This window comes from Solanum verrucosum, unplaced genomic scaffold (genome assembly GCF_900185275.1).
Source record: "Solanum verrucosum unplaced genomic scaffold, falcon-dt-bn FXZP01000060.1, whole genome shotgun sequence".
NCBI lineage: Eukaryota > Viridiplantae > Streptophyta > Magnoliopsida > Solanales > Solanaceae > Solanum > Solanum verrucosum.
This window is the reverse complement of record NW_026020129.1, coordinates 8,615,305-8,719,368: the sequence shown is the minus strand read 5'-3', so window position 1 is coordinate 8,719,368 and position 104,064 is coordinate 8,615,305. Positions and strand designations below refer to the sequence as shown.

Below are 104,064 nucleotides of genomic sequence, written 5' to 3'. Positions count from 1 at the left end.
TTAAAAGCATAGAGCCGGCCCTGTGTGTTCGTGTCATTCAATTTCTACAGTTTCAATTAGAATTAACCAAAAGGAACTCCAAAACTTTTTACTCTAATGGCAGACCAAACAAAGCACCATCTTTTGCTTTGTATTTGTATTCATTCGTATTTTGAATCAAAACACTATGTTTGTTATGAATTTATATTCATATGTATTTTGTATTCAAATATAAATATTTGTATTCATCTGTTTATTTGTATTTAAATTCATTTGTATTTGTATTTAAATACATCAATACATCAAAATATATTGATGTATTTAAATACAGATACAAATGAATTTAAATGTGTTTGTATTCATATATATAATGTATTCATAAATATATTCATTTGTATTTATATTCAAATGTAAGTACTAAATACATTATAAATGAAAGCATATTAATAGTTATATAATTGTATTTCTCTATATTTGTATTCAAATATAAGTATCAAATACATTATAAATTACAGTTGATTGATAGTTATAAATTTAAATTCATTTGTATCTGTATTCAAATATAGATTTCAAATACAATATAAATAAAGTCTATCTGACTGTTATATTGTATTCATGTATGTTTGTATTCAAGTGCAGGTATAAAATACAATATAACAGAAGACTAGTTGACTGTTACATAATTGTATTCATATGTATATGCATAATAATAATATTGAGATATATTTTTTCAACATACAAGTGTTCTCGTTTTTCTTTTTTTTTTTAGAGAGTTTGCATCTTCGGTTTTTATTTTTTGAATTTTCAAAATAAACAATGTTAGACTGTCACTTTAGACTACATATTCAAACTGGCAGATTTTTAGGAGTGATTTTAACTTTTTAACATATCTAAAAATATCTTATTTAGTGCATTATAATTATAAATGTACCATTGTATAAATAATTTATAAAAAAATATAGCTAGATATAGACATAAACTGTAGTCATTTTTGGTAAATAACATACTTATAGCTAATTGAACTTCAATAACCCTATAACTATAGTTGTTTTTGTAAGTTACTCTAAAAAAAATTCAATTTGAAATACGATTTAAATTTAATCAAATTTAAATACGTCCGGCCAACCTCGAATGAGAAATTAAACTGTGTGAGGTTGAAAAGAAATTTATTTAAATTGATGAGCTAAAATTGAGGCGCCAACTACTTTTTGACATTTTTATTAATGATGGTAGCCGGTAGGGGCGTTTGATAGTTGGTTTAAGCTACACCATGTATATATTAATTTACCATGTTTGATTTGTAAATGGTATAAAAGTTATTCATCTATAAATTTTATATAAAATTTAATTGGTAGATTTTCAAATGTCGTATAAAATCTCAGAGTAAATTAGAGAGTGCTTTTATTAAATTACGAATTACTAAAGATTAATAATGTGAAGAGACAGAGAAGGATATATTATTTATGTTTTCCTTGAACTTTGTTTCCCCATTCATTTCCTTAATTTCTACCTAGTTAGCCAAGGGGAAAAAAAAGTTATTAGTAGAAGTATTTGCAACTCATTAATATTTCAATTTGTTGAATTTCAATATTTGTAAACATTACTCTTATTAAATACTGAATTTTAGTATTTTAATTTTAACATGAAATGGAGGGAGTAAGGCTGGCAAGGGGACGGGGACGAGGACTGGGGGATGGGACGAAGGGGACGGGACGAAGGGGGACGGGACGGGACGGGGGACGGATCTGGGGGGATTTTGGGGGGACCGGGATTGGGGGGACAAAAATAAGTCCCATCCCGTCCCACTATATATACGGGATGGGATGGGTTTTGGGGGGACGGGACGGGGGATTTTTTATTTTTTATATACTTATTTATTTGTATTGAAATTATATGTTATTGAATAACATTTTTAGTTTATTTGATTTTTTTTCAATAACATTTTTAGCTAATAAATAATGCTTAAGTTTTCAAATTTCAAAATTCAAATTTCAATTTCAAACTTCAAATTTCAAACTTCAAATTTCAAATTTCAAATTTCAAATTCAACTTTCAAATTTCAAATTTCAAATTCAACTTTCAAATTTCAAACTTCAATTTTCAATTTTCAATTTTGAAATTACAAATTTGAGAAGTTCAAATTTGTCTTTTAAATATTTTAAAGTAATTTAAACTTGAAATTTTGATTTTGAAGAAAAGGCCCCAAAAAAGGACGTTATGTGCAATACTTTGAATTTTCCTTCTTTTTTTTTTTTTTAATAATCTAGGTGTTAGTTGATGTATTAAAGTTCCATTTTTTAACATTTGTTCCTTATTATAAAATTTTGTAATAGCTAGTTCTCTTTTTATTATGTTCAACTATTTTCAAACAAATTAGTATATATGTAAATATGTATGAATATATTAAAATTAAAATGCAAGACAATAGTTATATAAAAAAGACTTAATAAAGCCTTCAAATTTATTCAATAAAATCTAATTGCAACTTAGAACTTAGAAGTTACAATTTACAAATATTAGTGGAGTAACTAATCTACGCAGCCACCTTCTAGGAAGGGTTCTGTTTCAATAAGTTCTCATATGTAAAACTAATATTTGTTACAAATATTAGATGAGTAACTAATTTACGCAGCCACCTTCTAGGAAGGGTTCTGTTTCAATTAGTTCTCTGATGTAATCTAATATTTGTATTTTCCTTTAAAATTCAATTCTAATTGTCGCATCATATCGACGGTAACATCCTCCGGTGTTGGCAAACTTGCTAGAAACTCTTGTGACTCTAATTCATCATCACTAGATCCAAGTACCGCATTAATCCAAGCTTCTTGTTTGGAACTTAACTTTGGCAAATTATCATTTCTCCTTTCGGCGTTGACCCAATCTCTAAATAAAACTGATATTTCCAAACTGTCTTCCGCCAATGAATGTCTATGATCGCCAAGTTGAAACCTTGCCGTACTAAAAGCAGCCTCTGATGCAACTGATGAAGCTTGAATAGCTAGAACATCACGAACCATTTTGCTTAAAATTGGAAATGCAACGCTCCGCCTCCTCCACCATGCTAATAAATCTTCATTGCCATCTTCGTCTTCCACTGTTTCTAAAGATTGATTAAGATATTCTTCAAAATCATCACGGTTAGTAGAATTAAGACCAAGAAAATCTCGCATATAACTTGAAATTCGAGCTTTACTCTGAGGATTAGAAGTTTGACCAACTTCTTGAATATTTCCTGTAGTTCTATATTTTTCATACAAAATTTTTGCTTCTACTTTTATGCTACACTTACACATTTGACTAGTTGGATTTATTTCCGGTGAAATTTCTAAGGTATTATAAAAAGTGTCAACAAATCCCTGCACACCTTGTAATTTATAGTCAGGATGAAGTAAAGTAGCAGTTAAAAAAATTTGAGGAATAGGAAAAAAATATTTTTAAAATTTTTCAATCATACCTTCAATTGCAACTCTAAATTTTTCAATATTTTTGTATTTAGAAAATTGAATTGAAATAGCACAAATATTTATTAATACTGATGAAATAGTAGGATAATAAATTCCAGAAAACATGGTTGTTGCATCATAAAAAAGTCTTAAAAATTCTAATAGTTCATTACTTTCTTCCCAATCTTCTTCACAAATTCTGTCTAATGGGTCAGCATTATGAGCATTAAACACCATTTGTATGGGTCCTCTATATTCGTAAGCAACTGAAAGCATTTCGTAAAAAGAATTCCACCTTGTTTTAATATGTCTTGGAATTTTTCTTGGTGGCAAATCACATAGTACACAACGCTCATTAAATTCCCTAATTCTAGCAGGTCTATTAGCATAAAAAATCCAGGCAACAGCATATTCAATTTTCATACAACCACATTCAAATAATGAAATACCATTTTGTACAACTAAATTTAATACATGTGCAACACATCTAACATGAAAAGAATTATCATCAATTGGACATAATCTAATTTTTAACATACTAGCAGCGTTTACATTATTAGATGCATTATCTAATGCGACAGACAATACTTTATCTATAAGCATGTAATAATCTATAACACTCAAAATATTTGAAGCTAAATATGCACCAGTTTTTTTCTGTACACATTCTTTATAACTTAAGATTCTTTTTTGTAAATTCCAGTTATGATCAATCCAATGTGCTGTAACAGTTAAATAATCACGTCCATTAACACTACGACCCATGTCCGAAGTTATAGACACTCTACAATCTAATATGCTAAACACACAACGAAGATATTGACAATGTTTACCTTGATATACAAAAACATCAGATTTAACAGTATTTCTTGAAAAACCTCTATAATTAGGATTATAAGTTTGTTGAATATATTCAATAAAACCGGGATGTGAAGGAAAACTATAAGGTAAACCACAAACAGAAACCATTTTAGCTAAATTTTCACTATCTCTTTCCTTATTATATTTACGTTGTGTTAGTGGACCACCGGGGTTAGAAGGATCTAATGTTCCTTGAACCATGTTAGAAGCCCCTACCGATTCATTAACATTAATATCAAAATCATTAACTGGAATTCCTTTTTTTCTATTGGCTAATGATTTAGCTTCTTTATATTGAATCGGCACACAAAGATAACAAATGTCTATTTAAGCCCCCCGTCCCACCTTGACCTCCACCTTGTTTATGTTTAAAAGGTTACTTACATTTATTACAAATAGCAATAGAATTTTTCTTATCTAAAGTCATAAATTGCCACACAACAGAAGTTTTAGGGCGTTGATACTTCACCTTCTCCCTTGTAGGAGGTATAAGGGGTGGGCGTCCATAATTTTGCTCCGTTGAATTTGTAGTTTCATTTGGAACATTTGTCACCAGACTAGTAGGTGTATCTTCTAATTCATCTTCTCCCGAACCAACTTCTACTTCTTCACCTGAATTTTCATCAAGATAAGGATTATCACCATAAATTTGTTGTAAAAGTTCATGATCGAGTTGAGCATTTGAATCAATATCATAAGAAGTATCATCAACATAAGTAGAATCATTTGTATTAAATCTAACTCTAGAAGTACCACCACATTTACTCTTATTTTTTTCCTTACTACTTTTTTTAGTAAAATTAAATAATCTACTAATGGCACTTGGTTCCTTCTCTTTTCCTTTACCGGTATCTTTTTTGTTAGAACTCATATTTAATTATATGTAAAGTATAATATAAAAATAATAATAACACAAAAATTAATGACGAAAAATAAAATATAAATATTATGAAACGAATGTACCAAACGTCTGCGTTAATAGCAGACGTTATAACCGATTCTTGAAGCTTGTAGTTTGTTGTAACTTGTAACTTGTAATTTGGAACTCCAATATTTGATAGCAAATATAATATGAAAACTTAGATATATATATATATTATGATATATAATATGAAAACTTAGAATTGAAATATATGTATTATGATATAATATGAGACTTAAATGAAATAAAATATTGAGATTTGAGACTTAAGATTGAGAGTTGAGACTTGAAAGAATATAAAAAATAGATGAGAGAATATATAATTTTGTAAGAAATAATAAGGGATAGAGGGGTATTTATAATATTAAAAGTGGGTTAAAGTGTATTTATAATAACTTGAGGGTTTAAAGTAAATTATTAAAAGTAGGGGTGGTAGGGGGTGGTAGGGGGTGTTGGTTGGGGGAAAAAACTGCCAAAATATCCGTTGGGGGGGCCCACTAGCCGTTGCCCAACGGATAGAATTTTTTTATTTTTTTTTAAAAATAAAATAAAATTGTTAGGGGATCCCGCGAACCGGCCGGTTCATCCGGGCCGGGACCGGGCCGGGTCGACCGGGACCAATGGGTGAACCGGACCGGTACCGGTCCCCTATCCCGAAATCCCCCATCCCGCCTTCTTCAAACGGGACCGGGTCTGGCGGGCCGGTTCTCGGACCGGTCGCGGGCCGGGGCGGGCCGACCCGGTCCCCCTGCCACCCCTAGGAGGGAGTAGCCAAGAAAAATAAAAGTTTTTAATGTGTTCTTCAATATTGTTTCTGTAAATAATTAATAATAGAGTTTTTTTTTTTATAAAAAAAAATTAAAAAAATGAGTTATACAAAATAGGGATGCAAAAAAGTGGTCAATATCACAAAGAATTATGAGTTACCGTTTATACCCAAATAAATATTGATCTTCAACTCGATCAACTCTGGCCATTCATATGGAGTTGGATCTCCTGGTTGTTTACAACCATTGCCAGTACAATCACAACCTTGATCACAAGGTGGGTATTTTATAGTAGCCATAGATTGAGAAAGAAATAAAAAACCAAAAGAAAAAAGAATTATTATTTTCTCCATTTTTTTGTTATGTTACTCAAATGAAGGAACTTCAGCTTTATAGGGATGCTAGGATACCTACATTATTATATGGTCAAATATTTTATTTCCTTTTTTGAATTATTTCATTGAGTTTTTTTTCCTTTGTTGTAACGTATTTCCAGATTTGTACATATAGTATGTGCCAAATCTTTTATGGCTCTTGAAATGAAGAATATGTAATTTATGTATATCCTTTGTACAAAGCAGCACTCCCTTTGTTTCATATTAATTAATTGATCCTGGTTGACTTGACATCTTTTAAAAAATTTAATTAGAGGCTATTTTACTAAACTAACCTTATTAATAATATACTTTGAAACTCTAAACTTGATTATCACTATTTTATATAATAATTTAATTCTAAGGGTAGATAGGAAAAAGAATCAGAATAAAATTCTCTTAATTTCATAAACTGAACAAGTAAATTGAAATAATTATTTTTAGTAAAAGGCCCGAGTAATATGAAATGGAGAAAGTACAGAACATAAAATACGAGATGCACATTAGACACACAAAATGCATGTTAGACGCACATGTTGAGCACGAGATGCACGTTAGACGCACCAACACACGATATGCACGTTAGCCGCTCTAGATGCACATGTTGTGCACACAATACATTAGGACACTTCCCTAATAACACATCCACCCTATCAATTTCAATTACAACTTCCCTTAATATCCTCAAATTTTCCAATTTAGAGGATTCTTCAAAGAACCCCTACTTATCAAATTCGGCCAAATGCATGTCAACATGCCTTAATTTTTCCATTTTCCAAAAAGTACATGGTAACAACATAGAGTTGGCATCACAATTCACAATTGAAGTTTCGAGATTGGGAAGATGTGATTCCGGATGAAAATCAAATTTATGTGTATGAAGTGTGAGGTACTTCAGGTGAATTAGTGGTTGTAATGTAGCTGACGACAGACAGTCCACTTGATGAGAACTTAAATCCAAGACCTTAACAAGTCTCAATTTACTACACTGGCGGTAGGGATTCCAATTTACTCCATTCGTCATTATCAGTGACCTCAAGTGTTGGTTGAAAGTTTTCCGTGTTTTGGATCTCAAAGATGCAAACTTGGAAAGGTCATTACCGTAATTGAAGCTCGCTCGACTTTCCTTCCATTCAGAAGGTTGAAACTGGATATAATGCCCCTTTAATGCTAGCATAAACTTCTCTTATCTACTCCTCTCTAAGCAAAAGTGAAGCACCACATCATGAACCTGACCGTCTTTGACCTTACCAATATATTTTCTCTTTGAAACCATTACCACATTACTGTGGATGAGATCCATCAAGTAACCTTCCGATGTCTCTTCCATTAGTCTCCCAGATTCAATGTTCTGCACGAAACCTTCTGCTATCCATAAACTTATCAATTTAGACACTGGAATTTTTATGTCCTTCGGAAACATCCCCATGTAAAGAAGGCATGGTCTTAAATGGTCAGGTAAGTTATCATAACTTAAATGCATAACTGACCGACTGTATCCTTTAGATTCACCATGAGAGGAAATAAGAGAATTTTCAACCACATCTCACCAATAGGCTTTCGTTTTCTTACTTTTGATTATTCCAACAACCCAGACAACCACTAGAGGCAATCCCTTGCATCTTTTCGCAACGGCTAGACTCTCATCTTGTAGTTCGGGTGGGAAACCTTCCTGCTGAAATAATTTTTTTTGCAACAATTGGCAACTCTCTTCTAGTGTGAGAAATGGAAGGATATACAGATCAATATGTTCCAATGAAAACGGCCATGCAACAAGAATATTCAATTCAGGTCTGATAATATCAAACGTTTAGGCCCCTGAAGCTGCTATAGTGTAGGATATATAGAAGGAGAATACTATCTTTAGAGAATACTCAAGTTTTATATAAGCTACTTAAGGCCACTTGAGATGATTTCAATCATCAACTCCATCTCTATTTATACTACTAATAATGTAAATCAAAGGTCTTGCACAAATACCTAGATACATGTATCACAATTTATTAGATACATGTATTATGGAATTCTAAAAGACTTCTTAAAAAACTAAAAGACAATTTTGGAAGACTAAACATTAATGTGGATGCATTAATTCCAACACTCCTCCTTAATGCAGTTGCTTTGACAACTCTAATGCCTTTTCGAAGATACCAAAACTTTTCTCTTGGAAGTGCTTTGGTGAAGATGCCAGCAAGTTGTTCTCCTGTCTGACAATAATTTCAATTGAATTTCACCTTTCTCTTGTGCTTTTGAATATCTTCTTCTTGATTGAGTTTGGTTTTGTAAATCCACTTTAGACTTACAATTTCTCTTTCTTTGGGTATACTCACACACACCCAAGTATTATTTTTCTCAATCATCTGAAATTTTTTTGCCAAGGTTTTCTTCCAAACATCATGCTTTATTGCCTCTTCATAATTTTCTTTCTCAACACCGGTAAAGTTGTATCTTTGATAAATTTCACTCAACATTTTTGTTCTTCTTGGAGGTGGTTCTTCATCATTTGAATCTAAGATTTTTCCCATTTGAGGGATATCTTCCTCTTCCTCATCCTCTTCTTGATTTGACACATCTAAAGATATGATAGAAATATTCTCTATCTTAATCTCAGTATGTATCTCAGGAAGGCCTTGCACCATGTCTTTTTGCTTGAGAAGCTTCAAACCATAAAAATTCAAGTGACAAAATCTTTTACCCCAAAGCCATGAATCATCTAAAACTTCATTTTTGAATGCATTGTACTGAAATTGTAAAGGAAATTTTCTTTTTGTCATCTTTACTTCAACAATGACTTGATTTGACTCAATTTTATCATAAATCTTGCAATAATTATCTCTAAACACAAGAGAATAACCATTTTTAACCATTTTCCATGAATTAACCAACACTAAGCAAATTTTCTTCCAAGTCAGAAACATAAAGCACATCATGAATTTGCTTACCACTCCCTTTTATGTTGATCGAAATGGTACCTTTACCTTTTGCATCAACTAAGGCTCCATTCACCATTCTCACTTTAGTAGTGATGCTACTATTAATTGAGAGAAAAACTTTTCATCTCCAGTCATGTGATTGCTACAACCACTATCAATATACCATTCATTGTTTTTTGCTGAAACATCAGATTGAGAAGCAAAGAAAAGATTTTCTTCCATTTTTTTCTCCTGTTCTTCACAGAAATTTGTTTGCTCCTGTTGCTTGTGCCAACAATCATTCTCAATGTGGCCAAATTTTTTACAAAATTTACATTGGGGTTTGCCTTTGTGCCAACATTTTTCTGCATTGTGATTAGTCCTTTTGCAAATTTTACAAAAAAGACTAGTACTTTTCTCACCTGCTTTTTCAACCTTCTTAGAAGAATCATCATGATCCTGCTTCTTTTTTGGATTGTAATTCTTTTTTTGTTGATTTTTTGAGATATTTTGAGATTTCTCATTGGTTCTGGACTGGAAAGCCGTCTCTTTGGGTTGATCTTCATGAAAAAATCTTCACTTCTCGTGTGCACGAAATGAGCCAACTAGCTCTTTAATAGAAAGCTTAGAAAGATCTTTCGTCTCCTCAGTGATAGCAACAATGTACTCATACTTTTCTGTGACACTAATTAGAATCTTTTCCATAACTTGTTGGTTAGAAATTGTATCACCGTGATTTCTCATTTCATTAACAATAGTCATGACTCTTGTGCAATATTCATCTATTTTTTCAAATTCTATCATCTTTAAGTTTTGAAACTCTCTTCTAAGAGTTTGAAGATTTATAGTGCGTACCTTTTCGTCACCATACACCTCTGTTTCTAGAGTCTCCCAAGCTTCTTTTGCAGTCTCACAAGTAGCAATTCTTGCAAAATATGCTCTTGAGACTCCCATTTGGATTTTGCTCAAGGCTTTTGCGTCTTGACGATACTTAGCCTCAAGATTTTTCATCTCTGCTACTAAAAGTTCACCATCGTTTTCTGGCTCTTCATAGCCATTTACAACAATAATTCACAAACCTTCAGCTTTTAGATGTGTTCTCATTCTTATCTTCCAGTATTCAAAATCATTTCCATAAAAAATGGAATAAGAACAACTGAAGAATCAACACCTTCATTTGTTTTGGATGCCATAATTTTTCTTCACCTAACCCCATATTAAGAGCGAAAACTTGCTCTGATACCAATTTGTAGGAAATATAGAAGGAGAATACTATTTTAGAGAATGCTCAAGTTTTATATAGGCTACTTAAGGCCACTTGAGATGATTACAATCATCAACTACATCTCTATTTATACTACTAATAATGTAAATCAAAGGTCTTGCACAAATACCTAGATACATGTATCACAATTTATTAGATACATGTATTACAAAATTCTAAAAGACTTCTTGAAAAACTAATAAACAATTTTGGAAGACTAAACATTAATGTGGATGCATTAATTCCAACATATAGATGGTGCAAGCATAGGTGATTACAATAATACCCTTTCGTATTGCAACGATAAAAATGACGATACAATCATCATTATTTTTAGAGAAAGAACCCAAGGGAGATTGACATAATGTTTACACCGTCATCAGTTGTTGCCAATATGACATCGTTTGCACCACCAAACAGTTATGTACACACCTTGTACATGGCAATATGGGCATGAAGAGACATGCTGACTAATGTGTCAATGGCATTACCCAACACATTAGCATCATGAACAAAGTTTCCAACAGTAGTGCTTAAAATATGTGTGTCATGGCCTGACTCATCAAATGGTGGATTGGTAGACCAACCCAAAATAAAGTCTATGAAGAAATGCAAAGGATTTCATATCAAATATAGTAAAATCTCACTAAATTACAACAATTTTGTAGTTTTCAGCTATTCAGAATAGCTGCAACCTACTATTATTACAGAGCAAACATAAAAGATTGTCAATTATTCCAATTTAACAGATATTGGAATTCTTACAACATACTTGTTAGAGATCCATGATAAAGCTCCTTGAACAAAGCGATCGGTGATTAATCCCGTTTGGGTAAATGATACTGAATAAGTTGCCTGTTGGTTTACCTGGGCGAAGACAAGGGTGGCGGGCTCAACAACTACATCGACTCCTTGAATTTGAGTGATGTTAACGGTGTAAGTTGAGCTTGCATCACCAACGTTTGTAACCGTTCTTGTATAATTCTGAGTCTGTGGTCCAAGTATAATGGAGAAAGAAGGATAATTCAGTTCTGCCTCAGATATACTTGATTGTAGTGAACACTTGATAGTTTGTTGCACAAGGAGTTCAATATCTTTATCCTTGTAGCCTAGACCACATAGATATTGGATGTAGTTCTCAACTTTGATGTCATAAATAAGTCCGGGATCACTTGCTTTTGATGGATTTACATGGCCGGCACCAGTGGCAAAAATATCAGCAGGTAGATCCCTTTGATCAAGGATGGGTTGACCTTCGAGGTTGAATTGATCAGCTGTAGTCATTATCGCGGATTTAATAGTAGCTGGTGACCAATCAGGGTGTGCACTTTTAAGCAGAGCTGCAATGCCACTAAGGTGAGGACAGGACATTGAGGTTCCTGAGATGATGTTAAATGTCAAATCAGTGCCAGTTTTGTTCTCTACCGAGACGGGCCATGCTGCAAGGACGTTCACTCCAGGACCGATAATGTCCGGTTTGACTATGCCTGGACTTGCCAAGTTAGGACCCCTGGAGGAAAAAGATGATACAGATGGTGAACTCTTAAAGCCAATGCTTGTGCCTTTGAAAAGGATTCCAGCCGAGGGCGTGGAGGTTGAGTTTATGTATGCTTTAATACTTTCTCCAGCAGTATAACCCACGTGTGTCGCAGGAAGAACATGAGCATCAGCAAATGTGCCATCTCCATCAATCTCTAGGTTGGCAAGAATCATGGCAGCACCACCGGCATCCTTTACTGTCTGGCTTTTCTCAAGTCTTGCTACACCGCCACCTCTGTCACACACGACAACCTTGCCTTTGACATCGGTGTTATTAAGGGATCCTGATGAACAGAGTGCAGCTTCTTGATCGGACAGGCCAGGGTATACCAAGGGCAATAAAGTATGAGGAAAACTCGTGGGCTGAAAAGCCGATTCACCATCATATTCTTGTCCGTTCCCTAGCACAGCTGTTGCCACTATCTTCCTATCATGGGTGCTAGCGCCAACTGTGAGAATCCAAGGGGCCTCATTAGATAATGTAGAATTCAACGGGCCTTCATTACCAGCAGAAGCGCTCACAAAGATACCCTTTTGCATTGCAGCAAATGCCCCAGTGGCAATACTATCTTCATAAAACGGATCAGAAAATCCTCCGATGGAGAGAGATAGCACGTCAACACCATCGTCTATTGCAGCATCTAATGCAGCCAATATATCAACATCTGAACAACCTTCTGTACACACCTTGTACATAGCAATGTGAGCAAGAGGGGCCATACCGGCTGCTGTGCCATTGGCATTGCCAAACAAACTTGCATCATCGACAAAGTTACCAGCTGCCGTACTTGAAGTATGCGTGCCATGACCTTCATCATCAAAAGGTGGATCACTTGAACCACTCACCAAATTCCTCGCGCCAATGATCTTCTTGTTACACGTCACATTTCCTGTGAACTCACATTTCCCTTTCCACTTTGCCGGTGGAGATGGCATGTTCTCATCACTAAAAGATGGATGACTCGGAGTAATCCCAGTGTCTAGAACCCCAATAATCACACCCTTACCATAATTTGATTCTTGCCAGAACCCCATATTCCGATACAACCCCAAGAAGTTTGGAGTATGCGTTGTATGCAAAGCTAAAATCTTCTCAACCCTCGCGGACACAAAACCATCTTTCTTCTCCATTTCTTTTACCTCCTCAGCTGACAATCTGGCCGCAAAGCCAATAGCCACATGGTGATAGGAGTGAATAATGCGCGATGGCCCCTCTGTACCAGCCAACACTTCCGGTAAAAAGGAGTTGTAGTAGCTTTCTAGATCAACCGAGTTAGCAAGAGTTCGGGCATCTGGCTTATTTACATGAACAAGGTAAGTTTGCAATGCAGTTGAACGTTGCGCAACTGTCAAATGCAAACTCAACAAGAAAGCAATAGAGAAAATAAAAATGTAAGTCATGGTTGATCTTTGGCTATGGATGATCTAAGTTTAATTTAAGGAACATATTATATATAGTATACACAATGAACAGAGGAAAAAATAATGTTATAAACTAATATAGGAAAACAAAAACATAGGTAATTTCTAAGTGAGCCGGCTTAGGAACAAAATTGTTGTATTTATTTACTAAAGTATTTATTAAGGGAGAAACATCATAAGAAATAAATTACAACAATATTGGATTATTTGGAAACTATAATTGATATCGTCGCCAAAGGCGATAATTCTGGTGTTTGTTTATGTAAGAAAAATATAATATTGGATATTTCTCAACTCCAATATAGTCCAACAAGATTTTCTAATTGTTGTATTCATAGTTAGCCATGCATAGATTATGTATTAATTATTTCATTGGTTGATTAAATTCATATTATCAGCTCAACTCAGTGTTACAACAACAACAATATACTCAGTGTAATCCCACAAGTGGAGTAAAGTCTGGGGAGGATAGAGTGAATGCAAACCTTACTCCTACATTGATAAGGTCATAAAAGAAAGAAGAATTAAATAAATAGTAATGTACCTGTTGTATGGAGGAAATAAGTAGTTAACGAATGAGTACTCATTAATTGAAGCTGTTAATTCCATCAAAATTACATGTAACTAATGGAAGTAGCTATTTGTTTTTCTAATCTATTATGGAAGTAGCTTAGCTTTTTTTTTCTTTGAACTTATGAACTAAACCTCATGTTTATTCTACAGTAAAAAATACAATGAAATGGGCTTAACATATGAAAAATCAGCCCTGCTTCTTACAAGTCTCTCAGATGCAGAATCTAATTCTTGAACTTGAGTTTTTCAGAAGGGTATACACTATCGAGTCTACGTCCATTTTGTCCATGTCCATGCCCATACGAAAAATCTCTGCCACGAAACTTCTTACTTTGTGTTCGTTTACTGTCGGCTTCACTGCCTTCCTCCTGTTTGTTTCTCCTACGACTGTTATATGTAAATGGCACAAGAATTATGGTGTGACCAAATAGAGAAGATCGAGCAATAAATTGCTAACAAAAGTGTGTGAAATACAAACCTGAAATGCAGTAACAGATACAAAACACCAACAAGTGCAGTGCCTCTAGCAACTGTTTTTAGCAATGGCCTCTGTCGACGTTTGTCTTTTAATTCACCAGCATCTGTTTCTTGACTTCCCTTTGAAGCATTTTGCTCCAAAGCATGTGAAACTTTATGCTTTCTGTCACCCTATTTAACAATAAGAAACGAAAAAATGCCAATGTGATTGACAGGTGAATTCTTGAAATTACTAATGGAAAATGAGTCGGAGTTCAAGAAGATTCATGCTGAAGAATACTTACATCATCTCCTGAAAGTGTTGGTTCACATACTTCATTTGCATCACCTGAACTGTAGACAGAGCAGGAACAGGGGTGCCCTTTTTCGATATGTTCACAACAATTTGCAGAAATAATGGAATTCCGATCCATGTCAACACCATCCAAAGTCATGGATGGTTCACATGTACTACTGACAACCTCAGAAACAAATTTGAGATACTGTGAATCACCATCACATCCTTCACTTCTGTCAACTAAAGACACATTCTTAAGATTATTTTTCCATGCAGCAGTATCAAGACAAACCATATCTTTACTTCTTCCAACCTTGATATCTACATCTGGATCAAAGTAATTTGAGTTATTTCTATGCAATGAAACAAATTTATCTGTAAGAGGCTGTGCGGAAGCAGATAGCAGTTCATCTGAACCGGGATATGTGAGCTCACTGAGACTGGCAGAAATTTTAGGCTTTACCACAGAAGGTTCCTTGGTATCATGAAAAACAAGTTCAGTAGTTGCAACACTCCATGCTTCATGACTTGCAGATAAATCCTTATGCTGCCGATCAGCCTCATTTTCCAGCAAGGAACCAGACGTTTCTTCTGTTAAACATTCGTCTGCATCAAATTGGTCATCAAAATCCAAAGCATGCACCCGACCTAGTACAGAGCTCATGCTAGTGGTTGATGAAACTTCGGCGTCTTCATTATCAGAATATTTATGCTGATGTCCATTCTGGAAAGTCCCTTTACCGGAATTTGGTCTATGAGAATCAATTGCCATAAATAAGTTCAAAATATTATCTTCACCTTCCCGCAAAACAGGCGTACTACCATCAGTTCCACCAATAATTGAATCTGAGAATGATAAGTAGTTGGAAATACAACTACCTTCCATTTCGTTATCATACATAGAATCTCCAACAATTGACTCATCATTTTCCGCATTAAGGTTACTATAATCAAAGTGTATCTTATCATTGGGACTAATATATTTCCCTCCATTTCCTAGAGAAGTTCTGTTTTTCTCTCTTCCATTCTTGCTAACAGCTGAATATTCACCAATAGAATTGTCTGCATCTGAATCTGTGGCATTACCATCTTCAAGCTGATTCATAGATGAGCAACAAGACTCTTCTCCCACAAATTTGCTCTCAGCCTCATCAGACTCTTCAGATGAAGAATCATAGTTTGCTTCAGACTCTGTGATTTTATTTCTCTATAGCATTCATAAGGATATATTAGCATCTCTCAGATAAGAGTGTAAACATTTTTATTATAAGGAGAAAGAAAATAGTGTAATATTTCCAACTAATGGTGCATTTAACATACCTCCGTAAGTTTTGATCTTGTTTCTTTATATGAGTAATAACCAGAAGAACTTGAAAGGCTGCCCTGTGATGTCTCCAAGCTTCTTCGAATGCCACCCACCATATTTTTTGGCATGACTACCGTAGAGGTCACCAAGTCGAAGTCAGGAACCTAAGGCATATAAAAAGGTTTATAGCAGAAGTAAAGCAAGTACAAGAGTTCTACCGCAACCCAGAGAACATAATAACCAGCCAAAGAAGCAGAAGCTATCCAGAAGTAAGTGAACTGTGTAACTGGATAAAAAAAGGAAATGAAAAATGTCTGCAAGAAGATTTTTACCTTCAATTGTTTGGAACGGGCCTTATTTGAGAGTGCCCTTAAGCAAATGCAAACTTTCCGAATGTTCTTTTTCTCAACGACATCTGATGGGGAGAAGAGATCAATACCATTTAATCCCAGTATTTTGCAGATCTGCCAAAACCAGGGATTATAAGGTTTGTCCCCTTTTATCAGTCTCATTAAGGGGTTTTCTCCCCCTCATAAATAGTAGTATCATTATTTTGCCATTGAAACAGAACCAAATCAGAAGAACTTACCTTCAAAAATGAGTCAACATTAGAATATGGCATATATCTTCCACTGCATCTCCGTGATCCAAGTGGTTCATACTTCATATGTCTTAGCTCTCCGCACTTTGCCAATAGCATATTCCATAAATCTTTGGCAACTTCAAACCTACACAGGTCATCTTTTCCAGATGTTAAAATACAAGGCCATATCCCTCTGGTAAAATGCAATCTTCAGAGTATAAAGTGATCTTATACTCCAGATTAGAAAAGATCAGAACGTACATTCAACAAAGGTGCAAGTAATGGAAAAAATAAGAGAAAGTAGTTTGAAATGGTTTGGTCATGTCCTAAGTAAGTCTTCAAACACAACAATCCATATATGTAAGTATGTGGAGACATGATTGTCATTGAAGCTGTTAAAAGCGGCAGGTAGACGAAAAAACTCTTTGACAGAAGTTGTTCCAAAAGACATACGATCTCTATTAATTTGGCAGACTTGAAGAATATTAACACAATTAAAGTAAGATATCTATACAAGGCAATACCAATAAACTGGAATCAAGATTCAATCATTGTTGGTGCACTTAAAATTAGACCTGGAGTTGTTAGTAGTTTTTTTAGTTTTAATTGGGATTTCTATGCTAGTGAAAGGATAAATGGGAGATTTAGAGAATTCCTATTTTAAGCACCTGTAGTTTGTCTTAAATATGAGTGAAATAGGTCTAAAAATAGAGGAGATTAGATAAAGGATTCAATCCAATTACTTTGGAAGTGGGTCCTGAATCTTTGCTGCATCATTGCAGCTTTGAGGGATCCTAAGTTTCCATACACTAAGAACCATTGATTCTTAGGTGAAGTAATACAATGGCCGGTTTCAAACACGGGGCAAGATCTAGTACAGGTGTAAGGGTTGATTAACAGATTAAGCATGCATGGATTAATACTTCTCTACACCGCATAGAATCTCAATTTCCAGGAGCACACAACATGATGGAAGCGGAGCCCTCCCCATTGGATAAAATGAAGAAATAAATGTTAATGTTCCCTTTGTTGTTTTCCTAATATTGGTAGTTGAGATTTAAGAAGCAATAGAATGTTTCAACACAACAAGGAGAACTTTAGGGACTTAAAAGGGCTTACTTTGTGCCATATGTTCTTTTGAGGTAAGGAAAAATAATTATTAGGATAGGCTTGACAGAACATCAAGAATATCACACAATTCCAAGTGTACATACATGATTTTAACACCATATTCGAGAATCAATAGATTGATTTTTATCTTCTATTGGTAGCTAAAAATAAAAACTTGAAAAATAATTCAGTTTTGATTCCAAAACAAGAAAATATAACAAAGTAGACGCAAAAGTAATACAAAGTCTCCATAATCAACGTGTTCTTAGTTTAATCCCACTAACTGCAATAAAGCTTTTTCCTTATCAAACACAACATTAACACGACAAACTGGATACATAAGCCAAAAACGAAAAAAAAAAATGTAACAGTGTCAAGGTGCAAGAACTAGAACAATTAGTCACAGCATTATAAGCAATCTTGTTCCTAGTATACACCTCGACTAATTCCACAGATACCTACCACCTCCCACCAGCACCCAGTACCAACTGAAACCATCATTGAAACACCAAAACAGTTGGAAAACCTCTACTTAGAAACTTCAACAAAAAATGAAAAATTCTACCTTTACCATAAAAACATCAGTAAAACCCAAGAAAAGACAATGGGGAAAATGGAAAAAACTTACAAAAGATCTCCATCAGCAAGCAAATCAGAAATATGTAAGGGTCCATCCAATCTCATTTTCAACACTTCCCCAAGCCATATCCTTGTTTGAGTCTGAAAAAAAAAAAAAATTAACCACAAATTTCAAAAAATTCCCAAAAAAGCAAAAAAGGCGAAAGTCAATTCACCTGCAAGAACACATCATCAAGTTCTCGAAAGCTAGATTCAGCTGAAGATTTTGAAGAATCGCCACTGTAGCCGCCCATTTTTGTTTTTGAATAAGTCAAAAACAAGTGAACCAAATCACTACAGTGACATAATAGCTTAGGTATTTGACATTAATGGTGAAATTTAATGTGAGGATGGCGTAGCAGACGCGTATTTAAATTTTAGGGCAGATAAATAGTTATAGTTCTTGTGGACTGTGTTTTACTTTTTTAGATCAGAAGAAAATTCAGTCACTTTTTCCTAATTTCCTGGTATGTTTGAAAGTAGACAAAATTTAAAATAACATCACAATCTTTATGGGTCCACAATTTTTGAATTTTTTTTTGTTTTTTAGGTAGGTGCGAGTTGTGATGAGATAAATTTTGACGTAATTCAGTGCAAACAAGTGATAGGATTGTATCTAACGTGATATACTATTTTTATATAGATAGAAAAATTTGATGTAATTCCGTGCAAACGAGTGATAGGATTATATTTGATATACTATTTTTATATAGATAATGTTACGTAGATGTATTCCGATGTTTTGGTTGTTCAATCATGTCATGAACAATATTTTTTTAAAAAAAATTGATTCGTGTTTAAATTGTTTTTTTTTTTTTGGTTCATCCTGGTGTAAAAAGCTATTTAAGTTTAGATGTTTTAATATAACAAATAATTGAGCTAAGAAAAAGGCTTTGCACGAGGGGAGGAAAGTTTATAAGCTAATTACTTAGATACATATTAATTTGCAATATTATGTATCTTATCAGATTTTGATGCATCGAAATACGTTCAGTTACGTCTAGATATATGTATCTAGGATACATGATGTCAAAAATAGGTGTAATTTGTTCTAAATACATTGTATCCAAGTGGATTTACATGTATCTAAGATACATGACGAATATCGTTCGTCTTTCTCGCCTCACTTCCATCTCGCTTGCCACTCTCCTATGTATCTAGGATTTGAGATACATGTGAATCACACTACATATATATGTGATAAATATATCTAGTGTGATTCGCATGTGTCTAGATACATATCGAATCTTGTTTGCCTCCCTCCCCATCTTTGTGTATCTTATAACAATAATATATGTATCTAAGTGTATATTCCTCAAGATATGCTAAGAAACTCTTAATTAGTAGTAAGATACATAATATTTTAGAAGTATATATAATAATAGTATATGTGATAGTGAAATATGTTTAATTACATAATTTTTCGTAAATTCATATCAAAGTAGAGCTGTTAAAATGGATTTGGCCCTATCTTTTATTCAAGTATATATGGTTGGGCTAAAATTTCTTAGCCCATTTAAAAGTGAAGCTCAATAACACAGCCTCTATTGGCCCGTTGATGTCAAAATGGGTTGTCCTAGCCCAATCTCTCTTGGCCCAATTTTTATTAGCGTGTACGGTTCGATGTGATTTGGTTTGATTTGTTACTATTATAAAATAAGATGGTCCCTTATTCCAATTTAACAAAGATTGGGCATATATCAACATACTTGAACAATTTTTATTTTTTTTTTAATATAAAGATCATTTGTTTGAAATACTCCCTAGAGATGGTCCCTTATTCCAATTTAACAAAGATTGGGCATATATCAACATACTTGAACAAATTTTTATTTTTTTTAATATAAAGATCATTTGTTTGAAATACTCCCTAGGGGTGGGCATCTATATTCGTTCGGGATTCTCAAATTCTTGGTTCGATACTTTTGTAATTGATAGTTAAAAGTAGATTAAATATTAAAATATTCGATAATACTATATTGAAGTTTTAGCCGATTGTATTACAAAGTTAATGCTATTTCTCCAATTATTTCTGTGTTTTTTTTTATGTGGAGGCACATATAATAGAAGATCAACAAGTAAGAAGACATAAAGAAAAGCAAATTGATAAAACTAAAAGACATGTATTTGAGTTGTTTATGTTTATTCTTTAACTATCTCTTTCCACTTATAATAATGAGTAATAGACATGTTGATATGTGACCTTCATTAAGAATAATTCGATATTCGGGAAATACCGAATACTAAGTGGTACTAATGTCTCATACCAAACCCAAATCCGAATATCATAATTTTATAATTTTACACCCAAATATCAAACCGAATACCAAAATTACCAATTTTTTTGATTTGATTCGGTAATTCAGTTTTCGATATTTTATGCCTAGCCCTAATACTCTCTACGTTCACTTTTACTTGTAATTTATTTCTAAAATAAATTTTCATTTTTACTTGTTAGTTTAGGCATATCAAGAAAAGACAATTATTCCTTCCATATTTTACCCTTAGCTTTAAATATTATTCTTCAAATAATTTTCCAAAACCAAATACTAAACATCAATTAATAGGGACAATGTGGTAAAATACCTATATCAATAATTATTTTCTTAATAGGGTGCCGAGTTAACAAGTAAAAATAAACGGAAAGAGTAGTATCAAGAAGGTTTATTAATTTTTTTTTGTGAATTAAACATCTTTTTAAATATAAATTGATAGATATATTGGCGTATTCTTATTTTTCTTCTTCTTTTCTTTGGCTTTATGTGCAGTAAAAGACTATGTGATTTACTCTAATCCCACATCGAGAAAAAATAAAATTAGTTTAAGGTTTAAATATGATTAACTGCTTGTAACTTATTGCCGAGCCATGTAACGTTGGCTTGTAACCAAGTGGGGCATTAAAGTGGTTTGGATGTTTGATAAATGGGCTTGATAATGCGGGTGCCGTTGGGCTTCTCTACTCTTGGCAGAATGGTGCACGCCACAGCTCTACATGAGCTGGTAGCATTAAAAACCATTGATTTACTGGGGTTAATGCTTGAGAGGCCCCAAAGTTGCGGGAAATAACTAGTGGTCCAAATGGCGCCTCTAGCCTGCATCTCTTAGAGAGGATTCCTCGGTTCTGATTAAGCGTGCCTATTAGGCCCAATCTAACATACAACCACTTTTTGAAATTTGTTTATAATCTATTCTTGGTTCTGATTAAGCGTGCCTATTAGGCCCAATCTAACATACAACCACTTTTTGAAACTTGTTTATAATTTTACAAAAAGATAGCCCCTTATTCCAATTTAACAGAGATTGGGCTTCTAACAACATACTTGTTAGACATCCATGATATAGTTCCTTGAACAAAATGGCCAGTGATGCTACTACCTATTTGTGTAAAGGAAACTGAATAAGTTGCTTGTTGGTTCACCTTGGTGAAGGCAAGTGTGGTTGGCTCAACAACTATATGGACTCCTCGAATTTGAATGATGTTAACGACATAAGTTGAGCTTGCATCACCAACATTTGTAACCGTTCTTGTATAATTTTGTGACTGTTGTCCTAGTATAATAGAGAAAGAAGGATAGTTTAATTCTGCCTCAAGTATGGTTGATTGTAGTGAGCATTTGATAGTTTGTTGCACTATGAGTCCAATTTGTTTATCGGTGTAGCCAAGACCGCATAGATACTGGATGTAGTTATGCGGTTGGATGTCATAAATAAGTCCCGGATCATTTGCTTTTGATGGATTTACATGTCCGGCACCAGTAGCAAAAATATCAGCTGGTAGATTCCTCTGTTCAAGGATGGGCTGACCTTCAAGATTGAATTGATCAGCTGTAGTCATTATCGCGGATTTAATAGCAGCTGGTGACCAATCAGGGTGTGCACTTTTAAGTAGAGCTGCAATGCCACTAAGGTGAGGACATGAGATTGAAGTACCCGAGACTATGTTAAATGTCAAATAGGTGTCAATTTTGTTCTCCGCTGAAACGTGTGTTGCTGCAAGGATGTTCACTCCAGGACCGATAATGTCTGGCTTGACTATGCCTGGACTTGCCAAGCTAGGACCCCTAGAGGAAAAAGACGATACTGATGGTGCACTCTTAAAGCCTATGCTACTTCCTTTGAAAAGGATTCCTGCCAAAGGCGTGGAGGTTGAGTTTACGTAGTCTTTAATCATTTCTCCTGCACTATAACCTACATTTGTCGTAGGAAGGACATCAACATAAGCTAACGTGCCATCTCCGTCAATCTCTAGATTGACAAGAACCATGGCAACACCACCTGCATCCCTTACTGATTTTCCTTTCTCAAGTCTTGTTACACCACCGCCTTTGTCACACACGACAATTTTGCCTTTGACATTAGCGTTATTCAGTGATCCTGATTTACATACTGCAGCTTCTTGATTTAACAAGCCAGGGTACACCAAAGGAAATAAGGAATGACAGTCTGTGGGGTGAAAAATCGATTCACCGTCATATTCTTGTCCATTTCCTAACACAACGGTTGCCACTATCTTCCTATCATGGGTGCTAGCGCCAACTGTGAGAATCCAAGGGGCCACATTTGATAGTGTAGCACTGAGTGGACCATCATTACCAGCAGAAGCACTCATGAAGATACCCTTTTGGATTGCAGCAAAAGCGCCAATGGCCATACCATCATCATAAAACGGAGCAGTATATCCACCAATGGAGAGAGAAAGCACGTCAACACCATCGTCTATTGCAGCATCAATTGCAGCCAATGTGTCAACATCGGAACAACCAGAGTCTGAACACACCTTGTACATAGCAATGTGAGCAAGAGGGGCCATGCCGGCTGCTGTGCCATTAGCATTGCCAAACACATTTGCATCATCAACAAAGTTTCCAGCAGCTACGCTTGATGTAAGCGTGCCATGGCCTCCTTCTTCAAAAGGTGGATCAGTTGAACCCCTCACAAAATTCCTCGCACCAATAAGCTTCTTATTACACGTTACATTCCCTATGAATTCACATTTCCCTTTCCATTTCTCCGGTGGAGGTGGCATGTTTTTATCACTAAAAGATGGATGACCTGGATTAATCCCAGTGTCTAGAACCCCAATAATCGTACCTTTACCATAATTTGACTCTTGCCAGAACCCCACATTCCGATACAACCCCAAAAAGTTTGGAGTATGCGTTGTATGCAAAGCTAAAATCTTCTCAACCCTCGCGTACACAAAACCATCTTTCATTTCCATTTCTTTTACCTCCTCAGCTGACAATCTGGCAGCGAAGCCAGATACCACATGGTGATATGAGTGAATAATTCGCGATGGCTCCTCTGAACCAACAATCTCTACCGGTAAAAAAGAGTTATAATAACTTTTCAAATCAGCCACAACTTGTACATCAGGCTTATTTACATGAACAAGATAATTTTGCAAACCTGTCTGAGGTTGAGCAACTACGAAATGAAAAATCAACCAAAAAGCAAACGTGATGATAAAAATGCAAGTCATGGTTAGTCTTTCTATCATCATATACAACACCAACAGGTTCTTTATAGTACGAGTGTTAACGGAAGAATAAGGATACGATAAACCAAGCAAAGAAACCGGCTTATCAACAATGTTATTGTTATTTTATTTTAGAATAAAGGAAGAAACATAACAAGAAGACATGAAGCAAACCAGAACGCTGGATTGTTTGAGACGAAAACTGTATTATTTATTTAATTGGCTGATTAAATTAGTAGTTCAATCCTAATCATTTGGAAGCTTAGCTAAAATCCTACCAAAAAATTCAAATATCCAATTTTAATACTACTAAAAATCCAAAATTAACTCTTGGGCGGCCAGACAATGGTGTTAAGTAAACGTCTACGTCAATTAAGCCACGGAAGCAATGACTTTAAGCCCCGAAAAATAAGGCGTCAAAATTATTTAATGGTAATACATATAAATACAAGTAATTATGTATTTATTGTTAGTATTCATTGAAATTTTGTTACTAGTTTGTTGTCAATCTTTTACCAATCATTATGCATATACTTTTAAATTTTTATTATTTTTCTTAAAACTAGTTTTACGGCACGTGCACGTGCCGTGTGTATCGTATATATATAGTATATGACGTTGTAAGATAGAATTACTATTACTAAATTAAAGTTTTTTAGTAAATAATTATAATTGAACGAACATAGGACAAGTGTTTTTAAATTATTAATACATATTGTCATAGAGTTACTTGTATTTTGAGATCAAAATGACCAGACATCATTAAAACATTTCAAAATACATTCAAAGTTTAAATATGGGAGAAAGTGACATTTCTTTAATAATATTATTTCTTACTTCACTCAATTTTGTAAACAAATCTAACCAACAAAATAGAGAAAAAAATATCCATTCAAAAAATGTCACCAATATCCTTTACTCTTGAAGTTATGAGCATAAATGATGTACACCGTTTAAGTACAAATTTTGTCTTAAATATTAATATTTGAAATTTAGTATGATATGGCACTAATAAGGATTATCATAAGTATTTCAATATTTTATCTTTATATGTAACATATCTTTTACAAAATATTATTACTCTATTAATATTTGAGTAAGGCTATCATAGAGAGGTAATTTTACCAAAAAAGTGTATTTGGTTGTTATCATGAATGGTGGTTATATAGACTTCAGTAGAATAATTTAATTTTAATATATGAATAACATCACCTATGTTGAAAAATATTTCATTTCATTAAGTTTCTACCTTATCTTTGTGGAATGGTAGTCTTCTCCTTTTTTCTGCCACATACATATCATATAGTTGTTGTCTAATGAAAGTATCTAGTATCTTATAGAAGTTGTATCATGATATAGAATGTTTAAATTTTTCAATAATAAAAATTAATAGATGAATAAAATGTAAAGTATTATTTATATATCTTACCCAAATCATATGCCTTTGTTCATATCTGTTTAATACTATTGTCTCGATCTCCCACAACTTTTCGTCACTGTTAACTCATGAAAATGGTAAGAAAAAATACGACTGTGAATTGATGAATGATTTGCTATAATTTTTTCACCAACTTTTTCTTATGAGGTACCTCAAATTTCGTTGAATTTGGAACTTATTCAATTTTTGCAAATAACACTTAGATTTTTTAAGAAGAGGAAGAGTAGAGAACTTAAAGAAGTTGTAGTTTAAAAATGTGAGGAACCCCCCTTTTTTTTTTATAGCTACCAAATAGTAGTATGAATAGGTGTTAATTGTGTCTTATCCGAAAAGTACAAACTTGCTAAAAACTCACTATTTATCGAAAAAGTAACAACCCTTTGAAAAAGGCACCACTCATCAGAAAAAGGTACAACCCTTTAGAAAAATCACAACCCTTCGAAAAAATCACAACCCTTCGGAAAATTCACAACTCATTGAAAAAGTCATAACCCGTCAAAAAAAGTGACAACCCTTTGGAAAAGTCGCAACTCATTGAAAAAGTCACAATCCTTTAATTTAAAAATGTATCTACTTTCAATATAATAAAATTAATAAATAAAATAAATTGAGTATTTTTTATTGGGGGTATTATAGTAATTCAACATTCAAGTTTGGGAGTTCATGCTTTTAAGGTAGTATAGATACGATTAGTAATTATAATTAAAAGTTGTAGGCAATTAAACTGCAATTACTTTCTACTTGTAATTGGTATACTCAATCGAGGTTAAGTCTCAATTTTTATTTTTTTTAATATTCCTACTACTTGTAGAATATTTTGATAGTTTGTATAACAATTAATTTAATTGATAAATTTTTAAAAACTATAATCAATAAGCTATAATTGATAACAACTTATCTAAGATATAAACATTTGTAGTGTTATATATCATACAATAATTTATATTATACATATTCGTGTGTTACGAATTATGAGAAGAAATATTATATTGACAATTGAAAAAAAATTTAATTATCATGTTTTTTAGAATTTATGAGAATAATATATATATAATAGTATTAAATAAACATAATATCTCTTTTTTTAAAACTTCGTTGAATTGGGCTTTTTCTGGTGACGAAGATGTGACCACCACTTAGTTTGATAGTTAATTGAGAAGCAACATTGAACTAAATGATAAGGTTAGTGCCCATCGTGTTGTCGCTATTGACAACTTTGGGATTGTTGCATTGGCCATTGTTGCAATTCCGGGGAATGCTGTATCTCCCTAGATGTAAGAACTGAATGTGTTTTTGCTAGAAAGGAAAATAAATTATATTATAGTGTTTTGTTGTTGCCAAACACTTTCTATTAAAATGTGAAAATAACTCCTTCAGAATTTTATATCATAAACCAAAACACTTAAAACGTAATTATAAATCTCTAATCATTAATACTATTTTAATTTTATAGACCAAGAAACCAAGGAGTCATCCAATCTTGTATTGCTATATCCATTTCACTCAAAGAATCATTTTTCAACGCAATTGAATCCAAAACATTGTAAATGACATGATGAACAACAAGCGCGATGTAATTTTTATTTGCTACTTGGAAGAATCTAGCTCTAATTATGTAGGCTCGACATAATCATGATAAAGTTTGAGAAATTTCACGAACGAATACTCGAAAGTCAACTTTTAGATTCTGAATTGGTGTCCATAGCCACATGAGTTCCAAAGTGCTAACCATAAATCTAGAAGTCAACTTAGCTTTTGCAACATGGCCAACTAAAATGTTAATTTTGAATTATTGCCTATAGATTTCTCCTTTTCAGCTTAAAGATATTTTACTTTGCTTATTAATTTATTAGCCTTATCTTGACTCAGCACAGTTCTCCTGATCGAACATCGTTGAAAATATGAGTTGCTTAACATTTACTGGGGGAAAATTGGTATAAGATTTCATTTTTTTGTACTGTTGGGTTGACAAGAGTGAAAAAAGACAACATAATAGTATTTGATTTTATTGCAAATGAAATAAAAACAGAAGAGGAAGATACATTTATGTTGAACATAGTTTTATTGCAAATGAAAAATCTTGATCAGTGTGTCACTGAATTCAGCTTCTTCATAAAAATCGAACAGCGATTTGGCTCCTAACAATGTGTTTTTCAGAAATCCATCTGAAAGATCCCTGACTAAAAGTGGTGTTTTGTAAAGTAGCCAAAGGTGTAAATGTCACTTGATAGCTCAGTTTTTGTTTCACCTCTGAAAAAACAAGTGTAGTTGGTTCAACTTTCACATCAAGACCCGGCGGTGAACCAATTTTAACTCTGTATGTTGAGTAGGCTTGTCCTACGTTCGTCACAGTTCTTGAATATACTTGAGCTGTTGAGTTGACTCTGACTAGGATCGAAAATGATGGATAATTTAGTTGACCTTCTAAGATGCTAGTAATCTCTGAACAATTAGCTTTGCGTTGCAGAAAGATCCCAACTTGTCTGTCTGTGTAGTTTAAACCACATAGATAAGATAAGTAATCAGATGGTTCTATGTCATAAATCAGGCCAGGATCATTTGCTTTTGATGGATTAACGTGGCCTGCACCCGTGGCAAAGACATCAGCTGGAAGGTACGTCTCATCCTCGATTAAGTTGGATCTGAGGTTTAAATCATCGGCTGTTGTCATAATTGCTGACTTAATTGCAGCAGGAGACCAATCGGGGTGAACACTTTTTAGTAGTGCTGCAACGCCACTGAGGTGAGGACAAGACATTGACGTGCCTGAGATCATGTTGAATCTCGAGTTGGTATTTGTGTTGTTTTCCAAGGAAATATGCCAAGCTGCTAGGATATTAACACCAGGACCAATAATGTCTGGTTTTAGAATTCCAGGACTTGCATAATTTGGACCCCTGGAAGAAAATCCAGCAACCACTGGAGCACGATCATCTCCGATTATAGTTCCCTTGAATACTATTGTTGCAGTAGGGATCAATGTTGAGTTTATATACTCTTTGATTTTTAAACCAGCTGCATAGCTAACGTGTGTGACCGGAAGGACATGTACCTCGGCCAATGTTGTGTTAGCCATGTCTTCTGGATTCATAAGAATCATGCCAGCACCACCAGCTGCCTCAACTGCTATTCCTTGATCAACTCGTGTCGTTATACCAACCTCACACAACACAATCTTTCCCATGACATTCGTGTTATTCAACGAATCAGGGGTACAATATTTAGCATTAAAGTTACTAACATTGCTTCCAGGATAGATAAGAGGCAACAGTGTTGGAGGAAAGTCACTAGGTTGAAAGGCTGATTCTCCGTCGAATTCTTGATTGTTTCCGAGCACAGCAGTGGCTTTGATTTTCCTATCGATCGTGCTTGCACCAACAGTTAAAATCCAGGGCGCTTCATTAGACGTTGAAAAACTGGACGGCCCTGAATTTCCAGCAGCACAGCTGACAAAGATTCCCTTTTGCATAGCACTAAATGCACCAAGTGCAATGTTGTCTTCATAGAAATTGTTAGTTAATGTACCAAGGGAAAGAGAAAGCACGTCGACGCCATCATCAATAGCCATATCCATTGCAGCCAAAACATCGCTCTCAGAGCAAGTGAGAGCAGAACACACCTTGTACATTGCAACATGAGCAAGAGGTGCAACGCCCACGGCTGTGCCATTAGCATTACCAAAAATGTTAGCACCTGGCACAAAACGTCCAGCAGCCGTGCTAGCAGTATGTGTACCATGCCCTATCTCGTCCCATGATGTCTCATTCCCTGAGGACTGGAAGTACCTCGCGCCAATGAGCTTGTTGTTACACTTTGTGACATTAAATTCACACTTACCCTTCCATTTAGCAGGGGAGGTGGCATCCCATCATCGTTAAACGAAGGGTGGTCTGGGAAAATCCCCGTGTCAATAACTCCAATGATCACACCTTTCCCATAATTCGAGTCATTCCAGAACCCCATATTCTGGTGCAACCCCAAGAAATTGACACTATGTGTGGTGTATAAATCAAGTAGCCTCTCGGGGCGTGCTGAGATAAATCCTTCCATTTTCTCCATTTCCTTTAAGTCATCCGGCGACAACTTAACTGCAAAACCTGTTAGAACATTGCGATAGGAATATATTAAACGTGGCGCCTCACGAGAACTATCTGAGGTTGTTGCAGGCAAGAAAGAAAGATACCAGCTATCTAAATCTTGATATCTGGTACCTCTATCGCCATCGGGGAACTGACAATGAACAATATAGACTTCTGAATTTCTCTGTTCTTGATCTTCTTTTGGTCTTTGATAAACAGGATGTTCAGTTGCATTACTGGTGAATAAAAAGAAAACACAAATTAGCCCAATTATAGTGACAATTGAACTAAATTGAGCCATGACAACTTTAAGAAAATATGAGTTTGGATTATATCTACAATGGAGGGATATTGAAGTTAGAAAAATGAAATATTTGTTTGTAGGATTTTAAAAATTTGATTGAGGGTATGTAATATATATATAGTCATTGAAGTATATATTTTTATTTGCTAGTCAGAAGCAATTGTAGATATGTGAAATAGTCGTGCCTGGAGATTCTTGGATTAAATAAAAAAATAGAAATTGATTAGGTCATCAACACGCTAAACACAATTTGATTATATTCCAATTTCTCTTTGATAATGAAATTGACATAGCAACAACATATAGACACGGAGAAGTCGGTGGTCTATGATATACTTTTTCTGTATAAGTAATGTTTGAGCCAACTTGGGCGCACCTAAAGTAATATACCAGACAACTTTATCAGCTCGCAGCTTGAGCTGAAAATATGTATTTATGATGTGCATTATTTAAAAAAAAATTGGTATTCGGTATTTATTTACAAATATTGAAATATCAAATACTACACCGAAATACATAATTAAATATACAATCTATATGAACACCCCTATATTATCTCTCTTAATCAATGGAGAGATGATGAAAGAGAACTAAAATAATGTTATAAGCTTGCACCTCCTCCAAATAATTTTGTTAATTACTTGCATAAATATATGCTTTCTTAGTTTATAAGTTTTGAGATTTGTCAATATTGACAAAATCAAGCATTACCACTTAAAATGACATTTTGTTTTTAATGATAAAAACCATGTGTGGTGCCTTCTTAACTCCATATTTCTAAATCCTTAGCAAACAAGGAACAGAACAACATCTTTCTTGTCAGCTTAAACTTCTATTTTAAGCTAAGTATGCATATCCAAGAAAAAACACCAAACATGCCATTAGTGGCGTATGTAGACTTAGTATTGCGGATTCAATTGAACCCATTATTTTTGACACAGAACTCGGATGTATATGTGAACCGTAATTTTAAAGTGAAGGTAGTGAGTTTGATGCTAAGAATATGAATATGATAGTATTGACAAGAGCGAAAAAAGACAACATAATATTTGTTTTTATTGAAAACAACAACAATATCATACTCAGTATAGTCTTACAAGTGCGGTCTGATGAGGGTGAGGGTGACAAGGCGGGGTGCAACAGAAGAAGAAGATACATTTACAATGATAAACCAAAGTTAACATCTTGAAGATGGTTTTATTGCAAATGAAAATTCTTGATCAGTGTATCATTGAGATCAGCTCCTTCATTTGTTTCTTCAAAATAAATCGGAAAACCCAACAGCAATTGGGCTCCGGACAATATGGTTTTCAGAAATCCATGTGAGAGATCCCTGAGTATATATGGTACTTGGTCTAGAAAAAGGTGTAAATGTCACTTGATAGCTCAATTTTTGTTTCACCTCCGAAAAAACAAGTGTGGTTGGTTCAACTTTCACATCAAGGCCCCGCGGTGAATCAATATCAACTCGATACGTTGAGTTGGCTTGTCCTACATTTGTCACAGTTCTTGAATATACTTGAGCTCCTGAGTTGCTTCTGACTTGAATTGCAAATGATGGATAGTTTAGTTGACCTTCTAAGATGCTTGTAATCTCTGAACAGTTAACTTTGCGCTGCACAATGACAGTAACTTGTCTGTTTGTGTAATTCAAACCACATAAATAAGGTATGTAATCAGATGGCTCTATATCATATATCAGGCCGGGATCATTTGCTTTTGATGGATTAACGTGTCCTGCACCTGTGGCAAAGACATCGGCTGGAAGGTATGTTTCATCCTCGATTAATTTGGATCCGAGGTTTAAGACATCGGCTGTTGTCATAATTGCTGACTTAATTGCAGCTGGAGACCAATCGGGGTGAACACTTTTTAGTAGTGCTGCAACGCCACTGAGGTGAGGGCAAGACATTGAGGTGCCTGCGATCATGTTGAATGTCGAGTTGGTATTTGTGTTGTTCTCCAAGGAAACAGGCCAAGCTGCTAAAATGTTAACACCAGGACCTATAATATCCGGTTTTAGAATTCTAGGACTTGCATAACTTGGACCCCTGGAAGAAAATCCAGCAACCACTGGAGCACGATTATCTCCGATTATAGTTCCCTTGAACATGATTGTTGCAGTGGGGGTTGTTGTTGAGTTTATGTACCCTTGGATTTTTAGACCATCAGCATAGGTAACGTGTGTCACGGGTAGGACATGTGCTTCAGCTAATGTTGTGTTAGCCCAGGATTCTGGATTCATAATAATCATGGCAGCACCACCAGCTGCCTTCACTGCTATTCCTTTATCAATTCCTGCCGTTATACCAGCCACACACAACACAATCTTTCCCATGACATTCGTGTTGTTCAGCGAAGTAGGGTGACAGTATTGAGCAAGAATGTCACTAGTATTGATTCCAGGATAGATAAGAGGCAATAGTGTTGGAGGAAAGTCACTAGGTTGAGAGGATGATTCTCCGTCAAATTTTTGATTGTTTCCAAGCACAGCAGTGGCCTTGATTTTCCTATCGATCATGCTTGCACCAACTGTTAAAATCCAAGGCGCATCATTAGACGTTGAAAAACTGGAGGGCCCTGAATTTCCAGCAGCACAGCTGACAAAGATTCCTTTTTCCATAGCACTAAAAGCACCAAGTGCAATGTTGTCTTCATAGAAATCATTAAATCGAAAACCAAAGGAAATTGAAAGAACATCGACACCATCTTCAATAGCCATATCCATTGCTGCCAAAACGTCGCTCCCAAAACAACCAAGAGCAGAACACGCTTTGTAAATGGCAACATGAGCAAGAGGTGCAACACCCACAGCTGTGCCATTAGCATTGCCAAAAATGTTAGCACCTGGAACGAAACGTCCAGCAGCCGTGCTAGCAGTATGTGTACCATGTCCATCTTCGTCCCATGGATCATTATCCGTGTAGTGGAAGTACCTCGCGCCAATGATCTTGTTGTTGCACTTTGTGGTATTAAATTGACACATACCCTTCCATTTAGCAGGGGGAGGTGGCATCCCATCATCGCTAAACGAAGGGTGGTCCGGGAAAATTCCCGTGTCAATAACTCCAATGATCACACCTTTCCCATAATTCGAGTCATTCCAGAACCCCATGTTCTGGTTCAACCCCATGAAATTGACACTATGTGTGGTGTACAAATCAAGTATCCCCTCGGGGCGTGCAGAGACAAATCCTTCCATTTTCTCCATTTCCGTTAAATCCTCTGGTGATAACTTAGCTGCAAAACCCATTAGAACATTTCGATAGGAATATATCAATCATGGTGCTTCACGAGAACTATCTGAGGTTGTTGCAGGCAAGAAAGAAAGATAATAGCTTTCTAAATCTTGATTTCTGGTAGTCCTTTCCCCATCAGGGAACTCACAATGAACAATATAGATTTGTGAATTGTTCAGTTCAGTTGCATTAGTGGTAAATGGAAAGAGCACACAAATCAACCCAATTATATTAAAAATTGACCTGTATTGAGCCATGATAACTTTAGTACTAGTGAAAGAGCTGTTATTTGGTGAGTATTTTTGGGATTTTGATTGAGGGTATATATACATACTGGAAGTATAGTTTTTTATTTGCAAGCAGAAGCTATTATAGATATTTAATATAGTCATGCCTGGGGAGATACACACTAAAACAATATTATTCTATTTAACTTCTCTGTGACAATGAACTTGGCATAGCAACATCATATAAATGAAGTCATTAATCTACAATATACTTTTTTAAGTAATGTTTGAGTCAACTTGGATGCACCCTAACTAATACATGAGGTGAGTTGTTGACCTCGCAAATACATGTTACCAAAGTAACCGTGCTCATAAAAGTTGGAGCAGATGGACCCACACACCTTGTGTCGTAGCTGAATTTTTAACCTGAAATCTTCAGATGGTTACTCCGATCACTAGGCCATCTCCTTGGGAACCAAAATAAGTTTAGAAGTGTACCTAAACTTGAGTGTTGAAAACAAGTAATCGTCAATAAAATGACAGAGAACCACGAGGTTTCAGGTTTGAATCTCGGTGAAGGCAGAAGAAAATTAATAAAACAAGGATCCATCTTAACTAATGGTGAGATTTGTTGCGAGCGTACACCTCCCTCCAAATAGGCCTGATGTTAGTTAGTTGTTTCTATAATAAAAATATGTTATCTTCTAAGTTTTATAAATTTTGAGTTTTGTCAATATTGACAAAATCAAGCATTATTATCACTTAATTTGACATTTTGTTTGGACTTAAAATTTTGGATTCGCATTTTGGTGACACTATCATCTATCTAGTGTACATCATTTATATTCTCAAAAAGTCATAACCTTATCTTCAACTGGATAACACCTTTCTTAAAAATTAATTTATTACAAGTAAAGTAAACTATAAATGTACTAATTGTGAGAAAAAGACCTTACTCTTGATGATCTCTTCAAGATAGGATATCAAGATGAATATACTTCCATATTTATTTTTTTTAGTAGCTACTAGTCTATACCTTACTATCTATAATAATTTCTATACCAAAAATGTCATGGCTGAGCTCATACTAAAGAATATAGACAAAAATGTCATGGTTGAACTCATACTAAGAATATAACCAAATATTTCATGGCTGTGTCACCTTCTACATTGCTCAAATTATTGTACTTGAGGAAAAATTGAAGTGTCTAAATCTTGATATCTGGTTGGCATTTTCCCATCAGGAAACTCTCAATGAACAATATTGATTTGTGAATTGTTCTGTTTTGTTGCATTAGTGGTTAGTGGAAAGAGCACATAAATCAGCCCAATTATAGCGAAAAAAGATAAACATAAACATAATATTTGTTTTTATTGCAAACAACAGCAATAACATACCCAGTGTAATCTCACAAGTGCGGTCTGTGGAGGGTGAGGGTGACAAGGCGGGGTGGAACAGATGAAGAAGAGGATATATTTACAATGTAAACACATGACTAAACAGATGGAATAATAAACCAAAGTTAACATCTTGAAGATGGTTTTATTGCAAATGAAAAATCTTGATCAGTATGCCACTGAGATCAGCTCCTTCATTTGTTTCTTCACCGAAAATCTGAAAACCGAACAGCAATTGGGCTCCTAACAATATGGTTTTCAGAAATCCATCTGAGAGATCCCTGAGAAGATATGGTACTTGGTGTAGCAAAAGGTGTAAATGTCACTTGATAGCTCAATTTTTGTTTCACCTCTGAAAAAACAAGTGTAGTTGGTTCAACTTTCACATCAAGGCCTCGCGGTGAATCGATATCAACTCGGTATGTTGAGTTGGCTTGTCCTACATTTGTCACAGTTCTTGAATATACTTGAACTCCTGAGTTGCTTTTAACTTGAATTGCAAATGATGGATAATTTAGTTGACCTTCTAAGATGCTAGTAATCTCCGAACAATTCACTTTGCGCTGAGCAATGACAGTAACTTGTCTGTTTGTGTAATTCAAACCACATAAATAAGGTATGTAATCGGATGGCTCTATATCATATATCAGGCCGGGATCATTTGCTTTTGATGGATTAACATGGCCTGCACCTGTGGCAAAGACATCGGCTGGTAGGTACGTTTCATCCTCGATTAAGTTGGATTTGAGGTTTATGACATCGGCTGTTGTCATAATTGCTGACTTAATTGCAGCTGGAGACCAATCCGGGTGAACACTTTTTAGTAGCGCTGCAACGCCACTGAGATGGGGACAAGACACTGAGGTACCTGAAATCATGTTAAACGTAGAGTTTGTTCTCGTGTCGTTCTCCAAGGAAATATGCCAAGCTGCTAAAATGTTAACACCAGGACCAATAATGTCCGGTTTTAGAATTCTAGGACTTACATAACTTGGACCCCTGGAAGAAAAACCAGCAACCACTGGAGCACGATCATTTCCGATTATAGTTCCCTTGAACACGATTGTTGCAGTGGGGGTTGTTGTGGAGTTTATGTACTCTTGGATTTTTAGACCATCAGCATAGGTAACGTGTGTCACGGGTAGGACATGTGCTTCAGCAAATGTTGTGTTAGCCCAGTATTCTGAATTCATAATAATCATGGCAGCACCACCAGCTGCTTTCACTGCTTTCCCAGTATCAACTTGCTCCGTTGAACGAGATTTACACAACACTATCTTTCCTGTGACATTCATGTTGTTCAGTGAACGAGGGTCACAATATATAGCATAATAATCACTAGCATTGTTTCCAGGATAAGTAAGAGGCAACAGAGTTGGAGGAAAGTCACTAGGTTGGAAGGCTGATTCTCCATCGAATTCTTGATTGTTTCCAAGTACAGCAGTGGCCTTTATTTTCCTGTCGATAGTGCTTGCACCAACTGTGAGAATCCAGGGCGCATCATTAGACGTTGAAAAACTAAATGGTCCTGAATTTCCAGCAGCACCGCTGACAAAGATTCCTCTTTCCATAGCACTAAATGCACCAAGTGCAATGTCGTCTTCATAGAATTCCCTAAATCGATTACCAAAGGAAATTGAAAGAACATCGACACCATCTTCAATAGCCATATCTATTGCAGATAAAACGTTGCTCCCATAGCAACTGATATCATCACACGCTTTGTAGATGGCAACATGAGCAAGAGGTGCAACACCCACAGCTGTGCCATTAGCATTGCCAAAAATGTTTGCACCTGCAACGAAACGTCCAGCAGCCGTGCTAGCAGTATGTGTACCATGTCCATCTTCGTCCCATGGATCATTCCCTGTGTAGCGGAAGTACCTCGCACCAATGAGCTTGTTGTTACACTTAGTGGTATTAAATTGACATATACCCTTCCATTTAGTAGGGGGAGGTGGCATCCCATCATCGCTAAACCAAGGGTGGTCCGGGAAAATTCCTGTGTCAATAACTCCAATGATCACACCTTTCCCATAATTCGAGTCATTCCAGAACCCCATGTTCTGGTTCAACCCCATGAAATTTACACTATGTGTGGTGTATAAATCAAGTATCCCCTCGGGGCGTGCAGAGACAAATCCTTCCATTTTCTCCATTTCCTTTAAATCTTCTAGTGATAACTTAGCTGCAAAACCTGTTATAACATTTCGATAGGAATATATCAATCGTGGTGCTTCACGAGAACTATCTGAGGTTGTTGCAGGCAAGAAAGAAAGATAATAGCTTTCCAAATCTTGATTTCTGGTAGTCCTTTCCCCATCAGGGAACTCACAATGAACAATATAGATTTGTGAATTGTTCTGTTTTGTTGCATTAGTGGTAAATGGAAAGAGCACACAAATCAGCCCAATTATAGTAAGAATTAACCTGTATTGAGGCATGATAAATTTAGTACTAGTGAAAGCGCTGTTATTTGGTGAGTGTTTTTGAACTTTGATTGAGGGTATTTATACTAATTGGAAGTATAGTTTTTTATTTGCAAGTCAGAAGCTAGTTTAGAAATGTGAAATAGTCATGCCTGGAGATACACGCTAAAATGATTTTATTCTATTTAACATCTATGTGATAATGAACTAGGCATAGCAACATCATACATATGAAGTCATCAATCTACAATATACTTTTTAGGTATTGTTCCAGTCAACTTGGACGCGCCTTAACTAATACACTTGTTCACCTCTCAAGTACATGGTACCAAAGTAACTGTGCTCATAATGGCTGGAGCAGACAGATTCACACAACTAGTGTCGTAGCTGAATTTTTAACCTGAAATTTCCAGATGGTTACTCCGATGGCTCGATCATTAGGCCATCTACTTGGGAACCAAAATATGTCTAGAAGTATACCTAAACTTGAGTTCTGAAAACAAGTAATTGTCAATAAAGTGGATAGAGAACAATGAGGTTTCAGGTTTAAATCTCAATGAAGGCGGAAGAAAATTAATAAAACAAGCATCCCTCTTGACTAATGGTGAGATTATGAAAGAGAACTTTAATAATGTTGCAAGCGTGCACCTCCCTCCAAATAGGCCTATTGTTAATTACTTCTATAATATAAATATGCTAACTTATAAGTTTTGAGATTTGTCAATATTGACAAAATCAAGCATTACCACTTAATTTGACATTTTGTTTTGAATTAGTTTCATGTTTTTTTTCTTTTCATAATAAACTAAGTACATTTCCAAGAAAAAACCAAGCATGACAACACCAGTGGATGCAGTCTTAGTAGCACATTAGATTTTAAATCATAATTTAAAAAGTTTAATGGATTCAATGTTAAGAGCTCTAAAGATCAAATTTCATTTAGTTAAAATTTTGGATTCGCATTTTGATGACAATATCATCTATATCTAGTGTACATTATTTATATTCTCGAAAAGTCATAACCTCATCTTCAACCGGATAACATGTTTTTTTTTTAAAAATAATTTATTAAAGTAAACTATAAATGTACTAATTATGAAAAAGAGACCTCACACTTGATGACCTCTTCAAGATAGGATATCAAGATGAATATACTTCCATATTACTTGTAAAACTTCATGGACTATCTTGAATTTTGAAATGTTCAATTATTCGATTTTTCTCTTTAAACAATTTTTTTTTCTTTGAAACACACTACAAGTTGCAGGTGCAGTCCTTTGCAGGCTTCATGCTGAGCTCCATACTAAGGAACATAACCAAAAAGTTATGGTTGCACCACCTTCTACATTGCACAAATTATTGAACTTGAGGGGAAAAGAAGTGTCTAACATGTAAAAATATGCTTTAACAATTTAGTGTACATTGTTGAAATGTGTGACTGTCTCATCTGAAAGCTTAAGTTGTTAGAGAGAGTACACTTATATTATTTAATTGTATTCTCAACATGCCCCTCACGTTAGGGCCTTATATTTTCATGGGCCAAGCAAATGGAAATTTTCTTTTTGATATGGGTCGGTGAGATTCGATCTCGAACATCTGCCTGCTCTGATACCATGTTAAAATGTGTGACGATCACATCTAAAAGCTTAAGTGTTAGAGAGAGTACACTTATTTTATTTAATTGTATTCTCAACATACATATATTGTTTTTTCTTGTGTTCGTAAAAGAAAAAAAGATGGTGCTTCTAAGTGGATTATGTGATGGGGAATTTAGGAAAATGTTATCCGTACTAAAAGTAGGGAAGTCATTTTCCTTGTTTTGAGAGAAGGTTGGTTAATAAATGAGTAATTCATTAAGATTTTGTACTTGAGTAAATTAACTTGAATTGATTAGATGAATGTAGACATTTTTAGAGTTAATACGACAATAAGCAGTGTTTGAAGATGAAAGCAACTCCAAAACATTGAATAGATATAGTACTAAAGGAAATGAGATCTAAGCCTAAGTGTCCGATATCATGTCATCCGTTTATCATGAGTTGATTCATTTGTATTTATTAGAATGTATATTGAACATGGTTTTATTGCAAAAGAAAAATCTCGATGAGTGTGTCACTGAGATCAGATTCTTCATTTATTTCTTCAAAAAAGGAAAAATCGAACAGCAATTGGGCTCCTAACAATGTGTTTTTCAGAAATCCATCTGAGAGATCCCTGATTAAAAGTAGTGTTCGGTATGGTATCCAGAGGTGTAAATGTCACTTGATAGCTCAATGCTTGTTTCACCTCTGAAAAAACAAGTGTAGTTGGTTCAACTTTCACATCAAGACCTGGCGGTGAATCAATTTCAACTCTGTATGTTGAGTTGGCTTGTCCAACATTCATCACAGTTCTTGAATATACTTGAGCTGCTGAGTTGACTCTGACTTGGATCGAAAACGATGGATAATTTAGTTGACCATCTGAGATGCTAGTAACCTCTGAACAATTCACTTTGCCCGGAAAAAAGAATCCAACTTGTGTGTCTGTGTAATTTAGACCACATAAATAAGGTAAGTAAACGGCTGGCTCTATGTCATATATCAGGCCTGGATCATTTGCTTTTGACGGATTAACATGGCCTGCACCAGTGGCAAAAACATTGGCCGGACGGTATGTTTCATCCTCGATTAAGTTGGATCCGAGGTTTAAGACATCGGCTGTTGTCATAATTGCTGACTTAATTGCAGCTGGAGACCAATCAGGGTGAACACTTTTTAGTAGTGCTGCAACGCCACTGAGGTGAGGACAAGACATTGAGGTGCCTGAGATCATGTTGAATCTCGAGTTGGTGTTTGTGTTGTTATCCAAGGAAATATGCCAAGCTGCTAGAATGTTAACGCCAGGACCAATAATGTCTGGTTTTAGAATTCCAGGACTTGCATAACTTGGACCCCTGGATGAAAATCCAGCAACCACTGGAGCACGATCATCTCCGATTATAGTTCCCTTGAACACAATTGTGGCTGTAGGGGTTGGTGTTGAGTCTATGTACTCTTTGATTTTTAGACCATCAGCATAGCCAACATATGTCGTTGGGAGGACATATGCCTCGACCAATGTTGTGTTAGCCATGGCTTCTCGGTTCATAAATATCATGGCAGCACCACCAGCTGCCTTCACTGCTATACCTTTATCAGCTCGCGTTATTTTACCAGCCTCACACAACACAATCTTTCCCATGACATTCGTGTTGTTCAGGGAAGCAGGGGTACAATATTTAGCATCAGAATCACTAGAATTGCTTCCAGGATAGGCAAGAGGCAATAGTGTAGGAGGAAAGTCATTAGGTTGCAAAGCTGATTCTCCGTCGAATTCTTGATTGTTACCAAGCACAACAGTGGCCTTTATTTTTCTGTCGATAGTGCTTGCACCAACTGTGAGAACCCAGGGCGCTTCATTAGACAATGAAAAACTGTATGGTCCTGAATTTCCACCAGAACAGCTGACGAAGATTCCCTTTTTGATAGCACTAAGTGCACCAAGTGCAATTGGGTTTCTATGGAAAGCATTAGATAGACTACCAAGGGAAATTGAAAGAATATCCACACCATCTTCAATAGCCATATCCATTGCAGCCAAAATGTCGCTCCCAAAACAACCGAAAGCAGAGCACGCTTTGTAAACGGCAACATGAGCAAGAGGTGCAACACCCACAGCTGTGCCATTTGCATTGCCAAAAATGTTAGCACCTGGAACGAAACTTCCAGCAGCCGTGCTAGCAGTATGTGTACCATGTCCATTTTCATCCCATGGATCAATCCCCGAGTTCGGGAAGAATCTGGCTCCAATGAGCTTGTTGTTACACTTTGTGACATTAAATTCACACTTACCCTTCCATTTAGCAGGGGGAGGTGGCATCCCATCATCGCTAAACGAAGGGTGGTCCGGGAAAATTCCCCCGTCAATAACTCCAATAATCACACCTTTCCCATAATTCGAGTCATTCCAGAACCCCATGTTCTGTTGCAACCCCATGAAATTGACACTATGTGTGGTGTGTAAATTAAGTATCTCGTCGGGGCGTGCAGAAACAAATCCTTCCATTTTCTCCATTTCCTTAATATCCTCTGGTGATAACTTAGCTGCAAAACCTGTTAGGACATTTCGATAGGAATATATCAAACGTGGTGCCTCACGAGAACTATCTGAGGTTGTTGCAGGCAAGAAAGAAAGATACCAGCTTTCTAAATCTTGATATCTGGTTGACATTTCCCCATCAGGGAACTGACAATGAACAATATAGATTTGTGAATTGTTCTGTTTTGTTGCATTAGTGGTAAATGAAAAGAGCACACAAATCAGCACAATTATAATGAGAATTGAACTGTATTGAGCCATCATAACTTTAGTACTAGTGAAAGAGCTGTTATTTTGTGAGTGTTTTTCGAATTTTGATTGAGGGAATATATACTTATTGGAAGTATATTTTTTTATTTGCAAGTCAGAAGCTAGTTTTAGAAATGTGAAATAGTCATATCTGGAGATTCTTGGATTTAATAGAAAATAGAAAGTAAATTGGTCATCTGTACGCTAAAACGATTTTATTCTAATTAACTTCTATTTGCTAATGAAGTTGGCATAGCAACATCACATAGATGAAGTCATTAATCGACAATATACTTAAGTAATGTTCGAGTCAACTTGAACACACCTTAACTGAGCTGACTAGTTCACCTCACAAGTACTCCCTCTGTCCCAAAATAGGTGTTATCTTAGGAAATCCAAAACAAAAATTAGTATGACTTTTTAACTATACCTTTATATTCCATTTTCTTTTTAGTGTTCAATTTACAAGAGACGTTCATAAAATAAGGGTAGTTTACTAAACTACAGATTGTGTGTATTGATATCTTAATGAACGTGACCGTGTGCAGCCTGAACATTGATGAGATGGAGTTGACTAAATCTCAATTGCCACATGCTACCTTCTGATACAATGCCACAATCGGATTTTGACCTAGTATCCTATGGAATTAGTTGAGGTGCGACAAGTTAACCAAAACACCACAAATATAAATTAAAAAGAAAGTACTATGTTACTTAACAATAATGTCATTAGCTTAATTTTCCCCCAAATTTGAAAAATACATGTACATTCCCCTATATAATCCCTCTAAACTAATGCTGAGATTGTGAAAGGGAATTACAATAAAGTTTAAAGAATCCCAACTGGCCTGATGTTAATTACTTCTATTATAAAATATGATAACTTCTAAGTTTTATAAGTTTTGAGCTTTGTCAATATTGACAAAATCAAGCATTAACACTTAATCTGACCTTTTGTTTTTAATGAGAAAAAAACATGTGTGGTGCCTCCTTAACCCCAGATCGTTGAATCCTTGAACTAGTTTCATGCTTGTCAAAATTAACCCTTGAACTATGCAAAATAGATTATTTATACACTCCGTTACATTTTGAGATAAAAAAAATCTCTCCACCATTATCTCAAGAGACTACAAATATCCTCTTGAGGTAACAATCCAAATTTTTAGTGACGTGAGACTAATCCCTCCACCTAACCGTGGCCAACTAGGATCATTACAAGAAATTAGTTCTTTAGCGTCGACAAAGTCGCCACAAATATCCAAAATATCGCCACTAAAGATTTTCAGTGATTATGTGAAAACCAAAAGTCGCCGCTAAAGGTCTAGTTTCTTGTAGTGAATCTTAATTGACAAAGCTTAATTAAGGGGAGGAATTACTTCCACGTGGCTTGCCATATGTCAGGGACAATTTTGACCCTTTTCCGAAATTTAAATAAACATTATATTATAAATCATAATTTTAAAAGGGTAATGAATTCAATGTTAAAGAACTCTAAAATTTGAATTCATTAAGTTAAATTTTTGGATTCACGTTTGGGTGACAGTATCATCTATCTAGTGTACATTATTCATATTCTCAAAAAGTGACAACCTCATCTGCAACTATAAATTTACAAAGCATGAGAAAGAGACCTTACACCAGACCTCTTCAAATAGGATAATCAAGATGAAGACACTTCCAAATTATTTTTAAAATCGCTATATGCATCATTCTTTTTCACTAATTTATTGAATACTTAATAATTTTAGTGTCCCCTGAGAATATTCACAATTAGAGGGTTGAAGAAACATAATTATGTCATATCACACTATTATAATGTTCTAAATTTACAATTGAAATTTCAGGACGAATTTTACGAATGAAATTTGAAAGTTGGTGACAATAGCTATTTTTCTTGGGAATGGTATCAGGTTTTCTCAACTCTTATGCTTGCTTTGTAAACAGCATATATGATTGGATATAACAGGCATTTTTGAACTCTCTTCTTAAAAAAATGAAATATATAAAAAGTAAAAGAAACGATCAATGAAAAACTGACATTTATCAAAGAGGATATATGCTTTTATATTCTTCAATCAGATGTGAACAAACAGCGAAACACTTTATTAATAATGAAAAAGTAACATAAAGTATACAGTAAAAACAATAAACTGTTTGAGTACTTTATGCACTCATAGCAAAAAAAATTTCACTAGACCAACACAACTGCAATTGGACTTCTCACAGAGTGCCTAGTAGAAGTCCATTTCAAGAATCCCTCAACAAGCACAACTTCTGAACTGCTGGTTGTCTTGGAAAATGTCACTTGGTATGTTAACTTCTGGTTCAACTCGGAGAAATTTAGCTCTGTGGGTACAACTTCTACGGCAACTCCTATAGGTGAAGCTATCTCTACTTTGTAAGATGATGCAACATCACCAACGTTGGTCACAGTTCTTGTATATGTCTGAGGAGTTGATCCAAGTCCAAATATGGAAAACGAAGGATAGTTTAATTGTGCTTCAGGGATACTTTTCACTTCCAAGCAATTCACCGTGCGTCGTAACAGGCTACCTACCTGTGCATCTGTGTATCCCAAACCACATAAATAAGGTAAATAGTCCTCGGAGGGGGTATCATAAACTAGTCCTGGATCATTTGCCCTTGATGGATTAACGTGTCCTGCACCAATTGCAAAGATGTCTGCAGGAAGTAACCTTTCATCTAGTATTGGACTACTGTCAAGGTTTAACGTGTCAGCGGTTGTCATGATTGCAGACTTAATAGCAGCAGGAGACCAATCAGGATGTGTGCTCTTCAGCAGAGCTGCTACGCCACTGAGGTGAGGGCAAGACATCGAGGTGCCTGATATAATATTGAATGTGGATTTGGTGTTTTTGTTGTCATCCACGGAGGTAGGCCAAGCAGCAAGGATATTAACACCAGGACCAATTATGTCAGGCTTCAAGATCCCAGGATTAGGTTTACTTGGTCCGCGAGAAGAAAATGCAGCAACTATGGGAGCATTTTTATCTCCAATTATTGTTCCTTGCATAGTGATTGTAGCAATAGGGTTTGATATTGAGTTTGTATAATCAAGAATTTTGATTCCATCTGCAGCTGAAACAACCAATGCTGGAAGAACATGAGCATCAGCTGATTTTGTGACACCATAATATGCCGGGTTGATGACAATCATGGCAACACCTCCAGCATCCTTCACAGCTTGTCCTTTTTCAATATTTGAAGCTACACCTGCCGAACATATGACAATCTTTCCTTTTATTGCAGGGTCAGTGAGAGACCCTGGTTTGCAATAAGGGGTTTCAGATGGATCACCTATACTCTTTGCAGCATCATATAGAGTGAAGTATGTTGAGTCGGAAATCTGTGGACGATAAGCAGATTCCCCTTCAAATTCCTCTTTATTTCCAAGTGTAACAGTAGCTTTTATCTTTCTATCAATAGTGCTGGCGCCTACCGTAAGAATCCAAGGGGCTGTGTTTCCTGCTGAGAAACTGGATGAACCACTATTTCCAGCAGAGCAACTTACAAGAATCCCTCTTTCTGTTGCACCGTACGCCCCGAAAGCAATACTGTCTTCATAGAAAGGAACTGGACTTCCACCAAGGGACATTGAAAGAATATCTACTCCATCATCTATAGCTGAATCCATGGCAGCTAAAATATCACTGTCAGAACAACCATCAGAATTACACACCTTATATATGGCTAGGTGGGCAAGAGGGGCAACACCAACAGCAGTCCCATTAGCATTCCCAAATACATTAGCACCTTCTACAAAGGCTCCTGCAGTTGTGCTTGCTGTGTGTGTACCATGTCCATCATTATCTATTGGGGAACCATTGGCAAGTTGGTAAGACCTCGCTCCAATGAGCTTGTTGTTACACTTGGTCGCGAAATCGGACTCGCAAACTCCTTTCCATTTAGCAGGGATAGGTGGCATCCCGACATCGCTAAATGAGGGGTGGTCTGGGAAAATTCCCGAGTCAATAACTCCAATAATCACACCTTTCCCATAATTCGAGTCTTTCCAGAACCCCATGTTCTGTTGCAACCCCATGAAATTGACACTATGTGTGGTGTGTAATTTAAGTAGCTGCTGGGGGCGTGCAGAAACAAATCCTTCCATTTTTTCCATTTCCTTTATATCTTCTGGTGATAACTTAGCTGCAAAGCCCGTTAGGACATTTCGATAGGAATATATCAAACGTGGTGCCTCACGAGAACTATCGGAGGTTGTTGCAGGCAAGAAAGAAAGATACCAGCTTTCTAAATCTTGGTATTTGGCAGTTCTTTCCCCACCAGGGAACTCACAATGAACAATATAGATTTGTGAATTGTTCTGTTTTGTTGCATTAGTTGTAAATGAAAAGAGCACACAAATCAGCCCAATTATAGTAAGAATTGAACTGTATTGAGCCATCATAACTTTAGTACTAAAGAAAGAGATATTATTTGGTGGTGTGCTTTTTGAATTTTGATTGTGGGTATATATACACATTGGTAGTATATTTTTTATTTGCAAGTCAGAAGTTAGTTTTAGAAATGTGAAATAGTCACATCTGGAGATTCTTGGATTAAATAGAAAATAGATAGTGAAATGGTCATCTATACGCTAAAACGATTTTATTCTAATTAACTTCTATTTGCTAATGAAGTTGGCAAAGCAACATCATATAGATGAGGTCATCAATCTACAATATACTTTTTAAGTAATGTTCGAGTCAACTTGAACACGCCTTAACTAATACATGAGGTGTCTTGTTCATCTCACAAGTACTCACTCCGTCCCAAAATAAGTGTGATGTTAGGAATTCAAGACAAAATAGTATGGCTATTCAACTATACCTTTATACTCCATCTTCTTAATAGTGTTCAATTTTTAAGATATGTTTATAAAATAAGGGTAGTTTAGTGAACGACCGATTGTGTTTATTGATTTCTTAATGAACGTGATTTTTGCTAAGGTGACACGTATTTTGGGATAAGGGAGTACATGTAACCAAAGCAATTGTGCTCGTAAGGGTTAGTGCAAACGGGCTCACAGACCTAGTGTAGTAGCTGAATTTTTAACCTGAAATCTCCGGATGGTTACTCCGATGGGCGATGGCTCGATTATTTTATCATCTCCTTGGGGACCGAAATAAGTCTAGAAATATACCTAATCACTTGAGAGCTAAAGATCGGGTGCGGCCTGAGCGTTGCTGAGCTGAGTTGACTAGATCTCAATAGCCACATGCTACCTTCTGATACAGTGCCACAATCGGATTTTGACCTAGTATCAAATATATATATTATATTTATATATCATATCATATATTATTATAAGTGGGAACAAAAAAAGTTAAAAGTTGAATTAAGATTTTACCCCTATTATAAATTAAAATATTATAAAACATTTAATTATTTAATTTAAATATTAAATTGTATCATTTTAATTAATATGTTAATGACTTTTGCACTTCCTTAGATTAATTCCTAATTAAAATATCTAATTTAATACATATTTATCATCTATAATTTATATGTATATAATAATAATAATAATAATAATAATAATAATAATCCAAAAATCTCTTCATAAAATGTATAATTAATTAAATATTAAATTATTAAACAATAAACTGACCGTAGTATACTAATTAATACTAATGATATTATCATCATATGAAAAGACAATGTTTTCATTGTAATTACTACCGGTTTAAAACTGAAAGAAGAGGAAGGGTTGATATTAATTTATTCATTCATATGATAATATCATTCATTTTTGGTCTTTTCAAATTCCTTGGATTAATGGTGAAAAAATATTCTCTTTATAGAATTTATATAAAAAGGCCTAAGTTCGTGACATTACTATTAATGTTATATATTCATAGATGATTCACACTTGACTTTAGCCTTTTTCATATTTTTTGTAAGTTGTGCACTATATATTTTTTTCCCATGATGCAATCATTGCTCTTTTGATTTGGTTTACTTGGTCAGCCAGCAACATTTGGAGCATATAGGTAAGGATCATACTTCATTTATCCAGAGATAGTATGAAAAATATTTATGTCACTACTTTTATTTATTGATTTGGATGAACATAATTCAAAAATTTTCATTGCTGTTTTTTTTGCTTACTCGACGAAAATATTAAAATTCAGTGGCTATGATCTTTTGAATTACTATAAGTTGCATCTACTAGCTTTAAGTTATAATTTATTATACAGTCTACCTACTAACTATATTTAGATGCTCAAATTTATAGGTTTGGACAATCATTTTCCATATATGCAATAATCAAGTCATTCAAATAGGTCCATTGTCAATCAATTTCAACTTGCACTTTAAATGGCTATACTAAATTCTACAAATATTTATAACACCTTAAATCTCTTCAATCACCCCACATTTGTTGTATTATTTCAACCATATCAAATTATATATATGCTCTTAAATTTGACAATTTAAGGTTGAGTGAGTTCAAGGCACAAGAAGTGTACTTTGAACTATAGAATAGAAGACGTTGGCAAAAGATGACATGAAGATGGTTTATTTCCGATATTATATTACACTGCATAAGACACAATTTTCACTAATTTCTATTTTTTTTTGCAGGAATTACCTCAACAAGTCAATAACGTTCTATAGGTTTTAACCTTTGGTCAGTAATATCCCTATTTGAAGTGAGAAGATAGAACACTGCTGTAACGTCCGGCAATGTGAAATTTTTTTTGAAGAGGCTTAGAATTGGAAATTTTCATTTTTGGAAAGTAGGGAAGTCATTTTCCTTGTTTTGAGAGAAGGTTGGTTAATAAATGAGTAATTCATTAAGATTTTGTACTTGAGTAAATTAACTTGAATTGATTAGATGAATGTAGACATTTTTAGAGTTAATACGACAATAAGCAGTGTTTGAAGATGAAAGCAACTCCAAAACATTGAATAGATATAGTACTAAAGGAAATGAGATCTAAGCCTAAGTGTCCGATATCATGTCATCCGTTTATCATGAGTTGATTCATTTGTATTTATTAGAATGTATATTGAACATGGTTTTATTGCAAAAGAAAAATCTCGATGAGTGTGTCACTGAGATCAGATTCTTCATTTATTTCTTCAAAAAAGGAAAAATCGAACAGCAATTGGGCTCCTAACAATGTGTTTTTCAGAAATCCATCTGAGAGATCCCTGATTAAAAGTAGTGTTCGGTATGGTATCCAGAGGTGTAAATGTCACTTGATAGCTCAATGCTTGTTTCACCTCTGAAAAAACAAGTGTAGTTGGTTCAACTTTCACATCAAGACCTGGCGGTGAATCAATTTCAACTCTGTATGTTGAGTTGGCTTGTCCAACATTCATCACAGTTCTTGAATATACTTGAGCTGCTGAGTTGACTCTGACTTGGATCGAAAACGATGGATAATTTAGTTGACCATCTGAGATGCTAGTAACCTCTGAACAATTCACTTTGCCCGGAAAAAAGAATCCAACTTGTGTGTCTGTGTAATTTAGACCACATAAATAAGGTAAGTAAACGGCTGGCTCTATGTCATATATCAGGCCTGGATCATTTGCTTTTGACGGATTAACATGGCCTGCACCAGTGGCAAAAACATTGGCCGGACGGTATGTTTCATCCTCGATTAAGTTGGATCCGAGGTTTAAGACATCGGCTGTTGTCATAATTGCTGACTTAATTGCAGCTGGAGACCAATCAGGGTGAACACTTTTTAGTAGTGCTGCAACGCCACTGAGGTGAGGACAAGACATTGAGGTGCCTGAGATCATGTTGAATCTCGAGTTGGTGTTTGTGTTGTTATCCAAGGAAATATGCCAAGCTGCTAGAATGTTAACGCCAGGACCAATAATGTCTGGTTTTAGAATTCCAGGACTTGCATAACTTGGACCCCTGGATGAAAATCCAGCAACCACTGGAGCACGATCATCTCCGATTATAGTTCCCTTGAACACAATTGTGGCTGTAGGGGTTGGTGTTGAGTCTATGTACTCTTTGATTTTTAGACCATCAGCATAGCCAACATATGTCGTTGGGAGGACATATGCCTCGACCAATGTTGTGTTAGCCATGGCTTCTCGGTTCATAAATATCATGGCAGCACCACCAGCTGCCTTCACTGCTATACCTTTATCAGCTCGCGTTATTTTACCAGCCTCACACAACACAATCTTTCCCATGACATTCGTGTTGTTCAGGGAAGCAGGGGTACAATATTTAGCATCAGAATCACTAGAATTGCTTCCAGGATAGGCAAGAGGCAATAGTGTAGGAGGAAAGTCATTAGGTTGCAAAGCTGATTCTCCGTCGAATTCTTGATTGTTACCAAGCACAACAGTGGCCTTTATTTTTCTGTCGATAGTGCTTGCACCAACTGTGAGAACCCAGGGCGCTTCATTAGACAATGAAAAACTGTATGGTCCTGAATTTCCACCAGAACAGCTGACGAAGATTCCCTTTTTGATAGCACTAAGTGCACCAAGTGCAATTGGGTTTCTATGGAAAGCATTAGATAGACTACCAAGGGAAATTGAAAGAATATCCACACCATCTTCAATAGCCATATCCATTGCAGCCAAAATGTCGCTCCCAAAACAACCGAAAGCAGAGCACGCTTTGTAAACGGCAACATGAGCAAGAGGTGCAACACCCACAGCTGTGCCATTTGCATTGCCAAAAATGTTAGCACCTGGAACGAAACTTCCAGCAGCCGTGCTAGCAGTATGTGTACCATGTCCATTTTCATCCCATGGATCAATCCCCGAGTTCGGGAAGAATCTGGCTCCAATGAGCTTGTTGTTACACTTTGTGACATTAAATTCACACTTACCCTTCCATTTAGCAGGGGGAGGTGGCATCCCATCATCGCTAAACGAAGGGTGGTCCGGGAAAATTCCCCCGTCAATAACTCCAATAATCACACCTTTCCCATAATTCGAGTCATTCCAGAACCCCATGTTCTGTTGCAACCCCATGAAATTGACACTATGTGTGGTGTGTAAATTAAGTATCTCGTCGGGGCGTGCAGAAACAAATCCTTCCATTTTCTCCATTTCCTTAATATCCTCTGGTGATAACTTAGCTGCAAAACCTGTTAGGACATTTCGATAGGAATATATCAAACGTGGTGCCTCACGAGAACTATCTGAGGTTGTTGCAGGCAAGAAAGAAAGATACCAGCTTTCTAAATCTTGATATCTGGTTGACATTTCCCCATCAGGGAACTGACAATGAACAATATAGATTTGTGAATTGTTCTGTTTTGTTGCATTAGTGGTAAATGAAAAGAGCACACAAATCAGCACAATTATAATGAGAATTGAACTGTATTGAGCCATCATAACTTTAGTACTAGTGAAAGAGCTGTTATTTTGTGAGTGTTTTTCGAATTTTGATTGAGGGAATATATACTTATTGGAAGTATATTTTTTTATTTGCAAGTCAGAAGCTAGTTTTAGAAATGTGAAATAGTCATATCTGGAGATTCTTGGATTTAATAGAAAATAGAAAGTAAATTGGTCATCTGTACGCTAAAACGATTTTATTCTAATTAACTTCTATTTGCTAATGAAGTTGGCATAGCAACATCACATAGATGAAGTCATTAATCGACAATATACTTAAGTAATGTTCGAGTCAACTTGAACACACCTTAACTGAGCTGACTAGTTCACCTCACAAGTACTCCCTCTGTCCCAAAATAGGTGTTATCTTAGGAAATCCAAAACAAAAATTAGTATGACTTTTTAACTATACCTTTATATTCCATTTTCTTTTTAGTGTTCAATTTACAAGAGACGTTCATAAAATAAGGGTAGTTTACTAAACTACAGATTGTGTGTATTGATATCTTAATGAACGTGACCGTGTGCAGCCTGAACATTGATGAGATGGAGTTGACTAAATCTCAATTGCCACATGCTACCTTCTGATACAATGCCACAATCGGATTTTGACCTAGTATCCTATGGAATTAGTTGAGGTGCGACAAGTTAACCAAAACACCACAAATATAAATTAAAAAGAAAGTACTATGTTACTTAACAATAATGTCATTAGCTTAATTTTCCCCCAAATTTGAAAAATACATGTACATTCCCCTATATAATCCCTCTAAACTAATGCTGAGATTGTGAAAGGGAATTACAATAAAGTTTAAAGAATCCCAACTGGCCTGATGTTAATTACTTCTATTATAAAATATGATAACTTCTAAGTTTTATAAGTTTTGAGCTTTGTCAATATTGACAAAATCAAGCATTAACACTTAATCTGACCTTTTGTTTTTAATGAGAAAAAAACATGTGTGGTGCCTCCTTAACCCCAGATCGTTGAATCCTTGAACTAGTTTCATGCTTGTCAAAATTAACCCTTGAACTATGCAAAATAGATTATTTATACACTCCGTTACATTTTGAGATAAAAAAAATCTCTCCACCATTATCTCAAGAGACTACAAATATCCTCTTGAGGTAACAATCCAAATTTTTAGTGACGTGAGACTAATCCCTCCACCTAACCGTGGCCAACTAGGATCATTACAAGAAATTAGTTCTTTAGCGTCGACAAAGTCGCCACAAATATCCAAAATATCGCCACTAAAGATTTTCAGTGATTATGTGAAAACCAAAAGTCGCCGCTAAAGGTCTAGTTTCTTGTAGTGAATCTTAATTGACAAAGCTTAATTAAGGGGAGGAATTACTTCCACGTGGCTTGCCATATGTCAGGGACAATTTTGACCCTTTTCCGAAATTTAAATAAACATTATATTATAAATCATAATTTTAAAAGGGTAATGAATTCAATGTTAAAGAACTCTAAAATTTGAATTCATTAAGTTAAATTTTTGGATTCACGTTTGGGTGACAGTATCATCTATCTAGTGTACATTATTCATATTCTCAAAAAGTGACAACCTCATCTGCAACTATAAATTTACAAAGCATGAGAAAGAGACCTTACACCAGACCTCTTCAAATAGGATAATCAAGATGAAGACACTTCCAAATTATTTTTAAAATCGCTATATGCATCATTCTTTTTCACTAATTTATTGAATACTTAATAATTTTAGTGTCCCCTGAGAATATTCACAATTAGAGGGTTGAAGAAACATAATTATGTCATATCACACTATTATAATGTTCTAAATTTACAATTGAAATTTCAGGACGAATTTTACGAATGAAATTTGAAAGTTGGTGACAATAGCTATTTTTCTTGGGAATGGTATCAGGTTTTCTCAACTCTTATGCTTGCTTTGTAAACAGCATATATGATTGGATATAACAGGCATTTTTGAACTCTCTTCTTAAAAAAATGAAATATATAAAAAGTAAAAGAAACGATCAATGAAAAACTGACATTTATCAAAGAGGATATATGCTTTTATATTCTTCAATCAGATGTGAACAAACAGCGAAACACTTTATTAATAATGAAAAAGTAACATAAAGTATACAGTAAAAACAATAAACTGTTTGAGTACTTTATGCACTCATAGCAAAAAAAATTTCACTAGACCAACACAACTGCAATTGGACTTCTCACAGAGTGCCTAGTAGAAGTCCATTTCAAGAATCCCTCAACAAGCACAACTTCTGAACTGCTGGTTGTCTTGGAAAATGTCACTTGGTATGTTAACTTCTGGTTCAACTCGGAGAAATTTAGCTCTGTGGGTACAACTTCTACGGCAACTCCTATAGGTGAAGCTATCTCTACTTTGTAAGATGATGCAACATCACCAACGTTGGTCACAGTTCTTGTATATGTCTGAGGAGTTGATCCAAGTCCAAATATGGAAAACGAAGGATAGTTTAATTGTGCTTCAGGGATACTTTTCACTTCCAAGCAATTCACCGTGCGTCGTAACAGGCTACCTACCTGTGCATCTGTGTATCCCAAACCACATAAATAAGGTAAATAGTCCTCGGAGGGGGTATCATAAACTAGTCCTGGATCATTTGCCCTTGATGGATTAACGTGTCCTGCACCAATTGCAAAGATGTCTGCAGGAAGTAACCTTTCATCTAGTATTGGACTACTGTCAAGGTTTAACGTGTCAGCGGTTGTCATGATTGCAGACTTAATAGCAGCAGGAGACCAATCAGGATGTGTGCTCTTCAGCAGAGCTGCTACGCCACTGAGGTGAGGGCAAGACATCGAGGTGCCTGATATAATATTGAATGTGGATTTGGTGTTTTTGTTGTCATCCACGGAGGTAGGCCAAGCAGCAAGGATATTAACACCAGGACCAATTATGTCAGGCTTCAAGATCCCAGGATTAGGTTTACTTGGTCCGCGAGAAGAAAATGCAGCAACTATGGGAGCATTTTTATCTCCAATTATTGTTCCTTGCATAGTGATTGTAGCAATAGGGTTTGATATTGAGTTTGTATAATCAAGAATTTTGATTCCATCTGCAGCTGAAACAACCAATGCTGGAAGAACATGAGCATCAGCTGATTTTGTGACACCATAATATGCCGGGTTGATGACAATCATGGCAACACCTCCAGCATCCTTCACAGCTTGTCCTTTTTCAATATTTGAAGCTACACCTGCCGAACATATGACAATCTTTCCTTTTATTGCAGGGTCAGTGAGAGACCCTGGTTTGCAATAAGGGGTTTCAGATGGATCACCTATACTCTTTGCAGCATCATATAGAGTGAAGTATGTTGAGTCGGAAATCTGTGGACGATAAGCAGATTCCCCTTCAAATTCCTCTTTATTTCCAAGTGTAACAGTAGCTTTTATCTTTCTATCAATAGTGCTGGCGCCTACCGTAAGAATCCAAGGGGCTGTGTTTCCTGCTGAGAAACTGGATGAACCACTATTTCCAGCAGAGCAACTTACAAGAATCCCTCTTTCTGTTGCACCGTACGCCCCGAAAGCAATACTGTCTTCATAGAAAGGAACTGGACTTCCACCAAGGGACATTGAAAGAATATCTACTCCATCATCTATAGCTGAATCCATGGCAGCTAAAATATCACTGTCAGAACAACCATCAGAATTACACACCTTATATATGGCTAGGTGGGCAAGAGGGGCAACACCAACAGCAGTCCCATTAGCATTCCCAAATACATTAGCACCTTCTACAAAGGCTCCTGCAGTTGTGCTTGCTGTGTGTGTACCATGTCCATCATTATCTATTGGGGAACCATTGGCAAGTTGGTAAGACCTCGCTCCAATGAGCTTGTTGTTACACTTGGTCGCGAAATCGGACTCGCAAACTCCTTTCCATTTAGCAGGGATAGGTGGCATCCCGACATCGCTAAATGAGGGGTGGTCTGGGAAAATTCCCGAGTCAATAACTCCAATAATCACACCTTTCCCATAATTCGAGTCTTTCCAGAACCCCATGTTCTGTTGCAACCCCATGAAATTGACACTATGTGTGGTGTGTAATTTAAGTAGCTGCTGGGGGCGTGCAGAAACAAATCCTTCCATTTTTTCCATTTCCTTTATATCTTCTGGTGATAACTTAGCTGCAAAGCCCGTTAGGACATTTCGATAGGAATATATCAAACGTGGTGCCTCACGAGAACTATCGGAGGTTGTTGCAGGCAAGAAAGAAAGATACCAGCTTTCTAAATCTTGGTATTTGGCAGTTCTTTCCCCACCAGGGAACTCACAATGAACAATATAGATTTGTGAATTGTTCTGTTTTGTTGCATTAGTTGTAAATGAAAAGAGCACACAAATCAGCCCAATTATAGTAAGAATTGAACTGTATTGAGCCATCATAACTTTAGTACTAAAGAAAGAGATATTATTTGGTGGTGTGCTTTTTGAATTTTGATTGTGGGTATATATACACATTGGTAGTATATTTTTTATTTGCAAGTCAGAAGTTAGTTTTAGAAATGTGAAATAGTCACATCTGGAGATTCTTGGATTAAATAGAAAATAGATAGTGAAATGGTCATCTATACGCTAAAACGATTTTATTCTAATTAACTTCTATTTGCTAATGAAGTTGGCAAAGCAACATCATATAGATGAGGTCATCAATCTACAATATACTTTTTAAGTAATGTTCGAGTCAACTTGAACACGCCTTAACTAATACATGAGGTGTCTTGTTCATCTCACAAGTACTCACTCCGTCCCAAAATAAGTGTGATGTTAGGAATTCAAGACAAAATAGTATGGCTATTCAACTATACCTTTATACTCCATCTTCTTAATAGTGTTCAATTTTTAAGATATGTTTATAAAATAAGGGTAGTTTAGTGAACGACCGATTGTGTTTATTGATTTCTTAATGAACGTGATTTTTGCTAAGGTGACACGTATTTTGGGATAAGGGAGTACATGTAACCAAAGCAATTGTGCTCGTAAGGGTTAGTGCAAACGGGCTCACAGACCTAGTGTAGTAGCTGAATTTTTAACCTGAAATCTCCGGATGGTTACTCCGATGGGCGATGGCTCGATTATTTTATCATCTCCTTGGGGACCGAAATAAGTCTAGAAATATACCTAATCACTTGAGAGCTAAAGATCGGGTGCGGCCTGAGCGTTGCTGAGCTGAGTTGACTAGATCTCAATAGCCACATGCTACCTTCTGATACAGTGCCACAATCGGATTTTGACCTAGTATCAAATATATATATTATATTTATATATCATATCATATATTATTATAAGTGGGAACAAAAAAAGTTAAAAGTTGAATTAAGATTTTACCCCTATTATAAATTAAAATATTATAAAACATTTAATTATTTAATTTAAATATTAAATTGTATCATTTTAATTAATATGTTAATGACTTTTGCACTTCCTTAGATTAATTCCTAATTAAAATATCTAATTTAATACATATTTATCATCTATAATTTATATGTATATAATAATAATAATAATAATAATAATAATAATAATCCAAAAATCTCTTCATAAAATGTATAATTAATTAAATATTAAATTATTAAACAATAAACTGACCGTAGTATACTAATTAATACTAATGATATTATCATCATATGAAAAGACAATGTTTTCATTGTAATTACTACCGGTTTAAAACTGAAAGAAGAGGAAGGGTTGATATTAATTTATTCATTCATATGATAATATCATTCATTTTTGGTCTTTTCAAATTCCTTGGATTAATGGTGAAAAAATATTCTCTTTATAGAATTTATATAAAAAGGCCTAAGTTCGTGACATTACTATTAATGTTATATATTCATAGATGATTCACACTTGACTTTAGCCTTTTTCATATTTTTTGTAAGTTGTGCACTATATATTTTTTTCCCATGATGCAATCATTGCTCTTTTGATTTGGTTTACTTGGTCAGCCAGCAACATTTGGAGCATATAGGTAAGGATCATACTTCATTTATCCAGAGATAGTATGAAAAATATTTATGTCACTACTTTTATTTATTGATTTGGATGAACATAATTCAAAAATTTTCATTGCTGTTTTTTTTGCTTACTCGACGAAAATATTAAAATTCAGTGGCTATGATCTTTTGAATTACTATAAGTTGCATCTACTAGCTTTAAGTTATAATTTATTATACAGTCTACCTACTAACTATATTTAGATGCTCAAATTTATAGGTTTGGACAATCATTTTCCATATATGCAATAATCAAGTCATTCAAATAGGTCCATTGTCAATCAATTTCAACTTGCACTTTAAATGGCTATACTAAATTCTACAAATATTTATAACACCTTAAATCTCTTCAATCACCCCACATTTGTTGTATTATTTCAACCATATCAAATTATATATATGCTCTTAAATTTGACAATTTAAGGTTGAGTGAGTTCAAGGCACAAGAAGTGTACTTTGAACTATAGAATAGAAGACGTTGGCAAAAGATGACATGAAGATGGTTTATTTCCGATATTATATTACACTGCATAAGACACAATTTTCACTAATTTCTATTTTTTTTTGCAGGAATTACCTCAACAAGTCAATAACGTTCTATAGGTTTTAACCTTTGGTCAGTAATATCCCTATTTGAAGTGAGAAGATAGAACACTGCTGTAACGTCCGGCAATGTGAAATTTTTTTTGAAGAGGCTTAGAATTGGAAATTTTCATTTTTGGAAAGTAGGGAAGTCATTTTCCTTGTTTTGAGAGAAGGTTGGTTAATAAATGAGTAATTCATTAAGATTTTGTACTTGAGTAAATTAACTTGAATTGATTAGATGAATGTAGACATTTTTAGAGTTAATACGACAATAAGCAGTGTTTGAAGATGAAAGCAACTCCAAAACATTGAATAGATATAGTACTAAAGGAAATGAGATCTAAGCCTAAGTGTCCGATATCATGTCATCCGTTTATCATGAGTTGATTCATTTGTATTTATTAGAATGTATATTGAACATGGTTTTATTGCAAAAGAAAAATCTCGATGAGTGTGTCACTGAGATCAGATTCTTCATTTATTTCTTCAAAAAAGGAAAAATCGAACAGCAATTGGGCTCCTAACAATGTGTTTTTCAGAAATCCATCTGAGAGATCCCTGATTAAAAGTAGTGTTCGGTATGGTATCCAGAGGTGTAAATGTCACTTGATAGCTCAATGCTTGTTTCACCTCTGAAAAAACAAGTGTAGTTGGTTCAACTTTCACATCAAGACCTGGCGGTGAATCAATTTCAACTCTGTATGTTGAGTTGGCTTGTCCAACATTCATCACAGTTCTTGAATATACTTGAGCTGCTGAGTTGACTCTGACTTGGATCGAAAACGATGGATAATTTAGTTGACCATCTGAGATGCTAGTAACCTCTGAACAATTCACTTTGCCCGGAAAAAAGAATCCAACTTGTGTGTCTGTGTAATTTAGACCACATAAATAAGGTAAGTAAACGGCTGGCTCTATGTCATATATCAGGCCTGGATCATTTGCTTTTGACGGATTAACATGGCCTGCACCAGTGGCAAAAACATTGGCCGGACGGTATGTTTCATCCTCGATTAAGTTGGATCCGAGGTTTAAGACATCGGCTGTTGTCATAATTGCTGACTTAATTGCAGCTGGAGACCAATCAGGGTGAACACTTTTTAGTAGTGCTGCAACGCCACTGAGGTGAGGACAAGACATTGAGGTGCCTGAGATCATGTTGAATCTCGAGTTGGTGTTTGTGTTGTTATCCAAGGAAATATGCCAAGCTGCTAGAATGTTAACGCCAGGACCAATAATGTCTGGTTTTAGAATTCCAGGACTTGCATAACTTGGACCCCTGGATGAAAATCCAGCAACCACTGGAGCACGATCATCTCCGATTATAGTTCCCTTGAACACAATTGTGGCTGTAGGGGTTGGTGTTGAGTCTATGTACTCTTTGATTTTTAGACCATCAGCATAGCCAACATATGTCGTTGGGAGGACATATGCCTCGACCAATGTTGTGTTAGCCATGGCTTCTCGGTTCATAAATATCATGGCAGCACCACCAGCTGCCTTCACTGCTATACCTTTATCAGCTCGCGTTATTTTACCAGCCTCACACAACACAATCTTTCCCATGACATTCGTGTTGTTCAGGGAAGCAGGGGTACAATATTTAGCATCAGAATCACTAGAATTGCTTCCAGGATAGGCAAGAGGCAATAGTGTAGGAGGAAAGTCATTAGGTTGCAAAGCTGATTCTCCGTCGAATTCTTGATTGTTACCAAGCACAACAGTGGCCTTTATTTTTCTGTCGATAGTGCTTGCACCAACTGTGAGAACCCAGGGCGCTTCATTAGACAATGAAAAACTGTATGGTCCTGAATTTCCACCAGAACAGCTGACGAAGATTCCCTTTTTGATAGCACTAAGTGCACCAAGTGCAATTGGGTTTCTATGGAAAGCATTAGATAGACTACCAAGGGAAATTGAAAGAATATCCACACCATCTTCAATAGCCATATCCATTGCAGCCAAAATGTCGCTCCCAAAACAACCGAAAGCAGAGCACGCTTTGTAAACGGCAACATGAGCAAGAGGTGCAACACCCACAGCTGTGCCATTTGCATTGCCAAAAATGTTAGCACCTGGAACGAAACTTCCAGCAGCCGTGCTAGCAGTATGTGTACCATGTCCATTTTCATCCCATGGATCAATCCCCGAGTTCGGGAAGAATCTGGCTCCAATGAGCTTGTTGTTACACTTTGTGACATTAAATTCACACTTACCCTTCCATTTAGCAGGGGGAGGTGGCATCCCATCATCGCTAAACGAAGGGTGGTCCGGGAAAATTCCCCCGTCAATAACTCCAATAATCACACCTTTCCCATAATTCGAGTCATTCCAGAACCCCATGTTCTGTTGCAACCCCATGAAATTGACACTATGTGTGGTGTGTAAATTAAGTATCTCGTCGGGGCGTGCAGAAACAAATCCTTCCATTTTCTCCATTTCCTTAATATCCTCTGGTGATAACTTAGCTGCAAAACCTGTTAGGACATTTCGATAGGAATATATCAAACGTGGTGCCTCACGAGAACTATCTGAGGTTGTTGCAGGCAAGAAAGAAAGATACCAGCTTTCTAAATCTTGATATCTGGTTGACATTTCCCCATCAGGGAACTGACAATGAACAATATAGATTTGTGAATTGTTCTGTTTTGTTGCATTAGTGGTAAATGAAAAGAGCACACAAATCAGCACAATTATAATGAGAATTGAACTGTATTGAGCCATCATAACTTTAGTACTAGTGAAAGAGCTGTTATTTTGTGAGTGTTTTTCGAATTTTGATTGAGGGAATATATACTTATTGGAAGTATATTTTTTTATTTGCAAGTCAGAAGCTAGTTTTAGAAATGTGAAATAGTCATATCTGGAGATTCTTGGATTTAATAGAAAATAGAAAGTAAATTGGTCATCTGTACGCTAAAACGATTTTATTCTAATTAACTTCTATTTGCTAATGAAGTTGGCATAGCAACATCACATAGATGAAGTCATTAATCGACAATATACTTAAGTAATGTTCGAGTCAACTTGAACACACCTTAACTGAGCTGACTAGTTCACCTCACAAGTACTCCCTCTGTCCCAAAATAGGTGTTATCTTAGGAAATCCAAAACAAAAATTAGTATGACTTTTTAACTATACCTTTATATTCCATTTTCTTTTTAGTGTTCAATTTACAAGAGACGTTCATAAAATAAGGGTAGTTTACTAAACTACAGATTGTGTGTATTGATATCTTAATGAACGTGACCGTGTGCAGCCTGAACATTGATGAGATGGAGTTGACTAAATCTCAATTGCCACATGCTACCTTCTGATACAATGCCACAATCGGATTTTGACCTAGTATCCTATGGAATTAGTTGAGGTGCGACAAGTTAACCAAAACACCACAAATATAAATTAAAAAGAAAGTACTATGTTACTTAACAATAATGTCATTAGCTTAATTTTCCCCCAAATTTGAAAAATACATGTACATTCCCCTATATAATCCCTCTAAACTAATGCTGAGATTGTGAAAGGGAATTACAATAAAGTTTAAAGAATCCCAACTGGCCTGATGTTAATTACTTCTATTATAAAATATGATAACTTCTAAGTTTTATAAGTTTTGAGCTTTGTCAATATTGACAAAATCAAGCATTAACACTTAATCTGACCTTTTGTTTTTAATGAGAAAAAAACATGTGTGGTGCCTCCTTAACCCCAGATCGTTGAATCCTTGAACTAGTTTCATGCTTGTCAAAATTAACCCTTGAACTATGCAAAATAGATTATTTATACACTCCGTTACATTTTGAGATAAAAAAAATCTCTCCACCATTATCTCAAGAGACTACAAATATCCTCTTGAGGTAACAATCCAAATTTTTAGTGACGTGAGACTAATCCCTCCACCTAACCGTGGCCAACTAGGATCATTACAAGAAATTAGTTCTTTAGCGTCGACAAAGTCGCCACAAATATCCAAAATATCGCCACTAAAGATTTTCAGTGATTATGTGAAAACCAAAAGTCGCCGCTAAAGGTCTAGTTTCTTGTAGTGAATCTTAATTGACAAAGCTTAATTAAGGGGAGGAATTACTTCCACGTGGCTTGCCATATGTCAGGGACAATTTTGACCCTTTTCCGAAATTTAAATAAACATTATATTATAAATCATAATTTTAAAAGGGTAATGAATTCAATGTTAAAGAACTCTAAAATTTGAATTCATTAAGTTAAATTTTTGGATTCACGTTTGGGTGACAGTATCATCTATCTAGTGTACATTATTCATATTCTCAAAAAGTGACAACCTCATCTGCAACTATAAATTTACAAAGCATGAGAAAGAGACCTTACACCAGACCTCTTCAAATAGGATAATCAAGATGAAGACACTTCCAAATTATTTTTAAAATCGCTATATGCATCATTCTTTTTCACTAATTTATTGAATACTTAATAATTTTAGTGTCCCCTGAGAATATTCACAATTAGAGGGTTGAAGAAACATAATTATGTCATATCACACTATTATAATGTTCTAAATTTACAATTGAAATTTCAGGACGAATTTTACGAATGAAATTTGAAAGTTGGTGACAATAGCTATTTTTCTTGGGAATGGTATCAGGTTTTCTCAACTCTTATGCTTGCTTTGTAAACAGCATATATGATTGGATATAACAGGCATTTTTGAACTCTCTTCTTAAAAAAATGAAATATATAAAAAGTAAAAGAAACGATCAATGAAAAACTGACATTTATCAAAGAGGATATATGCTTTTATATTCTTCAATCAGATGTGAACAAACAGCGAAACACTTTATTAATAATGAAAAAGTAACATAAAGTATACAGTAAAAACAATAAACTGTTTGAGTACTTTATGCACTCATAGCAAAAAAAATTTCACTAGACCAACACAACTGCAATTGGACTTCTCACAGAGTGCCTAGTAGAAGTCCATTTCAAGAATCCCTCAACAAGCACAACTTCTGAACTGCTGGTTGTCTTGGAAAATGTCACTTGGTATGTTAACTTCTGGTTCAACTCGGAGAAATTTAGCTCTGTGGGTACAACTTCTACGGCAACTCCTATAGGTGAAGCTATCTCTACTTTGTAAGATGATGCAACATCACCAACGTTGGTCACAGTTCTTGTATATGTCTGAGGAGTTGATCCAAGTCCAAATATGGAAAACGAAGGATAGTTTAATTGTGCTTCAGGGATACTTTTCACTTCCAAGCAATTCACCGTGCGTCGTAACAGGCTACCTACCTGTGCATCTGTGTATCCCAAACCACATAAATAAGGTAAATAGTCCTCGGAGGGGGTATCATAAACTAGTCCTGGATCATTTGCCCTTGATGGATTAACGTGTCCTGCACCAATTGCAAAGATGTCTGCAGGAAGTAACCTTTCATCTAGTATTGGACTACTGTCAAGGTTTAACGTGTCAGCGGTTGTCATGATTGCAGACTTAATAGCAGCAGGAGACCAATCAGGATGTGTGCTCTTCAGCAGAGCTGCTACGCCACTGAGGTGAGGGCAAGACATCGAGGTGCCTGATATAATATTGAATGTGGATTTGGTGTTTTTGTTGTCATCCACGGAGGTAGGCCAAGCAGCAAGGATATTAACACCAGGACCAATTATGTCAGGCTTCAAGATCCCAGGATTAGGTTTACTTGGTCCGCGAGAAGAAAATGCAGCAACTATGGGAGCATTTTTATCTCCAATTATTGTTCCTTGCATAGTGATTGTAGCAATAGGGTTTGATATTGAGTTTGTATAATCAAGAATTTTGATTCCATCTGCAGCTGAAACAACCAATGCTGGAAGAACATGAGCATCAGCTGATTTTGTGACACCATAATATGCCGGGTTGATGACAATCATGGCAACACCTCCAGCATCCTTCACAGCTTGTCCTTTTTCAATATTTGAAGCTACACCTGCCGAACATATGACAATCTTTCCTTTTATTGCAGGGTCAGTGAGAGACCCTGGTTTGCAATAAGGGGTTTCAGATGGATCACCTATACTCTTTGCAGCATCATATAGAGTGAAGTATGTTGAGTCGGAAATCTGTGGACGATAAGCAGATTCCCCTTCAAATTCCTCTTTATTTCCAAGTGTAACAGTAGCTTTTATCTTTCTATCAATAGTGCTGGCGCCTACCGTAAGAATCCAAGGGGCTGTGTTTCCTGCTGAGAAACTGGATGAACCACTATTTCCAGCAGAGCAACTTACAAGAATCCCTCTTTCTGTTGCACCGTACGCCCCGAAAGCAATACTGTCTTCATAGAAAGGAACTGGACTTCCACCAAGGGACATTGAAAGAATATCTACTCCATCATCTATAGCTGAATCCATGGCAGCTAAAATATCACTGTCAGAACAACCATCAGAATTACACACCTTATATATGGCTAGGTGGGCAAGAGGGGCAACACCAACAGCAGTCCCATTAGCATTCCCAAATACATTAGCACCTTCTACAAAGGCTCCTGCAGTTGTGCTTGCTGTGTGTGTACCATGTCCATCATTATCTATTGGGGAACCATTGGCAAGTTGGTAAGACCTCGCTCCAATGAGCTTGTTGTTACACTTGGTCGCGAAATCGGACTCGCAAACTCCTTTCCATTTAGCAGGGATAGGTGGCATCCCGACATCGCTAAATGAGGGGTGGTCTGGGAAAATTCCCGAGTCAATAACTCCAATAATCACACCTTTCCCATAATTCGAGTCTTTCCAGAACCCCATGTTCTGTTGCAACCCCATGAAATTGACACTATGTGTGGTGTGTAATTTAAGTAGCTGCTGGGGGCGTGCAGAAACAAATCCTTCCATTTTTTCCATTTCCTTTATATCTTCTGGTGATAACTTAGCTGCAAAGCCCGTTAGGACATTTCGATAGGAATATATCAAACGTGGTGCCTCACGAGAACTATCGGAGGTTGTTGCAGGCAAGAAAGAAAGATACCAGCTTTCTAAATCTTGGTATTTGGCAGTTCTTTCCCCACCAGGGAACTCACAATGAACAATATAGATTTGTGAATTGTTCTGTTTTGTTGCATTAGTTGTAAATGAAAAGAGCACACAAATCAGCCCAATTATAGTAAGAATTGAACTGTATTGAGCCATCATAACTTTAGTACTAAAGAAAGAGATATTATTTGGTGGTGTGCTTTTTGAATTTTGATTGTGGGTATATATACACATTGGTAGTATATTTTTTATTTGCAAGTCAGAAGTTAGTTTTAGAAATGTGAAATAGTCACATCTGGAGATTCTTGGATTAAATAGAAAATAGATAGTGAAATGGTCATCTATACGCTAAAACGATTTTATTCTAATTAACTTCTATTTGCTAATGAAGTTGGCAAAGCAACATCATATAGATGAGGTCATCAATCTACAATATACTTTTTAAGTAATGTTCGAGTCAACTTGAACACGCCTTAACTAATACATGAGGTGTCTTGTTCATCTCACAAGTACTCACTCCGTCCCAAAATAAGTGTGATGTTAGGAATTCAAGACAAAATAGTATGGCTATTCAACTATACCTTTATACTCCATCTTCTTAATAGTGTTCAATTTTTAAGATATGTTTATAAAATAAGGGTAGTTTAGTGAACGACCGATTGTGTTTATTGATTTCTTAATGAACGTGATTTTTGCTAAGGTGACACGTATTTTGGGATAAGGGAGTACATGTAACCAAAGCAATTGTGCTCGTAAGGGTTAGTGCAAACGGGCTCACAGACCTAGTGTAGTAGCTGAATTTTTAACCTGAAATCTCCGGATGGTTACTCCGATGGGCGATGGCTCGATTATTTTATCATCTCCTTGGGGACCGAAATAAGTCTAGAAATATACCTAATCACTTGAGAGCTAAAGATCGGGTGCGGCCTGAGCGTTGCTGAGCTGAGTTGACTAGATCTCAATAGCCACATGCTACCTTCTGATACAGTGCCACAATCGGATTTTGACCTAGTATCAAATATATATATTATATTTATATATCATATCATATATTATTATAAGTGGGAACAAAAAAAGTTAAAAGTTGAATTAAGATTTTACCCCTATTATAAATTAAAATATTATAAAACATTTAATTATTTAATTTAAATATTAAATTGTATCATTTTAATTAATATGTTAATGACTTTTGCACTTCCTTAGATTAATTCCTAATTAAAATATCTAATTTAATACATATTTATCATCTATAATTTATATGTATATAATAATAATAATAATAATAATAATAATAATAATCCAAAAATCTCTTCATAAAATGTATAATTAATTAAATATTAAATTATTAAACAATAAACTGACCGTAGTATACTAATTAATACTAATGATATTATCATCATATGAAAAGACAATGTTTTCATTGTAATTACTACCGGTTTAAAACTGAAAGAAGAGGAAGGGTTGATATTAATTTATTCATTCATATGATAATATCATTCATTTTTGGTCTTTTCAAATTCCTTGGATTAATGGTGAAAAAATATTCTCTTTATAGAATTTATATAAAAAGGCCTAAGTTCGTGACATTACTATTAATGTTATATATTCATAGATGATTCACACTTGACTTTAGCCTTTTTCATATTTTTTGTAAGTTGTGCACTATATATTTTTTTCCCATGATGCAATCATTGCTCTTTTGATTTGGTTTACTTGGTCAGCCAGCAACATTTGGAGCATATAGGTAAGGATCATACTTCATTTATCTAGAGATAGTATGAAAAATATTTATGTCACTACTTTTATTTATTGATTTGGATGAACATAATTCAAAAATTTTCATTGCTGTTTTTTTTGCTTACTCGACGAAAATATTAAAATTCAGTGGCTATGATCTTTTGAATTACTATAAGTTGCATCTACTAGCTTTAAGTTATAATTTATTATACAGTCTACCTACTAACTATATTTAGATGCTCAAATTTATAGGTTTGGACAATCATTTTCCATATATGCAATAATCAAGTCATTCAAATAGGTCCATTGTCAATCAATTTCAACTTGCACTTTAAATGGCTATACTAAATTCTACAAATATTTATAACACCTTAAATCTCTTCAATCACCCCACATTTGTTGTATTATTTCAACCATATCAAATTATATATATGCTCTTAAATTTGACAATTTAAGGTTGAGTGAGTTCAAGGCACAAGAAGTGTACTTTGAACTATAGAATAGAAGACGTTGGCAAAAGATGACATGAAGATGGTTTATTTCCGATATTATATTACACTGCATAAGACACAATTTTCACTAATTTCTATTTTTTTTTGCAGGAATTACCTCAACAAGTCAATAACGTTCTATAGGTTTTAACCTTTGGTCAGTAATATCCCTATTTGAAGTGAGAAGATAGAACACTGCTGTAACGTCCGGCAATGTGAAATTTTTTTTGAAGAGGCTTAGAATTGGAAATTTTCATTTTTGGAAAGTAGGGAAGTCATTTTCCTTGTTTGAGAGAAGGTTGGTTAATAAATGAGTAATTCATTAAGATTTTGTACTTGAGTAAATTAACTTGAATTGATTAGATGAATGTAGACATTTTTAGAGTTAATACGACAATAAGCAGTGTTTGAAGATGAAAGCAACTCCAAAACATTGAATAGATATAGTACTAAAGGAAATGAGATCTAAGCCTAAGTGTCCGATATCATGTCATCCGTTTATCATGAGTTGATTCATTTGTATTTATTAGAATGTATATTGAACATGGTTTTATTGCAAAAGAAAAATCTCGATGAGTGTGTCACTGAGATCAGATTCTTCATTTATTTCTTCAAAAAAGGAAAAATCGAACAGCAATTGGGCTCCTAACAATGTGTTTTTCAGAAATCCATCTGAGAGATCCCTGATTAAAAGTAGTGTTCGGTATGGTATCCAGAGGTGTAAATGTCACTTGATAGCTCAATGCTTGTTTCACCTCTGAAAAAACAAGTGTAGTTGGTTCAACTTTCACATCAAGACCTGGCGGTGAATCAATTTCAACTCTGTATGTTGAGTTGGCTTGTCCAACATTCATCACAGTTCTTGAATATACTTGAGCTGCTGAGTTGACTCTGACTTGGATCGAAAACGATGGATAATTTAGTTGACCATCTGAGATGCTAGTAACCTCTGAACAATTCACTTTGCCCGGAAAAAAGAATCCAACTTGTGTGTCTGTGTAATTTAGACCACATAAATAAGGTAAGTAAACGGCTGGCTCTATGTCATATATCAGGCCTGGATCATTTGCTTTTGACGGATTAACATGGCCTGCACCAGTGGCAAAAACATTGGCCGGACGGTATGTTTCATCCTCGATTAAGTTGGATCCGAGGTTTAAGACATCGGCTGTTGTCATAATTGCTGACTTAATTGCAGCTGGAGACCAATCAGGGTGAACACTTTTTAGTAGTGCTGCAACGCCACTGAGGTGAGGACAAGACATTGAGGTGCCTGAGATCATGTTGAATCTCGAGTTGGTGTTTGTGTTGTTATCCAAGGAAATATGCCAAGCTGCTAGAATGTTAACGCCAGGACCAATAATGTCTGGTTTTAGAATTCCAGGACTTGCATAACTTGGACCCCTGGATGAAAATCCAGCAACCACTGGAGCACGATCATCTCCGATTATAGTTCCCTTGAACACAATTGTGGCTGTAGGGGTTGGTGTTGAGTCTATGTACTCTTTGATTTTTAGACCATCAGCATAGCCAACATATGTCATTGGGAGGACATATGCCTCGACCAATGTTGTGTTAGCCATGGCTTCTCGGTTCATAAATATCATGGCAGCACCACCAGCTGCCTTCACTGCTATACCTTTATCAGCTCGCGTTATTTTACCAGCCTCACACAACACAATCTTTCCCATGACATTCGTGTTGTTCAGGGAAGCAGGGGTACAATATTTAGCATCAGAATCACTAGAATTGCTTCCAGGATAGGCAAGAGGCAATAGTGTAGGAGGAAAGTCATTAGGTTGCAAAGCTGATTCTCCGTCGAATTCTTGATTGTTACCAAGCACAACAGTGGCCTTTATTTTTCTGTCGATAGTGCTTGCACCAACTGTGAGAACCCAGGGCGCTTCATTAGACAATGAAAAACTGTATGGTCCTGAATTTCCACCAGAACAGCTGACGAAGATTCCCTTTTTGATAGCACTAAGTGCACCAAGTGCAATTGGGTTTCTATGGAAAGCATTAGATAGACTACCAAGGGAAATTGAAAGAATATCCACACCATCTTCAATAGCCATATCCATTGCAGCCAAAATGTCGCTCCCAAAACAACCGAAAGCAGAGCACGCTTTGTAAACGGCAACATGAGCAAGAGGTGCAACACCCACAGCTGTGCCATTTGCATTGCCAAAAATGTTAGCACCTGGAACGAAACTTCCAGCAGCCGTGCTAGCAGTATGTGTACCATGTCCATTTTCATCCCATGGATCAATCCCCGAGTTCGGGAAGAATCTGGCTCCAATGAGCTTGTTGTTACACTTTGTGACATTAAATTCACACTTACCCTTCCATTTAGCAGGGGGAGGTGGCATCCCATCATCGCTAAACGAAGGGTGGTCCGGGAAAATTCCCCCGTCAATAACTCCAATAATCACACCTTTCCCATAATTCGAGTCATTCCAGAACCCCATGTTCTGTTGCAACCCCATGAAATTGACACTATGTGTGGTGTGTAAATTAAGTATCTCGTCGGGGCGTGCAGAAACAAATCCTTCCATTTTCTCCATTTCCTTAATATCCTCTGGTGATAACTTAGCTGCAAAACCTGTTAGGACATTTCGATAGGAATATATCAAACGTGGTGCCTCACGAGAACTATCTGAGGTTAACAGCAGGCAAGAAAGAAAGATACCAGCTTTCTAAATCTTGATATCTGGTTGACATTTCCCCATCAGGGAACTGACAATGAACAATATAGATTTGTGAATTGTTCTGTTTTGTTGCATTAGTGGTAAATGAAAAGAGCACACAAATCAGCACAATTATAATGAGAATTGAACTGTATTGAGCCATCATAACTTTAGTACTAGTGAAAGAGCTGTTATTTTGTGAGTGTTTTTCGAATTTTGATTGAGGGAATATATACTTATTGGAAGTATATTTTTTTATTTGCAAGTCAGAAGCTAGTTTTAGAAATGTGAAATAGTCATATCTGGAGATTCTTGGATTTAATAGAAAATAGAAAGTAAATTGGTCATCTGTACGCTAAAACGATTTTATTCTAATTAACTTCTATTTGCTAATGAAGTTGGCATAGCAACATCACATAGATGAAGTCATTAATCGACAATATACTTAAGTAATGTTCGAGTCAACTTGAACACACCTTAACTGAGCTGACTAGTTCACCTCACAAGTACTCCCTCTGTCCCAAAATAGGTGTTATCTTAGGAAATCCAAAACAAAAATTAGTATGACTTTTTAACTATACCTTTATATTCCATTTTCTTTTTAGTGTTCAATTTACAAGAGACGTTCATAAAATAAGGGTAGTTTACTAAACTACAGATTGTGTGTATTGATATCTTAATGAACGTGACCGTGTGCAGCCTGAACATTGATGAGATGGAGTTGACTAAATCTCAATTGCCACATGCTACCTTCTGATACAATGCCACAATCGGATTTTGACCTAGTATCCTATGGAATTAGTTGAGGTGCGACAAGTTAACCAAAACACCACAAATATAAATTAAAAAGAAAGTACTATGTTACTTAACAATAATGTCATTAGCTTAATTTTCCCCCAAATTTGAAAAATACATGTACATTCCCCTATATAATCCCTCTAAACTAATGCTGAGATTGTGAAAGGGAATTACAATAAAGTTTAAAGAATCCCAACTGGCCTGATGTTAATTACTTCTATTATAAAATATGATAACTTCTAAGTTTTATAAGTTTTGAGCTTTGTCAATATTGACAAAATCAAGCATTAACACTTAATCTGACCTTTTGTTTTTAATGAGAAAAAAACATGTGTGGTGCCTCCTTAACCCCAGATCGTTGAATCCTTGAACTAGTTTCATGCTTGTCAAAATTAACCCTTGAACTATGCAAAATAGATTATTTATACACTCCGTTACATTTTGAGATAAAAAAAATCTCTCCACCATTATCTCAAGAGACTACAAATATCCTCTTGAGGTAACAATCCAAATTTTTAGTGACGTGAGACTAATCCCTCCACCTAACCGTGGCCAACTAGGATCATTACAAGAAATTAGTTCTTTAGCGTCGACAAAGTCGCCACAAATATCCAAAATATCGCCACTAAAGATTTTCAGTGATTATGTGAAAACCAAAAGTCGCCGCTAAAGGTCTAGTTTCTTGTAGTGAATCTTAATTGACAAAGCTTAATTAAGGGGAGGAATTACTTCCACGTGGCTTGCCATATGTCAGGGACAATTTTGACCCTTTTCCGAAATTTAAATAAACATTATATTATAAATCATAATTTTAAAAGGGTAATGAATTCAATGTTAAAGAACTCTAAAATTTGAATTCATTAAGTTAAATTTTTGGATTCACGTTTGGGTGACAGTATCATCTATCTAGTGTACATTATTCATATTCTCAAAAAGTGACAACCTCATCTGCAACTATAAATTTACAAAGCATGAGAAAGAGACCTTACACCAGACCTCTTCAAATAGGATAATCAAGATGAAGACACTTCCAAATTATTTTTAAAATCGCTATATGCATCATTCTTTTTCACTAATTTATTGAATACTTAATAATTTTAGTGTCCCCTGAGAATATTCACAATTAGAGGGTTGAAGAAACATAATTATGTCATATCACACTATTATAATGTTCTAAATTTACAATTGAAATTTCAGGACGAATTTTACGAATGAAATTTGAAAGTTGGTGACAATAGCTATTTTTCTTGGGAATGGTATCAGGTTTTCTCAACTCTTATGCTTGCTTTGTAAACAGCATATATGATTGGATATAACAGGCATTTTTGAACTCTCTTCTTAAAAAATGAAATATATAAAAAGTAAAAGAAACGATCAATGAAAAACTGACATTTATCAAAGAGGATATATGCTTTTATATTCTTCAATCAGATGTGAACAAACAGCGAAACACTTTATTAATAATGAAAAAGTAACATAAAGTATACAGTAAAAACAATAAACTGTTTGAGTACTTTATGCACTCATAGCAAAAAAAATTTCACTAGACCAACACAACTGCAATTGGACTTCTCACAGAGTGCCTAGTAGAAGTCCATTTCAAGAATCCCTCAACAAGCACAACTTCTGAACTGCTGGTTGTCTTGGAAATGTCACTTGGTATGTTAACTTCTGGTTCAACTCGGAGAAATTTAGCTCTGTGGGTACAACTTCTACGGCAACTCCTATAGGTGAAGCTATCTCTACTTTTAAGATGATGCAACATCACCAACGTTGGTCACGTTCTTGTATATGTCTGAGGAGTTGATCCAAGTCCAATATGGAAAACGAAGGATAGTTTAATTGTGCTTCAGGGATACTTTTCACTTCCAAGCAATTCACCGTGCGTCGTAACAGGCTACCTACCTGTGCATCTGTGTATCCCAAACCACATAAATAAGGTAAATAGTCTCGGAGGGGGTATCATAAAATAGTCCTGGATCATTTGCCCTTGGATGGATTAACGTGTCCTGCACCAATTGCAAAGATGTCGCAGGAAGTAACCTTTCATCTAGTATTGGACTACTGTCAAGGTTTAACGTGTCCAGCGGTTGTCATGATTGCAGACTTAATAGCAGCAGGAGACCAATCAGGATGTGTGCTCTTCAGCAGAGCTGCTACGCCACTGAGGTGAGGGCAAGACATCGAGGTGCCTGATATAATATTGAATGTGGATTTGGTGTTTTTGTTGTCATCCACGGAGGTAGGCCAAGCAGCAAGGATATTAACACCCAGGACCAATTATGTCAGGCTTCAAGATCCCAGGATTAGGTTTACTTGGTCCGCGAGAAGAAAATGCAGCAACTATGGGAGCATTTTTATCTCCAATTATTGTTCCTTGCATAGTGATTGTAGCAATAGGGTTTGATATTGAGTTTGTATAATCAAGAATTTTGATTCCATCTGCAGCTGAAACAACCAATGCTGGAAGAGAGCATCAGCTGATTTTGTGACACCATAATATGCCGGGTTGATGACAATCATGGCAACACCTCCAGCATCCTTCACAGCTTGTCCTTTTTCAATATTTGAAGCTACACCTGCCGAACATATGACAATCTTTTTTTATTGCAGGGTCAGTGAGAGACCCTGGTTTGCAATAAGGGGTTTCAGATGGATCACCTATACTCTTTGCAGCATCATATAGAGTGAAGTATGTTGAGTCGGAAATCTGTGGACGATAAGCAGATTCCCCTTCAAATTCCTCTTTATTTCCAAGTGTAACAGTAGCTTTTATCTTTCTATCAATAGTGCTGGCGCCTACCGTAAGAATCCAAGGGGCTGTGTTTCCTGCTGAGAAACTGGATGAACCACTATTTCCAGCAGAGCAACTTACAAGAATCCCTCTTTCTGTTGCACCGTACGCCCCGAAAGCAATACTGTCTTCATAGAAAGGAACTGGACTTCCACCAAGGGACATTGAAAGAATATCTACTCCATCATCTATAGCTGAATCCATGGCAGCTAAAATATCACTGTCAGAACAACCATCAGAATTACACACCTTATATATGGCTAGGTGGGCAAGAGGGGCAACACCAACAGCAGTCCCATTAGCATTCCCAAATACATTAGCACCTTCTACAAAGGCTCCTGCAGTTGTGCTTGCTGTGTGTGTACCATGTCCATCATTATCTATTGGGGAACCATTGGCAAGTTGGTAAGACCTCGCTCCAATGAGCTTGTTGTTACACTTGGTCGCGAAATCGGACTCGCAAACTCCTTTCCATTTAGCAGGGATAGGTGGCATCCCGACATCGCTAAATGAGGGGTGGTCTGGGAAAATTCCCGAGTCAATAACTCCAATAATCACACCTTTCCCATAATTCGAGTCTTTCCAGAACCCCATGTTCTGTTGCAACCCCATGAAATTGACACTATGTGTGGTGTGTAATTTAAGTAGCTGCTGGGGGCGTGCAGAAACAAATCCTTCCATTTTTTCCATTTCCTTTATATCTTTCTGGTGATAACTTAGCTGCAAAGCCCGTTAGGACATTTCGATAGGAATATATCAAACGTGGTGCCTCACGAGAACTATCGGAGGTTGTTGCAGGCAAGAAAGAAAGATACCAGCTTTCTAAATCTTGGTATTTGGCAGTTCTTTCCCCACCAGGGAACTCACAATGAACAATATAGATTTGTGAATTGTTCTGTTTTGTTGCATTAGTTGTAAATGAAAAGAGCACACAAATCAGCCCAATTATAGTAAGAATTGAACTGTATTGAGCCATCATAACTTTAGTACTAAAGAAAGAGATATTATTATTTGGTGTTGCTTTTTGAATTTTGATTGTGGGTATATATACACATTGGTAGTATATTTTTATTTGCAAGTCAGAAGTTAGTTTTAGAAATGTGAAATAGTCACATCTGGAGATTCTGGATTAAATAGAAAATAGATAGTGAAATGGTCATCTATACGCTAAAACGATTTTATTCTAATTAACTTCTATTTGCTAATGAAGTTGGCAAAGCAACATCATATAGATGAGGTCATCAATCTACAATATACTTTTTAAGTAATGTTCGAGTTTGAACACGCCTTAACTAATACATGAGGTGTCTTGTTCATCTCACAAGTACTCACTCCGTCCCAAAATAAGTGTGATGTTAGGAATTCAAGACAAAATATATGGCTATTCAACTATACCTTTATACTCCATCTTCTTAATAGTGTTCAATTTTAAGAATATGTTTATAAAATAAGGGTAGTTAACGACCGATTGTGTTTATTGATTTCTTAATGAACGTGATTTTTGCTAAGGTGACACGTATTTTGGGATAAGGGAGTACATGTAACCAAAGCAATTGTGCTCGTAAGGGTTAGTGCAAACGGGCTCACAGACCTAGTGTAGTAGCTGAATTTTTAACCTGAAATCTCCGGGATGGTTACTCCGATGGCGATGGCTCGATTATTTTATCATCTCCTTGGGGACCGAAATAAGTCTAGAAATATACCTAATCACTTGAGAGCTAAAGATCGGGTGCGGCTGAGCGTTGCTGAGCTGAGTTGACTAGATCTCAATAGCCACATGCTACCTTCTGATACAGTGCCACAATCGGATTTTGACCTAGTATCAAATATATATATTATATTTATATATCATATCATATATTATTATAAGTGGGAACAAAAAAAGTTAAAAGTTGAATTAAGATTTACCCCTATTATAAATTAAAATATTATAAAACATTTAATTATTTAATTTAAATATTAAATTGTATCATTTTAATTAATATGTTAATGACTTTTGCCACTTCCTTAGATTAATTCCTAATTAAAATATCTAATTTAATACATATTTATCATCTATAATTTATATGTATAATATATAATAATAATAAAATAATAATATAATAATCCAAAAATCTCTTCATAAAATGTATAATTAATTAATATTAAATTATAAACAATAAACTGACCGTAGTATTACTAATTAATACTAATGATATTTATCATCATATGAAAAGACAATGTTTTCATTGTAATTACTACCGGTTTTAAAACTGAAAGAAGAGGAAGGGTTGATATTAATTTATTCATTCATATGATAATATCATTCATTTTTGGTCTTTTCAATTCCTTGGATTAATGGTGAAAAAATATTCTCTTTATTAAGATTTATATAAAAAGGCCTAAGTTCGTGACATTACTATTAATGTTATTATTCATAGATGATTCACCTTGACTTTAGCCTTTTTCATATTTTTTGTAAGTTGTGCACTATATATTTTTTTCCCCATGATGCAATCATTGCTCTTTTGATTGGTTTACTTGGTCAGCCAGCAACATTTGGAGCATATAGGTAAGGATCATACTTCATTTATCTAGAGATAGTATGAAAAATATTTATGTCACTACTTTTATTTATTGATTTGGATGAACATAATTCAAAAATTTTCATTGCTGTTTTTTTTTGCTTACTCGACGAAAATATTAAAATTCAGTGGCTATGATCTTTGAATTACTATAAGTTGCATCTACTAGCTTTAAGTTATAATTTATTATACAGTCTACCTACTAACTATATTTAGATGCTCAAATTTATAGGTTTGGACAATCATTTTCCATATATGCAATAATCAAGTCATTCAAATAGGTCCATTGTCAATCAATTTCAACTTGCACTTTAAATGGCTATACTAAATTTCTACAAATATTTATAACACCTTAAATCTCTTCAATCACCCCACATTTGTTGTATTATTTCAACCATATCAAATTATATATATGCTCTTAAATTTGACAATTTAAGGTTGAGTGAGTTCAAGGCACAAGAAGTGTACTTTGAACTATAGAATAGAAGACGTTGGCAAAATGATGACATGAAGATGGTTTATTTCCGATATTATATTACACTGCATAAGACACAATTTTCACTAATTTTTATTTTTTTTTGCAGGAATTACCTCAACAAGTCAATAACGTTCTATAGGTTTTAACCTTTGGTCAGTAATATCCCTATTTGAAGTGAGAAGATAGAAACACTGCTGTAACGTCCGGCAATGTGAAATTTTTTTTTGAAGAGGCTTAGAATTGGAAATTTTCATTTTTGGAAAGTAGGGAAGTCATTTTCCTTGTTTTGAGAGAAGGTTGGTTAATAAATGAGTAATTCATTAAGATTTTGGTACTTGAGTAAATTAACTTGAATTTGATTAGATGAATGTAGACATTTTTAGAGTTAATACGACAATAAGCAGTGTTTGAAGATGAAAGCAACTCCAAAACATTGAATAGATATAGTACTAAAGGAAATGAGATCTAAGCCTAAGTGTCCGATATCATGTCATCCGTTTATCATGAGTTGATTCATTTGTATTTATTAGAATGTATATTGAACATGGTTTTATTGCAAAAGAAAAATCTCGATGAGTGTGTCACTGAGATCAGATTCTTCATTTATTTCTTCAAAAAAGGAAAAATCGAACAGCAATTGGGCTCCTAACAATGTGTTTTCAGAAATCCATCTGAGAGATCCCTGATTAAAAGTAGTGTTCGGTATGGTATCCAGAGGTGTAAATGTCACTTGATAGCTCAATGCTTGTTTCACCTCTGAAAAAAACAAGTGTAGTTGGTTCAACTTTCACATCAAGACCTGGCGGTGAATCAATTTCAACTCTGTATGTTGAGTTTGGCTTGTCCAACATTCATCACAGTTCTTGAATATACTTGAGCTGCTGAGTTGACTCTGACTTGGATCGAAAACGATGGATAATTTAGTTGACCATCTGAGATGCTAGTAACCTCTGAACAATTCACTTTGCCCGGAAAAAAGAATCCAACTTGTGTGTCTGTGTAATTTAGACCACATAAATAAGGTAAGTAAACGGCTGGCTCTATGTCATATATCAGGCCTGGATCATTTGCTTTTGACGGATTAACATGGCCTGCACCAGTGGCAAAAACATTGGCCGGACGGTATGTTTCATCCTCGATTAAGTTGGATCCGAGGTTTAAGACATCGGCTGTTGTCATAATTGCTGACTTAATTGCAGCTGGAGACCAATCAGGGTGAACACTTTTTAGTAGTGCTGCAACGCCACTGAGGTGAGGACAAGACATTGAGGTGCCTGAGATCATGTTGAATCTCGAGTTGGTGTTTGTGTTGTTATCCAAGGAAATATGCCAAGCTGCTAGAATGTTAACGCCAGGACCAATAATGTCTGGTTTTAGAATTCCAGGACTTGCATAACTTGGACCCCTGGATGAAAATCCAGCAACCACTGGAGCACGATCATCTCCGATTATAGTTCCCTTGAACACAATTGTGGCTGTAGGGGTTGGTGTTGAGTCTATGTACTCTTTGATTTTTAGACCATCAGCATAGCCAACATATGTCATTGGGAGGACATATGCCTCGACCAATGTTGTGTTAGCCATGGCTTCTCGGTTCATAAATATCATGGCAGCACCACCAGCTGCCCTTCACTGCTATACCTTTATCAGCTCGCGTTATTTTACCAGCCTCACACAACACAATTTTCCCATGACATTCGTGTTGTTCAGGAAGCAGGGGTACAATATTTAGCATCAGAATCACTAGAATTGGCTTCCAGGATAGGCAAGAGGCAATAGTGTAGGAGGAAAGTCATTAGGTTGCAAAGCTGATTCTCCGTCGAATTCTTGATTGTTACCAAGCACAACAGTGGCCTTTATTTTTCTGTCGATAGTGCTTGCACCAACTGTGAGAACCCAGGGCGCTTCATTAGACAATGAAAAACTGTATGGTCCTGAATTTCCACCAGAACAGCTGACGAAGATTCCCTTTTTGATAGCACTAAGTGCACCAAGTGCAATTGGGTTTCTATGGAAAGCATTAGATAGACTACCAAGGGAAATTGAAAGAATATCCACACCATCTTCAATAGCCATATCCATTGCAGCCAAAATGTCGCTCCCAAAACAACCGAAAGCAGAGCACGCTTTGTAAACGGCAACATGAGCAAGAGGTGCAACACCCACAGCTGTGCCATTTGCATTGCCAAAAATGTTAGCACCTGGAACGAAACTTCCAGCAGCCGTGCTAGCAGTATGTGTACCATGTCCATTTTCATCCCATGGATCAATCCCCGAGTTCGGGAAGAATCTGGCTCCAATGAGCTTGTTGTTACACTTTGTGACATTAAATTCACACTTACCCTTCCATTTAGCAGGGGGGAGGTGGCATCCCATCATCGCTAAACCGAAGGGTGGTCCGGGAAAATTCCCCCCGTCAATAACTCCAATAATCACACCTTTCCCATAATTCGAGTCATTCCAGAACCCCATGTTCTGTTGCAACCCCATGAAATTGACACTATGTGTGGTGTGTAAATTAAGTATCTCGTCGGGGCGTGCAGAAACAAATCCTTCCATTTTCTCCATTTCCTTAATATCCTCTGGTGATAACTTAGCTGCAAAACCTGTTAGACATTTCGATAGGAATATATCAAACGTGGTGCCTCACGAGAACTATCTGAGGTTAACAGCAGGCAAGAAAGAAAGATACCAGCTTTCTAATCTTGATATCTGGTTGACATTTCCCCATCAGGGAACTGACAATGAACAATATAGATTTGTGAATTGTTCTGTTTTGTTGCATTAGTGGTAAATGAAAAGAGCACACAAATCAGCACAATTATAATGAGAATTGAACTGTATTGAGCCATCATAACTTTAGTACTAGTGAAAGAGCTGTTATTTTGTGAGTGTTTTTCGAATTTTGATTGAGGGAATATATACTTATTGGAAGTATATTTTTTTATTTGCAAGTCAGAAGCTAGTTTTAGAAATGTGAAATAGTCATATCTGGAGATTCTTGGATTTAATAGAAAATAGAAAGTAAATTGGTCATCTGTACGCTAAAACGATTTTATTCTAATTAACTTCTATTTGCTAATGAAGTTGGCATAGCAACATCACATAGATGAAGTCATTAATCGACAATATACTTAAGTAATGTTCGAGTCAACTTGAACACACCTTAACTGAGCTGACTAGTTCACCTCACAAGTACTCCCTCTGTCCCAAAATAGGTGTTATCTTAGGAAATCCAAAACAAAAATTAGTATGACTTTTAACTATACCTTTATATTCCATTTTCTTTTTAGTGTTCAATTTACAAGAGACGTTCATAAAATAAGGGTAGTTTACTAAACTACAGATTGTGTGTATTGATATCTTAATGAACGTGACCGTGTGCAGCCTGAACATTGATGAGATGGAGTTGACTAAATCTCAATTGCCACATGCTACCTTCTGATACAATGCCACAATCGGATTTTGACCTAGTATCCTATGGAATTAGTTGAGGTGCGACAAGTTAACCAAAACACCACAAATATAAATTAAAAAGAAAGTACTATGTTACTTAACAATAATGTCATTAGCTTAATTTTCCCCCCAAATTTGAAAAATACATGTACATTCCCTATATAATCCCTCTAAACTAATGCTGAGATTGTGAAAGGGAATTACAATAAAGTTTAAAGAATCCCAACTGGCCTGATGTTAATTACTTCTATTATAAAATATGATAACTTCTAAGTTTTATAAGTTTTGAGCTTTGTCAATATTGACAAAATCAAGCATTAACACTTAATCTGACCTTTTGTTTTTAATGAGAAAAAAACATGTGTGGTGCCTCCTTAACCCCAGATCGTTGAATCCTTGAACTAGTTTCATGCTTGTCAAAATTAACCCTTGAACTATGCAAAATAGATTATTTATACACTCCGTTACATTTTGAGATAAAAAAAATCTCTCCACCATTATCTCAAGAGACTACAAATATCCTCTTGAGGTAACAATCCAAATTTTTAGTGACGTGAGACTAATCCCTCCACCTAACCGTGGCCAACTAGGATCATTACAAGAAATTAGTTCTTAGCGTCGACAAAGTCGCCACAAATATCCCAAAATATCGCCACTAAAGATTTTCAGTGATTATGTGAAAACCAAAAGTCGCCGCTAAAGGTCTAGTTTCTTGTAGTGAATCTTAATTGACAAAGCTTAATTAAGGGAGGAATTACTTCCACGTGGCTTGCCATATGTCAGGGACAATTTTGACCCTTTTCCGAAATTTAAATAAACATTATATTATAAATCATAATTTTTAAAAGGGTAATGAATTCAATGTTAAAGAACTCTAAAATTTGAATTCATTAAGTTAAATTTTTGGATTCACGTTTGGGTGACAGTATCATCTATCTAGTGTACATTATTCATATTCTCAAAAAGTGACAACCTCATCTGCAACTATAAATTTACAAAGCATGAGAAAGAGACCTTACACCAGACCTCTTCAAATAGGATAATCAAGATGAAGACACTTCCAAATTATTTTTAAAATCGCTATATGCATCATTCTTTTTCACTAATTTATTGAATACTTAATAATTTTAGTGTCCCCTGAGAATATTCACAATTAGAGGGTTGAAGAAACATAATTATGTCATATCACACTATTATAATGTTCTAAATTTACAATTGAAATTTCAGGACGAATTTTACGAATGAAATTTGAAAGTTGGTGACAATAGCTATTTTTCTTGGGAATGGTATCAGGTTTTCTCAACTCTTATGCTTGCTTTGTAAACAGCATATATGATTGGATATAACAGGCATTTTTGAACTCTCTTCTTAAAAAAATGAAATATATAAAAAGTAAAAGAAACGATCAATGAAAAACTGACATTTATCAAAGAGGATATATGCTTTTATATTCTTCAATCAGATGTGAACAAACAGCGAAACACTTTATTAATAATGAAAAAGTAACATAAAGTATACAGTAAAAACAATAAACTGTTTGAGTACTTTATGCACTCATAGCAAAAAAAATTTCACTAGACCAACACAACTGCAATTGGACTTCTCACAGAGTGCCTAGTAGAAGTCCATTTCAAGAATCCCTCAACAAGCACAACTTCTGAACTGCTGGTTGTCTTGGAAAATGTCACTTGGTATGTTAACTTCTGGTTCAACTCGGAGAAATTTAGCTCTGTGGGTACAACTTCTACGGCAACTCCTATAGGTGAAGCTATCTCTACTTTGTAAGATGATGCAACATCACCAACGTTGGTCACAGTTCTTGTATATGTCTGAGGAGTTGATCCAAGTCCAAATATGGAAAACGAAGGATAGTTTAATTGTGCTTCAGGGATACTTTTCACTTCCAAGCAATTCACCGTGCGTCGTAACAGGCTACCTACCTGTGCATCTGTGTATCCCAAACCACATAAATAAGGTAAATAGTCCTCGGAGGGGGTATCATAAACTAGTCCTGGATCATTTGCCCTTGATGGATTAACGTGTCCTGCACCAATTGCAAAGATGTCTGCAGGAAGTAACCTTTCATCTAGTATTGGACTACTGTCAAGGTTTAACGTGTCAGCGGTTGTCATGATTGCAGACTTAATAGCAGCAGGAGACCAATCAGGATGTGTGCTCTTCAGCAGAGCTGCTACGCCACTGAGGTGAGGCAAGACATCGAGGTGCCTGATATAATATTGAATGTGGATTTGGTGTTTTGTTGTCATCCACGGAGGTAGGCCAAGCAGCAAGGATATTAACACCAGGACCAATTATGTCAGGCTTCAAGATCCCAGGATTAGGTTTACTTGGTCCGCGAGAAGAAAATGCAGCAACTATGGGAGCATTTTTATCTCCAATTATTGTTCCTTGCATAGTGATTGTAGCAATAGGGTTTGATATTGAGTTTGTATAATCAAGAATTTTGATTCCATCTGCAGCTGAAACAACCAATGCTGGAAGAACATGAGCATCAGCTGATTTTGTGACACCATAATATGCCGGGTTGATGACAATCATGGCAACACCTCCAGCATCCTTCACAGCTTGTCCTTTTTCAATATTTGAAGCTACACCTGCCGAACATATGACAATCTTTCCTTTTATTGCAGGGTCAGTGAGAGACCCTGGTTTGCAATAAGGGGTTTCAGATGGATCACCTATACTCTTTGCAGCATCATATAGAGTGAAGTATGTTGAGTCGGAAATCTGTGGACGATAAGCAGATTCCCCTTCAAATTCCTCTTTATTTCCAAGTGTAACAGTAGCTTTTATCTTCTATCAATAGTGCTGGCGCCTACCGTAAGAATCCAAGGGGCTGTGTTTCCTGCTGAGAAACTGGATGAACCACTATTTCCAGCAGAGCAACTTACAAGAATCCCTCTTTCTGTTGCACCGTACGCCCCGAAAGCAATACTGTCTTCATAGAAAGGAACTGGACTTCCACCAAGGGACATTGAAAGAATATCTACTCCATCATCTATAGCTGAATCCATGGCAGCTAAAATATCACTGTCAGAACAACCATCAGAATTACACACCTTATATATGGCTAGGTGGGCAAGAGGGGCAACACCAACAGCAGTCCCATTAGCATTCCCAAATACATTAGCACCTTCTACAAAGGCTCCTGCAGTTGTGCTTGCTGTGTGTGTACCATGTCCATCATTATCTATTGGGGAACCATTGGCAAGTTGGTAAGACCTCGCTCCAATGAGCTTGTTGTTACACTTGGTCGCGAAATCGGACTCGCAAACTCCTTTCCATTTAGCAGGGATAGGTGGCATCCCGACATCGCTAAATGAGGGGTGGTCTGGGAAAATTCCCGAGTCAATAACTCCAATAATCACACCTTTCCCATAATTCGAGTCTTTCCAGAACCCCATGTTCTGTTGCAACCCCATGAAATTGACACTATGTGTGGTGTGTAATTTAAGTAGCTGCTGGGGGCGTGCAGAAACAAATCCTTCCATTTTTTCCATTTCCTTTATATCTTCTGGTGATAACTTAGCTGCAAAGCCCGTTAGGACATTTCGATAGGAATATATCAAACGTGGTGCCTCACGAGAACTATCGGAGGTTGTTGCAGGCAAGAAAGAAAGATACCAGCTTTCTAAATCTTGGTATTTGGCAGTTCTTTCCCCACCAGGGAACTCACAATGAACAATATAGATTTGTGAATTGTTCTGTTTTGTTGCATTAGTTGTAAATGAAAAGAGCACACAAATCAGCCCAATTATAGTAAGAATTGAACTGTATTGAGCCATCATAACTTTAGTACTAAAGAAAGAGATATTATTTGGTGGTGTGCTTTTTGAATTTTGATTGTGGGTATATATACACATTGGTAGTATATTTTTTATTTGCAAGTCAGAAGTTAGTTTTAGAAATGTGAAATAGTCACATCTGGAGATTCTTGGATTAAATAGAAAATAGATAGTGAAATGGTCATCTATACGCTAAAACGATTTTATTCTAATTAACTTCTATTTGCTAATGAAGTTGGCAAAGCAACATCATATAGATGAGGTCATCAATCTACAATATACTTTTTAAGTAATGTTCGAGTCAACTTGAACACGCCTTAACTAATACATGAGGTGTCTTGTTCATCTCACAAGTACTCACTCCGTCCCAAAATAAGTGTGATGTTAGGAATTCAAGACAAAATAGTATGGCTATTCAACTATACCTTTATACTCCATCTTCTTAATAGTGTTCAATTTTTAAGATATGTTTATAAAATAAGGGTAGTTTAGTGAACGACCGATTGTGTTTATTGATTTCTTAATGAACGTGATTTTTGCTAAGGTGACACGTATTTTGGGATAAGGGAGTACATGTAACCAAAGCAATTGTGCTCGTAAGGGTTAGTGCAAACGGGCTCACAGACCTAGTGTAGTAGCTGAATTTTTAACCTGAAATCTCCGGATGGTTACTCCGATGGGCGATGGCTCGATTATTTTATCATCTCCTTGGGGACCGAAATAAGTCTAGAAATATACCTAATCACTTGAGAGCTAAAGATCGGGTGCGGCCTGAGCGTTGCTGAGCTGAGTTGACTAGATCTCAATAGCCACATGCTACCTTCTGATACAGTGCCACAATCGGATTTTGACCTAGTATCAAATATATATATTATATTTATATATCATATCATATATTATTATAAGTGGGAACAAAAAAAGTTAAAAGTTGAATTAAGATTTTACCCCTATTATAAATTAAAATATTATAAAACATTTAATTATTTAATTTAAATATTAAATTGTATCATTTTAATTAATATGTTAATGACTTTTGCACTTCCTTAGATTAATTCCTAATTAAAATATCTAATTTAATACATATTTATCATCTATAATTTATATGTATATAATAATAATAATAATAATAATAATAATAATAATCCAAAAATCTCTTCATAAAATGTATAATTAATTAAATATTAAATTATTAAACAATAAACTGACCGTAGTATACTAATTAATACTAATGATATTATCATCATATGAAAAGACAATGTTTTCATTGTAATTACTACCGGTTTAAAACTGAAAGAAGAGGAAGGGTTGATATTAATTTATTCATTCATATGATAATATCATTCATTTTTGGTCTTTTCAAATTCCTTGGATTAATGGTGAAAAAATATTCTCTTTATAGAATTTATATAAAAAGGCCTAAGTTCGTGACATTACTATTAATGTTATATATTCATAGATGATTCACACTTGACTTTAGCCTTTTTCATATTTTTTGTAAGTTGTGCACTATATATTTTTTTCCCATGATGCAATCATTGCTCTTTTGATTTGGTTTACTTGGTCAGCCAGCAACATTTGGAGCATATAGGTAAGGATCATACTTCATTTATCTAGAGATAGTATGAAAAATATTTATGTCACTACTTTTATTTATTGATTTGGATGAACATAATTCAAAAATTTTCATTGCTGTTTTTTTTGCTTACTCGACGAAAATATTAAAATTCAGTGGCTATGATCTTTTGAATTACTATAAGTTGCATCTACTAGCTTTAAGTTATAATTTATTATACAGTCTACCTACTAACTATATTTAGATGCTCAAATTTATAGGTTTGGACAATCATTTTCCATATATGCAATAATCAAGTCATTCAAATAGGTCCATTGTCAATCAATTTCAACTTGCACTTTAAATGGCTATACTAAATTCTACAAATATTTATAACACCTTAAATCTCTTCAATCACCCCACATTTGTTGTATTATTTCAACCATATCAAATTATATATATGCTCTTAAATTTGACAATTTAAGGTTGAGTGAGTTCAAGGCACAAGAAGTGTACTTTGAACTATAGAATAGAAGACGTTGGCAAAAGATGACATGAAGATGGTTTATTTCCGATATTATATTACACTGCATAAGACACAATTTTCACTAATTTCTATTTTTTTTTGCAGGAATTACCTCAACAAGTCAATAACGTTCTATAGGTTTTAACCTTTGGTCAGTAATATCCCTATTTGAAGTGAGAAGATAGAACACTACTGTAACGTCCGGCAATGTGAAATTTTTTTTGAAGAGGCTTAGAATTGGAAATTTTCATTTTTGGAAAGGATTTGAAATCTGGAAAATTTTGGCTAAGTATGGAAAAGGTGAGTTTTTGGCCAACTTTGATCAGTAGTAACTTGTAGCTCATGATGAGTTAGAAGTATTTCCAGTTATGGTTGCATAGCCCTCGGAACGATCTTTCCAACGCCGCCGAGTTTGCTCGATTCCGAGTTCGTATGAGTGAGATATGCCTTCTGAAAGTTGGGAAGTTGACAAGGAATTCCGTCCGGGAATCATTAAGGGCATTTTGGTCTTTTCCCTAGCCTTTTATTTTGGTTATATAAATGTGTTAGGCTGATCATTTTGATCAGTTTTACCATTTTAAAAAAAGAAGTGAGAGTGAGGGTTTTGAGAGAAGAAGAAGAGAAGAAGAAGAGAAGAAGAAGAGAAGAAGAGAAGAAGAGGAGATCAAGCAAGGAGATCATCGTGGATTTTCGTCGGGGGTGATCCCTATCAAGGTATGTGAGCTTTTAGTGGTGGGTGATCCTTTCCCCCACACACCTAGCCCCTTTTATTCATCAAGAAAGGTTTGGTTATGTTGTTAAAGTTGTTAATTGTTGTTGTTGGAATTATTGTTGGTTGTGGGACATGATTGGATTGTGTTTTTGAGTGGTATTCTATTGAATGTTGAGGGATTTTATGTTTCTAAGTGATTGTGGCTGGAACCTTTGAGGTTAGAGGATTTAGAGTTGGAGACGTGAAGGAGAAAGTCGGGCAGCTTGCGAGGAGCACGTCCGCATCGCGGATTTGTTCCCTCTGTGAACAAAATCTTCTCCGCGTCGCGGACAGGACGCGGACTCCACTGTTTTCAGAATTTATGTTCGAAGATTTTCTTTAGTTTGGCTGTCCCAAATCATTCCCAAATCATTCCTAAACATCCTGAGGTACTTCCAAATATCAATCAAGTCCTTGAATCCATAATTAAATTCAAGAAAGTTAGGATCAAGTCAAGTAAAGTTAGAAGTCAAGTGGAGTTAGGGCCAAGCTTAGAAGTTAAGCAAGCCAAAGCAAGTCTTTAAAGCTTTTCAAGAGTCGTTATCGAACGTCTTAACGTCGTTTCAAGTCTCAAGTTGAGTTAAGAGTTTCAAGTCAAGTCAAAACTAAAGAGTTTAAGTAAAGTAAGGAGTAAAGAGTCGAGTCCATTTCTCCAAAGTTAGTAGGGAACTATGTACTTCCCAAAGAAGTTCTAAATGTTTTTACCTTTAAGTAAGAAAGGAGCCATGTCTTCCAAAAGAGCCTTCGGGCTAAGTTTTGAGAAATCGTCTCAATCAAAGAAAGAAGTTATTTTAAAAGCATGAGCCAAAGTATTTTGGGAGTAGTATTGAGCACCGAATTGGGGACACGAGTTCATATTAACTCAACTCTCCATAAGAACCATGCGCCAACATGGGACTTGACGTATCATTCTTTTTAGATGATCACGTAAGATTAGGCTAGTGGATCCACTAAGCAAAAGTAAGGTCCTATATCGATGGCAAGGTATAGGATGGTCCTTTGGCAACGTGAGGTAAAACGTTGTATCATCACTAAGGCTCGTAGTGGTGGTTGTCGGTTAAAGAACCTCCCACAAAAGCTGTATTATGTTTATAAAAGAAAAGTTGAGTTTGTTATCATTTTATCCTTAACGATCTAAGTTGTTTACATTCTTTTACAAGCTTATTATGTATGGCTTGTGTCTTATTGCTTTACTTTGAGTCCAGTTATTTATATGAGTTGTTCAGAGTCAAGGTAAGTGATCTCTTGTTCTCCTTTCAAGCTTAAGTTGTAGTTCAGCTTTTCCAGCTCACATATTCGTACATTCCATGTACTGATGCCAGTTGGCCTGCATCGTCTTATGATGCAGATACAGGTACCCCGGATCAGCATCCTGCGCGTCGTTGATCCAGCTGAGCACTCCAGAGTCTGTGGTGAGCCTCCTTGCATTCCGGAGGACTCAATTATTTTGTGTACTTAGTTTTGTTCTATTAGGATGTTGCGGGGTCTGTCCCCACATCCATCTCAGTATATTAGAGGCTTCAATAGACAGTCAGACAGTCAGTCAGTCAGTTAGTTTTGAGTCTCTCATCCATGTACATGTATATATGTGTAAATATTCTATTTTGAGACTCGAGTTGCCCTTTGGGCCATATTTTTATTAGTTAAGTTGTTTATGTCTTTGCATGACATTGAGTTATTCTGTTGAGTTAGGTTTCCGCTGAGTTAAGAAAGCCAGGCCAAGGGTTCGCCTGGGGCCAGCAATGGTCTCCAGGTGCCGGTCCCGCCCAGGGTGTAGGCTCGGGGCGTGACAACTACATGCTTCTTCCTTGTAAGAATTCACTGCTTAGTGTATTATCAATCTTTTTTTTCAATAAAAATACACTAATTTATGTTAGTTTCTTCACTTACATTATCTATCATAATCTTCCTTTGAGAAGTCTATGAATTTTGAGATGCAAGAACAAACTAAAAAATAAAAAAAACATAGATCCAAAAATGGTAGATGGACTGCATGGGGAGAAGAAGTCGAGATGGTGATATCTAGGTGCACTTGAATTTGAGAAGGCTTGATTTGAAATATGAATTTATTATTTATATGGTGTTTCATGCTCACACAAAATACATTGATGTTGACTTATTGCCATATTATATTTTATAATACAATATACATCATATTCAACTAATAATTTCTACCAAATTTCCAGTTTAAATGACTCATATAAGTAAATCAAATAAAGGATACTTATACATGCACTTATGATTTATATATATTAAATTAATTCTCTTAAGTTGATACAACTTCAACAAACACTACTTTCATCTGACAATAACTACTTGATGGGCCTGAAGTATTTGTAACCATTAGTGGTGTTGCTCATATCCACACTATTTGTCGTTGAAATATCATTTAGGTCGAATATTTTTTGATAGAGTAAAAGCACTATACAAGAAAACGTTATACAATTTGTTGACTGTATACAACTGCTAACTATAGTAGTAGTTATCAAAGTAATAGAATACAATGCTAAAGGAACTTTCTTTCTTTCTTAAAATTAAGGGGATCATTTTAACTTCATTTGATATTAACTTTTGGTGTGATGTACTTTGTGATGATAGTGAATATCGGTTGAACTATTCATCAATTGAGCATGTATCCTTCACTTTCAGTTTTGGTGTTATTTCTAATGTTTTAAAAAGTTTAAACTATATATTAGCATCGAATACACGTGCAATGCACGTGCTCAAAACTAGTTATATTATAAGTGGGAAGCTCCAAGATATAAAGTTGAATTACCATTTTATCCCTATACTAAATAAAAATGTTATATTCATATTCTTTGATAATTTTATTTTTAAAAAATATTGAGCAGTAAACTTTTCTTACTATTAATGAATTGAGAATATTTGAACAATTATGAAAATTAAATAATTTAAACGTTAAAGAAAATGGAGAGACAAACGTTAGTTAATGAGAGCAATTAGGTAGAGATTTAAGTTGCAACCAAAATATAGTAGCATTGCTAGAATCTTAAAAGTTGTAGATTTCAATACATTGAATCCCATAGTTAATATATGTTATTTTCAATGATAAATACGTGAAAAGAAGCTAAAGAGATGAATTAATCATTTAAACTGAAAGTATTATATAAAGCCAAGAATAGTTTTCATTTCCCTCAAGTCCCCCTCTCCATGTTTCACTTTCTCATTTAAATATTGTAGTTGTACTTTAGTTAGTTATTTTACTTTATAAGATTTTGTGGGTAGATTGTTATACCTTTCATTTACTCTTTATCGGAAAGGAGATATCTCGTAGAAGTTTGATTAATTAGTAATGTTGGTAATTGTTGATATTCCTATCAAATGAATGATGATTGGTGGAGCCTCTTTATAATTTTTTTTAAGTAAACACAAAAACTCAAAGAAAAACTAGAGTATTAAATGATCTACCTTCAAGATATATATTTTATAAAGATAAATGATCATCTTCCTAATTATAGTTGACTGAATTTAAAAAATAAGTTACAAAGAATGATAGGCTTTGTACATCATGATTTCTATTTTTTTTTGTTAAAGTACATAGCTATAATTTTATGATGATTGCAAATTTTGAGAGAGAAAAATAAAATGCTTATTTGTTTACCACATAAATTGCTCTATGCAGTACAAAACATCTTCAAAGTAGAGCAAGAAAAAAAAATGGTATTTGCAAATAGTTTTTGGATTTTGGATCTTAGAATCAAAACACCATATAGGGTACTTATCAATTCTAAGAACATGTAATTTGTATTTTCTATTTTATAACACATAATAAAACTTTAAAATATTGTTTATATTAACGGTCTTCACAAAAATATTTTTATTTATATGGCCACACGCGCGTCGCGCGTACCCAGAAACTAGTGTTATTATAAGTGGGAAGTTCCTAACCTCAAAGTTGGATTACGATTTTGCCCTTATCTTACCCCTAAAATAACTTAAAATATTTATTTAATTAAATATTAAGTAATAGTTATATTTAAATTCATGCATCAATCAAGATCTTAATGCAATCATATATTCATGTACTAATTAAATGTGGGTAATGAGAGTCTAATAACCTTCAATTTTAATTTGTAAGATAAGTGGAGTAATGAGGAGTCTATCAAAGATACTCACACAACATTATTTATATTCCCTTCTTTCATTCAAGTTTGTGATCATCTTGAATTCTACATTAGGTTAGTCTACATCAGTTGTAAAAATTTCATGACCAATTTGTAATTATAAGAATTCTTACTGATTTATTTATTAGTATTCTTTAAAATTTCATATGCATATTCATCTTCTTTTTGTTGAGAAATATGTAAATTATCAGAGTTACAAGATGAGTATTCTTCAATATGAAGTTGTAAATGAATTTTTATTTTTCATATCTCCATCTTTTTGAGTTTTTAAATTTAACTTCGTAATTGATTACTATATTTTTGTATTCTTCCTTTCTTCTCTCTTTAGGATATAAATATAAAAAAGCTAATCCCAATTTATATTTATGATTAATTGTTTTGAGGGTAAGCATGTTAAATCCCATACAATATTTTCACAACTAGACTCGTAAAAGAGTAAGTCTTTGATAAACATTAATAGTTATGTCGTCTTCGTTGTTTGATAATCATTTATGTTTTTAAGACAACATGTTTATACTTTTTAACTATTACAGAGATGTCCAAATTAAAGATTAGCGCAAAAGTAAAAATCAAATAAATAATAATGTAAAGTAAAAAGATGACTAAATGTTACATTGAATTTTATTGTATTAGAATTCATATTTAATTTTCTATATATAGATCCTTTAATATATAGTTCAAGAAATATAGTGTATCTGTATTTTTAACATATTCATGCTTTCTTTTCTTTTCTGTTTTATTTTTATTTTTATGATTTTAGTTTTTTATATATATGAAATATCTTGTCTATAGCAAGTCGACGTCTAACAAAATGTAATTCAATTAATATGACAATATTTTTTGTCTATATATTTTAATGTGATGTTTTTTTATTATGGATGTCATGTCTTTATTTACTTTTCTTTCTTTTCCGTTTGAACTTGTAATTTTTTCTATTAATTTGATGTTACACCGCCTAGACATTTTGTAATATTTTTCTTTATAGGTATCTTTTTTATAGCCAATTTCTTTTTTGATTATTAAAACTTACGTTTAGTAATTAAAATATATTAATTCTTCTAATATAATAAAAGGTTTATTTTTATTAAAAATTGAAAATATCAAACCTTCAACATCTGACACAAGATTTTCATGCTATATTTTGTGAAGAGTTATATTCTCATTTCAAACTTACATACAAAAGGACTTAGCTTTGAACTCAGTGATGAATTTATGTACGCTCCACTATGATTATATAAATTAACTTTTCTAATGTCATTTAGAGGACAAACTTGCAAAGCACATTCCCAGGACTAGTAAGTTAAAAAGAAGGATAAACTACCTTATTAGACATACATCACTACTATATATACTAATATTATCTTTACTTTTAAACAATTACATATATTACCACTTTTAGTATTTTATACCATATATTAATATATTATTTAAAAATACAATTAGATACCCACATCCCTTAAAACTATTATTGATTAATTATTTGCTTAAATAACTCTTTCACTCCAAATCAACCACTATCTCTTAATTTTCTCCTCCCATGTTTATCACTCAATTATGTCTCCTCCTTTTTTATTCAAGAATTTCACCTTACAATTTTATTTCAATAATAGTTAATCTACTCTCTTCTTCTCAAGATCGATATCATCACCACAAATTCTCCTGAACCCAAATATTATTTTATATTGTTCATTTATCACGAGTTCCAATCACATTAACTGCTACAGAGAAAACTTTCAATTCATAGTGGGTCTTGATTGTTTGTCTCCAAAAAAAATGGATCTTAGTTTTGATTATGTTATGCCACAGCGCAAAAGGATCAAATGGAATATTGTAGAGAGTTTTTGTTTGCTGGTGTTCTTCTAAGACTTTCTTTGGTTACTGTGATATAGATGTGGTAGTACCAATATTAATAGCCCTTGAAACATGTGTATCCAATAAGTAGTAATCTTAATTCAGATCTGAGTTGTATTTTTAGTAATGGGGTATCTGAACATGTATATGAATCCACTATTAAATTTCGGATACATGATTTTTTACAACACAATGATATTAATGATACGACATATACTCTACAATCGTGATTTGTTCATAGATTCATGTGTGTCAACTACATTTCATATTTAGATACACATAATTAAATGTACATGCTTATTATATATTCGAGATACATGTTTTTGGAGTATGAAATTTGGATACACATAATTAGATGTATACACTTCTTCTTTTTGTATATTCCATATTAAGATACACATAATTAGATGTATATCTTTACTATGTATTCGAGATACATGTTTTTGAATATAACATATGCAATTGATACTTGATACATCAAATTCATACTAGATACATATAAAAGATACATGAAATTAATATTAGTTATATATATAAATAGATACATCAAATTCATACTAGATACATATAAAAGATACATGAAATTAATATTAGTTATATATATAAATAGATACATAAAATTAATACTAGATACGTATAACAAATACATGAAATTAATGTACTTGTATGACACTCATGTATCTAAATGTTTAGTTTGTTGGATACATCATATATTGATAATAGATACATCAAATTAATGAATTTATTATTTTAAGAGTAATAATTTGAAATTAATCAAATTACATTACCAAGATATACATGTTTTTATCTTATATTAATAATATTAATGAATTTACTATTTCAAAGAATAATAAAATAAAATTAATTATCTATGTATTTTGAAAATCCTCAATTACTCCTCTAATTAAGGAAATAAGTTACAACCAATTAATTTAAATAAATAAATTTTGTATCTCAATTTTAAAATTCGACAGATACGTGTATCTCATGGATTCAGACTCATATATCCTAATCATGAAATATGATAGAGGAAGTAATATTTAAAACTATTGGGAATCTTAGTTATTAAGATCTAAACTAGTGGGATTTATGTGATTTGCCCTAAAAAGAAAGTACTATGTAACTTAAACAATAATGTCATTAGCTTTTCGCCCAAATTTGAAAAATACATCTACATTCCCTTCCCCCTATATAATCCCTCTTAACTAATGCTGAGATAGTGAAATGGAATTACAATAAAGTTTAAAGAATCCCAACAGGACTGAATGCTTATTACTTCTATTATAAAATATGATAACTTCTAAGTTTTATAAGTTTTGAGTTTTGTCACTATTGACAAAATCAAACATTAACACTTAATTTGACCTTTTGTTTTTAATGAGAAAAAAGCATGCGTAGTGCCTCCTTAACTCCGGATCTAGAGCTCTTATATGGGCTGACCAACCCTATCTGGGCTAACCCATCCAGACTTTGAAATTTGACGGGCCAAGCCAGGCTGACTTAATTTTTTGTGGGCTAGAAAACGGTCAGCCCAATCCACAAGTACGTGGGCTACGGGTTGTGTTGGGTCATCCCACTTTTTTTTTTTTAAAATAATATATTTTTATAATTTTTTAAATTAACCAGTAATTTAAAAATATTATCATAAATATCGACAAAAAAATATTACATGGTGTTAGTGTTACTAATTGTTAATCAAATCCACAAATAAAATTATCAATTATCATAAATATCGAAAAGAAAATATTACATGGTGTTAGTGTTACTAATTGTTAATCAAATCCACAAATAAAATTATCTTTGTAATATTTTTAAGTTTGATTTCAAGTAAAAAGTATAAATAGCTAAATAGAAATATTAACCTAATTATTTCTAATGATTATAATAAAACACAAAAATATGACAATATTTCATAGGCTACGACCTACGTAGTGATTCCCTAGAAATTTTAGGGAATTTTTATTTTATGCAGTACATATTTTATAAACATAATATGTACTTATTTTAATATTTAAAAATTAAAATAGATTTTGAGTTTGGACTCTTGTTATTTTTAAGAATACTTTATTTTTATTTATTTTTAATTAATTTTTATTTGGCCCGAAGGCGGACCCCACCTATATTTCTCAGGGCAAATTACAGAAATCACATACTTTTAAGGCAAAATTACAATTTATCCCTTAAAAGTTTATAATTACAGAAATCCCTCAAACGGATACAATAATATAAGCGCTGATACATTAATCTAATGCGCGAGATATATTAATCATTAAGTAAGATACATTACATTTTATACATGATACACTAATCTGATGCGCGAGATACACTAATCTGATGCGCGAAAATAAGGGATTTTGGAGATTTGTAAAACTTATAGGGGATAATGGTAATAAGTAAACTAAAAGGTGGGATTTCTATAATTTTTCCTATTTCTCATGCCTCGCAAATGAACAGAGTTATTCAGGGCGGGCTAAAAAGCTCTTTCTTAAATGGGCTCCAAACATCTTAGCCCAGCCCTATCAAATCAAGGGTTAGGCAAGACCTGCCCAACAGAACTAGCCCACATTAATGGCTCTAGACCAGATTGTTGAATCCTTGAACTAGTTTTATGCTTGTCAAAATTAGCCCTGAACTGTGTGAAATAGACCATTTATACCCTCCATTATACTTTAGAATTAAAAATGTCCCTGTCATTATCCCAAGAGACCACAAATACCCTCAAAAGTTAACAACCCAAATTTTTAGTGATGTGGGACTAATCCCTCCAACTAAGTATTGCCAACTAGGATTCACTATGAGAAAAGGATCTTTAGCGGCAACAAAAGTCGCCACAAAATTTCAAAATATCGCCACTAAAGGTTTTCAATAATTATGCAAAAACCAAAAGTCGTCGCTAAAGGTCCAGTTTCTGGTAGTGAATCTTAGTTGGCAACGCTTAGCTGGAGGGATTAGTTCCACGTGGCTTATAAATCATCATTTTAAAGGGTAATGAATTCAATGTTAAGAACTCTAATGATTGAATTCATTAAGTTAAAATTTTGGATTTGCGTTTGGGTCACTGTATCATCTATCTGGTGTACATTATTTATATTCTTGAAAAGTCATAACCTCATCTGCAACTATAAATTTACTAAGCATGAGAAAGAGACCTTACACCAGACTTCTTCAAGATAGGATGATCAAGATGAAGACACTTTTGAATTATTTTTAAAATCGCTATATGCATCATTCTTTTTCATTAATAGAGTCAATACTTAATAATTTTAGTGCCCTGAGAATATTCATAATTAGAGGGTTGAAGAAATATAATTATGTCAATCACACAATTATAATGTTCTAAATTTACAACTGAAATTTCAGGACATTATCTTGGAGTTTTACGAATGGAATTTGAAAGTTCATGACGATAGCTATTTTTCGTACGAATGCTAACTGGTTTTCTCAACTCTTATGCTAGCTTTGTAAGCAGCATATATGATTGGAGTCTGGAGATAACAGACATTTTTGAACTCTTTTTTTTTTTTAAAAATGGAACATATATAAAGTAAAGGAAACGATCAACGAAAAACTGACTTCTATCAAAGAGGATATGCTTTTATATTCTTCAATCAGCTATGAACAAACAGCGAAACACTTTATTTAATAATGAAAAAGTAACATAAAGTATACAGTAAAAACAATAAAATGTTTGAATACTTTATGCACTTATAGCCAATTTTTTTCACTAGACCAACACAACTGCAATTGGACTTCTCGCTGAGTGCCTAGTAGAAGTCCATTTCAAGAATCCCTCAACAAGCACAACTTTTGAACTGCTGGTTGTCTTGGAAAATGTCACTTGGTATGTTAACTTCTGGTTCAACTCGGAGAAATTTAGCTCTGTAGGTTCAACTTCTATGGCAACTCCTATTGGTGAAGCTATCTCCACTTTGTAAGATGATGCAACATCACCAACATTGGTCACAGTTCTTGTATATGTCTGAGGAGTTGATCCAAGTCCAAATATGGAAAACGAAGGATAGTTTAATTGTGCTTCAGGGATACTTTTTACTTCCAAGCAATTTACCTTGCGTCGTAACAGGCTACCTACCTGTGCATTTGTGTACCTCAAACCACATAAATAAGGTAAATAGTCCTCGGAGGGGGTATCATAAACTAGTCCTGGATCATTTGCCCTTGATGGATTAACGTGTCCTGCACCAATTGCAAAGATGTCTGCAGGAAGTAACCTTTCATCTAGTATTGGACTACTGGCAAGGTTTAACGTGTAAGCGGTTGTCATGATTGCAGACTTAATAGCAGAAGGAGACCAATTAGGATGTGTACTCTTCAGCAGAGCTGCTACGCCACTAAGGTGAGGGCAAGACATTGAGGTGCCTGATATAATATTAAATGTGGATTTGGTGTTTTTGTTGTCATCCACGGAGGTAGGCCAAGCAGCAAGGATATTAACACCAGGACCGATTATGTCAGGTTTCAAGATGCCAGGACTAGGTTTATTTGGTCCGCGAGAAGAAAATGAAGCAACTATGGGAGCATTTTTATCTCCAATTATTGTTCCTTGGAATGTGATTGTAGCAATAGGGTTTGATATTGAGTTCGTATAAGCAAGAATTCTGATTCCATCTGCAGCTGAAACCTCCAATGCTGGAAGAACATGAGCATCAGCTGATTTAGTGACACCATCTTGTGGCAGGTTGATGGCAATCATGCCAACACCTCCAGCATCCTTCACAGCTTGTCCTTTATCAACATTTGAAACGACACCTGGATAACATATGACTATCTTTCCTTTTATTGCAGGGTCAGTGAGTGACCCTGGTTTGCAATAAGGGGTTTTAGATGGATCACCTTTACTTTTTGCAGCATCATATAGAGTGTAGAATGTTGAGTTGGAAATCTGTGGACGATAAGCAGATTCCCCTTCAAATTCCTCTGTATTTCCAAGTGTAACAGTAACTTTTATCTTTCTATCAGTAGTGCTGGCGCCTACCGTAAGAATCCAAGGGGCTGTGTTTCCTGCTGAGAAACTGGATGGACCACTATTTCCAGCAGAGCAACTTACAAGAATCCCTCTTTCTGTTGCACTGTACGCCCCGAGAGCAATATTGTCACTATGGAAAGGGACGGGACCTCCACCAAGGGACATTGAAAGAATATCTACTCCATCATCTATAGCTGAATCCATGGCAGCTAAAATATCACTGTCAGAACACTTGCCATCGGAACCACATACCTTATATATGGCTATATGGGCAAGAGGGGCAACACCAACAGCAGTCCCATTAGCATTCCCAAATACATTAGCACCTTTCACAAAGGCTCCTGCAGCTGTGCTTGCTGTGTGTGTACCATGTCCATTACCATCTATCGGGGAACCATTGCCAAGTTGGTAAGACCTCGCTCCAATGAGCTTTTTGTTACACTTGTTCGTAAAATTGGACTCACAAACTCCTTTCCACTTAGCAGGTGGGGGAGGCATCCCAATGTCGCTAAATGAAGGATGATCAGGAAGAATTCCAGTATCTAGAACTCCTATGATCACGCCTTTCCCATAATTCGAGTCTTTCCAGAACCCCATGTTCTGTTGCAACCCCATGAAATTTACACTATGTGTGGTGTGTAAATTAAGAAACTGCTGGGGGCGTGCAGAAACAAATCCTTCCATTTTTTCCATTTCCTTTATATCTTCTTGTGATAACTTAGCTGCAAAGCCCGTTAGGACATTTCGATAGGAATATATCAAATGTGGTGCCTCACGAGAACTATCCGAGGTTGTTGTAGGCAAGAAAGAAAGATACCAGCTTTCTAAATCTTGGTATTTGGCAGTCCTTTCCCCATCAGGGAACTGACAGTGAACAATATAGATTTGTGAATTGTTCTGTTTTGTTGCATTAGTGGTAAATGATATGAGCACACAAATCAGCCCAATTACAGTAAGAATTGAACTGTATTGAGCCATCATAACTTTAGTACTGAAGAAAGAGATGTTATTTGGTGTGTGTTTTTTGAATTTTTATTGAGGGTATATATACACATTGGAAGTATATTTTTTTATTTGCAAGTAAGAAGTTAGTTTTAGAAATGTGAAATAGTCATGTCTGAAGATTCTTGGATTTAATAGAAAATAGAAAGTGAACTGGTCATCTATACGCTAAAATGATTTTATTCTACTTAACTTCTATTTGTTAATGAAGTTGGCATAGCAACATCATATAGATGAAGTCATCAATCTGAAATATACTTAAGTAATGTTCGAGTCAACTTGAACACACCTTAACTAATACATGAGGCGTCTTGTTCATCTCGCAAGTACTCACTCCATCCCAAAATAAATGTTTCCTTAGGAATTCAAGACAAAAATTAGCTTGTTTTTCAGCCAAACCTTTATATTGATAGTGTTCAATTTTAAAGAGAAGTATATAAGAAGAGTAGTTTAGTAAACTACACATTATGTTTGTTGATTTCTTAATGAGTGTGATTTTTGTTAAGGTGACACTTATTTGGGATGGAGGAAATATATGTTACAATATTGTAGTTGTGCTCATAGAGGTTAGAGCTAACGAACTCATACACCTAGTGTAGTAGCTGAATTTTTAACATGATATCTCTAGATGGTTACTCCGGTGGGTGATGGCTCGATCATTAGGTTATCCTCGTGGGGACTGAAAAAAGTCTTAGAAATATACCTAATCACTTGAGAGTTTGGAACCCGAGGATAATCACAACCTCTGCCACAGCCTCTGCCCTTCGGGTGTGCACTTTGTGCGGCCTGAGAGCTGGAGTTGACTAGACCACAATCGCCACATGCTACCTTCTAATAAGTTTGGATGCCACAATCGAATTTTGACCTAGTATCTTGTGAAATTAGTTGAGGTGCAACAAGTTAACTCAGACACCACAACTATAATATTAATAATAAAAAGTACAATGTAACTTAAAATAATGTCATTAGCTTTTTCCCCAAAATTGTAAAATACATGTACATTCCCCTATTGGATCCTTCTTAACTAACGGTGAGATAGTGAAAGGGAATTTCAATAAAATTTAAAGAATCCCAATAGGCTGATGTAACTATAATAAAATATGATAACTTCTAAGTTTTATACGTTTTAAGCTTTTCCAATATTTTGACAAAATCAAGCATTACCACTTAATTTGACTTTTTGTTTTTAATGAGAGACATTATAAATCGTAATTTTAAAATTGTAGTGAACTCAACGTTAAGAACTTTAAAGATCGAATTCATTAAGTTAAAATTTTGGATTCTGTTTAGGTGACTGTATAATCTATCTAGTATACACTATTTATATTTTCAAAAAGTCACAACTTAAAAAATAAATAAATTATTTAAGAGTAAACTATTAAATTACTAAGCATGAGAAAGAGACCTTACACCTGACCTCTTTAATATAGGATGATCAAGATGTAGACACTTCAAAATTATTTTTAAAATTACTATAGCTTAAAACTTCATGGACCATCTCTTTTCAGATACCAAAAGACAATAATACTTTTGTACGTATTCTCTTGAATTTTGAAATATTCAATGAGATTATGAGTTATGTATTACTATAGCTTAAAACTTCATGGACTATCTCTTTTCATATACAAAAAGACAATATATTCTCTTTAATTTTGAAATATTCAATTATTTTATTAGTTATTTATTACATTCTTTTCTTTATTTTTATTACTTTTAATTTATTTTTTTCCCACCAAATTGAATCAGTCAGGCAAATTATTTGATTTTTCTCTTTTATACTTATTCTGTATCTTCTATGAAACATGTGAACATAATATATAAATAGTAATTTGTTAATCTTCTTCTGCAAAATCATCTGCAGAACATCGTCCCTGTAATTCCCCATTCTGTTCCGGAAATTCACCACTTGTTACTGTAGAAAGAATCATGCCTTGCCATATTACTTATAGCAGCTAAGAGAAAAAAGAACAGAGGTATAACTAACATAATATCTAACTCGGTAACAAAGAAGTGCCTCAGACAATTTGCCCATTGGAAGATGTCACGATTAAGATTTTAAGTCATGATTAAAGGGTGCCTTATTATATAGTTTTTTCCAGATTTGAATAATAAATGAAATTCTCACTTTGTTGAAAAATAATGCAATCAAAGGAAAAAAAATTGTGTTTAATCGTCATTGACTTCCAACTCCAATTAGCTACCCAGTTAGATAATTGAGTTACTGAATTTCTCTTAAAAATGCTATCAGTTTTCTCAACTCTCTTTTTCTGAAATAAGAAAAGAAAGAAATATATAAAAAGTAGAAGAAATGATGGAAGGAAAACCAATGCTTTTTTATTGCTGTGAACAAACATTGAAACAATATTTCATAATGATAAGTTTAATTAAAGACCAGTGAAAATCAAAATAGTGGTAAAAAAATGAAAAAGTAACATAAAGTATATAGTGAAAACAAACAGCATTTTCACTATAATCAAATGTATGACTACTTTCTGCACTTATGTAGCCAATGCAAACACAACTGCAATTGGACTTCTCACAGAGTGCCTGTTAGAATTCCACTTCAAGAATCCCTCAACAACCCCAGACTTTGAGCTGTTGGTTGTCTTGGAAAATGTCACTTGGTATGTTAACTTCTGGTTCAGCATTGAGAAATTTAGTTTGGAGGGCTTAACTTTCATGACAACGCCTTTTGGTGAAGCTATCCTCACCTTGTAAGATGATTTGGCGTCACCAACGTTGGTCACAGTTCTGGTGTACGTCTGAGGAGTTGATCCAAGTCCGGATATGGAAAATGAAGGATAGTTTAATTGTGCTTCAGGGATACTTTCAACATCTGAGCAATTCACCTTGCGTTTTAACAGTTTACCTACCTGTGGATTTGTGTAATTCAAACCACAAAAATAACGTACATAGTCCTCGAATGGTGTATCATAAACTAGTCCTGGATCATTTGCCCTAGATGGATTAACATGTCCTGCACCGATTGCATAGATGTCAGCAGAAAGGAGCCTTTCGTCTAGTATTGGACTATTGGCAAGGTTTAACGTGTCAGCGGTTGTCATGATTGCAGACTTAATAGCAGCAGGAGACCAATCAGGATGTGTGCTTTTTAGCAGAGCTGCTACGCCACTAAGGTGAGGGCAAGACATTGAGGTGCCTGATAAAATATTGAATCTGGATTTGGTGTTTCTGTTGTCATCCACAGAGATAGGCCAAGCAGCAAGGATATTAACACCAGGACCGATTATGTCAGGTTTCAAGATGCCAGGACTAGCTTCACTTGGTCTGCAAGAAGAAAATGCAGCTACTATGGGAGCATTTTTATCTCCAATTACTGTTCCTTGGAATGTGATTGTAGCGACAGGGTTCGATGTTGAGTTCATATAAGAAAGGATTTTTGTTCCATCTGCAGCTGAAACATCCATTGCTGGAGTGGCACCGTAACTTGGCTGGTTGATGATAATCATGCCAACACCTCCAGCATCCTTCACAGCTTGTCCTTTATCAATATTGGAAACGACATCATCTTGTAGACATAATACTATCTTTCCTCTTATAGCAGGGTCAGTGAGTGACCCTGGTTTGCAATAAGGAGTTTCGCTTGCATTTTTTGCAGCATCAAATCGAGTGAAGAATGTTGAGTTTGAAAACATTGGACGATAAGCAGATTCTCCTTCGTATTTCTCTCTATTTCCAAGCTTAGCAGTAGCTTTTATCTTTCTATCAAGTGTGCTGGCACCTACTGTAAGGATCCACGGGGCTGTATTTCCTACCGAGTCAGTAGAAGGACCATCATTGCCTGCAGAACAACTTACAAGAATGCCTCTTTCTGTTGCACTGTACGCCCAGAGAGCATTATTGTCATCATAGAAGGGCTCGGAGATCTGTTATTAATCTGTGTATAAAAAATCAGAATTATTGATTTTAATAAACTTTGCAGAAACACGAAGTAACCAAAGTTTAATAAACCAGTAAGAATAGATGAACAGAAATTAATTGACAAAACTAAAATCTGTAATAAACGTACCACAATCTGGAAAAAACAGAATCAGAAAAAGATCAAGCCCACTGAATGCACAGTGTCCCCTTAAGGAAATTATTCCCCTCTAGTATCCGAGGTTTGATTTGGAATATGTCCTCCCAGGATAGAATGATCTCAATCACCAGTGTATTGATACCCAAAACGCTGGTGTCAGCGAACCACTCAACAGCAGTAAAGTACACGAAGAAATTTTGTGCAGAAGAAGAAGAAGAAATCAGAAAAATTCGTGAGGAATAAATCTGAAGAATCAATGTATTTATAGGCAAGAGGAACTGGTTCCGAAAGGTTGCAATCCTTTCAGAATCCACACGACCATTCATGAAAGTTGCAACTTTTCAAACGGTCATGGCTGTTTCTGAAAGTTGCAATCTTTTAGAACAGTCACTGCGGGAAATTTAAATAAAACGGGAAAGATTTAAATTAAACGGGTCGCGCATGGATCCGAGTCGGGTCGGGTCAATTAACTAATTAATTGAATCGGTTAATTAACTAATTAAAACGTTGGCCATTTAATTTAATTTAATTAATTAAATAATTAATTAACTAAAATAATTAAAACAAACTTTGTCCAAAAAATAATCTCTCGATCAATCATTTTTCCAAATCCAAATCCAAAGCCGAGCGACGACGACGACGGCGCGAGGGGGGTCCCTCTTTCCAACCCTTTTAACAATTAATAGGAGTGTTTCTATATTTAAACTCTCCTATTTTTCGTTCCACCACCGATGAGGGACAAATGTCTTTTCAATAAAGCATAAGAGGACTTTTCAAGTTCTCAACTTTCCAAGTTCCCAACTTTTTCCAAGTTCCCAACTTTTTCCAAGTTCCTCTTTCATCTTCCCTCAATTTCCCATTAACTCTTGCTACATACCCAACAATCCCCCACATTAATGGGGAATGATTATAACATAAGGAATGCACGGACGAGTGTGTACTTTACAAGCAAGAATCAATTGCATCTGGATAAGTAGGTTTCCCCTTGGACTTTCCGTAGTGAACATATGTCGGATATACTCGGTCAATCGGTAGATGCGATATCTTTGAACCGTCGAGCTTTGGTGTATACCTAGACAACCATATGTCACACAATTAACCCTTTACTGTTTATGGTTCTTACGGTTGTGTTCGTTTCAGCCATGAACACCTCCTGGTTTCATGAGTGTATAAAGAATAGGCTTTTGACATAAAATTCTTTTTGAAGCGGCTTACACTTCACACTCACATAGGTGATTTCTAACCGTGTCATCTCGTAGATACACTATTTGGTCAAATCTGCCAAACTTAGCAAATCATTAAAAACTTTAAGCTTTATTAACTCATTAACAAGCCTTAAAGTCTTAACCTTGTTCCTGAACATTGTCTTCATCATGAGAATGGATTGAGTTGATTGACAATGTCGAACCGTCAGTCAAAACTTTGTTTTTCTCCTTGAATCTAGCTCTTGGGATCTCCAGTCTGCTAGATAGAGTTACCGCCCTGCTGACTTGTCCTAAGCCGTAAACCCATTCCCTTAGATGATCTTTCAACTGCCTCTCTCACTAGGCCTTTCGTTAGTGGATCTGACACATTATCGCTTGACTTCACATAGTCAATTGTGATAATTCCACTAGAGAGGAGTTATCTTACGGTATTATGTCTCCATCGTATATGACGAGACTTCCCGTTGTACATAACGCTCTCTGCCCTACCTATTGCTGCTTGACTATCACAATGTATGCAAATAGGTCCCACAGGTTTGGGCCAGAATGGAATATCCTCTAAGAAATTCCGGAGCCATTCAACTTCTTCACCGGCCTTATCTAAGGCAATGAATTCAGATTCCATTGTGGAGCGAGCGATACATGCCTGTTTGGATGATTTCCAAGAGACTGCTCCTCTACCAAGTGTAAACACATAACCACTTGTGGATTTTACTTCATTTGACTCGGTGATCCAATTTGCATCACTATATCCTTCAATCATGGCAGGATATTTATTATAATGCAAAGCATAGTGTTGTGTATGCTTCAAATAACCCAACACACGTTTCATTGCCATCCAGTGAGTTTGATTCGGATTACTAGTGAA

General features: G+C 35.1%; 12 protein-coding genes and 4 pseudogenes across 12 annotated transcripts; all 16 read right to left on the bottom strand.

Annotated features, from left to right (window-relative positions):
* Window positions 1-11,254: 11,254 nt before the first annotated feature.
* LOC125826719 (subtilisin-like protease) lies at window positions 11,255-13,462 on the bottom strand. The gene has a single exon (XM_049506065.1). The coding sequence runs from the start codon at window positions 13,460-13,462 to the stop codon at window positions 11,255-11,257; it is 2,208 nt and encodes a 735-aa protein (XP_049362022.1).
* A 586-nt stretch (window positions 13,463-14,048) lies between these two features.
* Window positions 14,049-18,848, bottom strand: LOC125826871 (uncharacterized). Its single transcript, XM_049506212.1, has 8 exons — window positions 18,604-18,848; window positions 18,438-18,529; window positions 16,706-16,844; window positions 16,449-16,580; window positions 16,131-16,280; window positions 14,818-16,017; window positions 14,535-14,704; window positions 14,049-14,443 (listed from the first exon to the last, which is right to left on the bottom strand). Exons 1-8 carry the CDS (start codon window positions 18,679-18,681, stop codon window positions 14,281-14,283), a joined length of 2,124 nt encoding a protein of 707 aa, XP_049362169.1. The 5' UTR covers window positions 18,682-18,848; the 3' UTR covers window positions 14,049-14,280.
* A 2,859-nt stretch (window positions 18,849-21,707) lies between these two features.
* LOC125826718 (subtilisin-like protease) lies at window positions 21,708-23,909 on the bottom strand. The gene has a single exon (XM_049506064.1). It carries the CDS (start codon window positions 23,907-23,909, stop codon window positions 21,708-21,710), a length of 2,202 nt encoding a protein of 733 aa, XP_049362021.1.
* Window positions 23,910-27,409: 3,500 nt separating this feature from the next.
* On the bottom strand, window positions 27,410-41,225 carry LOC125827153 (subtilisin-like protease 3). The gene is given in 3 exon segments (XM_049506510.1): window positions 27,410-29,199; window positions 29,202-29,441; window positions 41,154-41,225. Coding segments are annotated over 2 exon segments (1,947 nt in total). The 5' UTR covers window positions 29,404-29,441; window positions 41,154-41,225; the 3' UTR covers window positions 27,410-27,454.
* Window positions 30,986-41,332, bottom strand: LOC125826717 (subtilisin-like protease). Its single transcript, XM_049506063.1, has 3 exons — window positions 41,270-41,332; window positions 35,544-36,904; window positions 30,986-31,731 (listed from the first exon to the last, which is right to left on the bottom strand). Coding segments are annotated over exons 1-3 (2,109 nt in total). The 5' UTR covers window positions 41,272-41,332.
* A 2,247-nt stretch (window positions 41,333-43,579) lies between these two features.
* LOC125827147 (subtilisin-like protease 4) lies at window positions 43,580-45,817 on the bottom strand. Its single transcript, XM_049506507.1, has one exon. It carries the CDS (start codon window positions 45,815-45,817, stop codon window positions 43,580-43,582), a length of 2,238 nt encoding a protein of 745 aa, XP_049362464.1.
* A 2,681-nt stretch (window positions 45,818-48,498) lies between these two features.
* Window positions 48,499-50,736, bottom strand: LOC125826716 (subtilisin-like protease). The gene has a single exon (XM_049506061.1). It carries the CDS (start codon window positions 50,734-50,736, stop codon window positions 48,499-48,501), a length of 2,238 nt encoding a protein of 745 aa, XP_049362018.1.
* A 2,179-nt stretch (window positions 50,737-52,915) lies between these two features.
* Window positions 52,916-55,153, bottom strand: LOC125827146 (subtilisin-like protease 4). Its single transcript, XM_049506506.1, has one exon. It carries the CDS (start codon window positions 55,151-55,153, stop codon window positions 52,916-52,918), a length of 2,238 nt encoding a protein of 745 aa, XP_049362463.1.
* Window positions 55,154-57,834: 2,681 nt separating this feature from the next.
* LOC125826715 (subtilisin-like protease) lies at window positions 57,835-60,072 on the bottom strand. Its single transcript, XM_049506060.1, has one exon. The coding sequence runs from the start codon at window positions 60,070-60,072 to the stop codon at window positions 57,835-57,837; it is 2,238 nt and encodes a 745-aa protein (XP_049362017.1).
* Window positions 60,073-62,251: 2,179 nt separating this feature from the next.
* Window positions 62,252-64,489, bottom strand: LOC125827148 (subtilisin-like protease 4). Its single transcript, XM_049506508.1, has one exon. The coding sequence runs from the start codon at window positions 64,487-64,489 to the stop codon at window positions 62,252-62,254; it is 2,238 nt and encodes a 745-aa protein (XP_049362465.1).
* A 2,680-nt stretch (window positions 64,490-67,169) lies between these two features.
* Window positions 67,170-69,408, bottom strand: LOC125826714 (subtilisin-like protease). The gene is made up of 2 exons (XM_049506059.1): window positions 69,300-69,408; window positions 67,170-69,214 (listed from the first exon to the last, which is right to left on the bottom strand). Exons 1-2 carry the CDS (start codon window positions 69,406-69,408, stop codon window positions 67,170-67,172), a joined length of 2,154 nt encoding a protein of 717 aa, XP_049362016.1.
* A 2,178-nt stretch (window positions 69,409-71,586) lies between these two features.
* Window positions 71,587-73,816, bottom strand: LOC125827150 (subtilisin-like protease 4; annotated as a pseudogene).
* A 2,674-nt stretch (window positions 73,817-76,490) lies between these two features.
* On the bottom strand, window positions 76,491-78,610 carry LOC125826712 (subtilisin-like protease; annotated as a pseudogene).
* A 2,299-nt stretch (window positions 78,611-80,909) lies between these two features.
* LOC125827149 (subtilisin-like protease 4) lies at window positions 80,910-83,144 on the bottom strand (annotated as a pseudogene).
* Window positions 83,145-95,645: 12,501 nt separating this feature from the next.
* Window positions 95,646-97,931, bottom strand: LOC125827144 (subtilisin-like protease). Its single transcript, XM_049506504.1, has one exon. The coding sequence runs from the start codon at window positions 97,929-97,931 to the stop codon at window positions 95,691-95,693; it is 2,241 nt and encodes a 746-aa protein (XP_049362461.1). The 3' UTR covers window positions 95,646-95,690.
* A 2,478-nt stretch (window positions 97,932-100,409) lies between these two features.
* Window positions 100,410-104,064, bottom strand: part of LOC125827152 (subtilisin-like protease) — a 9,041-nt pseudogene continuing 5,386 nt past the window's right edge.

What these genes read in the sequence shown, in the direction of transcription:
- LOC125826719 (XM_049506065.1), bottom strand. Translation starts at nt 13,462, where the DNA reads ATGACTTACATTTTTATTTTCTCTATTGCTTTCTTGTTGAGTTTGCAT.
- LOC125826871 (XM_049506212.1), bottom strand. Translation starts at nt 18,681, where the DNA reads ATGGGCGGCTACAGTGGCGATTCTTCAAAATCTTCAGCTGAATCTAGC. An exon ending in TTGATGATGTGTTCTTGCAG is followed by an intron (nt 18,530 to 18,603) that starts GTGAATTGACTT and finishes TTTTTTTTTCAG; the next exon opens with ACTCAAACAAGGATATGGCT. An exon ending in CAAGATCAAAACTTACGGAG is followed by an intron (nt 16,018 to 16,130) that starts GTATGTTAAATG and finishes TGAATGCTATAG; the next exon opens with AGAAATAAAATCACAGAGTC.
- LOC125826718 (XM_049506064.1), bottom strand. Translation starts at nt 23,909, where the DNA reads ATGACTTGCATTTTTATCATCACGTTTGCTTTTTGGTTGATTTTTCAT.
- LOC125826717 (XM_049506063.1), bottom strand. An exon ending in TCTAAAACCGGACATTATTG is followed by an intron (nt 31,732 to 35,543) that starts GTCCTGGTGTTA and finishes CGGATATTATAG; the next exon opens with GTCCTGGTGTTAACATTTTA.
- LOC125827147 (XM_049506507.1), bottom strand. Translation starts at nt 45,817, where the DNA reads ATGATGGCTCAATACAGTTCAATTCTTACTATAATTGGGCTGATTTGT.
- LOC125826716 (XM_049506061.1), bottom strand. Translation starts at nt 50,736, where the DNA reads ATGGCTCAATACAGTTCAATTCTCATTATAATTGTGCTGATTTGTGTG.
- LOC125827146 (XM_049506506.1), bottom strand. Translation starts at nt 55,153, where the DNA reads ATGATGGCTCAATACAGTTCAATTCTTACTATAATTGGGCTGATTTGT.
- LOC125826715 (XM_049506060.1), bottom strand. Translation starts at nt 60,072, where the DNA reads ATGGCTCAATACAGTTCAATTCTCATTATAATTGTGCTGATTTGTGTG.
- LOC125827148 (XM_049506508.1), bottom strand. Translation starts at nt 64,489, where the DNA reads ATGATGGCTCAATACAGTTCAATTCTTACTATAATTGGGCTGATTTGT.
- LOC125826714 (XM_049506059.1), bottom strand. Translation starts at nt 69,408, where the DNA reads ATGGCTCAATACAGTTCAATTCTCATTATAATTGTGCTGATTTGTGTG. An exon ending in ACAAATCTATATTGTTCATT is followed by an intron (nt 69,215 to 69,299) that starts GTCAGTTCCCTG and finishes TGTTAACCTCAG; the next exon opens with ATAGTTCTCGTGAGGCACCA.
- LOC125827144 (XM_049506504.1), bottom strand. Translation starts at nt 97,931, where the DNA reads ATGATGGCTCAATACAGTTCAATTCTTACTGTAATTGGGCTGATTTGT.